Source organism: Leopardus geoffroyi, chromosome B3 (genome assembly GCF_018350155.1).
Source record: "Leopardus geoffroyi isolate Oge1 chromosome B3, O.geoffroyi_Oge1_pat1.0, whole genome shotgun sequence".
NCBI lineage: Eukaryota > Metazoa > Chordata > Mammalia > Carnivora > Felidae > Leopardus > Leopardus geoffroyi.
The window spans coordinates 72,525,258-72,669,436 of NC_059337.1; the positions used below are offsets into that span (position 1 = coordinate 72,525,258).

The 144,179-nt window shown below is 40.9% G+C and overlaps 4 protein-coding genes, 1 pseudogene and 7 gene segments (V, D, J or C); 8 read left to right on the forward strand and 4 right to left on the reverse strand.

Annotated features, from left to right (window-relative positions):
* Positions 1 to 785: 785 nt before the first annotated feature.
* On the reverse strand, positions 786 to 27,472 carry LOC123583313 (olfactory receptor 10G2-like). The gene is made up of 4 exons (XM_045450328.1): positions 27,371 to 27,472; positions 11,269 to 11,362; positions 4,302 to 4,359; positions 786 to 1,921 (listed from the first exon to the last, which is right to left on the reverse strand). Exon 4 carries the CDS (start codon positions 1,905 to 1,907, stop codon positions 870 to 872), a length of 1,038 nt encoding a protein of 345 aa, XP_045306284.1. The 5' UTR covers positions 1,908 to 1,921; positions 4,302 to 4,359; positions 11,269 to 11,362; positions 27,371 to 27,472; the 3' UTR covers positions 786 to 869.
* On the reverse strand, positions 21,891 to 27,470 carry LOC123583315 (olfactory receptor 10G2). Its single transcript, XM_045450329.1, has 2 exons — positions 27,371 to 27,470; positions 21,891 to 23,133 (listed from the first exon to the last, which is right to left on the reverse strand). The coding sequence occupies exon 2, from the start codon at positions 23,113 to 23,115 to the stop codon at positions 22,078 to 22,080; it is 1,038 nt and encodes a 345-aa protein (XP_045306285.1). The 5' UTR covers positions 23,116 to 23,133; positions 27,371 to 27,470; the 3' UTR covers positions 21,891 to 22,077.
* A 7,011-nt stretch (positions 27,473 to 34,483) lies between the features above and the next one.
* Positions 34,484 to 35,237, reverse strand: LOC123583691 (annotated as a pseudogene).
* A 12,795-nt stretch (positions 35,238 to 48,032) lies between these two features.
* Positions 48,033 to 49,266, forward strand: LOC123583317 (olfactory receptor 1509). The gene has a single exon (XM_045450331.1). The coding sequence runs from the start codon at positions 48,228 to 48,230 to the stop codon at positions 49,164 to 49,166; it is 939 nt and encodes a 312-aa protein (XP_045306287.1). The 5' UTR covers positions 48,033 to 48,227; the 3' UTR covers positions 49,167 to 49,266.
* Positions 49,267 to 54,098: 4,832 nt separating this feature from the next.
* Positions 54,099 to 55,051, reverse strand: LOC123583316 (olfactory receptor 4E1). The gene has a single exon (XM_045450330.1). It carries the CDS (start codon positions 55,044 to 55,046, stop codon positions 54,099 to 54,101), a length of 948 nt encoding a protein of 315 aa, XP_045306286.1. The 5' UTR covers positions 55,047 to 55,051.
* Positions 55,052 to 91,345: 36,294 nt separating this feature from the next.
* LOC123583318 lies at positions 91,346 to 92,871 on the forward strand. The segment is given in 2 exon segments: positions 91,346 to 91,764; positions 92,166 to 92,871. Coding segments are annotated over 2 exon segments (468 nt in total).
* Positions 92,872 to 99,923: 7,052 nt separating this feature from the next.
* LOC123583319 lies at positions 99,924 to 100,901 on the forward strand. The segment is given in 2 exon segments: positions 99,924 to 100,258; positions 100,350 to 100,901. Coding segments are annotated over 2 exon segments (447 nt in total).
* Positions 100,902 to 102,151: 1,250 nt separating this feature from the next.
* Positions 102,152 to 104,012, forward strand: LOC123583320. The segment is given in 2 exon segments: positions 102,152 to 102,741; positions 102,873 to 104,012. Coding segments are annotated over 2 exon segments (444 nt in total).
* Positions 104,013 to 107,099: 3,087 nt separating this feature from the next.
* LOC123583322 lies at positions 107,100 to 109,680 on the forward strand. The segment is given in 3 exon segments: positions 107,100 to 107,512; positions 107,973 to 108,264; positions 109,467 to 109,680. Coding segments are annotated over 3 exon segments (435 nt in total).
* Positions 109,646 to 110,396, forward strand: LOC123583692. The segment is given in 2 exon segments: positions 109,646 to 109,761; positions 109,948 to 110,396. Coding segments are annotated over 2 exon segments (501 nt in total).
* Positions 110,397 to 114,903: 4,507 nt separating this feature from the next.
* LOC123583693 lies at positions 114,904 to 116,237 on the forward strand. The segment is given in 2 exon segments: positions 114,904 to 115,395; positions 115,777 to 116,237. Coding segments are annotated over 2 exon segments (513 nt in total).
* Positions 116,238 to 135,429: 19,192 nt separating this feature from the next.
* Positions 135,430 to 136,497, forward strand: LOC123583339. The segment is given in 2 exon segments: positions 135,430 to 135,824; positions 135,951 to 136,497. Coding segments are annotated over 2 exon segments (441 nt in total).
* Positions 136,498 to 144,179: the final 7,682 nt, after the last annotated feature.

Consider the following 144,179-nt stretch of genomic DNA (forward strand, 5'->3'; position numbering starts at 1 on the left):
TATTTGGCATTATGATAATCGGCCAAGAGTTTTTTTCTGGATACTTTGGACAATTTAGATGTAGTTTGAAAGTCTTTCCTGGTTCTGTTTTAATTTTAAAAAAATTGCTGATTGAGTGAAATATTAATAAGGATGAGGTAAGGCTCCTGCGATAAAGTAATCCATTAACAAATCCATGATTTAAAGGATTAGAGGTTTATTTTCTTCTCACTTAAAATTCCGATGTGAACGTTGGTAGGTGATTCATCTCCCTGATGTGAGCAAAGCGATCCAAGTGGCTAGAGGCTTGGGAAATTATGACTGAAGCCATGGATGGAGGGTGGTAGGGTAGCATTATACTGGTATTCCCCAATTTTTCTGGAATAATCCCCCTCCTCCTAGATAGGGCATTACTCCTCATATTCAACATTTGTGTAGAGTGTGCTTTCTCCTGAGAGGTGGATCGGAAAAGTATAAAACAGCTCTGGCCAATTTATTGCGGTTAAATATAGCACTAGAAGCTTCTTAGTAGAATTACATCCAGTTCAGCTTAAGCCAACATATATATATATATTTTTTTTTTTAATTTTTTTTTCAACGTTTATTTATTTTTGGGACAGAGAGAGACAGAGCATGAACGGGGGAGGGGCAGAGAGAGAGGGAGACACAGAATCGGAAACAGGCTCCAGGCTCTGAGCCATCAGCCCAGAGCCCGACGCGGGGCTCGAACTCACGGACCGCGAGATCGTGACCTGGCTGAAGTCGGACGCTTAACCGACTGCGCCACCCAGGCGCCCCAAGCCAACATATATTTTTGAACGTTTGCCACACGCAGCAGAAGCTGAGAGGTGTGGTAGCAATGGTGAGGCAGGAAGTCCCTGGGCCTGTAGTTACTTGTTTTCTCTGGTGGCCTTTCCACCTGCTGTTATTCTCTTCAGAGCGGACTTCACTTCCTGGTTCCTCAGGGTATAGATGAGGGGGTTCAGTAATGGAGTGACAACAGTGTAAAACACAGCCACTGCCCCATCCAGGGGACTCTTGGAGCCAGCCCTGAGGTAGGTGAAAATGCAGGGGACATAGTAGACTGTGACCACGGTTAGGTGGGAGCCGCAGGTGGAGAAGGCTCGGCGCCGCCCATCAGCAGTGCGTATCTTGAGGATGGCGCGGACTATGCAGGCGTAGGAGAGCAGAATTAACATGAAGCAACTGGCAGCCACCACCCCAATGTCCACAAAGGTCACAAGCTCATTGACGGTCGTGTCAGCACAGGCCAGTCTCAATACTGCAGGGATGTCACAGATAAAGTAATCCACTTGGTTGGGCCCACAGTATGGCAGACGGAAGGTCAGGGTGGCCTGGACAGACCCATGGATGGAGCCGGCCACCCAAGCCCCAGCCACGAGGATGGTGCATAACCTCCCATTCATGAGCACGGGGTAGCGCAGGGGCTGGCATATTGCCAGGTACCTGTCGTAGGCCATCAAGGTGTAGAGGAAACACTGGGTACTGCCCAGGAAGTGAAAGAAATACAGTTGAGCCACACAGCCACCAAAGGGCATTGCCTTGCTGGCAGGAGTAAAATCCAATATTAGCCGAGGGACAATGACTGAGGAGAGCCACATGTCCAGGAATGAGAGCACGCCCAGAAGAATGTACATGGGGCGAGCGTGGAGCTTTGGGTCAGCCCACACGGTGAGCAGAATGAGCAGGTTCCCCAGCTGAGTCAGGATGTAAATGATGAAGAAGACCAGGAAGAGGAGGGTCCTCAGACTGGGGGGGTGAGGTAAGCCCAGGAGAATGAAGCCTGTCACGATGGTGTCCAGGGATGTGTTTTTGGTCTCTCTCATGTCTTTCTGTAGTATGTCGGGATGAGTGGTGAAGTCAGACAAGGGAAATATCCACAGGAGGTGGTGAGAGAATGGTTTCATCTCATGACCAGAGTCTAGGGGGGATACAGAGGACTTCTTTATTTTAAAGTAGAAAGCATTTGCCATCAGTCATCTGGGTTTGCTCTGCAAGACAAGCCCTCAGAGGCTGGTTGATTTCTAGATGTCCTGACATGCTCCTTCTATGGGAGATACTATTTCAAGTATTGGAAGCCAAGGCACAAGGTTATGTCTTAATAACAGTGTTCGTGAATATGATGGGTGTGTAACCCCAAGGGAGACCACAGAGAAATCGATTTTGGAGCAATGTGGACCAGTTACTCCATAATTACCATCCCTATTGTTGGAATGGACTTCTCAAAATGTTTCTTGTAGATCTACAAGAATCTTTGAAATCTAACCCTTATATATTTCTATAATCTTCTTTCTTTGGTTCCCTCAGAGCACCAAGGACCTTCTGGCCCCACTTCTGGAGTATACTGATTCATCTCAACACAGTCTCATTCCTCAGGACTCACTTGGCTGTCACTTCCTTTGGGAAGAGTTTTTCTCCCTTAGAAGACAATCTTCTTGGAGATACGAATTTATATTGTAAACGGCAGTTGCAGCACAGTGTGATGAGAGCTATTTGCCTAAATGCTCCCTGGTTTCTTCTATTAGATTATAAGCTCCTTCAGAGCACAGACCAAGTCTTTTTTGTTCTTTTATTGTATCTGCAGCACCTGCCACAGTGTTTGGCAACAGTAAGGTAATTAATAAATGTTGGCTGGTTGTCTGACTGAATGGGTTTGCCAACTTGGGTTAGTCCTGCATCCTGTTTCCCTGTGTGATCACATCTCTCCTGCTTTGTGTCACAAAGTCAGCACTGACGGGTGAGGGGACTGGCCACATACTTCAGCAGTGTGAGTCTGTCCCCAGCGTAAACAAAGTCAAAGGCATCACCCATGTTTTCTGTTTGCCTTAGAATGTTATTTAACTTTATTGATTGACCTCAGTAGTTTATTGGTTTTGGTGATTTGGATTATAACAGATTGATTTTTATAGGATTTCACCTTTGGTGTGTTATTATTTTAAGATCTTATTTGACTTTCAACAAATGAGATTCTCAAAAACACTTTAAAGGTATTAAACACCTGAGCACCATATTATTTAAAACCTCCCTTTGATGAATGGTTTGTTCAAAAAAAAAAGTTTTTTTCTCCAAATAGTGTTTTAGGTATCTTTACCTAGGCTTAAACTAAAAGATCTTGTAATTCTTTTTTTTTTTTTTTTTCAACGTTTATTTATTTTTGGGACAGAGAGAGACAGAGCATGAACGGGGGAGGGGCAGAGAGAGAGGGAGACACAGAATCTGAAATAGGCTCCAGGCTCTGAGCCATCAGCCCAGAGCCCGACGCGGGGCTCGAACTCACGGACCGCGAGATCGTGACCTGGCTGAAGTCGGACGCTTAACCGACTGCGCCACCCAGGCGCCCCAAAGATCTTGTAATTCTTAAGAAATAACAACAACAACAAAAAATTTTAAACTGATAGGAGGTTAAAAGGTTAGTTATACGGAGGTGGGAACATCAACAGATCTAACTGCTGGAATGTCGTTAAAAATGTAGGGGTGTCTGGGTGGCTCAGTCGGTTAAACGTCCAACTTCGGCTCAGGTCATGATCTCGTGGTCTGTGAGTTCGAGCCCCGCATTGGGCTCTGTGCTGACAGCTCAGAGTCTGGAGCCTGTTTCAGATTCTGTGTCTCCCTCTCTCTCTGACCCTCCCCCGTTCATGCTCTGTCTCTCTCTTCTCAAAAATAAATAAATGTCGGGGCGCCTGGGTGGCACAGTCGGTTAAGCGTCCGACTTCAGCCAGGTCACGCGGTCCCGTGAGTTCGAGCCCCGAGTTGGGCTCTGGGCTGATGGCTCAGAGCCTGGAGCCTGCTTCTGATTCTGTGTCTCCCTCTCTCTCTGCCCCTCCCCTGTTCATGCTCTGTCTCTCTCTGTCCCCCAAAAAATAAGTAAACGTTGAAAAAAAAATTTAAAAATAAATAAATGTCAAAAAAATTTAAAAAATGCTTTTATAAACATTAATCTCAAACATATACATACATATATGTAAAGATTTTATTTTATTTATTTTGAAGACTTTATTTATTTATTTATTTATTTATTTATTTATTTATTTATTATTTATTTGTTTTAAGTAGGCTTTAAGCTCAACATGGGGCTTGAACTTACAACCCTGAGATCAAGAGTTGCGTGCTCTACTGACAGACCCCACCAGGCACCCCCAGTCTCAAACATATTTTATCTTCATCATTATTTAAAAAGAACTAAGTGGATATAATAATATCCGGTAGTGATTAATATTACTCAATGTCTCGTGTTCTATAGAATCCATAGAAATATTAATAATAGACTTTGCCCACAAAGAGAAAAATATATTCACTATTACCTGATTTTCAGAAGGAAGAATAATTTCTTTCAGGAAGGATGGATGGTACTTTCTATGGCTAGAACAGAAAGGGAAGACAAAATTTGAGAGCATGTGTATGATACCAATTATGAAACCTTATTTTGTGTCAGCTAGAGGAGATACATATTACAGATATGCTCCTATCTTAGGCAAATGATGTCTTTCTAGAATTTTTCATGAAAATCAAATTTTCATAAATCAATTCATATCAGCATTATACTAAAAAGTTATTTGGGGAACATCCATAATGAATCTCTATGGATAGTAAAAAAAAAGAAAAACCTCAGTTCATCTTTCTTCTCCCAGCTGTGGTGCACACATCTGAATGCACTTTCCCAAAGGACCTGCTGGGAGAAGGCTGGAAGGCATACCTCTCTCTGTGTGGCTCTGGGTGTTCTGGCTGGCCTGCATGGGAACAGGGGGGCTGCAGTGGTGGGTCTGAGGGAGAAGTTCCTTTTCCAGGCAGAGTCAGCAGAAGAAAGTGGTTTTGATTTGAGGTGGTGTAAGGTAGAATCTCTTGGAGAGGCAGGGATTGCCTGCAGAAGCACTAAGCTGCGAGTCTAAGAGAGACTTTTAGAAAAGAGAACAGCCTTTTCTCTTTTTAATTATTTATGTGTTTATTACTATTATTATTTTTCAAATGATCCTTCCAAATTTCATTTATTTTTATTTTTTAATGCTTATTTATTTTTGAGAGAGACAGAGAGAGGGAGCAGGTGGGGGAGGGGTGGAGAGAGAGGAAGACAGAGGATCCAAAGTGGGTTCCACACTGACAGCAGAGAGACTGATTCGGGGCTCAAACTCACAAACTGTGAGACCATGACCTGAGGCGAAGTTGAAGGCCTAACCAACTGAGCCATGCAGTTGCAACCCCCCTTTAAAAACTTTTTTAGGGGTGCCTGAGTGGCTCAGTCAGTTAAGCGTCTGACTTCGGCTCAGGTCATGATCTCACAGTTTGCGGGTGGAGCCCCGTGTCGGGCTCTGTGCTGACAGCTCTGAGCCTGGAGCCTGCTTTGGATTCTGTGTCTCCCTCTCTCTCTGCCCCTCCCCTGCTCACACTCTGTCTCTCTCTCTCTCTCAAAAATAAATAAACATTAAAAAATATTTAAAAACTTAAAAAAATGTTTATTTATTTCTGAGACAGAATGCGAACAGGGGAGGGACAGAGAGAGGGAGTCACAGAATCTGAAGCAGGCTCCAAGTTCTGAGTTGTCAGGACAGAGCCTGACATGGGGCTTGAACTCACAAGACATGAGATCATGACCTGAGCTGAAGTAGGATGCTTTCCCAGCTGCCCCTTCTTTTTTTTTTTTTTAAAGCCTATTTATTTATTTTGAGAGAGAGAGAGAGAGAGAGAGAGAGAGAGCGAGCGCACAAGCAGGGGAAGGGCAGAAAGAGAAAGAGAGAGAGAGAGAATTCCAAGCAGGCTCCGCACTGTCAGCACAGAGCCCGATGTGAGGCTCGAACTCATGAACCATGAGATCATGACCTGAGCTGAAACCAAGAGTCAGACACTTAACGGACTGAGCCAACCAGGTGCCCCTTTTTTCTCTTTTCTAGAGATAAAGGAGCCCGCCTAGAAAAAAAAGAAGAAAACTAACTGAATAATTTTTCCTCTTAATTTATCTGTGATTTTTTATCATAGAGTTGTTAATTTTTTGAAGTTGTGTCACTTAAGCTATTTAAATTGAGGAGTGAAGCAAGCTAAGATTCATCAATTAAAAACATTTTAAGTATCCACATGGTGGCTAACGTGATATAGATTAAAACATTTCTTGTTTTAAATAGTTTTTGGTATTGTTAAGGCCATCATATAAAATAGTTGCACTTTAGTTTTTATGTTTATTTTTTTAAAACTTAAAAAAAAATTTTTAATGTTTACTTTTTTTTTTATTTTTTTTTCAACTTTTATTTATTTTTGGGACAGAGAGAGACAGAGCATGAACGGGGGAGGGGCAGAGAGAGAGAGGGAGACACAGAATCGGAAACAGGCTCCAGGCTCTGAGCCATCAGCCCAGAGCCCGACGCGGGGCTCGAACTCACAGACCGCGAGATCGTGACCTGGCTGAAGTCGGACGCTTAACCGACTGCGCCACCCAGGCGCCCCTAATGTTTACTTTTGAGAGAGAGAGAGAGACGGAGACACAGAATCCGAAGCAGGCTCCAGGCTCCGAGCTGTCCACATAGAGCCTGACATGGAGCTCGAACTCATGGACTGTGAGATCATGACCTTAGCAGAAGTCAGATGCTTAACTGACTGACCCACCCAGGTGCTGCTTTTAAAACTTTAAAAAAGTATTTATTTATTTATTTTGAGAGACACAGAGAGAGAGAGAGAGCTGGGGAGGTGAGGGCAGGGCGGGGGAGAGGGAGAGAGAGAATCCCAAGAGGTTAAGCGCTGTCAGCATAGAGCCTGATGCAGGGCTCAAACTCATGAACCATGAGATCATGACCTGCACTGAAATCATGAATCAGATACTCAACTGAATGAGCCACCTAGGCATCTCTAACATAGTTGCACTCTAATATCAAAAATATATAATTAAAGAAAAGAAGAAGCTAGTGATACCACTGATATAATCAATATTTAAAGCAGCAAATAATTAGGTGCAGGGGCTTTGGTCTGGAAATTCAAGGGAAAGGCTTCTAGGGATGGAATGGAAGAGGACGGCATGAAGAGAGCCAAGTCAGGGAGGGTGCAACCCTCTTTCCAGGGTCAAGTGGAAGTCATCCTCCTTACAGGATCAGACAGGAAGTCATAGGTTGTTAGGAAGCAAACTCACTTTGAGGCCTTTTCAGACAGTGTCTCTTTCATTTGTAAAAAATCAGATTATTTCAGAGGTTTGGCCTCTTTCTGGCATGCCTACACTGAACTGGGGTTCTGTATAGGGCACCCTAGGGTTGAGGACCTTCTCCAAGCAGAGCAGATACACATCACTAAGGCTGAGGCATGAGGAATGACCCAGATTTGAGCTGTTCATCCTCGCTTGCCTTTAGGACAAGACTCAGACCACAGCCCTTTGAGGCCATGAGGCAGCCTGGGCAGAGGCAGAGCATGGAGAATGAACAGAGTTTGGATGCAGTGGGGAGACATAACCCATGTTTTATTCTAATTATCCCATCAGCATCCTTCCACTGTAAATGAAAAAAACAAACAAAGAAACAAAAAACAACAACCAAAAAACAAAACAAGTGTGTTTGTTAAGAAACTTTAACAAGTTTGTATCGGGGCACCTGAGTAGCTTAGTGAGTTGAGTGCCTGACTCTTGGTTTCTGTTCAGTTTGTGAAACAGGGTTGTGGGATGGAGCCCTAAGTCAGGTTCCAAGCTGAGTGTGGAGCCTGATTAAGACTCTCTCTCTCTTTCTATCTCTCTCCTTCTCCCTCTGCCCCTCTACCCTGCTTGTGTGCTCTCTCTCTCCAAAATAAAAAAATAAAAAATAAAAAAAGTGTTATCCTAAAAAGCAAAGGAAAGAAAAGCAAAGGAAAGAAAAGAAAAGAAAAGAAAAGAAAAGAAAAGAAAAGAAAAGGTATGCAATGGAAGGCCTTCCAGCCTTCGAGGAAGTTGACTGTGTGTGCTCATCACTGGAAGAAAAAGGGTTAACATGTCCATCCCTGACTATGTTTGCTCAGTAACACTGATACAGCATTTATAGTACCTTATTATCTCTCCCCAAATATAGAAAAGACAAATGTTTAAAACTCTTTTTCTCAATTTAGAGAAGAAAGCTCCCAAATCTGGAGAAAGGCTGATTTAATTCAACATTAATATGCTTAATGTGTTAACATTGTGACTAGAGGGTGAGGTAAGAAAGAAGGTGGGGGAAAGAGACACATTACATACAGTTTTTGACAAAGTTACTGAAACTCTTAAGGTGTGGAAATTAAGTCTTTGCTCCTATTGTGAATTGGCCTGCTATTAGAATGCTTCCCTCGTTGGACTCACGTGGACACAACAACAAAACATCGGAGGAGGCTGGTCTTTCTCTGGTCGAATGAGTGTGTGAGGAAGGTGTCCTTCAGAGCATCCCCTTGGCTTGCGGTGATAGATAACCAGGTCTCTGCTTTGGAATGGAATTAAAATCTTCCAGGGGAACGAAACATTGACCCTTCTAACAGCCTATGAGATCCTCTGCCCTTGGACGCTCTTTACAGATTGAGACTTCTCTACTCAAGTGTCTTGAACTTACATCAATTGCATTATGAGCCAGATCTTCCTTGACTGAGGGTTTCTTTCTTTCTTTTTTTTTTTTTGTTTGTTTTTTAAACACTATCAAGAGATTTGTAGAGAACTATTTATCTCTTGGGAGTTCTACCCTGAAACATTGCCCCCATGAGAGCTACACTCCCCTGATCCTCATTATTTTTTGTTTTGACAGCAAACAGGAATCATTTCTACATGTAGAAAGTGAGCTGTGAAGAACGTGATCTGTTCGGGTGACCTCCAATTTCTGTGATTCCTTTCTTTGAAGTGTTGGGATCACACTTTTATCCACATGATACTCAGAAATGCATTGAAAATGTACCTAACTTTTGGGACGCCTGGACGGCTCAGTCAGTTAAGTGTCCAACCCTTGATCTCAGCTCAGGCCTTGATCTCAGGGTCATGATTTCAAGCCACGCATCAGGTTATGTGCTGGGTGGGAAGCCTACTTGAAAACAAGAAAAAGAGGGGTGCCTGGGTGGCTCAGTCGGTTAAGCAGCCGACTTCGGCTCAGGTCATTATCTCACGGTCTGTGAGTTTGAGCCCCGCATCGGGCTCTGTGCCGACAGCTTGGAGCCTGGAGCCTGTTTCAGATTCTGTGTCTCTCTCTCTCTCTGAACCTCCCCCGTTCATGCTCTGTCTCTCTCTGTCTCAAAAATAAATAAACGTTAAAAAAAATTAAAAAAAAAAGAAAACAAGAAAAAGAAAATGGGCTTAATTTTTAATGATTGAGCTGATTTTTCTTACATGTTCCCACCTCTCTAGATACTGACAGAAAAAAAAAATCCCTTGAATTTAGGTCAGTTAAATACAGTTTAGTCACTATCAGTTTGAAGTCTTGGATGACCCCATTCTTCTTATGGCATGGAGAAAGAGGATGGTTTCAAATTGTTGGAGTGCTCCTTGGATATTTGCTCTTGACTTTGTGGGGGTGTGGCAGTTCTGGTAGGCTTCTTGGACCACGCAGGTGAAGATGTCCCCATCTGGAATTGCACGTGGCGTGACTTGTTCTCCTCAGACTGATTTGGCATCAGTTGTGTGCTGAAGTTGGTTTGTACTGGCTTCCAATACCCTACCGCTAAATTTTCAAAAATTTTATGAGCTCTTTGTTAAGTTTGCAATTAAATTTAAATATAAACTTGCAATTGGACATGTATTTTCAATTAAATATATTAGAAATGAAATAATACTCAAATGATCACTTTCTAATTATTTTTCTTTAAATTTTTTAAAAAAGATTTCACTAAAAATATTTTATTTTTATTTAAAATTTTCTTTAATGTTTTATTTATTTTGGGGGAGGGGCAGAGAGAGAGGGAGACAGAGGATCCAAAGCGGGCTCTGCGCTGAGAGCAGCGAGCCCGACGTGGGGCTTGAACTCGAGAACCGTGAGATCATGACCTGAGCTGAAGTTGGATGCTCAACCGACTGAGCCACCCAGGCGCCCCCCAAAATGATTTTATTTTTAAATAATCTCTACACCCAACACGGGGCTTGAATTTTAACCCCTAGATCAAGAGTCACATGCTCTACCAATTGAGTCAATCAGGCTCCCCATTTTTCTATGTTTACTAGTATCTGTGAGGTTATTTACATCTATCCAATCTTTATGGTGGAAAACACCATACAATGGTGTACTGCCCTTACCAATTTTATACACAATGGTGTCATGTTGGAGTTTGAAATTGACTATAGTAGGAGTATTTAAACGCTGAAAATTTTGTGGTTCCTGGGTGGCTCAGTGGGTGAACATCTGACTCTTGATTTCGGCTTGGATCATGACCTCACGGTTTGTGACTTCAAGCCACGTGTGGGGCTCTGTGCTGACAGTGCAGAGCCTGCTTCGGATTCTCTCTTCCTCTCTCTCTACCCGTCACCTGCTGCTTCTCATCTGGACCACTTAATAAAGCATAGACCTAGATGAATGGTATCAGGGCTTTATTTATTTAGCAAGGGGTTAATCATATTTTGAGCAATGTTTGGTAAGAAAGAAAGCTAGTTTCAGATAGAGGAACAGAGTCTCATAAGGAATTTTGCCACTTTGCCAAGTTTTACATGATGCCAGTTGTAAAATGAGATAGTTCAAGAGGACTAGATGCTTTTAAAGCTTTCCTTTGTTTCTAAATTTTTATATTAAAATTTTTTTAAAGTTTTATTTACTTAAGTAATCTCTATATCCAACATGGGGCTCAAACTCATGACCCCAAGATCAAGAGTCATATGTTTTTCTGACTGAGCCATCCAGGCACCCCTAAATTTCTATATGTTTGATAGAGAAAAACCATATTAATCATTTGGGGACATAGGTGAGAATGTGTGTAAATAAAATGGCAATGGTTTTATGGTGCCACAAGATGGCAGTATTATATCTATTATAACTAGGCACTATATTCCACCCACATGCAGTAAGTAGAAAATAATTATTCCAGAGCATTCACAAGGGAAACAAATTGCCTTTAACTTTTTCTTTTGCTTTCAGCTTGTTTATTTTCATCTTTATCCCAGTTGCATGAAGTTTATTACAATTTTCTCATCACTGACACTAATAATTTGTTTCCCGTTTTCTACCAGGTTTTAGAAAACATGAGAAAAATGAACAAACATGCTGTTTGGACAAAGTCGAGTAAGGTGAGGAGGCAGGCGGCAACCCCTACACATTTGCTCTCCATCTGTTGTTGCACAAAAGCCTGCTGTTGTTCAAGAGACTTAATTCCATGTACACAGGAATTTTAACGCACACTTACGAAATCAAGGAAAGCCTGTAGTCAACATGGGCTCAGCAGTAGCTTTAACAATCTTCATTCCACAGGCCATCCATGAGGGAAGATGATTCTGACCCTGTGTGACAAGAACGAGCAGCAAAGATTCAAATTCCCAGTCAGACAGGAGATTCCAAAAACAAAATTGTGATCACAGCAGGGCTCAATAAATACCCCCCTTTTTGTGCATAATACATCGAACTTAAGTGTAGTGAAATTCTCCAAAATCTATCAACATAGGTTTAAATAAATTTTAAAAAGAATAGCTTTACTGAGGTTAATTCAAATACAGTTCACCACCCTTTCAGAGTGTACAACTCAGTAGTTGTTGGTGTGCTTACAAGGCTGTGTGTTGATCACCAATTCCTGAACATTTTCACCGCTCCAAAAAGAAATCCCATACTCATTAGCAGCCTTTCTCTTTTTTCTTTTAAATGCTTATTTATGCATTTTTGAGAGAGAGAGAGAGAGAGAGAGAGAGGGAGAGAGAGAGAGAGAACACAAGTAGGGGAAGGGCAGAGAGAGAGAGAGAGGGAGACACAGAATCCGCAGCAGGCTCCAGGCTCTGAGCTGTCAGCAAGGAGCCCAATGCAGGGCTCAAACTCACGAACTGTGAGATCACGACCTGAGCTGAAGTCGAACGCTTAACCAACTGGGACGCCCAGGCTCCCCTAGTAATATCTCTTCACCTTCCTTCCTTACCCCTCCTGCACCCCAACCCCTGGTAACCACTAATCTACTTTCTGTCTCTATGGATTTGCCTTTTATGAACATTTCATATAAATGGATCGTATAAAATGTGGCCTTTTGTGTCTGGCTTCTTTTACTTAGCATAATGTTTTCAAGCTCCATCCACGTTGTGGCAGGTATCAGAACTTCATTCCTTTTTATGGCTGAATGCTATTCCATTTTATGGATATACTGTAATTTGTTTATCCGTTTATCAGTTGATGGGCATTTTGGTTTTTATACTTTTTGGCTGTTTGAATAATGTTGCTATGACCATTCACGCGCACATTTTTGTGTGGACATGTGGTTTTATTTCTTTTGGAATATCCATAAGAGTGTAACTCCTGGGTCATATGCTCTATGTTGAATATTTTGAGGGACTGCCAGATTTTTCTCAGTGGCTGTATTATTTTGCATTCCCACTGGAAATGTACGAGGGGTCCAATTTCTCTACATCTTCAATAACACTTGTTATTGCCCATCTTTTTAAAAATGTTTATTTACTTGTTTTTTAGAGAGAGAGAGAGAGAGAAAGGAGGGCAGAGAAAGAGAATCCCAGGCAAGCTCCACACTGTGAGTACAGAGCTTGATGTGGGGCTCAAACCCATGAACCATGAGATCAAGACCCCAGCAGAAACCAAGAGTCAGATGTTTGAGTCACCCAGGCAACCCATCCATCTTTTTTATTATTGCTGCCTTTGACAGTAAATGAGGCCAATAGGTTTGGAAAAATATTATCAGATCACAGGAAATTTCTTTCTGAGGTATCTTGGTAAATGGTTTAAGATATGGTTGAAGTTTTTCCTTTTTCCTTTCTTTTTTCTTTAATTCTCATTTTCTTCCTCCCTTATTTCCCCCTTCTCTTCTTTCTTTTCAGTTCTCTCTCTTTTTTAAAATTGTTGTTCTTGTTTTTTAAGTAATCTCTGTATGTAGCGTGGGGCTCAAACTCACGATCCCAAGGTCAAGAGTCCCATGCTCTTCTGACTCAGACAGCCAAGTACCCCTGGATCTGTCATTTAAATTAAATAATGAAGCTTATTCATTTTCACATTAAGTAGTAAAGGTGTGCAGGGAAAAAAAATCTTTCCTCATTCCATTCTCAGTGGAGCCCCTAACGTAACCAATGTTATTAGTGTGTCCTACACTTTTTTTTTTAATGTTTATTTATTTTTGAGACAGAGAGAGACAGAGCACGAATGGGGGAGGGTCAGAGAGAGAGGGAGACACAGAATCTGAAACAGGCTCCAGGCTCTGAGCTGTCAGCACATAGCCCAATGCGGGGCTCGAACTCACGGACCATGAGATCATGACCTGAGCCGAAGTCGGACACTTAACCGACTGAGCCACCCAGGCGCCTCTATCCTACACTTATTAAAGGTTTTATGTATACGTATATATGTATATAATATATACATTATATACATATGCATATAATATAATATATACACATAAAACCTTTAAAAAGTGTATATATAATATTATATATATGTATGTATATAATATAATACATATAATATATATTATCATTATAATATACATTATAGTGATATATATACGTATTATATATATAATACATATATATAATACGTATATATATGTATATATAATACATATATATAATACGTGTGTATATATATATATATATATATATATATATATATACACACGTATTATACACACACACACACACACACACACACAAATACACGTATAAGGGACACCTGACTGGCTCAGTGGGAAGAGCATCTGACTCTTGACAGGGTCATGAGTTCAAGCCCCACATTGGGTGAAGAGATTACTTAAATAAATAAAACTTAAAAACATGTATATAGTACATATATTGATAAAGATAAGACCAGTTAACACCCTCACTCTGCAACTGGCTTTTGAAATTTTTTTTTTTAGAGAGAGAGAGCACAAACCGGAGCGAGGAAGAGGGGCAGAGGGGGATAGGGGCAAAGGGACAGAGGGGCAGAGGGGTAGAGAGGGAGAGAGAAAGATTCCTAGGCAGTCTCCAGACTCAGCACAGAGCCCTACATGGGGCTTGATCCCATGACTCTGGGATCATGACCTGAGCTGAAATCAAGAGTTGGACACTAAGTCGACTGAGCCACCCAGGTGCCCCCGTCTTGAATTTTTTGAAGACTATTTCTATATTAACTGTTGCAAAAATACTTAAAGCATAGCCAAATTCCCTTCTCTCTTTTAAAATTTTCAAAAAAGTGTTTATTTATTTTTGAGAGAGACAGAGACAGAATGCGAGTGGGTTAGGGGCAGAGAGAGAAGAAAGCACAGAATCCCAAGCAGGCTCCAGGCTCTGAGCTGTCTGCACAGAGCCTGATGCAGGGGTTGAACCCACCAGCTGTGAGATCATGACCCAAGCCGAAGTTGGATGCTCACCCGACTGAGCCACTCAGGCGCCCCCCTTCTCTCTTTAACTTTCTTTTTTTTTTTTTTTTAACGTTTTATTTATTTTTGAGACAAAGAGAGACAGAGCATGAACGGGGGAGGGGCAGAGAGAGACGGAGACACAGAATCGGAAGCAGGCTGCAGGCTCTGAGCCATCAGCCCAGAGCCTGACGCGGGGCTCGAACTCACGGACCGCGAGATTGTGACCTGAGCCCAATCGGACGCTTAACCGACTGAGCCACCCAGGCGCCCCTCCCTTTAACTTTCAAAACATATACGACACACAAACACATGTTCAATGTGCTTACACACGCACACTACCTGAAGATGATTCCTTTCTATTTTATTGTGTCATGCAAAAGGGAAACTATTAACATTGTCACATTGACTACTTTTTGCCTTTGCCTTGTGTTATTCTTCCTATTCTTGTCATCTCTTGTTCTTTACACACCATTCTACTGTTCAGTGTTCACAGAATCTCCTGGACTACAGCCTGTGGATTCACCAGTAGAAAACGTTCCTGCGAGGACGCTGCTCTAAGGGAACCTGCAACTTCTCCTGCGGAAGCTGAAAGTCACCTGTCAAGAGAGGAGCTTCCCACCCTGGTGTTTCTTCTGGGTTTTGCATCCACATTGGGTTTTCCTCCCTCAGCCCCAGGGAGGGCACGGACCTTCTGCCGCCGGTTCCAGCGGCTCAGGCCCCGGGGATGCAGTGCCTGGCCCGGGGTGTCCCGCAGCAGATGTGGGGGGATTTCCTTCTTTATGTTTCCCTGACGGTGGGAAGTAAGGCTCGAGTCAGTAGCGAACTCTGCAGGGGGGTTTCAAAATAATTTTCTACCCGCTGAATGCTTGCCACCTCTGGTCTTTGTAATGAAGGAGTCTTTTCTGATCCACATTTTCCTGAAGTGGTGCTAACCGTCCCCATATTACTACTGCTACCGTGGCTGCTGCTACCACTATGATCACTACCGTTGCCGCTTCACTGTCACTTGTGTCTGTCTGAGGAACTCCTCCAGCGGTGGCAGTGTTCTCCTTTTAAATAACGCTGTGGCTCCCAGGAGCGCTACCCTGCCAAGGACCCGCGTGTTCTCACAGGCGCTGCGGGACAAGGCGTTCAGCAGCCCACGGAGGGGACGGCTCTGGAAGGAGCCTCTGTGCGGGCCAAGCGCACGAACCGGACGTCTGGCTTGGGCGGGCCGGATTGGTACCAGCAACGTGGCAGCGGAGCACCCACACGTGTGTCTGAAGTGCTCTGGATGGTTGGGAGAGGAGAGGTGGTTTTCCTTCGTTCCTTGGTCGCTCTGATGCATCCAGTTACCTCCTCCTGGCCGAGCTGCAGAGGACAGACTCTGCCTCTGCCTCTGTGCCCGTGAGACACGCGGTGGCTACGAGGCCTCTTAAGCTGCACCCAACTTCACAGGTGACCGTGGCAGTGAGAAACTGTATTTCCTGAGTGGATGCATGCTTACACCTCTAATTTTAAACTTTGGAAGAATGTAACAGAGGACTCCGAAAGTGAATCCTAGTATTTCTGAACCACTGACTACTCTCTTTTTCTCTTTCTTCTGCTTTCCCTCCTCCTTCTGCTTATTTGTACTTCCAAGATCCCCCTAAGAGTTGAAGATAGAATTTGCTTTTGGGGGAGGCTCTTTATTCAGAGCAAGGATCCCTTGGTGAGTACTTTTGTTTATGCAAAATAGTAAGTCATGTACTCATTCGTTTATCCCTGGGAGGTTCTGAAATTGGTGAAGCAAATGCAAATGTCTCAGCTTGAGATGTTAATGTTGCTTTTAATTCTGTGAAATATGTCCTCATTTTTGTATTTCTCGGAGGGCTTATTTTGATATTATTTAACTTCTAAGTGGACTTATCCAGCACATTGGAGAGTACAAGGTCTGTGGACTTAAGGAGTGAAGGGAAGATCACAGAGAACTCCCCTATTTGGAAAGGAGGAGTGAGGTCATACAATGAGGCTGAGGGCAGGTGGGGAAGGAGACAGACAGCAGGGAATGCCCAGGAAAGCACTGGATGATGGGCACAGACAGTAAAATCTAACATCCAATTTAAAGATTTTCTTGTTTTGCATTGTAATTCTTTTTTTTTAACATATTTTTTAATTTTTAATTTAATTTTTTTATTTCGAGAGAGAGAGAGTGTGTGAGCAGAGAAGAGGAGCAGAGGGAGAGAGAGAGAATCTTAAGCAGGCTCTACACTCAGCTCAGAACCCTTCACAGGGCTTGATCCCATGACCCTGGGATCATAACCTGAGTTGAAATTGAGAGTTGGAGGTTCATCCAATGGAGCCACCCAGGCACCCCTTGGATTGTAACTCTTGTGTGCTATCCCAAAGTCTTTGGCATTTGTTCAACATTGTAGCCTATTCATTTTGAGTATAGAGGGAAATGCAGAAGTTTTTTCTCATATATGAGTTCCTCTTTCTCTACATTTTAGGAGATATATCTGTTTCCATGTTTTTTTTCTCCTTAGCATTGGATGTTTAGGTTCTTTTATCAGCTAATTTTGAGTCAGTCTTTTGGCATACACGGAACAAGAGGGACTTAGCGGTGGTGACTGTGAAATAAAGGGAAAAGGGGTGGTTTTCTCTCAACAAATGTTTTACTGAGTACCTAATATGTGCTAGACATTCTTTCAGTTGCTGTGGTGCCATCAGTGAGTAAAAGATTCCCTGCATGTCCTGCTTATGTTCTAGTGAAGACAGAGAAAGGGTAGACCTTTTATAAAACATGTCTTTGAAAATAAAGGGAAAATAAATGTGACCCTTAGAACTGGACTTCATTGCCTTTTAGAGGGAGAAATGTATGATGTTTGAAAGCAATGCTGATATCATGTGCTTGTTATATGTTTTAAACATAAATCAGTCATGAAATGAGTAAGAGCTATAAAACATTGGATGACTACAAAACTACAAGTCAAGTTATCCAAAGAATCTCAATCTTTCAGGGAGCCTGGGTGGCTCAGTTGGTTGAGTGGCTGACTTTGGCTAGGTCATGATCTTAGGGTTTGTGGGTTCGAGCCCTATGTCAGGCTCTGTGCTGACAGCTCAGAACCTGGAGTCTGCTTTGGATTCTGTGTCTCCCCCTCTCTGCTCCTATCCTGCTCTCTGTCTCTCTCTGTCTCTCTCTCAAATAAACATAAAAAAAATTAAAAATAAATAAATAAATAAATAAACAAAAATACATTTAAAACCACTACTCATCAACATTAATATTAAAAAACAAACAGAGAATCTCAATCTTTCAAATGACTCAAATGTATCTGGGTTCATAGTGGAGTCCCAACACATAAAATAAAGATACCCAACATTTAAATACAGGATCTCACGCTGAAGTAAATGACCTTTAATATGTATATTATTCGTAAAAATGAAAAATAAAAATTTAGGTGCCTCATTGAAACTATGAGGGAGATAGAGTCTAAAAAACTTTTAGTTTAAAACATTAAAAAATTAAAAAAAAACTAGCAAGTAGTGACTGGTAAACAGAAATGAGTATTTAAAAATTTAAGACATGTAAATTATCGATTCTTTCCTCACTCAGTATGGTATTTTTGTATTTGGTGACTATGAGGAGTATCCATAAGGGCTTCTATGGGTTTATTCATTCTGACCTTGTTTTTATACCTACTTTTCCCTAAAAGTCAGAAGTTTCTAAACCACACATTTTTCTGCCACGCTTGCCCGCAGCCCACCGTGGTCAAGACAAAAGAGTGCTTCTCTTTTTCTTTTTAAAGTCACTGATCTAATGTTTATTTATTTTTTAGAGAGAGAGAGAGAGTGAAAGTGAGCACAAGTCAGGGAGGGGCAGAGGGAGAGGGGGACAGAGGATCCAAAGCAGGCTCTGCATTGATGGGAGACAGCCCCACGTGGGGCTTGAACTCATGAACCATGAGACCATGACCGGAGCCGAAGTCAGACACTTAACCCACTGAGCCACATAGGTTCCCTGATCACTTCTCTTATACTTTATATCTTTTCCAGTAGGATTTCCATCCTCTATCTGACCTAACAGCTTTCATTCCCACTTGGATGAAGGTTGGGTGCTAGAGGTTAGAGTAAGCCATTACCAGACGGTGAGAACCAAGGTATTTAGAATTATACTCGTCCCCCGCCCCTTAACCACAGTTTCACTTCCCACAGTTTCAGTTGCCCGCAGCCAACCGTAGTCCAGAAGTAAATGATCCTCCCTTTGACTTATTGTATGGAGATCAGTCGTAGCCTAATGCTACCTCACAATGCCTACCTCAGCCCCTTCACTTCATGTCATCACGTAGGCATTTTATCATCTCACATCATCACAAGAGGAAGAAGGGTGAGCACAGTACAGTAAGATATTTTGAGAGGGAGAGAGATGCATTCACATAACTTTTATTAGAGCATATTGTTGTTATTCTATTATTGCTGTTAATCTCTTACTGTGCTTAATTTATAAATTAAACTTTATCATAGTATGTCTGCATAGGAAAAAATATATGTATAGAGTTTGGTACTATCTGTGGTTTCAGGCATCCACTGGGGGTCTTGGACCTGTAGTCCAAGAGGAAATGGTTGTACTGTGGGTCCAACTGGGAACTCAGCTCAGTTGTCACATTTAAAGAACACTAGTTTTGTATGGACTTGGGAATCAGATAATTCCAAGTTCAAACCCTGGCTCCACAGGATGTTCTGATACAATCTCACAGTCTAAAACATGTTCTCAGGGTGGAGAAGAATTGGAGTGCATCTTGTCTGAGTATCTTCCATGATGTTTAGAGTGAAGCTTCCTGAGCTCTGAATTTTGAGCATCTCTTGACCTTGTCAAGTACTTGAGGATGAACCCAGCTTCTGTGTCCTTTGCTTTGGAACTTTTGTGCTTTCTATACTCCTTGTTGAACAAGGTACAATGCTCCTTTAAAATTTTTTTTTTAAAAGTTGGGAATGCAAGCTGGTGCAGCCACTCTGGAAAGCAGTACGGAGGTTCCTCAAAAAACTAAAAATAAAACTACCCTATGACCCACCAATTGCACTACTAGACACTTATCCACGGGATACAGGTGTGCTGCTTCGAAGGGACACATGCACCCCCATGTTTATAGCAGCACCATCAACAATAGCCAAAGTGTGGAAAGAGCCCAAGTGTCCATCGATGGATGAATGGATAAAGAAGATGTGATATATATATATACAATGGAGCATTACTAGGCAATCAAAAAGAATGAAATCTTGCCATTTGCAACTATGTGGATGGAACTGGAGGGTATTATGCTAAGTGAAATTAGTCAGTCAGAGAAAGACAAAAATCATATGACTTCACTCATATGAGGACTTTAAGAGACAAAACATAAGGGAACATAAGGGAAGGGAAACAAAAATAATATAAAAACAGGGAGGGGGACAAAACAGAAGAGACTCATAAATATGGAGAACAAACTGAGGGTTATAGGAGGGGTTGTGGGAGGGGGGATGGGCTAAATGGGTAAGGGGCACTAAGGAATCTACTCCTGAAATCATTGTTGCACTATATGTTAACTAATTGGGATGTAAATTTAAAAAATAAAAAATAAAATTAAAAAAAAATTTAAGTTTATTATTATTATTATTTTTATTTGAGAGAGAGAGAGAGCAAGCATGGGAAGGGGCAAAGGGGGAGAGAGAATCCCAAGCAGACTCCATACTCATTGCGGAGCCCAATGCAGGGTTCATTCCCATGACCCTGGGATTATGACTTCAGCCTAAATCAAGAGTCAGATGCTCAACTGACTGAGCCACCCAAGCACCCCAAGATACAACATCCTATCGTCCAGTTATTTTTTAGTCCTCATGTTTGTGGAGTTTCTAGGACCACATTGATACTCAGATGTCTCGAGTATGTTCTCATGGTGGCAGTTAACCTCTCTTTAGTTTTAGTTCCTAAGAAAAATAAACCAAATGAGTGGTGGAGGAAAATGCTCTCGCCAACAAGAGTACACCCTACCTCAGGTGGTGTAAAATGGTATCATCAACAAGAGTACATTGTTAGGAAAACCTAGTGTCTACAGGGATATCTACAAGTGTGTTAATACTCCAGAGGAGAAGGCATGTGTGAGTTATGTGACCCTTTTTTTCCAGGTTCTCCTAATTGTTCCCTCCCTTGTCCCTTCTTGCCTAGGGATGGTAAATAGTTGGAGTGTTACTAAGCCCCAGGTTCATCAGCTTTTCCTTGTGGTTCCTCTACTCCCGTATCTTTGTAAATAGCTCCTATGCCCAGAAACCCTTCTCAAATTATCCTGTTTTGAGTGGGCCATCCATTTCCTTTTGGGAAATTGGTATAATCCATCCAAATGTCTTAAGAGTTCTTTGCATGTGTTTTGAATGGTACAGGGTGGTGAAGGAGGTCGGTTGGAAGAACCATAAAGGCCAAGATCTTCATTAAGAGGAGTTTTACACATGAGTAAACAAACAGACAAAAAGCAGAATCAGACCTATAAACACAGAGAACGCACTAATGGTTGCCAGAGGGAAGGGGTGGGAGGATGGGTAACATGGGTGAAGGGGAGTGGGAGATACAGGCTTCCAGTTATGGAATGAATAAGTCATGAGAATAAAAACACAGCACAGGGAATAGCCAATGATATTGAAATAGTGCTGAATGGTGACAGATGGGAGCTATGCTCACAGTGAGTACAGAATAATGTATAGACTTCTTGAATCACTATGCTGTACACCTGAAACTAATGTAACATTGTGTGTCAACTACATTCAAATACAAAAAAAGAAGGTACAAATATTCTAATTAAAAAAAGAAGAGTTTTAAAATTTGGATGACATAGCTTCACACTCTCTAAAAAAAGTCCTTAAAAGATTGGACAATATGAATTTTGATGGGTGTGTATTCTTGGTAGAGGGGAAAGCTTGTGGCAGGCAAGCCCTGGGCATGCTTGAGGCCTGCAGTAAATCAGTCAGGATGGGGGAGGGAAGAGAGGGTAGAGACATCTTGGGAGATAAGGTATGTTGGGTTCAGATTTTTTGCACTTTGAACTCCAGATTGAGGAACCTGCCTTTATTTTTACATTCACTGGAGAGTCCTATAGCTTGTACGTTTCAGAAGAGTAATTTTCACTATGGTGTGGATGAGGAGGAAGAAGACAAAAGACTAGTCAGGACATCAAGAGAGACATTGTAAAAGTGGAGGGGACAGAATTTGGTGTCTCAGCACATGGGGACAGCGAGGAACAGGAAGGGAACTTCATACATGATCCAGTATTTTCAAGTTGAAGTGCTGGGGAATGTTAATGCCATGCATAAGCAAAGAAACATTGAAGCTATAGAAGTCTAGGGTTTAGGGGCAAAGAGAATGTCGAATTTTCTGGCAGAACAGACTTCCAAAGTTGTTGTCACATTCTCATCCTCTTCAGCCTTTCCTAAAGCATTTTCATATCTCACAAGGTAGCCAAGGGGTAGAAGTAATGCGTCCGTTTGTTTCTAAACAAATAATGTCAAACAATTTGAACCAATTTAATGAGAAGAAAAGATTGTGAATACAAGGAGTTCAGAAGTCTCTTCTCAATAGAATTAAATTCAGTTCAGTGTAAATTCATAGCAGTTTATGGAACGTTTGCCACACGCAGCAGAAGCTGAGAGGTGTGGTAGCAATGGTGAGGCAGGAAGTCCCTGGGCCTGTAGTTACTTGTTTTCTCTGGTGGCCTTTCCACCTGCTGTTATTCTCTTCAGAGCGGACTTCACTTCCTGGTTCCTCAGGGTATAGATGAGGGGGTTCAGTAATGGAGTGACAACAGTGTAAAACACAGCCACTGCCCCATCCAGGGGACTCTTGGAGCCAGCCCTGAGGTAGGTGAAAATGCAGGGGACATAGTAGACTGTGACCACGGTTAGGTGGGAGCCGCAGGTGGAGAAGGCTCGGCGCCGCCCATCAGCAGTGCGTATCTTGAGGATGGCGCGGACTATGCAGGCGTAGGAGAGCAGAATTAACATGAAGCAACTGGCAGCCACCACCCCAATGTCCACAAAGGTCACAAGCTCATTGACGGTCGTGTCAGCACAGGCCAGTCTCAATACTGCAGGGATGTCACAGATAAAGTAATCCACTTGGTTGGGCCCACAGTATGGCAGACGGAAGGTCAGGGTGGCCTGGACAGACCCATGGATGGAGCCGGCCACCCAAGCCCCAGCCACGAGGATGGTGCATAACCTCCCATTCATGAGCACGGGGTAGCGCAGGGGCTGGCATATTGCCAGGTACCTGTCGTAGGCCATCAAGGTGTAGAGGAAACACTGGGTACTGCCCAGGAAGTGGAAGAAATACAGTTGAGCCACACAGCCACCAAAGGGCATTGCCTTGCTGGCAGGAGTAAAATCCAATATTAGCCGAGGGACAATGACTGAGGAGAGCCACATGTCCAGGAATGAGAGCACGCCCAGAAGAATGTACATGGGGCGAGCGTGGAGCTTTGGGTCAGCCCACACGGTGAGCAGAATGAGCAGGTTCCCCAGCTGAGTCAGGATGTAAATGATGAAGAAGACCAGGAAGAGGAGGGTCCTCAGACTGGGGGGGTGAGGTAAGCCCAGGAGAATGAAGCCTGTCACGACGGTGTCCAGGGACGTGTTTTTGGTCTCTCCCATGTCTTTCTGTAGTCTGTGGAGATGAATGGTGAAGTCAGACCAGGGAAATATCCACAGGAGGTGGTGAGAGAATGGTTTCATCTGATGGTTAATGCCTGCCTGAGTGATGAGATAAACAGGAAACTGCCACAACTTTTAAACAATTTTTATTTACTTATTTTTATTTTAAAGAAGAGGTGGTGTTGCCATCAACTATTTTGGTTCACTTTATAAGAGAAACTGTCCAGAGACTGGTTAGTTTCCTAGATGGATGGAATCTTTGATCGATTGGGAGACACTGAGAGCAGATTTTGGCAGATCAAAGCACAGGGGGACATGTGAATGATAGAGAAGGACCAATAACTCCAAACAAAAAGCCCAACCACTGAAGAGGGGCTGAGGCAGGTTAAGGCAGAGCAGTGTGGAACACATTTCCCACAATGGCCAAACTTACTTTTCCCTCCACTTCCCATCATTGCAGTGCCTCAGCTAGAATCCCATCTCCTCACCATAGCATGCAAACATGTTCATTGTATGTCCCTTATTTGCCACTCGGTCACACCCCTTGCAATTCCTTCTTAGTGTTCAGTTCAAAGGACCCCTCGAGGCTCTCCCAACGGCATACTCCAGCTGGGAGCCTATGCACACCATACCTTCTTTGTTCCCTTCACCTGGGTAATGCTCACTTTCCCTTCAGGACTAAGTTGGGAGACCCTTATCTGCAAAAAGACTTTCCCGATTCCTGAGGACCATGCTTATATTTCTCAGAGCATGTATCACATTCTACTACTATTGTCCAGTTTCTTATTTGTCTCCCCTATTAGTCATCCCATCTAACACAGTAAACGTGATCATTTATTTTCTGAATGACTGAATGGCTAATGGGAATGGATGTTGCCAAACCCCACCGAACAGACATAGTGTTTCTTTCTCTGCTGTATCTTGTTTGTCTAATCCTTGGACCCACCCACTGACTAGCGAACATCTCATTCTTATGCGTTTAGTTTTATTATAACAAACTCCAAGGGCCACTCTTGTTTTTTATTGCTCTAGGATATTATTTAGATTTATTGGTTGATTGATGTGGTCCTTTGGTTTGGAATTGTATGTTTTTGTATGGGGTTATAGAGCAATTTTTATTGTGTATTATAATAGCATTGGTTAATGCAGGACTTGATCTTTAGTGTGTATGTGTGTGAATATATACATGGCATATATATAATATATATAAATATATATTTTATATGCATATATATACATATATATACATACACATTTGTGTGTGTGTATATATACATGTATATATACATATATATGTATATACACACATATATACATGTGTATACATATATATACATACGCATATATTTGTGTGTGTGTGTATATATATACATGTATATATACATATATATACATACATATATGTATACACACATATATACATGTGTATACACATATATATACACATATATATACATGTATATACATACATATACATACACATATATTTGTGTGTGTGTATATATATATACATGGCATATATATATAATATATAATATATATACATATATATTTTATATACATATATATACATATATATACATATACATATATTTGTGTGTGTGTGTGTGTGTGTGTGTATAAAGTCAACTGTACAGTAACTCTCTCTAAAGACCTTGAGAGAATTTGAAGTTCCTGGTCCAGATGATAAGAAAAGATAGAGGCATGACACGTATTTGTTGAAGAGACTATTTGATAAAGATTTTTCTCCCCACACTCAGGTTTGAGATGGATTCATCTGCCATTTAACTATAGTATCTTTGTAATTTAAATGACTATTTGCAGAGAGCAATTTAAATGGTAACAGATTAATTATAAATAACATGTGAGTATTAACAGGTTTAATCCTTTAATCTCCACCAGGAAATTTCCCCAAGAGATTTTATCTTGGTTATTTTGAAAAGTAACTTAATTCACATATTAAGATTTAGGAGCTATTAATAGTAATAATAATACTTAATATACCTGGCTCTTCAGTTCAGGGTCCATAGAAAATGTTAAGCGTGCCCTCTGCCCACAGAGAAAGAAGAAATATCAAATTTTTACTGCCTGAGTTTTAGGAGGGCGCCTTGATTTATTTGAAAATAGATGGGAAGACTAGTTCTTTTTTTGGGTAGAGTATACAGAAAAGATAGAAATAGTTGGGATTAAGATTACGCATAAAACAGTAATTATGAGCCAAAGTAATTTTGTTGTCAATACAGACATAATATTAGTGTGCTGCCACTTAGGCAAGTGATGTAATCCTGAGATTTTTTAAATGAAAGTAAAATTTTGTATAAATAATTAATAGAATGGTACCACTGGGGGATTTATTTAACAGATTTCTATAATGCGTATTTATGTATAGTGAAAAATCCTCTCTAGTTTATCTGCCTTGCTAGTCTGATTTTTCTCATTTGTTGTGCATAAACCAGACTCCACTTTTTCCAGGTGCCCTGCTGTAACCTTTTAGTCTCTAGATTCTGGGGGCTCTGCTTGGTGAGATCAGGAAACTGAGGTGTGTTACAGCTGGTGGGTTTGAAAGGGGGTTACTTTTCTAGGCAGACAAGACAGAGGATGGTGGTTTTGACTTGGGGTGTGGTGGTCAGAGGTTGCAGAGGTGGGCAATCTGTGGTGCAGAGAGGTTGGCAGAGTAGATTTCCAGTGGATTTTTGGAGAAACAGGAAGTAAGTTTGAAGAAGGATCAGATCTCTTGACGAGCGAGAGAAAAATAGTCTGGCCATACTCCATCCCCCTCCACCCCACCCCTGCCCCCCCCTCCCCGCCCCGTTCACCCTCTACCCCATCAGCTTTCTGTGTCATTTTGCTTTGGGTCCACTCCTGTTTTCAGCTGTGGAAATTTAGGTATTTAAAGTAAGGGAAGTGGCGGACTGAAAATTTTTCAAAAAATTAAAAACAATTTCACCGTATCTACCCTAGCTAATTAGATAAGCAAAGTATTTTATTTTACTTTTTTTAAGTTTATTTATTTATTTTGAGAGAGACGGAGACGGTGAGAGTGCAGGAAGGGCAGATAGAGAAGGGGAGAGAGAATCCCAAGCAAGCTCTACACTGCCAGCACAGAGCCAGGTGAGTGGCTCGAACTCACAAAAGGGAGAGATCACGACCTGAGCTGAAACCAAGAGTTGGACCCTCGACTGACTTGAGCCACCCAGGAGCCCGATAAGCAAAGTATTTTTTTTTTTTTAATTTTTTTTTTTTCAACGTTTCTTTATTTTTGGGACAGAGAGAGACAGAGCATGAACGGGGGAGGGGCAGAGAGAGAGGGAGACACAGAATCAGAAACAGGCTCCAGGCTCTGAGCCATCAGCCCAGAGCCTGACGCGGGGCTCGAACTCCCGGACCGAGAGATCGTGACCTGGCTGAAGTTGGACGCTTAACCGACTGCGCCACCCAGGCGCCCCACAAAGTATTTTAAAGTTTCTCCAGTTTTAGGGGCGTCTGGGTGGCTCAGTTGGTTAAGTGTCTGACTTCAGCTCAGGTCATCACCTCACTGTTTCTGAGTTCGAGCCCCAGGTTGGGGTCTGTGCTGTCAGCTCAGAAGCCGTGGGGTGAAAGAGAGGCACTGAGAAGATAAAGACAGGTGGGGTAAGAATTCTATGGAGCTGTGGGAACATGGGATGGGCTACTTTCTGTATCCTCCCCCTAGCCCCCAAATCAGGCCAGTTTGGTGTGAGCACGTCTCTCTCTCTGGTTTGTTTGTTTGTTTTTTTAATTTTTTAAACGTTTGTTTATTTTTGAGAGAGAGACAGAGCGTGAGTGGGGGGAAGGGCAGAAAGAGAGGGGACAGTCTGAATCTGAGCTGTCAGCACAGAGCCTGACTGGTGGCTCAACTCACTAACCGTGAGATCATGAGCCGAAGTCGGACGCTTAACTGACTGAGCCACCCAGGCGCCCCATTGTGAGCACATCTCTTGCAGTGAGTGCCTTTCCATTGGAGCAGCAGCTCAGGGGAGGGCAAGCCTCTAGCTAGCTAGCTCTGGGATTTGGGTCAGGAGGGGACAGTTAGGAAATTCTTGAAGATGAGGAATGAAGACTGGTAGTGTTGTGTCAGACACAATTAGGATCAAAGGACCTTTACCCTTGGGATAAGACCCAACCCAAATCTGTTTCTGGAAAAAAGATTCCTCTTCCTTTATACTCATGCACAGTTAGACATTCTGGTAGAGCCAGAGCAGAGCAGGGGAATTGCAGAGAGTTTGGAGTGGCCTTGGCATATTTTATCTATTCTCACAGCAGTGCATCCTGTTCTCCCAAAGATTTTTAAAAACAAGCCTTGCTTAAGGCGAGGTACCTGGTGTCCCGAAGAACAGAAAGGTCACGAATCTGGCTTATGTTTGCACAATTACCAAAGAATCTTCTTCACGACCTCTGTGACTCTGTCACTGCCCAGCTGTGCCCTAAAAAGAGAAAATGAAAAGAAAATGTTGTTAAGATTCTTCTGAGTATTTTTCTCATCGCAAAAAGAAATTCCTTACATTTGGAAAGAAGGAGCTTGATTCTAGCAGTTTGGGAAAGAATTGAGGACGCAGATAGAGAAACTGATCGATTTAACACTTGGTGAAATAACAGAAAGTCTTAAAGTTCCAAGATTAGTTGGTGACTGTAGTTTGAATGGAGCGGGTTTTAGGACTGCTTTTCCATCTGCTTGGAGTCACTGGACGGAGCTGCAAAGTTGTGGAGGAGGCTGGCTGTCCTCGAGCCGAATGGTCCAGCAGCCAGGGGGCTGTGCTTCAGACAGTCAGTCTGGCTTGTGGTAAGGGGCTCTGCATCTGTTTGGGGGAAGGCTTTAGGAATCTTTCAGGAGTTTTTCCTGGCAAATAAGTATTCAGAATCTCTGAGAGCCGCTGCCTTTCCTGGCTCTTTGATGAGTGTGACTCCTATACCTCTTGAGTCGTATTTTACATTGGTTTTCATCAGCTATTGGCTCTGCAGCTTTGATTAGAAGGAAAAAAAAAAAAAACCCGCACGCTGTTAAGAGATATGAAGAAAAAATTCCAACCTCAGGGGAAATCTTGCTCTAAGGTATTTCCCTAATGAGATCTTCCCTCCCCAAATCCTCATTAGGTTATTTTGAGAGAGAGAGCAGGAAACCTTTCTCTTAGAGTTCGGGAAAGGGAGCTATGGGGAATAACCTTGTCAGTATAGTTTCGAATGACCTCCAATTTCTTAGTGGTGTTATGAAGTCTCAGTTGATCAGCTCTCTCCCCCAAATATCCATCAGGGGACCCATGTCATGTCTTCTGGTTTCTGTTCCGATGTCATCTAATCAGTGAGGTCTCTCTTGATCCTCCCCACCTGTTTCCTGCTGTATTTTTCATTTGCTTATTTATTGTTTGCCTTCCTTCGCTAGAATGTAGGCTCCATGACAGGTGAGAGTTTTGCTCACTGTGCGATCCTTAACCCTAGCACAGTGCCTGGTACATAGTAGGTTCTCAACGAATGCTTTTAAATGAATGAATAAGAGAGGTGCCTGGGTGGCTCAGTCGGTTAAGCCTCTGACTCTTGTTTTAGGCTCAGGCATGATCTCACAGTTCGTGGGTTCAAGTCCCACATTGGGCTCTGCTCTAACAGAGTGGAACCTGCTTGGGATTCTCTTTCTCTCTCTCTCTCTCTCTCTCTGTCTCTCTGTCTCTGTCTCTCTCTCTGTCTCTGCCCCCCACCCCTGCTTGTGCATGCGCTCTCTCTCAAAATAAATAAATAACTTAAAAAATGAATGAATAAGAGAAACTACCACACGTATTAAATACTATGGACAGAGAAAAAAAGCCATGCTTTCAAACATGAATCTCAGATTTAAAGTTACCAAAAGTTGATTTGATATCAAATTGATTCTCACATGCAGGTGCAGGCATTGGCAGCATATGCCAGTGCGAATAACTTTGGATATTTATGTATTTATTTTATAAAAGTTAATGTTAATCTGCGTAATACTGGGCAACTGGCTAAATGTGAAGAAATGAAGCCTGGAGAGGGATATAAGCTTCAAGAGCCTTCACTGTAAAATGATGGGTCTGAACAGAGACGGAATGATTTCTAAGATTCTTCTTAGTTCTAAATTAATAAGGAAGAAAATGTTTAGTGAGTGTGTATGTGTGTGTGTGTGTGTGTGTGTGTGTGCACGTGTGTATAAAGTTGCAATGTTACATCTGGCCACAAGATGACAGTATTATCTTTTTTTAAAAGAATATTTTTTGGGAGCTCATTTGGCTCAGGTCTTTGCCATTGTTTGTGAGATTGAGCCCCGCATCAGGCTCTGTGCTGACAGCTCAGTCTGGAGCCTGCTTCAGATTCTGTGTCTCCCTCTCTCTTTGCCCCTCCTCTGCTTGTACTCTGTGTCTCTCCCTCTCGAAAATAAATAAACATTTAAAAAAATTTTTTTAAAGAATGATTTTTTAAAAGATTATTTATTTATTTATTTACTAAGAGAGAGAGAGAGAGAGAGAGAGACAGAGAGAGAGAAAGAGAGAAGGAAGGGTAGGGGCAGAGAGCAAGGGAGACAGAGGATCCAAAGCCCAAAGTGGGTGCCATGCTGAGAGCCGGGAGACAGACACAGGACTCAAACTCAAAAGCCAAGAGATCACGACCTGGGCCCAAGTCAGAGGCCCAACTGACTAAGACATCCAGGTGCCCCTCACCCCTTGCTTTTAATTCTAGCCTTCTAAAGTAAAGCAACTAAAGTTAATAGTTTCCTTTGTCTTTCTGTTTCTTTCTCTAGATTCATACATATGTACAGATGAACATATTGTATTTCTTGAGATTAAATAAAAATACCTGATTGCTGGTAGTAAAATTCTCCCATCTCTTCCACAGTGCTGCAAACACCACCATCACCATCCCTATTCCCCCCACCTCCCCAAACACACACAATGTGCATAACCCATGTCTGATCACACCCCTGTTTCCATATTCTCCTGCCTTGGGAGAAGAGAAACTCTTATTATGGAGAAATGGACCACTTCTGCCTCTCCCTGTGTTATTCTTCCCACTTGTCATCTCTTGGTCTTTACACACCATTCTACTGTTCAGTGTTCACAGAATCTCCTGGACTACAGCCTGTGGATTCACCAGTAGAAAACGTTCCTGCGAGGACGCTGCTCTAAGGGAACCTGCAACTTCTCCTGCGGAAGCTGAAAGTCACCTGTCAAGAGAGGAGCTTCCCACCCTGGTGTTTCTTCTGGGTTTTGCATCCACATTGGGTTTTCCTCCCTCAGCCCCAGGGAGGGCACGGACCTTCTGCCGCCGGTTCCAGCGGCTCAGGCCCGGGGGGATGCAGTGCCTGGCCCGGGGTGTCCCGCAGCAGATGTGGGGGGATTTCCTTCTTTATGTTTCCCTGACGGTGGGAAGTAAGGCTCGAGTCAGTAGCGAACTCTGCAGGGGGGTTTCAAAATAATTTTCTACCCGCTGAATGCTTGCCACCTCTGGTCTTTGTAATGAAGGAGTCTTTTCTGATCCACATTTTCCTGAAGTGGTGCTAACCGTCCCCATATTACTACTGCTACCGTGGCTGCTGCTACCACTATGATCACTACCGTTGCCGCTTCACTGTCACTTGTGTCTGTCTGAGGAACTCCTCCAGCGGTGGCAGTGTTCTCCTTTTAAATAACGCTGTGGCTTCCAGGAGCGCTGCCCTGCCAAGGACCCGCGTGTTCTCACAGGCGCTGCGGGACAAGGCGTTCAGCAGCCCACGGAGGGGACGGCTCTGGAAGGAGCCTCTGTGCGGGCCAAGCGCACGAACCGGACGTCTGGCTTGGGCGGGCCGGATTGGTACCAGCAACGTGGCAGCGGAGCACCCACACGTGTGTCTGAAGTGCTCTGGATGGTTGGGAGACGAGAGGTGGTTTTCCTTCGTTCCTTGGTCGCTCTGATGCATCCAGTTACCTCCTCCTGGCCGAGCTGCAGAGGACAGACTCTGCCTCTGCCCTCTGCCCGTGAGACACGCGGTGGCTACGAGGCCTCTTCAGCTGCACCCAACTTCACAGGTGACCGTGGCAGTGAGAAACTGTATTTCCTGAGTGGATGCCTGCTGTGAGTTACGACTGGGGACTTTGGGAGTAGACTGCCTGGATTTGAATTTGCTTTTTTCTAGCTGGGTGGTCTTGAGTAAGTCACTTTCTCTTTGATTTAGTTTCCTCACTTATACAATGAGAATAGTAATAGTAATAGTCCCTGGCTCATGGGTTGTTGTGAGTTATAACTATGTATGTTTATCTCTATTTCTACCTACCTACCTAGGTAACATGTAACTTACATACTCAGCGGTATATAAGTGTTAGCTATTTCACTTCTTTTTGTTTTTGGTTTGAGAGAAAGAGAGCACGAAAGAGGGCCAGAGGGGAGAGAGAGAGAAGGAATAGAGAGAGAATCTTAAGCAGGCCCCACCCCCAGCACTGAGCCTGACGTGGCGCTCGATCCCATCACTGTGAGATCATGACCTGAGCCAAAATCAAGAGTCAGATGCTTAACCGACTGAGCCACCCAGGTGTCCCTAGGTATTTCACTTCTAATCCTGAACTTTCACTAAATGTTATGTGCCAGGGGTTCAGGGACTGGATCTCAGTATTTCTCTCTTCTCTGGTTTGTGGAAGGTGAAATCCTGACAACTCTTGGTTGTGGATTAAAGGCTGCAAGATGGAGTTTGTATATGGGGTAGATTATTTGCTCAGGAGAGACCACTGTGGTGATACTCGATCTTTTTGGGGAGACCCTGAACTTTGGAAATCCAGATCCAAATGCTTCAAAATGAGATGTTAAATATTCTGATTGATTTTGCAAGGATATTACATGCTTTCCTGAGAAATTGATACAATCTTAATATACTTTAGGAGTTTATCAGGCAGGGTAGAAATGAGGTGTAGGGCTTTGCACTTGAATGCAGGGATATAATCACCCATAGAAGATGGGGAGAAAAATAAGCATAGGCAATATGCTGCAATTCAAGGAGAGGAAAGAGAGCCAGTAGGGGATTCCTATGGCAAGGCATGGTCATTGGACATTAAGAATCATAAAAATCTTTAGTCAGTTTTAAGATTTTCCTTTCCTGCTTTGTAATTCCCTTATACTGTCTTCAAATTTTCAATGAAGTTTGTTAAACATTATAGCCTACTGTTAGCTAGATTAGAAAATAAATTATTATTGATGTAGCTTTGTCCCGACACACGATGAGGCTGACCAGAGCTCTGAGGCTCAGATTGTAGGTTATTTGGAAATCAAAAGTGAGGGCTGCTCCAAGTTAATATAAGATATAGTTAGCCATGTATTATATAATTTGTTTGGAATCAAAGGTTAAACAGAATTGTCTTTGGGTGAGGTAGAAGTGAGTTTTCATTGTGATTTTTAAAATTAACTTTTGAGGGGAACCTGGGTGACTCAGTCATTTAAGCATCTGATGCTTGATTTTGGCTCAGGTCGTGATTCATGGTCATGAGATCAAGCCCCACATGGGGCTCTGTGCTGGGCATGGAATCTGCTTGAGATTCTCTCTCTCCCTCTCCTTCTGCCCCTCCCCTACTTGAATGCATGCACTCTCTACCCCACCCCCAATAAATATAATAAATAAATAAAATGAACTTTTTTCTTTGCTTTCAATTACCTTTTTAATGTTTACTTATTTTTGAGAGAGAGGGGGAGACAGAGCATGAGTGGGAGAGGGGCAGAGAGTGGGAGAACAGAATCAGAAGCAGGCTCCAGGCTCTGAGCTGTCAGCACAGAGCCTGATGCAGGGCTGGAACTCATGAGCTGTAAGATCATGACCTGAGCCAAAGTCAGACACTTAACCAACTGAGCCACCCAGGTGCCCCTAAAATGAACTTTATAAAAAAATGCTTTTATTTTTGAGAGAAAGCATGAGTGGGGGAGGGCCAGAGAGAAAGAGGGGGACAGAGGATGTGAAGTGGGCTCCCTGATGATGTGGGGCTTGAACTCATGAACCATGAGATCATGATCTGAATCGAAGTCAGACACTCAACTGAGTCACCCAGGTGCCTAAAATGAACTTTTTTGAGATGGAATTTCGATGGACATAATCCTGTTGGAAAATAATCTGACATTACAAATCAAGGCCATTAATATGTTCATATTTCTTTTACCTGATAATTCCATTTGTGAGCTCTCATTTAAAAAAAAGCCAAGCTTGAGGGGTGACTGAGTGTCTCAGTTGGGTAAGTGTCTGACTTTGGGTCAGGTCATGATCTCATGGTTCATGAGTTCGAGCCCCGTGTTAGGCTCTGTGCTGACAGCTCAGAGCCTGGAGCCTGCTTTGGATTCTGTGTCTCCCTCTCTCTCTGTCCCTTCCCTGCTCCTGCTCCTCCAGGCCCTCTCCACTCCCCAGGGGTCAGGGAGTGGTACTGAAAGTTCCAAATCTTTAATTACAAAGTCGGTTTTCCTGGGGCGCCTGGGTGGCTCAGTCAGTTAAGTGTCAGACTGGTTTTGGCTCAGGGCCCGATCTCATGGGATTGAGCCCGGAGTCAGGCTCTGCACTGATGGTATGGAGTCTGCTTGGGATTCTTTCTCTCCTTCTCTCTCTGTCCCTCCCCAGCTCATGCTCGCTTGCTCTCTCTCTCTCTCTCTCTCTCTCTCTCTCAAAAATAAATAAATAAACTTTAAGAAACAAACAAACAAAAAAACCAAGGTTGGTTCTCCTGGCAACCAGCTCCCCTCTCCTTTGGTGCTTTCAAAGTTACCTTAGTAACATAAAAAAGACACCTTTATAGTTCTCATCACTTAGGAAATTCCTAGGGTTTTTGGAGCTCTTGGAAAGGGTGCTTGGAAAGGGGATGAAGACCAAATATGTATTTCTTAATATAAATCACAATATTACAATTAACTTAAAAAATCAAGTTACAAACTTTTGTTACAGAGTCAAAGTGAGATTCCTGGTCATTTCAACTTGGCTAGATAAGAAACAATTTAAAAATCTTTAATTTTTTTAATGTTTATTTATTTTTGGAGAGAGAGAGAGACAGAGTGTGAGCAGGGAAGGGGCAGAGAGAGAGAGAGAGAGGGAGACACAGAATCCAAAGCAGGCTCCGGGCTCTGAGCTGTCAGCACAGAGCCTAACACGGGGCTCGAACCCACAAGTGGTGAGATCATGACCCAAGCCGAAGTCAGACGCTTAACTGACTGAGCCACCCAGGCACCCCACAATTTAAAAACCTTTAAAGATGTATTGAGAAAAACCAGGCATAAAAAAAAAAAACAAATACAAAAAAACTTGTTTGTCATTACCCAAAAGATAGGGTAAAGGGCTTTAGGTAAAAATATTACAAACCCCAAGCTGCACAGATAATGCAGATAGTTCTAGTTATCTGGTCCATGGACAAAAAAGCAAGCACTTACAGCATCAGCTCCAATATTTTATAAATTTCTTCTTACTGGAATTTTATATTCATTTCTTTTGGTTGGATGAGTAAACTAGACTTTGGCAGAGGTCCTAAGCTGGCTTTTACTCAGCGCTACCTTGCTCAGCCTCAGGAACAGATGAATTTCCAGCTGGTGGATCAACTGCTTTTGTCTCTTTGCCATGTTGTGGTTTAGGGTTTTCTGGGCATCTGAGGAGGTAACTGAAGTTGTGGTACCGACCCCGATATGGCTGCTGACCTTGGCTCTCATCTCCCTTTCGTTGCTGTCCTCACTAGGCTGTGTTTGGTGAAGAGGGGCCCTGCAGAACTACGGTCTATAGGTCTGATTCACATTCTGTCTTACTGGTCCGCGTTGCTGTCCTGCACCCTGGTTGTCAGTATCCTCCATCACTTCCTGCACCAGAGCGTTGGAATTGTCCGGTCAAGGCCCATGGAATCTACACATATAGTAAGGTGACACCCATGGCCTGTGGTAGGGGTGGTGCTTCTGGGCCTGGACTTCGGGAGCACTCACCCATCCCTTGTTCTTTTTCCTACTCTCACTGTTCTGGTGATTCTGGTAATGGTGAAGCATCTGTAAATGGTTAGAGCCTGCTGTGTGTTTACTGACTTTGCGATGATGGAACTCTGCCAGGGCCCATGACATTTGTTGCCTCGGTATTCTTTTCTCCTCAACGTCATCAAACTTCATAGTCTTTTCATCTCCTACACTGCAAAAGGTGGATACATGTTGTATCACCTATCAGTACCTCATTCCTTTCTTATTACTGAATAATATTCCATTTTATGAACATACCGCATTTTGTTTAACCTTCTGTCAACTGATAGACATTTTAGTTGTTTCCACTTTTTGGATAGCATGAATGATGCTGCAATGAATATGTACAAATTTTTGTGTGGACATATGTTTTCAGTTCTCTCGGGTGTAGGAGTGGATCTGCTGGGTTATGATAGGTCTGTCTTTAACATTTTGAAGAGCTGCCGAATTATTTTCCAAAATGCCTGCATCATTTTATAGTCCTACCAATTATTATTGGGGGTTCTAATTTCTCCACATCCTTTGTGACACTTGTCATTTTCTGTCTCTTGACTATAGTCATCCTAGTGTATGTGAAGTGGTATCTTGTTGTGGCTTTGATTTGCATTTCCCCGAAGGATAATAATGTTGAAAAATTTTTCATGGGCTTACTGGCCATTTGTGTATCTTCTTTGGGAAAATGTCAGTTTAAATCCTTTGCCCATTCTCAGGTTGGTTATTTGTCTTTTTATTGTTGAGTTGTAAGAGTTCTTTACATATTCTAGATATAAGGTAGACCGTCTACATTTAATGTGATTATTGATGGGGTTTGGTTTAAATCTACTGTTTTGCTATTTGTTTTCCAACCTAATTTTTCTTATGTTCTTTTTCTTTTTATCTTTTGGATTAAGTGAGATTTTTTTTAATGGTTATTCATTTTTGAAAGACAGAGACAGAGAACAAGCAGGAGTGGGGTGGAGACAGAGGGGGGCACAGAATCTGAAGCAGGTTCCAGGCTCTGAGTCGTCAGCACAGAGCCCAACACGGGGCTCGAACTCATGAACAGCGAGATCATGCCCTGAGCCGAAGTTGGATGCTTAACTGACTGAGCCACCCGGGTGCCCTGGATTAACTCAGTTTTTAAAAATATTTTATTTCATCTCTACTATTACATTATTAACTATACCACTTTATTTTACTGTTTCTCTAGCATTTAGAGAATACTCTTTAAAGCAGTATATTATAAAATAATATTATACCACTGCCTGTATAACATAAGAATTTTCCAAACTTCCATTTTCCTCCTCCCAGCCTTTTTTATTATTTTTGTATATTTTATTTCTGCGTATTATAAATTCCACCATGCATTATTGTTTTTCCTTTAGGTAGTCAAAAATCTCTTAAGGAGATTTAAAAACTAGCTGGTTCCAAACATCTTGATATTTTTGCCTTACATAAAGAGGTTATCTTATGTGGATAATCTGTACAGAGCAGATTGTATTTTTTTTGCTTTGACTTTTTTACTCAAGCAATAGAAAAGACAAATGAGGAGGTGTTGAGTCAGTTATTTCTTGAAACTAAGTGAGTTCCAGGCTGCATATTGGGTATTTTGGGAGCCCATGGATTGATACTAATTTATTTAGTATTCATGGGTGACGTTCATTTGTCAGTGGACTTTGAATCTCTGATGTGTATTGCAATCATTAGTACGGTGGCTAAACAAACTGATGTCATACTAATTGCCAAAAGTTTGGCACTCTTCAACATTTGGAGGCTGCTGGTTTTATTGTCCACTTATTAAACTGCTAAATGAATGAGACTAATAACAAGAAATTCATTGAAATGGAAAACTTATAATAGTTCCCCTGAGTATCCATTGATGTCAAGTTCAATTATAGTCATCCAATGAGCACTTCAAAATCCTATGTCTGACAGATAAAAATCCCAAAGCTTTCAAGCCTGAAATCCACCCTGTGTAAAATTTTGTGCCCTAGGATTTTCCATCCTAGGCTTCTGTAACAGGGTATAAGAGGACAACTGAATAATGAGGAGGATTTGGAGTAGGTGGTAAGTGTTTAATGTCAGTGGAAAATCTATTTCAAATAAGCAAGATAAGACTATGAATGAATGTTACTGATTATACGTTGAGGAATATTGCTTTGGTCTTTTAAAGACAGTCAGAGTTTCATAAAGTAAGTGGGTTGATTGATTTGGTTTGATGACCCTGAGTTTTCCTATCCTCTATCTGCTTCACCTTTGTAAAGTAATAATGACTATTGTTGTTTAGGTAAGATAGATGTTGAGGGAGGGAGAGAGAATATAATAAGATCTTCCGGAGAAGTTTATCTCCTGGGAGTGATAAAGGAATAATGGTCTTCCTATATATGTAAACTTTCCTAAACCTAAACCACATTCTCATCTTTAAGACAATTGCAAGGGAGGTCATTGTATTAGTCAGGGTTGTCCTGATAAATAGGGTTGACCTATTTATCTATCGATCAATTGATCTATCATCAAACTAAATTGTATGTGTATATATATATATATATAGAGAGAGAGAGAGAGAGAGAGAGAGAGAGAGTTAGAGAGAGAGAGAGAGAGAGAGAGAGAGAGAGAGAATGAGAGAGAGACAGAGACAGAGATTTATTTTAAGGAATTGGCTCATGAGATTGTGGGACCTGGCAAATCTGAAGTGTGCATGGCAGATCAGCAGGCTGGAAAATGGCAGGCGTCAGTCTTGCAGTCTTGAGTCTGGAAGCAGAATTCCTTTTTTTGGGGACTTCAGTCTTTTCTTTAAAGGGTTTCCACTGATTGCATGAGGCACACCCAATTATGGAAGGTAATCTACTTAAAGTCTACTGATTTAAATGGTAACCACATTTGAAATACACCGTCTCAATAACATCTAGACCTGTATTTGGTCATACAGTGGGTACCATGGTTTAGCCAAGTTGACATATAAAATTAACTATCGCAATAATTAAAGGGATCAAATTAGTACCTATGTTCCAGATAATGAAAATAAAGTCAAGTGACCTGTGTAAGTGTACCCAGGATTATGATAGATCAGTTTGTTAAAGGAGTGAAAAAAAAAGAGAATTCTAATTTTTAAAATTATTATTAGTTTTCTTTCTTTCTTTCTTTCTTTCTTTTTCTTTCTTTCTTTCTTTCTTTCTTTCTTTCTTTCTTTCTTTCTTTCTTTCTTTCTTTCTCTTTTTCTTAGGCTTCATGAGGAACACGGGGCTTGAATTCATGATTGTGACATCAAGAGTCACATACTCTTAACTGACTGAGCAAGCCAGGCACCCCAGAATTCAAATTTTTAGATATATTATTTCACAAAATAGGCCTTTACTCAATAATGCTTGTTAGTTCAGCAGGACAACAATAGAACCTAAGACTAACTGGTTTTGACTTGACACAACTCCACAGAAACTTTTCTATTTCCTGTCCCCTGCCCCCCAGGTTTATTGAGGTGTAATTGACAGACAAGTAAAGATTACATACACTTGAAGTGACAATGTGATGATTTGATATATGTGTACATTGTGACATGAGTACCATGATCAAAACACTTCTATTTTCTTGATAAAAAATTTTAAGCTTTAAATTCATATTAGTTTATATCTCATAAAGTATACAATTTATTTATATTAACAAAAAATAAGTACTTTCCTTCCATAAAACTGTTTGTTGAATGAAGGAATGGTTTTGAGTGGCAGATTTTGGAACCTGTTCAAATATAGTTCTAATGGTGCCCATGGTAGTTACTGATTAAAGTGGCAAGGTCAAGTAGGCTTAGTTCTACCATACTTGGTTAGAAGAAGGAAGAAGTATTGAAAAGGACAAATGCAAAATTTACAGAGAAGGAAAGAGATTAAAAAAAAATCCAGAGACCAACATTAAAAGGGTGAGACTATTTAAACAGATAACCAGCTGCTAATGACCAAATCAGTTTGTTTTCTTTCTGTTTCATTTCAGAAGGGATTATGGAAGAAATGGAAGAAAGAACATTATAAGAGCCAGCCAAAGCACTCCTGTGTAATTGAAGAGAATTGGTGAGTTTTACCACCTCTTTACTTGGTGTGGTATTTATACATCTAGTAGAAGGACTCTTAATTTATGAGAATTATTTTAATCTCTCTTCAGTCTCAGGACTCAGTATACTTTTTCATTGTGTTGCTTTCTACAAAGGCACACTCAACGCCACAAATACATACACCCTCCAAGGTTCTTCAAAATGTCTAGGATTATGACTTGTCACCTTTTAGATTTTGCCACAGCACCTGTTCCTTCTTTCTAGTCATCAAAAAGCCATTGGGATTGAGAGGGATTTAGACCATCACTTCCCTCTGCCTAGCACAGTGCCTGCTAGGCATTCACAAATGTTTGTGGAATGAATGTTGAATATGATACAATTTTTCAAAGAAAGAATGAGTCTCTTCTACTGGCAGATGGTCATTCAGTCTTTGCTTGTTTGTGTAAGCAACAGAGTCCTCATTACCACCAGAGAAAGCCTATCTTTCTGGTGCTCTGAAAGTCAGCATACATATTAGATTTGGGCTGTTCTGGAGAAGAAATGGAAGAGTACAGCTGAAGCATGAGAGCTCTGCTCCCCTTCGGCTTCCCAATCCAGTGCTACTCACTGGGACGTAACTCTGTGTACAGATTGTGTAAACCTGTAACCTATGGGAGAAGCGCTGTTGAGTGCTTTCTCTGTATGCAGAGAAGACACCATTTGGTTCTCCACCTTTAAAAACCTCAGAGCAACTTTTTTTCTCAGAGGGTTCTTTCCTGTTTTGGTTGGCAACCAAGTAGATAAGATCATAATATACTATGAAGAATCAAATCTTAAAAAAAATAAATACTATGATAAACTCCAAAGAACAAAATCTTAAAAATAAAAACTAAGTACAATGTACTGAAAGAGATTTAGGAGTTAATCTACCTCAGCTCTCTAGAGGCAACTGCCGAGTAGTGGAAAAATCTAAGGGCAGGAGACTTGGGACAGAATTCCAATCTGCCATGCGAAGGTAGGGCGAGCCATAAAGTATCTCTGAAATTTAACCATATTCCATTTTATTAGAGAAATAAAGCTGTCATACTTCAGTGTGTTCCAAGAGCTTCTACCTTGTCTCTTCTTTAGGGTTTAAGCCCCTGGCATTCAGTTGACACAGCCAAGGAGTTCCCTCCTACAAGATCCCTCTAAGCAAGATTTTGGCAGCTCGGGGGCACCTGGGTGGCTCAGTCGGTTAAGTGTCCAACTTCGGTTCAGGTCATGATCTCACGCTTCATGAGTTTGAGCCCTGCATTGGGCTCTGTGCTGACAGTGCAGAGCCTAGAGCCTGCTTTGGATTCTGTGTCTCCCTCTTTCTCTCTGCCCCTCCCTGCTCATGCTCTTTCTATCAAAAATAAATTAACATTAAAAAAAAAAAGATTTTGGTAGCTCAAGATCAAATCCATTTGAGGCTGAAATGGTGATGGTCTAGTAAGATGAAAACTCAGGTTCCTCTCAGCGAAAGGAGCCTTCTCTAAGTGTGTCTTTGCCAAGGTCTGAGCCTGCAGTCCTGAAATAGCAGTCAGGTGGAAACAGAGAGAAAAGACTTGGGGTGTCTCTAAGGAAATGGCAGAGATGACGAGGCTGAAATTAAGGAGTTAGGAGGTAAAGGATTCAACTCCGCTGCTCATCACGTTGGATCCCCAGAAAATCACTATATTCTTCAGAGCAGTGATTTCAAAAAGGGGCAAGTTGTTACTATCTACTTTGTGAAGCTGCTGTGGGCATTGCCCAGCCCTTGAGTGAAAGGTACGAGGAAAAAGCAAAGGGCAGAAAGGCACAGATTTTCAATGTCGTTTAGTCTTTCATGAAGAATCCCAGTGTACACAATACACATTAATGTACACACTGTTGATGTCCAGTGGGGATTCTGATCCTTTTAGTTCAATTGTCCCTTTGTTGATAAGGTTTCTACTGACTTCTTTAAAAACCTGGGCAATGATTTTAATGCACAGATCAACTTCCCCCTAAGTTTTGAGACTTTTCATGTTTATTATGTGCAATGTTGCTTTTTAAAAGTATTTTTTTGTCAATTGATTCAACAAGTATTTAGTGAATTCCTCTTTTGTGCCAGGTACTTTGCTATGTGGATACAAAAATGAATGAGGTATTTCCCTCCCTTCAAGGGGTGCATAGTTATAACTTCTTGTTCTTTAAAGACCCCTTGATGTTTATTGGTTCAATCTCTTCTACGTAGCATGACACAGTGGTTGAGAGTGTAGGCCTTGAAAGGTTCAAATCCCATTTCAACCAACTGCTAACCGAGTGACCATGAGTGAATTACTTAACCCTGCAAACATTACGGAAAGCAGTTTGGCAACACTATTTTGAGTCATAATCTATAAGCTAGCAAATTCGTTTCTTTTTTTAAAAACGTTTTTGTTAATATTTATTTATTTTTGAAAGACAGAGTGGGGGGAGGGCCAGAATGAGGGAGATTTGGAGTAGGCTCCACACAGTGAACACAGAGCCCAACATGGGGCTTGAACTCATGAACTGTGAGATCATGACCTGAGCTAAAATCAAGAGTTGGCCGCTTAACCAACTAAGTTACCTGTGTACCCCAGTAAGTTCATTTCTAATGATCAATTCCTAAAGGACTAAGTTAAAATATTGGAGAGGTTATAATCACTCAAAAGTATTTATTGAACTAATACTATGTCCTATGTAATTTTCCAGATACTTTGGATACTTCATTGAACAAAACATACAAAAGTTCCTGCCCTCATGGAGTTGACATTCTAGGAGCAGGAGATGGACAATAAGAAACAATAGACTAATTAAGTAGATCATTCATATAGTATGTTAGAAGTTGATCAATGCTTTCAAAAAATAAAAAAGTAGATCAGGGTAAATGGGATCAGGCATGCTGGGGATTCTGGGTGAGTTCCAGTTTTCTGTAGGGTCATCAGCATAAGCCTTAGTGAGAAGGTGATATTTGAGGAAAGGCACTAAGGGAATGGGAGAATTGACTATGGGATTTAGGGGAAGAGGTTCCCAGCTGAGGAAGCAACCAGTGCAAAGGCTATCAGGTGGGAAAGTGCTCCAAGCGTTTGAGGAATAGCAAGGAGTCCATGTAATTGGAGCTGAGTGAATGAAGGGGAGGGTGGTAGTAGATAAGGTCAGAGAGGTATCATTTAGGTTTCTTTGTGGGTTTCCACACTTCTCTTTCTAATATCCCATCAAATCTCTGTAATTCTAGGAAAGACTCCGTGACAAATCAATGTTGGTGTAAGAAAGAAGTACAACCATCCTAACTTCCTGGTTGTGTGGAGGTTTTGGTCCAGGGCTTGTATAGAAGGGATGCCTGAAAACAATTATTCCCACCACCGTACTTCTTGTTAAAGGTTGCACGTACCCCTAAAAGGACCTGTTATCATGTCAGAGGAAGTAGACATTCTTCTCTAATTTTCTTTGGTGTTCACAGAATGTGGGCACTTTACTCCCACCTTATCTCTGTGATTAATTTCTCAACACTCCATTTATTAAGAAACTAGTCTTTTGATCTATTAGTAGACTAAACGATGAAAGCCCTGGGGACACCTGGATGGGTCAGTTGGTGGAGCATGTGGCTCTTGATGTCAGGATCATGAGTTTAAGCCCCACATTGGGCATGGAGCCCACTTAAAAAAAAAGTCAATGATGAAAGCTTTGAATTAGAAATAAAAGTTTACCTCAAGCCTTAAATCTTGATACATTCAACAGATAAAAAAGCTCTTTTTTTTTTCAAGAAATTTTCTTTTTAAAAAAGCCCACTACTAAGTCGATAAAAGACGCATTTAAAAACTAATTTTCATTTGACCTCAATAATTTGAATTCAGTATTTTCTACTTGACATCTTTAGTTTGCAAGCCGTGAGTCCTTTTTTCTACACTTGAAAGTCCCCATCTGCCAAATTATTCATGGATCAGTCCATCTGTGAGTTTACTGGATTATTCAGGGAATGAGTAAAATTTGGTGGGTTTATAGCAAATGAGCACTGCACAGGTATCACTCATAACATCTCTGTGTGTACATTTCTTTCCTTCAGGTTTATTGGGCCATTACAATGTGCCTCACTTGTCCACATTGTTTCTTATGCTTCCTAAGCCCTCCAGACTTTTTCCCTCTTCCTTTTGGGAATGGGAAAAAGAGAAGAAAAGAGATATGACACAATAGACCAGCATGATGGTGGGCAAGGAGTGGGAAAGGCTTCAGAGGAGTAGAGAAAGACATATTGAGAAGGTTGAAGGTCTTCTGCTTCTTTTCAGAAGGAGAAAAGAATGGAATCTTTAAAAATCAGGAGAGAGCTAAATCTCCTACTTCCAGTAGGCACTGTATACTTTTTCTTTTAAAAGTTAATTATTATTACTTATGACTATTATTTTTAATATACTTATTAGTTTTAATCACATATGTTTTTGTTTTTATGGACCCTTTAGGTCAGAAACTGCCTAGCATTTCTTGAGGGGCTCTGTTGTTTTGGAGCGTGGAAGTCTTAGTCTCATGGCTCAACATAGTGTGGGTTGGGTTTTGGGATCTCATTCATTGTTGAGCACAAGTTTTGGGTATGTAGCAGTAAACAAGGCAGAGCTAGTCCTTGCCCTCAAGGGGTTTATATTTGGAAAGGCAGACGATAAATCAGGTGATTTCAGGTATTTATAAGTGCTACAAAGGAGATGCACTAGGAGACTGTGTAATTAGAGAGTGTTCTTTTAGGTATAAGCATCAGGAGAGCCTCCACATGGGAGTGATATTTGAGATAAGACCTTATTAATGAATAATAAAGGTGCCTGGCTGGCTCAGTCAGTGGAACACGTGACTCTTGATCTGGAGGTGGTGAGTTCAAGCCCCACATTGGATGTAAAGATTACTAAAAAATAAATAGATAAACAAACAAACTTAAAATGAGACAGAAAAAGCCATGACAAGGTCTGAGGGAAGAATGTTCCTTGGGTACAGATCCTGCTGGGGCATTCACTAAATAGTGTTTGATTGATCAGTGACTCCTCACTTTCTTTCATCAACTTTTTTGTGGTCTTTGTTTTAGGTTGTGTAAACACATGACCTACATTTTCTCTGGTCTTTTTGGGATATTTTCTCACAGAGATTGGTAGGTATCAGTGAAAAGAATGGACTTTTTATATATACATTTTAAGTGCCAGGCAATATGTAGTAACACTTTTGTAACAGTTCTGTGAAATAGGTTCATAATTTGAGTTTGCACAAATGAGAAAATTGAAGCTCAGGGAGGCTAAGTAATTTTTCTAAAGAGACTTAATCCCAGAGTTAAAACCTCAACCCACCTCTTTTTATTTACTTAATTTTTAAAAAAGATTTTATTTTATTTATTAAAAAAATTTTTTTTTACGTTTTATTTATTTTTGAGACAGAAGGAGACAGAGCATGAACGGGGGAGGGTCAGAGAGAGAGGAAGACACAGAATCTGAAACAGGCTCCAGGCTCTAAGCTGTCAGCACAGAGCCTGATGTGGGACTTGAACCCACAGGCTGTGAGATCATGACTCAAGCCGAAGTCGGACGCTCAACTGACTGAGCCACCTAGGCGCCCCAGATTTTAAAGTAATTTCCACACCTAACATGGGGCTTGAATTCACAACCCTGAGATCAGGAGTCACAAACTCTACCAACTGAGCCATCCAGGGACCCCATTATCCCACCTTTGAAAAAAAAAAAACAGAGCAAAAACTCTTTTTCCCAGCACAGTGTAGATTCCTCTGGTCTGAAAATGTAGCAGCTACCATCTGTTGCCCCTGGAAACAGACTAACGCCATCAAGGGAATTATCCTGGCTTTGCGAATTTCAGCCAATCCCAAGATTCAGTGCCTCTCATTAGATTCTTCTAAAGTAAAAAGTACCTATGAGCTTCAATTTTTAACGACCATTTTCTGTGCTACAGAGCCCCTAATGAAGCTAGAGATTCTTCCCATCTCCTTGCTTCTCTTTTAGTCTTTTCAACAGGAGACCTGTATATTTGCTACATCTAATCATGTATAAGAGATGCACCTAGTTCCTATTTTATAGCTCAGAAAACTGAGGTTTAGGGAGGTGAAGGCCAAAGGTCACAGTTATTTGAATTCGTTGAATGTGCTGTTGTGACAAGCCTCTTTCCTCTTTTTCCTAGCGGAAAGCAGAACAGCTCTTGGTTCTTTGCTGCTAGGGCATTGCTGACCAGGAGTTTATAGGAAAGATCCTCCCCATTTTAAGAATACTGCCTTAGAAGACACATAACCAGATTATAAACTCTTAGACGTGGAGAAGGAAAAATGTGCTCATGATCCCATGAAGTGAGCATTTTCATTTCCTTTCCTTTTTTCCCAGACACATGCTTTTACCACTTTGCTTTTTCAACAAAGTAATCCGTGCTTATTATACAAACCTAAACAGTTATAGAGTATAATATAAAAATTAATAAAATCTTACTATTCCTTTCAATTTGATACTTCCACAAGTAACTAATGTTAAAATAACCGTGTATTCTTCCACACCTATTTTCTATTCTTTTAAGAATAAATACACGCACACATAATTCATGAATATGTAAGTGTATGTGTATGTGTGTGTGTATATACGTTTGAGCCTATGCGCACACACACACATCCCTTGATTCCCTCCTTCCTCTGTTCCTTTGTTTGCTCCTTCTTTCCTTTTTCTCTCCCTTCCTCCTTCTCTCCCTCCCTCCCTCCCCTCCTGGTTCATATTATATTCATAATGCACCCATTTTACTTAAAAATATATTGTTGACATACCTTGAAGTTAATAGTTTGTGATCTCGGTTATATGTTGGAAATGCCAAAGAGCTTTAAAAGTACTGACAGGTCCAACCCTTAAAAAGCCTGCGTTAATTGTCTCAGGTGAGGCCTGTGCAGCAAAATTCAAGCTCCACCCCCCCTCCTCCCCCACCGCTCCACCCGCCTCAGGTGGTTCTAACGTATGGCCACATCGACAACCACCGCTTTAAGTCAGTGTGCTCAATGCAACTCATTCTTTCTTTTTAATGGCTAGATAATATTCCAAATTGTGGCTGTACTAAAATTTATTTACTTATATCTCTGTTAATAAATATTCAATTTGTTTCCAGTTCCTTGTTTTGCTAAAAATGCTTCAATTAACATTTATCCTTAATTACTTATTCCTTTATTTCTATGAAATACAATCCTAGCAGTGGGCTTCTTGGTTAGAGGTATGGGCATTTAGAATTTTGATAGGTACTGGCAGGTCATTTTCCAAAAAGGTCTTGATAATATCTACTTCTAATAGCAGTCTATAGCATACTCAGCTTCTTATTCCTTTGCCAATCTGAAGAGAGACAGAAAACATTTTTTTAACTCACTGCTGAAGTTGAGTATTTTCTTATTCATACTTATTTGTCATTTGCATTTCTCTGTGATGTGCCCTTTCATACTTTTTGCCCATATTTAATTGTCATTTGTTCTTTCTTGTCATATTTTAAGAGCTCTTTAAATAATAGGAATATTATCCTTTTTTGGTCATATATGTTACAATATTTTCTTCTAATCTACTATTTGAATTTTGATAATTTATATGGCACTAGTATATTGTAGCAAAAAAATATTTTTAAGTAAGCTTCACACCCAGTGCGGAGCCCAACACAGGTCTTGAACTCATGATCCTGAGATTAAGACCTGAACTGAGATCAAGACTTGGATGCTTAACCGACTGAGCTACCAGGTGCCCTGTGGTCTGACACTCATATGACAGAACACACACACACACACACACACACACACTGAAACAAGGGAGAGGAAGGGAGAGAGGGAGAGAGAATCTTAAATAGGCTCCCTGCCTGGCAGGGAGCCCAACTTGGGGTTTGATCTCATGACTGTTAGATCATGACCTGAACCAAAATCAAGAGGCGGATGCTTAACCGACTGAGCCACCCAGGCTGTATATATTTTAAACTGTTGAGAATGCATAAACAAATTTTATCTCATGTCTTATTCTTCATAATATTTCAAAATTTTTCATATTGGCAATCTGTTGTTACTACCATTCTTAATGGCTGCATGTAATTCTATTCAACTTCCACTCTATTCATTTAAGCTTCAAAAAAAAAATCCAGTGACTGTTATTTTAAATAATGCTGTAATTAATATTTTCTTGCATTTAGCTTTTTTGACAGTTTGGATGTTTAGGAGACTCCTACAAGTGAAGTAGCTGGATCAAGAATATAAATATTTTTTATGGTTGTGGTAATTATTTCCTAAACTCTGTTACAGTTTTTGGCTGGCCAATCAATATAGAAAATTAGGGGCAAAATAGCTTTAGTATTTATACAACAATATCTCCTAGAGGACAAATCATATTACAGAATTAAAAAAATTAAGTTTCTTAAGTCATTTTTTAGCTTTATGGTGAAGGAAGAATTATATTTTTTTCCAGGTTATCTAAGAAGGTAGGTTCAGTTCAAATAAAAGTGTTTTTTCGAACACCTGCTGTGTGCAAGAAGCTGTACCAAGTGCCGCAAAGGATAATTCTTATGTAGTTATTGCTTTTTAAGAAAATTTCAATTTAATGGGGGAACAGAAACAAATGTATTATTTTCTTTTCTTTTACAGTTCAGTACCATGAAATAGGTATGAAAGAGAAGAGATAGGATTTGGTTGTATCAGCAAACTTTTCTTAAAGGAGGAGGTAGCATGGCCGAAGCGTAGTAACCTGCTTGCCTGGAGAGATGAATACATAGGGGGAGAAAGGAGGATCCCAGACTGGAAAAATAAATAGGTAGCAGACTGTTGCAGGCTTTGCATGTACATTTAATTTGATAGGAAGGGGGACATGGTGAACGATTTTAGTTGGGAGTCGTATTTTGGGAGATTAATTTGGCATTATCTGTGGATTAGACTGAAATGGAAAAAGCCAGCTAACTACTGGCTAAGCGTTTTGGGCAACTTGTTTATTCCTGTAAGGTTCATTTATCTCGTCTGCAAGCCAGAAACAATAATGCCTATGCCATGGTGCAGTTGTGATTAAATAGAATGGCGTATATAAAGTGCCTGGAATGACTCCTGATATATCATGGGTATATTGTAACAATTGCTTTTAAGTTTGTCTTATATTTTATATGCCTTGATAATAAATAAACGACTCATATGGGAATGTAGTCACTTCAATTAATTCTACTTGTATACTATTAAAGGTAAATTAGCTTTCATGTCTTTTTTTTTCCCTTGCAAGGTCCTTTTGAAACTCATTGGATGGATGCTCTAAATCAAACAAGAGTGACTGAATTTGTCTTCTTGGGACTCACTGATAAGTGGGTGCTGGAGATACTATTTTTTCTGGCATTCTCCATCACATATGTATTAACCCTTTTGGGAAACACTCTCATTATAGTTACTATAGTCTTTACTCCACGCCTCCATACCCCCATGTATTTCTTCCTGAGCAATCTGTCCTTTATTGACATCTGCCACTCATCTGTCACTGTGCCCAAGATGCTAGAGGGCTTGCTTTTAGAGATAAAGACTATTTCCTTTGATAATTGCATTGCACAGCTCTTCTTCCTACATCTGTTTGCTTGTGCTGAGATCTTTCTGCTGACCATTATGGCTTATGATCGTTATGTAGCCATCTGTGCTCCATTGCACTATTCTAATGTGATGAACATGAGGGTCTGTGTACAGCTTGTCTTTGCTCTCTGGTTGGGGGCTACTGTTCACTCTCTGGTGCAGACCTTCTTGACCATTCGTCTACCTTACTGTGGCCCCAACATTATTGATAGCTACTTCTGCGATGTGCCCCCTGTCATCAAGCTGGCTTGCACAGATACATACCTCACGGGAATGCTAATTGTGTCTAATAGTGGAACCATCTCCCTCACCTGTTTCCTGGCTTTGGTCACCTCTTACACGGTCATCCTGGTTTCTCTTAGAAAACAGTCAGCTGAAGGGCGCCGGAAAGCCCTGTCTACCTGCTCAGCCCACTTCATGGTGGTTGCCTTCTTTTTTGGACCATGTATCTTCATCTACACTCGGCCAGACACTAGCTTCTCCATTGACAAGGTAGTATCTGTCTTCTACACGGTGGTCACTCCTTTGCTGAATCCTCTCATTTACACCTTGAGAAATGAGGAGGTAAAAAGTGCCATGAAGCATCTCAGACAGAGAGGTTTTTTCATGAAGTCAGGTACATGATGGGTTTGGAATTACAAATATAATTATGGCCATATCTTTAACAGTAAAAGTAAAGAACAAAATTAATAGGTAAAATGACACGTTGGGGTGGCTAGGTGGCTCAATCAGTTAAGCATTGGACCCTTGGTTTCGGCTCAGATTATGATCTCACAGTCGTGGGTTGAGCCCCACATTGGGCTCTGCTCTGGCAGTGCAGAGCCTGATTGGGATTTTCTCTCTCTACCTCTGTCTCTGCCCCCCCCCTCAAATAAATAAATAAACAAACAGCAGCAACAACAAAAAAGAAAGTGTCAAAGTTTTATGATGATAGCTTTAAAAAATAAATAAAATGGCACAGAGAAGGGCAGACTTCTGTATTAAAGAGAAGGATTTATTAACTATTACTTATATAAAGGAAAAGATGATGGTGGAACAGGTAAGGAAAAAGAATCTGGAAAAGTTCCAAGAAGGCTTCTGATTTCACTAGTAAAAGAACACAAGTTGGGGCATGGATTCAGTTTCAGGAACAAGTACAGTAGTGAGAGAACACATTTTCTTGATTTGTGGATTCTGTGGGCTATTGCCTCTGGGAAGCAATATATATCACACCTATGTTTTATAAATTATAGTGGTTTCAAGCTTGCTTTCAGATTTATTTTCAGTGTGTTTATTTAAGCCTTCACTGATTTATATTGAATTGAGTTGTTACTTTGAAAGTGATTCTCTCATTATTCCTGGATCTATTTTGTATTTTTCATAGGACTTCTATTTGATAAAATCAAGGTGGAAATGTATAAAGAACTTATTTTAAAATAAGCTTTCTTGAGGTAAAATTTAATTACATAAAATGCATGCATTTTCAATGTACAGTTTGAGAAATTTTGACAAAGGTGTATATATATATATATATATATATATATATATATATATATATATCCATGCAACCATCTTTCCAATCAAGATGTAGAACATTTCCATCACCTCAGAAAGTTTCCGCAGTCCCTTCCCAGCCAATCCTTCTATCCCCACCCAAGCACCCAAAGATCTGATTTTTGTCACTATAAATTAGATTTGTCTTTCCTAGAGCTTCATATAAATTGAATCATACAGTATGAACTTTTTCTGTGCCTGACTTCTTTTGCTCCGCATGCTGTTTCTGAGATTAACCTATGTCTTTGTGGGTGTTAGTAGCTTATGTTTTATTATTGTTGAGTAATACCTTATGGTATACCATACTTTGTTTATTCATTCACTTATTGATGGACATTTGGATGTTGTCTGTTTCTGACAATTGTGAATAAAGTAGATATAAATGTTTAGTTATGAGTTACTTTGGCCTCGTGTCTTTGTTTCTCCTGGGTAAATACCTAGGAGTAGAGTAATTGGATCATATAGTAAGTGTATGTTTAACTTGTAAGAAACTACAACGCTGTTTTCCACAGCTGTTGTATGATCTTTTAAAAGTATTTTAGGGGCCATCAGGGTGACTCAGTCGGTTAAGTGAACAACTCTTGATTTCAGCTCAGGTCATGATCTCATGGTTGTGAGATGAGCCCCACTTTGGACTCTGTGCTGTGTATGGAGCCTGCTTAGGATTCTCTCTCTCTCTCTCTCTCTCTCTCTCTCTCTGCCCCTCCCCCTGCTCATGTATGTGCATACACACTCTCAAAATAAATAAACTTAAAAAATAAAAATATTTTTAGTATTCATGTATTTATTTGCTTATTTATTTATTTTTAATTTTTAATTTTTATTTATTTTGTTTTTATTTTTAAAAATTTGTAATGTTTTTATTTATTTTTGAGACAGAGGGAGACAGAGCATGAGCAGGGGAGGGGCAGAAAGAGAGGGAGACACAGAATCTGAAGCAGGCTCCAGGCTCTGAGCTGTCAGCACAAAGTCCGATGTGGGGCTTGAACTCACAGACTGTGAGATCATGACCTGAGCTGAAGTGGGACGCTTAACCGACTGAACCACCCAGGCACCCCTATTTTTAATTTTTTTAATGTGTATTTACTTTTTGAGAGAGAGAGAGACAGATAGAGCATGAGCGGGGGAGGGGCAGAGAGAGAAGGAGACAGAATCTGAAGCAGGCTCCAGGATCCAAGCTGTCAGCACAGAGCCTGACATGGGGCTTGAACTCCCCAAATGTGAGATCATGACCTGAGCCAAATTAGACGCCCAACTGAGCCACCCAGACACCTCTTTATTTATGTATTTTTAAGTAAACACTACCCCCACTCTGGGGCTTGAACTCATGACCCTGAGATCAAGAGTCTCATGCTCCACTGACTGGAGCCAGGTGCCCCCAAAGTGGTTGTATGAATTTTTTAATTTTTATTTTTTTAATTAAAAAAAATTTTTTTTGAGTCAGGGGAGGGGCAGAGAGAGATGGAGGGAGAGAATCTCAAGCAGGCTCTATGCTCAGAGAGGAGCCCCATGCGGAGCTTGATCTCAAAATGTGAGATCATGACCTGAGCCAAAATCCAGAGTCAAATGCTTAACAAACTGAACCACCCAGGCGCCCCCAAAGTGATTGTATCATTTGATACTCTCATCAGAAGTATATGAGTTTAATATCCAACAAATTGGTATTTAATTTTAGGCATTCTTGTGAGTGTGTGGTTTACTTGTCATTTCCCTAATGACTGATGATGCTGAGAACCTTTCAATTTGCTTATTATCCTTTAATATATCTTTGTTGTGATGTGTCTCTTCAGATATTTGATCATTTATTATTTTTTTGTCTTCTTGTCACTGTAAGAGTATACAACAGTATTTTTTGTATAGTCTGGATATAAGACCTTTGTTGCATTTGTCCTGGCAATATTTTTTCTCACTCCGTGGCTTGCTGTTTTATTTTCTAAATGATATATTTTGAAGAGCAGAAGTTTACATTTTGATTAAGTTTTTATTTATCAATTTTTTACTTTTAAGATTGATGCCTTTTGTGTCCTAAGAAATCTTCACCTACTCCAAAGTCTCAAAGATTTTCTCCTGTTTTCTTTTAGAAATTTTATAGTTCAGCTTTAAATTTTAGGTTTGTTGTCCATTGTAAGTTTACTTTGATATATCATGCAAGATAAGGGTTGAGATTTGTTTTCCCACCTACCTAGTTGATACAGTACGTTTAAAAAGACTTGTTTCCCCATTGTGTTACCTTTTTAAGTCAGTTGAGCCTTGAGAGGACATAAAAGTATTCTTTTCACCTCTTCACTATCATCTGTCACCATTCTCTGCCTTAGAGTCTAAACTATAACCACATTGGTCTATCATTTCTTGGACCACGCCAGAGTTTTTTCCAACATATGTCTTTACACCTGCCATTTCTTCTGCCTAGAATGTTCATCACTCTCTTTTTTTCATGCTTGGCTTTTTTTCATCTTTCAGATCTTAGCTTCAATGTCATTTTGTCAAAGAGGCCCTTAGCACATAATAGGTGCTTGGTAAATATTTTTTTTTAACTTGTTTTACTTTTTATTTTTTTTTGAATTTACATCCAAATTAGTTAGCATATAGTGCAACAATGATTTCAGGAGTAGATTCCTTAATGCCCCTTACCCATGTAGCCCATCCCCCCTCCCATAACCCCTCGTGTAACCCTCAGTTTGTTCTCCATATTTATGAGTCTCTTCTGTTTTGCCCCCTTCCCTGTTTTTATATTATTTTTGTTTCCCTTCCCTTACATTCATCTGTTTTGTCCCTTAAAGTGCTCATATGAGTGAAGTCATATGATTTTTGTCTTTCTCTGACTGACTAATTTCACTTAGCATAATACTCTCTAGTTCCAGCCACGTAGTTGCAAATGACAAGATTTCATTCTTTTTGATTGCCAAGTAATACTCCATTGTATATATATACCACATCTTTATCCATTCATCCATTGATGGACATTTGGGCTCTTTCCATACTTTGGTTATTGTTGATAGTGCTGCTATAAACATGGGGGTGCATGTGTCCCTTCAAAACAGCACACCTGTATCCCGTGGATAAATGCCTAGTAGTGCAATTGCTGGGTTGTAGGGTAGTTCTATTTTTAGTTTTTTGAGGAACTTCCATCCTGTTTTCCAGAGTGGCTGCACCAGCTTGCATTTCCAGGTGCTTAGTAAATATTTATCAAATGAATAAATAATAAGATATCCCCATTCAATTGCTCTGATGGCAGATTTTTCCTGAACACCTGAGGACATCAATAACTTCAATGGCTCAAGTCTTCTTTCTACATCACTAAGTCATAAGCAAACTCACTTTGCCTGATTCACTAGTGTTTGCCAAGCTATTTAGGCAAGCTTCTGAGTGAATGATGTGGTCAAGTGCTACTCAGCAATCTGAAGGTTTGTTTAAACTTTGTTTATCACCCTAAGACAAAAGCAGGAAAAGGTGGCATGGTGTAATGAAAATAGCATGAGTTCATGTTGATACACTTGACTTACCATTCTGCTTCCATCATTTCCTAGCTGGGTGACCTTGGGCATGCTGTCTGCTCTCTTTGAGCTTTAGTTTCATCATTGTAAACAGGCATAACACCTACCTCATAAGTTGTTCTGAGAATGGAGTAAATGCAGAGTGCCTAGAACAATTTCCAGGATATGGAAGATATTAAAAATCCTAACTACTGCTATGGTTGTCAGATATTGGGCCAGAAGACAATTTCATAAGTCATCTAGCCTGATGAATGTTAGGTACCTTATTCTTTGCAAGGCATTTCTTTGATTAGGAACACGAGGCATGTTAAGAGCTTAGACATTGAAGGGCGTCTGGGAGGCTCAGTTGGTTAAGCGTCTGACTCTTGGTTTTCGCTCAGGTCATGATCTCACGGTTCGTGTGTTTGAGCCCCATGTCGGGCTCTGTGCTCACAGTGCAGAGCCTGCTTGGGATTCTCTCTTTCCCTCTCTCTCTGTCCCTCCTCTGCTTGATCTCTCTCAAAATAAAGAAATAAACTTAAAAAAATAGTTATTTTTTCCCTCTCCCCTCCAACCTTCCCATTAACTTGTTCAAGGCATTTTTCATGTCTTCATTCCTAAGAGTATAGATGATGGGGTTCAGCAGGGGGGTGACAGCGGTGAAAAACACAGCCACCACCTTGTCCTCAGGGAGGCTGGTGGATGGGCGGGAATAGATGAAGATGCAGTGGCCCAGGAATAATGTGACCACGGTGAGGTGGGCTGCACAGGTGGATAAGGCCTTCCGCCTGCCTTCGGACAGCTGCTGCCGCAGGCTAACCAGGATGACTGCATAGGACACCACGAGGACCACGAAACAGACCACAGAGATCAGCCCACTGTTGGAGATGATGAGGATTTCAATGATGTGGGTATCTGTGCAGGCCAATTTGATCACCTGAGGTACATCGCAGAAGAAGTTGTCGATCTCATCGGGACCACAGTAGGGCAGCTTGATGGTGAGGGAGGTCAGTGCGATGGAGTGGATGGTTCCCCCTGTCCAGAGGGCCACAGCAAGAAGCACACATACTTTCCAGTTCATAACTGTCATGTACTGCAGGGGTTTGCAAATGGCCACATACCGATCATAGGCCATGATGGTGAGGAGAAAGATCTCTGTGCAGGCGAAGAGGTGCAGGAAAAACATCTGAGTGACACAGGCATCAAAGGAGATGAGCTTCTCTTCTGACCATGTATCTATCAGCATCTTGGGGACTGTGACAGTGGAGTGGCAGACATCGATAAAAGACAGGTTGCTGAGGAAGAAATACATAGGGGTATGGAGCCGGCGGTCATAGGTAATAGTTATGACAATGAGGATGTTCCCAATCAGTGTCAGGACATAAAAAGTGAGGAACATGGCAAACACAGCCATCTGCACCTTCTGATTTACAGATAAGCCTCTAAGTCGTATATATGTGATGGAAGAGGTTTGATTGAGTAGGCCGGCCTCTTCCATTCTCTTTGTTGGACACTCTGTCAAGAATTAGGAAAAAAAAATAACACTTAGCATCTGCATCAATCATTTGGTCACTTAATTTCTTCTTTGTTTGACTTTTTCCTCCGTCAGTATCTTATTTTAAAATCCCTATTCAGCACCTTAAATCATGCTGGACACATAGTAGGTGCTACACACACGTTTTTGGAATAATAGTGTGTAGAATCATGATTCACCAAGAGATATAAAACAACCTTGGAGAGGGGAGGACTTATGTTTAGTTATAAATCTTTACAGGAGAAAAAAATTAAGATTTTTCTACCCCAAGAGAATAACTTGCTCAAACTCATACAAATCCTGGCTTTGAGCAGTTTTCTTTATTGCCCGTTGCCTGCATTTTTCACTCCCGCAAAATACTTGCTCCTCTGTTGGTTTCTGCCGTGACGCCCTGGGACTGTAATGGGAATGATCTGGTTTTCAGAAGGCAGAGGCTTTTCACCAAGCTGATGGACAACCAGCAATATGGCAATTTCTTTAGGGGAGGCTGGATAAAACCCAGGAAACCTTGGAGAATCTGGAGAGAGTGATGGAGGCTTGCTTTTGCTCCACCCCTCAGATGAGGGCAGACTTGCTCATTCTTCAGCTGCAGATCAAGGTCCGGGACCAATAGCCTCACCGTCCTCACTAGATTATCCTCAGCTCTTCTTAAAGTTCAATTCTGTTGTCTGACCCACAAATAAAACATGGTTCTTTTATTTTCTTTTAAATTAGTTTCCCTTTGACCCAGGCCTCACTATTTAAAAAAATTTAGGGCGGTGCCTGGGTAGCTCAGTAGGCTGAGCATCCGACTTTGGCTCAGGTCATGATCTCACAGTTCGTGGGTTTGAGCCCCGCGTTGGGCTCTGTGCTGACAGCTGGGAGCCTGGGCCTACTTTGGATTCTGTGTCTCCCTCCCTCTGTACCCCTCCCCTGCTTGTGCTCTGTCTCTCTCTCTCAAAAATAAACATTAGAATTTTTAAAAATTTAATCATCCTGTGCTTATCACAAAAAGTGCACTCCTTCATCCCCATCACCTATTTCGCCATGCCCCCCGCCCCCCTGCCCCACAATAACCATCAGTTTGTTCTCCATAGTTAAGAGTCTGTTTCTTGGTTGGTCTCTCCCCCCTCTCTCTTCTTCCCCCCTTTGGTCCTTTGTTTTGTTTCTTAAATTCCACATATGAGTGAAATCATATGGTAATTGTCTGTCTCTGACTTCTCACCTAGCTTTATATTCTCCAGCTCTACCAATGTTGTTGCAAATGGCACAATTCCATTCTTTTTCGTGGCTGAATAACAGTCCACTGTGTATATATACCACGTGTCCTTTATCCATTCATCAATCGATGGACACTTTTTCTTTTTTTTTTTTTTTCATTTTTCAGGTAGAGAAAATGAGGCACAGAGAGGTAAAGCAACTGGCCCAAGTTCACAGAGAACTGTAGTAAGAGCTGTGCCTGGAGCTCAGGCTCTCTTTGCCCCTACTCTGACCTGACTCATTTATGTGATAATTAGGGTGCTAAGTGGAATGTGTCTTGGTGACCTGCCTCTTCCTCTCCTTGGTGCCCTAGGGCAGCTTGATTGGGCATCTGTGGGGAGTCTCTCTTCTCTCCCTTGTCTTCATGCTGCTGCCTCCATGCATGGCCTGCCGAGGGTTCCCACCCACGCAAGCCGCCCTCATGGTTCCTTAGGCCCTGTAATCCTGTGCTACCTTATTCCCATCACTGATCACTGCTGGTGCTTTACCTCATTCCTCAAGGCCAGGCTCTCTGCCAGACAAATAAATCAACTCCACATTGCTTATGAAAAAAGACTAGAGAACGCTTTCTCTTCTGCTTCTAATTATCTTTCTTCTCAATTATTTCCTATTACTCATCCTGCTGGTCTGCTGACAGTGGCCCTTTTCATTGTCTATATCAGAGGAAAGACTATGGTAGTATCAAATTAGGGAACTAGCTAAGTAGAGCCATGGGAAAAGAAAGCATTTCTGGGGCAGGAGAAGTATTTCAGGTAACATTTAAATTAAATTCGTGGTGTCTAGAACTTAGAGTAATATTTATAGTAACATCTTAATGTAGTTATGGATTAACTTTACTATTTAGAAATTTTTCTTAGAGTGTTCACTTAAAGCTTCTGCTCCAGAAAGCTACGTTGAATGATTTACATCTGTTATCTTTTTAATTTATTAAGTTCCAAAAGGAGGATTGTAAATTGAAAGCTGAAGAACTGAGCAAGAATGGAGCCAGGAGTTTATTTTAAATCAACATGGAGGGGCGCTGGGGTGGCTATGTCGGTTAAGCCTCTGACTTCGGCTCGGGTCATGATTTCACGGTCCGTGGGTTTGAGCCCTGCGTTGGGCTCTGTGCTGACAGCTCGGAGCCTGGAGCCTGCTTCAGATTCTGTGTCTCCTCTCTCTCTGCCCCTCCCCTGCTCAAGCTCTGTCTCTCTCTCACAAAAATAAATAAACATTAAAAAAATTTAAAGCTCATACATAAAAAAAAAAAAATCAACATGGAGAATTTCACCTGCACCGATAGCAAAGGGTGTGCAGATTGAGAGCCTTAAAGACATCTGTTTCATCATCATCATCATCATCATCGTTTTTCTATTTCTTTGGAGCCATAGGAAAAAAATGCTTTGAAAAATGGAGATGTGCCCAACTGCAGTAGAAATTTGGTGTTGGTTTAGGTTGAGAATACAATGCACAGAAGGAAAATCTAATGTCTATTGCATACGTTTCAGAAACATGGAGGAAAACAATTAAGAGCAAAAACAGAATAACACAAAAATGTCTATAAACACTCACCCTGGGTTGTTTCCGATGCTCCCAGCATCTCCAAAGAGAACTGAATCGTCACGGTCTTGTAATTTCAATATCAAATTATTTTCTAGGAGAAATAGCACAAATTTAAAGTTGGACAAATCAAATAACCCCATTTACCCTGATTTTTCCATGAGGATGGCCAGAATCCTTAAAGTTCCCTCGGGCTTTGTTCAGTGCTAGTAAGTCGCAGTAAATATATTTCTGCAAAAATCATCCCTTCGTACCTATATTATTATCATATTTTTCAGTAAGTAGAGCATGTAACTCTGCCCTAAGATTTTCTAGAATTGGTTTCTGGTCAACTGAAGATGTGATGTAAGCATGCTATGTTTTTTGCACTTTTTCAGATGATATTGATGGCAGAATGATTAAAAGTAGCTACCAACCACTTTTGCGGGCCGTGCTAATTTACCAGGAGACCTCTAACACAGAACTGGACCTAATTATTCAGAACTAGTGTGACTGAGGCATTCTGTTTCCTTTGCAGCACATGCTCTATGTGTAAGTTTTATATTGCTAGCATCAGATGGATTATTCCACCAAGGACTGAAGGGAAATCTGTCCAGGAAGAAAACAGCTGGGGCTGGCAGCTGCAGTGTTGGTGTTTTTTTTAACCTGAATTATATAGGTTTTATGTCCTTGGGACCTTTAAAGCAATGACATCAGCCTGCTATAGTCACTAGTTAGAAAAAGTTAATTCTGTGGGGACAAAAGTTACAGACCTTGCAATTGTCACTATGGGAATTTAATGGGAAAGCAAGACTTCTACCTCTAAGTCTTTAGGATGTGTTTATACATGATTAAATGAACTACTATTTAGTGATTGCTTTCTATGTGCTAAGTATTAGGTGAGGGGCTTTTGTGTTTTCTTATTTACTCCATATAAAAACACAGAGATGAGGGATGGGCCATGGAGTTGAGATTTTAATCGGCTCTCTGCCAGAGAGGTCAAGTGTTTGAACTTCAGAGTCAGATTGTCTGAGTGCAGATTCCAATGCCCTAGATGTATGCATTTGGGCAAGTTATTTAACCTCTCTGGGCCTCAGTGTCTTATCCATAAAACATGAACAGCAATAGTAATTTTTTTTTAGAACTCTTGAAGTTTTTGCAAAGCATGTGGCACTTGGCAAATATGTTGCCTATGTTAACACAATTATGCAATATGCAATTCAAACAATCAAACAAAAAAGCCACCACTGACTAACAGCCAACTCTTTTGGCAACATTTATTCATTGTTTTGTATACAATGAAAATGTAGAACCTCTTGCTCTAATTACCCTTTGGCTTTCTCTGTTTAGATATAAGAACTTGGTAGTTTAAGTTGGTGAAAGAAGAATCCAAAGAAGAAGAATGAAGATCATAGTTGGAGTCTTTTTTTTTTTTTTAAGTTTTATTTATTTAAGTAATCTCTATACCCGTCATGGGGCTCAAACTCACAACCCTGGGATCAAGAGCCACACATTCCTCTGACTGAGCCAGCCAGGTGTCCCCATACTTTGAGTTTGAATTTCAGGATTGTATAGTTTTTGTGGGATGGTGAGGATATATGAAATCCAGGGTGTGGAGTTAGAAGTAAGCCTTATAGTGGACTCTTCATGTAACAGTGTGTAGAATAGACGATGGGAATAGGAGGAACAGTGTCAGAAATTACCAAAAATTCTTATTCCTAAGGACTTGTGGCTTGGGCTACTTTTCCCCAGTTTTCTTGTTGAATTTGTTGCCATTGATCAGAGGCCAGACTTGACTGCATCGAAAAACCCAGAGCTTCCAGAACTTACAGATATTGCTACTTTGTCAATGAAGGGCTTGTATTATACTGTCACTTTGACAATTATGATATGCATTAGGAAGAGGGATATACTTACTGTACTAATTCTCAAGTATTTTTGGAACTGAGATACTTTATCATAGGTAAAATATACCAAGGATAATATAGAAAATGATGTTCAATTGATTATAGGGCAATTACTTTAGCCACTGTCATTGATAACATGCAAGGTTAAGAAATTAATTTTTGACCTCCTAACATACAGTTTCTGTATTTTCCCCCTTCTTGGTAGTCCTGTCCCCCTGGCCCACTATTTCCCTCTCTGCCACTTAAGTGTCCCTCCCAGGCTTTTCCTCCCTGGAAGTCCCTCAATGCTCCAACACTGTGTGTTCCCATTCTCTCTGCAGAATAAATGAAAAGAATTGTTTACACTTGCCTAGCACTATAGAGCTTACAAATCTCTTTTGCACTCATTCATTTATTTGATCTTCACAATATCCCCGTGAAGTAAGAGCGTTATAGAAAAATTAGACTTGGCATTGAGTGATTTTCACAGAGTTTATATTTTGGGTAAGCACCTGAACCAGGGCTTGAGCTCAGGTCTTCTGCTGTTGAATTTGATAACTTACTCTATTACCTCACTTGGATACTGTACCTCATAGAGCAGCAACACTTAAAAGATGTGCTTGTTGAATCACATAGAGATTTTTCATCAGTGTAGGGGAAAGAGGACTATTTGGTATTCTTTGATCTTACTGATTCTTTCCTTCTTCCCATTCTATTTATTCTCTTCATTTGAAAAGATCATTTGAGGGGCGCCTGGGTGGCTCAGTCGGTTGAGAATCCGACTTCAGCTCAGGTCATGATCTCACAGTCCGTGAGTTCGAGCCCTGTGTCGGGCTCTGTGCTGACAGCTCAGAGCCTGGAGCCTGCTTTGGATTCTGTGTCTCTCTCTCTGCTCCTCCCTTGCTCATGCTCTGTCTCTCTCTGTCTCAAAAATAAATGAAAACATTAAAAAAATTTTGAAAAAAGGAAAAGATCATTTGAAAAGTGATATGGTCCTCACTTATAAAAGATCACTGACTCTCTGCTAAAAGCAATTAATAAGCAGTCAATAACCCAGGGTATATGTAATATCATACTTATAATAGTATGAGATAAAAAGATCCATAAGAACAATGATTTGTTCCTATAAGGAATTTACAATATATATATAGTGAATTAAGGTGACTTCTATCCTAGGATTCAAAGAAACCCATTGAAAAAAACTTTGAAGTGATGTCAATAAATGAAATAAAAATTAGTGATGTAAAGTGAACTTTTTTTTTTAATGTTTTAAAATTTATTTTTGAAAGAGAGAGACACAGCACAAGAGAGGGAGACACAGAATCTGAAGCAGGCTCCTGGCTCTGAGCTGTCAGCACAGAGCTGATGTGGGGCTTGAACCCATGAACTGTAAGATCAGGACCTGAGCCAAAGTTGGACGCTTAACCAACTGAGCCACCCAGGTGCTCCTAAAGTGAACTTCTTTCTCAACCTTCAAATCAACAGAACGTGCATATTCCGAGTGAGACCATCATTCTGTCCTTCACACAACTGGGCAGAAATCAGACTCTGGAAGGAAGCTACTCATCACCTACCTACCCCCTCTCAAAAGAGACCAGCCAGTCTAATCTCATCAGTTCTTGTCTACCTACTCATTTCAATTCACAGCATTTTGGAACCTTCTGCTCGACCCTACATACCCTTATCTCTTTAGGACTTGGTACTTTTCTGAATCAAGCTCATATCCTTCTCTGACCCTGCCAACACTTCATTATGCTCTCTAGCTAGCATTTTACAAGTAGAATCCTCAACCTCTTTTCTGTACATGACCTTTGTATTCCTGCTCTAAGCCTTCTTAAGTAGTGCACATTTTTTCTCCTATGCCAGGCCTCAAGTTTTAGTAGGTGCCCCCACCCCCCCCTTTTTTTTTTTTTACAGTTGTTGATTCAGATAATTTGTCTTTTCTCCTTTGCAACAATTCATATCCATTGAAGAAAATTTTTTCAGACTATTCCACCTGTAATTTTTTCTTGTTGTATCCTCAATTTCCATCTTGGCCATTCCTCTGTCTTTCCAAACATTTTGGCACTTGTCATCTTGTACAGAGATGGTCCACACAGTACTCTTGTCCCGGTTCTTTGATCTCCACCTCACCTCAACCACACGACAGTATAGATGGTCTCACCTTAAAGTTTGGACCACTACCTCAAATAGGCAATTTTACTACATTTTCCAGAGTCAAGTTACTTTTTTTTACTCCATGGTGACTATTTTACACTGTCTTTAATAACCCCTTCTACTTTTTTTAATCTTAGCTAAAGACTTGCTTATTATTTCACCTGTAATTATTTCACCTTATTATTTCAGTGAGAGATAGAAGTAAGCAGAGAGAACTTTCACCCCATTCCACTGCTAAAGCCATCCACTGATTTGCATCTAAACTTGTAAACTCTGCCCACTCTTATAATGGATATCTTCTTCCCAAGGCCAGCCCCACCATTTGGATTTTGGATGCCGTTCTTTATATCTCTCGAGGACTTTGCTACTGCAGTTCTCTGTCTCCTGCATCATCAAATTTTTGCCATTGTTGGATCATTCCCGACAACACACGAACATGCAATAATGATTCCAGTATTGACGAGCCCTTCCTCGACTCCACATTCCTCTCCAGCCACCACCTGATTTCTCTGTTCTTTATAATAAAATTCCTCAGAGGCATAACCTATACTCACTGTCTCCACTCCACCCCTTATCATTTCTTTATTGAACCTACTCCAGTCTGTCTTTGTGCCTCCATCACTCCACTAAAACCGCTTTTATGAAGGTCAGCAGCGATGTTCATATTGCCAATTCAATGGGCAGTTCTAGGTCTTTGTCTCATTTAACCTTTCAGCATTATTTAACATAGTCAATTACTTTCTTCTTTTCCAAAGAAGACACCACACTCTCCTATTTTTTCTGCTGTCTTCCTAGTTGCTCCTTCTAAATGTCCTTTGCTGGACCCCCTTCCTTTCTGACCTGTAAATAAAGTGCCCCAAGCTCAGTTCTTGGACTTTTGTTTTTCTCTGATTATGCTTTCATTGACTTCATTCAAGTTTATTGTTTTAATACCATATTTATGCTGAAAACTCAAATGTTTATTCGTAGCCTCAACTTCTTTGAGCTATAGTTTTATATACCCGGTGGTCTACTGGGATTTTTAATGAGTGTCCAAAATTAAAAACAAAACGAAACTAGATCATAAACCCAAAGTCTTAATTTCATGCTACTCCAACATGATACAGTCATTATCTTTCTTCATTTTAAGTAACTTGGCATTACCTTTCACCCAATTGCTTAAGCAATTAACTTTGTATATGTTCTTGTCTTCTTTCTTTCTCTCATATCCCATGTCCACTCACTCATGAGCAAACACAGATGCTTTCTGCCTTCCAAACATATTCTGAACGTCACTACTCAGCTGTAGTGTAAGACACCATCATTTCTCTCTATAATTACTGTGATTGCATCTTAATTTATATCTCTTTTCCACTCTTGCCCCACTACAACCTGTTCTCCACACAGCAGCCAGATTCATTCTTTAAAAGCACATTTCTCTTTTGCTCAAAACCCTCCTTTCATCATAATAAAAGTTAAAAAAAGTCTTTGTTTTAGATTATATATGTTTTCTCCCTAAGGTCATTGCTTACCTCTACTCTTCTTTCTTTTTAATTTTTTTTTCAACGTTTATTTATTTTTGGGACAGAGAGAGACAGAGCATGAACGGGGGAGGGGCAGAGAGAGAGGGAGACACAGAATGGGAAACAGGCTCCAGGCTCTGAGCCATCAGCCCAGAGCCTGACGCGGGGCTCGAACTCACGGACCGCGAGATCGTGACCTGGCTGAAGTCGGACGCTTAACCGACTGCGCCACCCAGGCGCCCCTCTTCTTTCTTTTTAAAAAAATGTTTATTTATTTTTGAAAGAGAGGGAGGGAGAGAGAAAGAGAGAGAGAGAGAGAGAGAGAGAGAGAGAATGAGCAGGGGAGGATCAGAGAGAGAGGCTCTGAAAGCAAAGAGCCTGATGTGGGGCTCTAACTCACGAATTGTGAGATTATGACCTAGATGGAAGTCAGATGCTTAATAGACTAAGCCACTCCTGCATCCCTTTTATTTTTTAATGTTTCTTTTTGAGAGCTGGAAAGAGAGAATGAGTGCGCACATGCAAGAGAGACTGGGGAGGGGTAGACAGGGAAGGGGACAGAGGATCCAAAGCAGGCTCTGTGCTGTCAGCGCAGAACCCGATGCAGGATTCAAACTTACGAACCATGAGATCATGACCTGAGCCAAAGTCGGACACCCAACCAACTGAACCACCCAGGTGCTCCACCCCTATACTTCTTTCATACTCTCTCAACTCTAGCTACACTGGCTTCCCTGGTGTTCCTTGAGCACAAGAAACATCTTTTCTCATGGCCTTTGCGTTAGCTATTCTTTCTGCCTAGAATGCTTTTCTACCTCTGTGGCTCTCTGATTCATTTTTGTTAGCCTTCAATTAAAAAAAAAATCAGTTCTTGAGAGAAGACTTCTTTGATCACATTGCCAAAAAGGAATACTCTCCAAATCTTAATTCTGCCATCAACGGCCTTCAGCTGATGACCACCAAACAAAGCTGGGTTTACTGATTCCTTTCAGTGAGAGAGACAACACACCATAGGTAACATGGGGAGTCTTAGTAAGAGGAGATTAGAAAGGACTTACTGTAGGATTTGGCCTTGGTTAGATGATAATGGGAAGGGTTCAAGGAAGCAGGGCTTTCCTCGGAAATGAATGCTGTCAGGACATGGGGATAATTCTCTAATTGGGTATCTTGATCATTCTCATCTAGAAAGCAGGAGGAATGGAGAAAACCTAAAATTTTAATTGTTTAAAAATCAACAGTTATTCATATAGTCAAGGTAGAGGAATATTTAGTTATTTTGTGGTTGGTATGTATTTTAATTTTTGTCTGTGTTCAGACATGATTATGGAATGGTCTTGTTTTTATCTTGCTCCATTATGGTGCAGAGTGGCCTCATCGGCTATTGATGTCTTGGGAAATTGTTTATGCTTAATATGAAATCACTATGGCTTAACTATGAGTGTGGACTAGTTCCTAGCCACACTAAGAAGTTGTTGTTTTGTTCATCAAGAGGTTGTCCAGAGAATATTTTCTGTAGTTGGACTAGGATTAGTTTCTCTTACTCCTGTTGCATACTAAGTTGTTGACTTCTTTGACATGACAATGGATTTGCAGTAGCATGTAAGGTTATAGACAGTGTGCACTGGTTAATGGCAATGCAACCAATTATGTAGAACAAAATAGTTATTAGTACTTGTAATAAATCCTGAAGACAGAAGCTGCTCAAACTCAGGCAGTGAGAACATAACTTAAAGTCCAGTTGGTCTTTTCCAGAGAACCAGCGGTTTTTCCTTTTAGCATAGCCACAAGTTGTTTCGCTTGATTTGTACTATTTATATAGATGCATGAAAAGTGTTTGCTATAGTATAAAATTTTCCTTGTGTAGCCAAGAGGAAGTTGAGTTATGTGTTTATGAATGAAAACTCTGGCTAATGAATATAAGTGGAAACTGCCTTTTGGGATTCCAGAACATAGGTCATGTTTTCATAAACAGTATTGATTTAGAGGAGCACAGACTCTGTTGAGAATATAAGTATTATTTAACTCAACAGGAATGAGACAATCATTGGTATTATCGTCAGGTAGGAAGATTTTTTAAAATGTGGTTAAACAGTTCCTGCAAAGTAGGCTGGAGGGTCTCTAAGGAGAACAAACCAAGTATTGTAGCAAAGAGAGCCCCAATATTAGTTTCCATCTCTGTTGGTTTGGGTTTTGTTGTTGTAATGACCTCAGAAGAACCGTTTTGTTGACACAATATCAAAATCCAATTTTTACAATTTTACAATTTTTACAAGGCTGAAATTTGAGGTTACTTGTGTGAGAAAAACTTATACCAGAGCAAAGATGTAGAAGGAAATTTACTCTCTGAGGTGTCTAAAGGCACACTTTACACATTTTTGTCAGTAGGATTAGGTGAGGGATTATAAATCTGACAATCAGTTGAATCAGAGCGATAGCTATAGTCTAAGAAAAACACACCAAAGAATTTTATTTGTTTTTCCTATGTGATAGAAGACCATCCTGTGAAGATAGGAGAGATCATATTGAAGCTTTTAGTCAGCTGATAGAGGTGTGAGAATACAATAATAGGGAAGATTAATGGTAGATGAAAGGGAAAGAAAAAGCGTGAAGGATTAGAAAATTAATCTGATTTTTGTTGTCTTTGGTGGAAACTATTTACTTCTGGCTTGTTCCCTAGGTTTGGGAAGCAGCTATCCACTTCTATAGCAATCAGCTTCTGGAGCATTTATAAGAATCCTCAGTTTGAGGTCATTCAATTGAATGTATTTCTAGGGTCACGAGAAACAGATGTGTCTTTTTTCATTAGGAAGCATGACCCCAACACCTTAAGATTTTACTCTTGTGTCAGTTAACATTCTCTGCCAAAGGTTTTTTTCATCAAAGATCCAGGGCAGTTTTCTCTGATATCTTTTCCAGAAGACTATATCTCCAGATTTCAGATCTTGTAGTGGGGGTTTTAGGAATGCAGGTAGAACCTGTTCAATGAATATTTTGTGGCTTTTAGTCACATGAATCTGAAATAGGGTAAAATCTAGGTGTAGAAGGAAGATTTTCAAATGAATGGAGTAGCCTGTTATTAGCTCAGCAGGAGGTGACCAGAGAAGGTAGAGGTCAATCTCATTGCTGTCAAGGCTAATGGAAGTTCCAGTGTTTTTGAGAGCTGTGCAAATTTTAGTTTTATAATTTCATTGGTTCTCTTTACTTTTCCTGAAGTTTGTGGTTGATAAGGATAGTGGAGTTTTGAGTAAAAGTTAAAGCATTACAATTTTTTGATAATGGTACCAGTGAAATAGGTGACTATGTTACTAGGAAGATAAGTTGGAATTTCCCAGATAGGAGAAATATGAAATAGGAACTGTCAGCACAGAGCCCGACGGGGGGGCTTGAACCCACCAACTGTGAGATAATGACCCGAGCCGAAGTCAGAAGCTTAATGACTGAGCCATCCAGGCACCTCTCTGTTTATTTGATAGTGGCCACGGAATCTCTTCATTTTAAAATTATTTTGAAATCATATACTAAGTCAAAATCATACCTACTATCATTATAAATATTTATTCTTTTATCATTTGTCATTTGGCAGGTCCAGGCAAAGGCAATGAATCTAGTCATTAAAAATGATTTGATTTCTGGGGGCGCTTGGGTGGCTCAGTTGGTTGAGCCCCTCTGACTTTGACTCAGGTCACGATCTTGAGGGTTCGTTAGTTCCAGCCCTGCGTTGGGCTCTCTGCTGTCAATGCACAGCCAGCTTTGGATCCTCTGTCTCCCACTCTCTCTGCCCCTCCCCTGCTTGCACGTGTGTGTGTGTGTGTGTGTGTGTGTGTGTGCGCGCGCGCGCGCGCGCGCGCGCGCTCGCATGTGTACGCGCATCCCAGGTGCCCGAGCCACTGGAACCGGCGGCAGAAGGTCCCTAGGGGTGAGGGAGGAAAACCAATCTGGATGCAAAACCCAGAAGAAACACCAGGGTGGGAAGCTCCTTTCTTGACAGGTGACTTTAAGCTTCCTTTAAGCAGTTGTGGGTTCCCTTAGAGCAGTGTCCTCGCGGGAACATTTTCTACTGGTGAATCCATAGGTTGTAGTCCAGGAGATTCTGTGAACACTGAACAGTAGAATGGTGTGTAAAGAACAGAGATGACAAGTGGGAAGAATAACACAGGGAGAGGCAGAAGTGGTCCATTTCTCCATAATAAGAGTTTCTCTTCTCCCAAGGCAGGAGAATATGGAAACAGGGGTGTGATCAGACATGGGTTATGCACATTGTGTGTGTGTTGGTGGGGAGAGGGGGTAGTGATGGTGATGGTGGTGTTTGCAGCACTGTGGAAGAGATGGGAGAATTTTACTACCAGCAATCAGATATTTTTATTTAATCTAAAGGAATATAATATGTTAATCTGTATGAATCTAGAGAAAGAAATGGAAAGACGAGGGAAACTATTAACTTTAGTTGTTTTACTTTAGAAGGCTAGAATTAAAAGCAAGTGGTGAGGGGCGCCTGGGTGTCTTAGTCAGTTGGGCCTCTGAGTTGGGCCCAGGTTGTGATCTCTTGGCTTTTGGGTTTGAGTCCCATGTTGGGCTCTCAGCTCTCAGAGTGGAGCCTGCTTTGGGCTTCGGATCCCCAGACTCCCTTGCTCTCTGCCCCTACCCTGCTCTCTCCCTCTCTCTACCTCACTCTCTCTCAAAAATAAATAAACATTTTAAAAAATGATTTGATTTCTGGGAGAAGTTGATATTTTAAGAGTAAATTCAAGGCTGAGATAGCATAATCTTTAACAATTTTGTTTTTTAAAAACAGTGGGAAGTTTTAACGAATATATTTGTTAAATATTTATTTTTGAGTGAGAGAGAGAGAGAGAGCACATGGGAGAGGCAGAGAGACAGACAGAGGATCCAAAGCAGCCTCCACGTGATAGTGGGCAGAGACCCTTATGCAGGGCTCAAAGTCACAAACCCACAAGATCCTGACTTGAGCTGAAGCCGTAGCCTCAATCGACTGAGCCACCCAGGCGCCCCTTAAAAAATAGTTTTGAATCAAGATTATCCAAGGGAGTCACTAGCTCTGTGAAGGTATGGCTAGTTTGTTCCCTAATAGAGGCAAGCAGTCATAGGCTTCTCTTGGGTGAGGGGTGGAGGGTGTCTGGGGCTATTGTGCTATATCATGAAGCTTGGATAAATGCACTGAGTGATTGCTCTCATTCCTCAGCTCCAGTAACAGGCCTAATTGACCTAAGTCAGTAAGTGCAGTCATTGGCTTTTTTTGCATTACGCTTTCCCTGGAAGCCCTACTCCTCTTGCAGCAGCCATGTTAAGTTTTGTCAATAAATCCCCCTCAATCTGAGTTGAGATTTCTGTTTCCTATAACTGAAATCATCCTGAGTGATAAAACATTTGATAAATTTTGACTCACTGACCATTTTATTGTCAAGAATGGCTTAGAGACAGTGAAGAATAAATTAAACCCAGAAGCTACTCTGGGTTTAATTCTTATAGATAAGAAAGAACTTAATGTCTTGTATAGTGGGCAAAATAATCTCCCCAAAGATGTTCATGTTGTAATCTGGGAAACATGTGAATATGCTAGCTTACACAGCAAAAGTGACTTTGCAGATGTGATTAGGTAACGGACCTGGAGGTGGGGAGATTGTCCTGGAATAGTGGGGTGGGCCCAATGTGATCACAAGGGTCTTCCTGAGGGAAAGAGGGAGGCAGGAGTAGCAGAGTCTGAGAAGGAGATGTGAGGACAGAAGCAGAGGTAGGAATGACAAGATTGCTGGTTAGGGGCCACAAGCCAAGGAAGGTAGGCTACGTACATTCTAGAAGTTGGAAAACTCAAGCAAACAGATTTTCTCCTAGAGTCTCCAGAAGTAATATAGTTCTATTGACATCTTGATTTTAGCCTCATGAAACCTGTTTTTGACTTATGATCTACAGAATTATAAGATAATAAATTTGTATGGCTTTAAGCCACTAACCAAGGTAATTTGCTATAGCAGCAATCAGAAGCTTACACATTATGGAAAGTGTCAGAATCTTAGAAGAGATCATGTGTTGAAGGGAAGGAAAAATTCTTCTTCTACCCCCAAGGTCTTCCGGCTGGATTTAGAATTAAATTTACATGAAACAGATTGGCAGGAGGAAAAAAAAGCAAAGTTTTATTAGGAGTGCATGGAGGCCAAATTGTGAAATTGAGACCTAAAGAAATGACCAAGGCAGGCAGTTTTTATACTTTTTAGGCAAAAAGACAATAAATCTGTGAGGAATTGGTAGGGCATAGAAAACTTAACTTTGGGAGCTTCAGTTAGTAAGGAATTCTAAACAGAACTTGGGCTGGGGTAGTAGATTAGTAAAAAGGAACAAGGGTTGTTTATGCAGCCTTCTTGGCTCTTAATTTCTTATCTCTGGTGATAAGGATGTTTCCTTACCTCCTGGAACAGGGAGGGTGCCTTTCACATGGGAGGTGTATTTCCTGCTTTCCAGGGAACAGAGGAGGGTCTGTGTGTTCTTCCTGAATAGACTGTCTCTTAAGTAACTTATTTTAAAGAATCAATATGCGAGGGGCCCTGGGTGACTCGGTTGAGTGTCCAACTTTGTCTCAGATCATGACCTTGTGGTTCATGAGTTTGAGCCCCTCATCAAGCTTGCTGCTGTCACCTGTCAGTACAGAGCCTGCTTTGGATCTTCTGTCCCCCTCTCTCTGCCCCTCCCTGCTTGCTCTCTCTCAAAAATAAATAAACATTAAAAAAATGAAAAAATCATAAAAATAAATAATCAATATGCCAAAGAAGCCAAACATTTTGGGGCAGTCTGCCTTTGGCCCCTATGGTGTTGATACAGTTTCCTGGGAATGAGGAAAGCTAATTGAAAAATCAAGAAAGTAGTAAGAAATTATGGGAATTTGACAGTCTTATAAAGGAATAAAAGGCAGAAACACCTAAAGATATCAACCATATGATTGCGTAAGTGCTTCTCTTTTAAGATCAGGTTTTATTTAATTTTATTTTTTATTTATTTATTTTTTTTTCAACATTTTTATTTTTGGGACAGAGAGAGACAGAGCATGAACGGGGGAGGGGCAGAGAGAGAGGGAGACACAGAATCGGAAACAGGCTCCAGGCTCTGAGCCATCAGCCCAGAGCCCGACGCGGGGCTCGAACTCCCGGACCGCGAGATCGTGACCTGGCTGAAGTCGGATGCTTAACCGACTGCGCCACCCAGGCGCCCCTATTTTTTTATTTAAAAAAGAATTTTTTTATATTATTTATTTTTTGAGAGAGAGAGAGCACAAGCAGGGAAAGGGCAGAGAGAGAGAGAGAGAGACAGACAGACAGACAGAGACAGAATCCAAAGCAGGCCCCAGGCTCTGAGCTGTCAGCCCAGAGCCCAATGTGGGGCTTGAACTCACAAATCATGAGACCGTGACCTGAGCTGAAGTAGGATGCTTAACTGACTGAACCACCCAGGATCAGGTTAACTGAACCCCTGTTAAGATCAGGTTTTAAAAGGCAAAATGTGTGTGTGTGTATGTGTGTGTGCGTGTACTTGAAGGATGTCACAGGTAACCAAGAATGTATCTATGGGGTTATTTCCTGAAGCTGTGAAAATAGAATAATAAGTTTAATATAGAATAAACCAAAGTAAAACTCATTACAGATAAGAAGAGATAAGCTTTGGCATAATTTATTAATCTTGCCTGAGCTCCATCTTCTATGTCAGAGCTGTACTCCTGAGGTGCCCTCCCACATGAAGTACCTCAATGTGTTGTAAAGGTTCTGAAATATTGATCCCTTTGCCATAGGGGCAGCTGGGTGAGGTCCAGGCTGGCTGGAATCCTTGTACCAGGTGTTCCTGGTTGTATCTGTTTGTTCCTGTGCACTGTGCAAATATAATTTTCTCCGTGTACATGATGTACAAAAATTTAGGAAACACTTCTCTAAATCAGGAGTATCCTTCTAAAACTGAAAATTGTAAAATGTTACAACTCAGCAATTGCACTACTAGGTATTTACCCAAAGGGTACAAAAATACAGATTCAAAGGGGCACATGCACCCTTCATGCATGTTTATAGTAGCATTATCAACAATAGCCAAACTATGGAAAGAGCCAAGTGTCCATGGACTGATGAATGGATAAAGATGTGGTCTATATATACAGTGGAATATTACTAAGCCACCAAAAGGAACTAAATCTTTCCATTTGCAACAATGTGGATGGAGTTACAGTGTATTATGCTATGCGAAATAAGTCAACCAGAGAAAGACAAATATCATATGATTTCACTCATTTGTGGACGTTAAGAAACAAAACAGATGAACATATAGGAAGGGGGGAAAAAAGAGGGAAACAAACCATAAGAGACTTTTAACTATAGAGAACAAGTAAGGGTTGATGGAGGGACGTGGGTGAGGAATGAGTATTAAGGAGGGCACTTGTGTTGAGAGATACTCTAAGATTGCCTATCCATTGAAAATTGCCCTGCAACGCCTGGGTGGCTCAGTTGGTTAAGCATCTGACTTTAGCTTGGGTCATGATCTCATGGTTCCTGAGTCCCAGCCCTGCATGGGGCTTGCTGCTGTCATTACAGAACCCCCTTCAGATCCTCTGTCCGCTCCCCCCCCGCCCCCCGTCCTTGACCCTCCCCTGCTTATGCTCTGTCTCTCTTAAAATAAATAAACAACAAAAAAGAGAAAATTGTTCTATGTCACCAGGCCTAGATTAAATAGATCCCAGAGTACTGGGCTTGCTTGCAGAGAAGCACATTGGTTTTGTTCTGGCTTGTTTTTGCTTTTTTGGGTTTTTTTTTTGTTTTTGTTTTTTGTTTTTTGTTTTCCTGGCTGATAGTTCATTTCCCATTTGATGCAAGGCACATGGTTAACTGGACATCAGGAAAGCTCATCTGTGGCTTGGATAGTAAAGAACAGGGTTCTCTCAATTTCCTTTTTGGTGTTTGGCTGTTTTGACGTAAAAGAACACAAGCGCTTCTGCTCCTTGCAGCTTCCTAGTCCAAGGGGTGGGACACAGTAGGGTGGGGAGGGAAGGGTCTCTGAAGAGCCGAGCACCTTCGGAAGTGTGGTAGCTGGTGGTAGCCACTCAGGATGGTGTCTGGCATTGGCTTTGCTGGGCCGGTGGCCCGTCTGGTGGCTGGTCAGCTTCCTGAGCCAGGTCACAGATGATCATGCCGCTGGAGGCCTAGGGGAGATTCTGAGGAGGAAGAGGCTTTTGTTTTTATCTTTGAAAAATCCTGGAGAATAAGAGAAATGTGAGAAGATTTGAATTGGAAACATATCTCAAAACTCAAAAATGTCAGAAGTTTTAATGAGAAAGTCACACATGGTTTGATATCAGTCCCTTTTGCATTTCTATATGGATCCACTAGATGAGGACTTATGATATTTAATAAGAAAGTAGTGACTTCTGGCAAGGAGTAGTGGAAAGGAGAAGGCAAGTTTGTGGTCAGGGCTCATGCTGGAGCTGAGTTCAAATCTTTGCTTTGTTAGTTACCAGCTTCTTCAAACAACAGCAGTCCAGGGGGCACCTGGGTGGCTCAGTTGGTTAAGTGTCCGTCCGACTTCAGCTCGGGTGGTGATCTCACGGTTTGTGGGTTCGAGCCCTGCATTGGGCTCTGTGCTGAGAGCTCAAAGCCTGGAGCCTGCTTTGGGTTCTGTGTCTCCCTCTTTCTTTCTGCCCCTTCCCCATTTGTGCTCTCTCTCTCAAAAAATGAATAAATGTTAAAAAATAGAAAAACAACAACAACAAAAGCAGCAGTCCGGAACAGTGGCTCCCAAACTTTAGCACGCATTGGAATCGCTTGGAGGACCTGTTAAAACACCAAGTTCTGATTTAGTAGGTCTAAGGTGGGGCCTGAGAATTCGTATATCTAACAAGTTCCCAAGTAATGTTCGTGCCGGTCTGGGAACCACGCTTTCAGAACAACTGGTTCAGAAGAATTTTGTTAGAATGTAGAATTTGAATTTCGATTTGTCCAAAGCTTCGGATGTCTCTTTGGGAAGATGTTTTGGCAGAGTTGGGCTTAACTAATTCTGGTGGAGAATGTGCATGGTCTTCTTTCGTAGTCCAACGAGAGATAGAAATTCTGTTACTCTGTCCCCATGAGTTTGCCTCCAGTATATTCACAAATTTTGAAATTCCAGTAGATGGAAATGAGCAAGATGAAGGGTCTGGAAGTGAGGCAATGTGGAAAATGATTGTAGGAAGAGGGGACATTTCCTACAAAGACAAGAAGAATTTGAGATTCAAAAACATTTTGAGGTTTCTCTTGTGGAAGAGGAATGAGACAAAGGGTCACAAACTCAGATGAGCCAGGTGCCAGGCAGATAGTACAAATGAGTCAAGGGAACTGGGTGGGGGCTATGGCTCACCAGACAGTGAATGCACCTTCTAAAAAGGATGGGTACTACATAGGACAAACTAACTGTTGCGGTGTGAATATGTAGTTCCTGTCCTACTAGATCTTCTGATTTTTCGAAGAGTGGAAGTCCTGAGTTGCTTGAAAAATAGCCCAGTTAAAAAATATTGTTAATTGATTAAAAGCATTTAAAATCCATTGTTTGAGGAAAGCAATTATCATCCATAGTTTTAATCTGACCTTTGGTCCTACAGCTTGCTAAGTAGGATTTGGATTTCCTCAGTGATAACTCCAGAAGGCAGACATAGGAGGGAGATGATAACAACATGTGGGAGTAAAAAACATGGTAATTAAGAATGTCTTTGGAGTTCAATCATCCAGGGTCAAGCCCTGACTCCACCATTTCCTATCAGTGTGACCTTGAGCACATTATTTAATGTCTTTCAGCTTTAGTTTCCTCATCTGCCAAGTTGGTGTAATAACAATGCCTATTTCATGGATCAATTAGGATCAGTAAATAATGCATGTAAAATCTTAGCACAGCCATAGAACATATTTATGCATTCAACAAATGTTAGCTTTGAAAAATTAGAAATGAAAGATGAAGGCTAAAGGCTTATTTGCTCATTGTCTTTCTCTCTGAGATCAACTGAGTACAAGGACAATTAGAAAAAAGGGGGAACGTCATCTGTTTTAATTAAAAAAGGAACGCTCAAAATGCAAAAACATACAGAGAAATGCTAATCAGTGCATTTGAAATTGGATCAGGGTAAGGGAGGATGCCAGGATGACAGCATTACAGAGTTGGGGCAGAGGCAGCAAGGCATAAACTTCTCCACAGAGGCTAACAATTGCCTGCTCTTTGGGAACATGATGAGAAATGGCTGTAAGAATCTCTGTAACCTACTTGGTTGGCATCACAATGTGACAGAAGAGTCAGAGTTGAATGAGAAAACTTAAAGTACTGTCTTTGCAACCATGCCACCTGTGGAGGAGAATCTTATGTGGCGAGCAGCTCTACAGCTATTCCTTTATTAACCAATCACAAGGGAAGGTCAGATCACCTTGCAGTTTTACAGACAGAAAGTATGTGCTACCCATGGCATCACTGTGGCAGCACTGTGTGTTGATGGCTTAGAATACTCGTGGAGGCTTTTCCCACACTAGCTTCCAAAAAATGGCTTGACTAAGAAGAACTCCCTTAATTTAAAGAGGAATATTATTTAAAAAGGAATCAACACAGGGGTGCCTAAGTGGCTCAGTTGGTTAAGTATCTGACTTTGGCTCAGGTCATGATCTCATGGTTTGTGAGTTTGAGCCCCGCATTGAGCTCTGTGCTGACACCTCAGAACCTGGAGCCTATTTTGGATTCTGTGTCTCTCTTTCTCTCTCTGCTCCTCCCCTGCTTGCACTATGTCTCTCAAAAATAAATAAATATTAAAAAGGAATCAACACAGGATTTATATAAAACACTTCAATCTGAAAATGAAATTAACATGGGGCGCCTGGGTGGCGCAGTCGGTTAAGCGTCCGACTTCAGCCAGGTCACGATCTTGCGGTCCATGAGTTTGAGCCCCGCGTCGGGCTCTGGGCTGATGGCTCAGAGCCTGGAGCCTGTTTCCGATTCTGTGTCTCCCTCTCTCTCTGCCCCTCCCCCGTTCATGCTCTGTCTCTCTCTGTCCCAAAAATAAATAAACGTTGAAAAAAAAAAATTGAAAATGAAATTAACAAAATAATTCCATTTACAATAGCATAAAAATTACTTAGGAAAATATTTAGCCCAAGAGGTATAAGACTTGACCATAGAAAACTACAAAATATCACTGAAGGAAATTAGACAGCATCTCAATAAATGTGAAGACATCTTATGTTCATGGATTAAAAGACTTAATATTCATAAGGTGGCCATGTTATTCAAAATGGTTCACAGACTCAAAGCTATCTCTGTTAAAATCCCAACAACCTTTCATGAAGAAATGGAAAAACTGATCCTAAAATTTATATGGAATTTTAAGGGACTCAGAAGGACCAAAAAACCTTGAAAAAGAAAAATAAAGTTGGAAGACTCAGACTATCAGATTTAAAAACCTACTACAAAGCTATAGTAATCCAAACAGTGGGGTGGGGTGGTGGCATAAAGACAGACATGAAGATCAACAGAATAGAATTGAGAGTCCAGAAAGAAGCCGATTCATCCTTAGTAAACTAATTTCCAGCAAAGGTACCAGAGTCTTTCAATGAGGAAAAGAATAGTCTTTTTGGCAAATGGTTCTGAAACAATTGGATATCCATATACAAAAGAATGCTGTTGGGGACACCTGGGTGGCTGAGTTGGTTCAGCATCCGACTCTTGATTTCAGCATAGGTCTTGATTTCAGGGTGGTGAGTTCAAGCCCTACATTGGGCTCTGAACTTGGTGTAAAGCCTACTTTAAAAAAAAAAAGAATGCTGTTGGACCACAGCCTCATACCATAAATATAAAATTAACTCAAAATGGATCAAAGACCCAAATGAAAGAGGTGAAACCATAAAACTCCTAGAAGAAAATATAGGAATAAATCGTTATAGTTTTGGATTTGGCAATGGATTCTTAGGACACCAAAAAGCACAAGGAAAAAAAAAAATAGATACATTGGACTTCAAGATGAAAAACTTTTTGTTTCAAAAGACACCACCAATAAAGTAAAAAGACAACCCACAGAATGGGAGAAAATATTTGCAAGTCATATATATGGTATGGAATTGGTATCTCAGGGTATATAAGGAACTCTTACAACACAGCGATAAAAGACAACCTTAATTAAAAGTTTTTTAAATCTGAATAGACAGCTCTGTAGCGAAGATATACAAATGGCAAATAAGCACATAAAACATGCTCATCATATTTAGTTATCAGAGAAATGCATTTGAAAACCATAAGATAACACTTCACACTCACTAGGATGGCTATAATAGAAAGGACAGACAGTAATAGCATTGACAAGGATGTGGAGAAATTGGAACTCTTATACATTGTTGGAGGGAATGTAAAATGGTGCAGCCACTTTGGAAAATAATTTGGCAGTCCTCAGAAACTTAAACATTGGATTACTATATGATCCGGAAATTCTAGTCCTCGAGAATTGAGATCATGTGTCTAAACAAAAACCTATAAGTAAAACATTCATAGTGGTATTATGGATAATAGCCAAACAGTGGAAATAACACAAATGCCCATCAACTGATGAACAGATACACAAAATGTAGTATATCATACAATGGAATATATCTCATATAATGAAATACAAAAAAAAGAGTGAAGTACTGATATATGCTACCGCACAGATGAACCTTGAAAACATCATGCTAAGCGAAAGAAGTCATATGAAATGTTACTTATGGTACAATCTCATTTAAATGAATTGTACAATGTTGTGGGCTAAATTGTCTCTTTTCAAAATTCACATGTTGAAGTCCTAATTCCCAGTGCTGTCTTTGGAGACAGAGTCTTTGAAGCAGCAACTAAGTTAAAATGAGGCCAGTAGTGTGAGCCCTCATCCAATATGACTGGTATCCTTTTTTTTTTTAAATTTTATTTAAATCCAAGTTCGTCAACATATAGCGTTATAATGGCTTCGGTAGTAGAATTCAGTGATTTGTCACTTACATGTAACACCCAGGGCTCATCCCAATAAGTGCCCTCCTTAGTACCCATCACCCATTTAGCCCATCTCCCCCACCCACCTCCTCTCCAGCAACCATGTTTGTTTTCTGTATTTAAGAGACTCTTATGGTTTGCCTCTTATGGCTGTTGTCCTTATAAGAAGAGGAGAATAGGACACAATCATACACAGAAAGAAGACCAGGTGAAGGCATGGGGAGAATACAGCCATCTATAAGACAAGGAAACAAGCCTCAAAAGAAACTAACCCTGATAACACCTTAATCTTGGACTTCTAGCCTCCTGAATAGTGAGAAAATAAATTTCTGTTGTTTAAGCTACTCAGTCTGTGGTACTTTGTTATGACAGCCCTAGCAATGAACAGATCCGAAACAAACAAATGAGAGAAACAGGAAGTAGATTAGTAGTTGTCAGAACCTGGGGAAAGCAGAGAATGAGGAGTGATTGCTAATGAGTTCAGGGTTTTTTTGAGGGGGTGATGAAATGTTCTTAAATTAGAAAGTGATGATGGTTGCATCATTCTGTGAATATGGTAAAAACTACCACATTTTAGATCTTATAAGGGTGAACTGTATAGCATGTGAATCATACCTCAATAAAACTGTTAATTAAAAATTCCCAAATGAATAAAAGAATGTGGGTAATTAAACCTCAAAAATACAGGAAGAAAACATGGAAGAATTGGTTTGTAATATTTTTTTTCTCCTAGGGTTACTACAAGTCTTTGTTTAGTATCTGGAGTTCTGAAAAAGTTGGTTCTGACCATTTTTGCAATTATTACTATTTTTTTCAAATTCTTATTTAAATTCTAGTTAGTTAACATACAGCACAATATTGGTTTCAGGAGTAGAATTTAGTGATCCATCACTTACATATAACACCCAGTGCTCATCCCAACAAGTGCTCTCCTTAGTACCCATCTTTGTAATCTTGGAAGCCTAAAGCTTTTCTAGAAAAGACCCATAGTTCAGAAGCTATGCAAGAAAAGAGTGACAAATTCAATGACATTTAAACAGAATAAGTTCTTCATGGCCTAAACCACCACAAAGTCTGAGAACCAAATGGCAAACTGATAGTGAACATATCATTCAAACCACAACCTACTTGAAGTGCAAAGGGGCACTATTAATTATGATAGGGTAATAGGCATACTCTAGGACTTTTCAGACAAAGTGGGGTGTATGTTCACCCTTCTTACACTTCAATAGTTCTTTCAAAAGCAATAAGACAGGTCAACAGCCCAGTAGAGACATGGGTAGAGGATATAAACAAACAAATGATGATGACGATGATGACCACTTATATATCGTGCTGGTTCCATTCCAGGCACTGTATTTGACATTGTATGCAGATAAGCTATCTTTACAGTGGTCCTCCAAGGAAACTGAGGTACAAATGAATAAAGGGAAGTGAGAAAGTTTAAAGAGTTCAAGAAAAGAAATAAAAATGGTTTTTAAATATATTAAAAGATACTTCATTCATGGCAACAGTTATGAAAAACTTCATTGCAGGAGGAGCCAAGATGATGGAATAGCATGGAAGTTTTTTTGCATCTTGCATCCATGAACTGCAGCCAGACAAACACTAAACCATCCTGCACACCTAGAAAACTGATTTGAAGATTAACACAAGAATCTGCACAACCTGAACCACAGAACTCAGCAGGTACACGGAACAGAGAGGTGAACTGGGGGAGAGAGAAGCTGCAGAAGGCAGGGGGCTGTTTTTGCTTGTGGAGAGAGGATGGAGATGGGGGGAGGGTAGAGTACGGGAAAAGCGCCTACCACCCCAAAGCACCTGGAGAGAAAGTGGAAAAGTGGAAACAGCTGCAGGGACTGAACAAAAAAGGGAGAAAGGAGAAAGGAGGGGATTTAAATTCTATTAAGACTCCATAAATGGAGAGCACAGAGTCTGAAACTCTGCAGCCCAATACCTGGTGGTGCTCTGGTGGGAAGGGTGAATCCCCAGGAGCAGAATGGAGTCTGGGGAGGTCCTCAGACCACATGGGAGAGGCGGTTCTCCTGATGGGGGGCATTTGGTAGAGTCTCCATGGCCACCCCAGCAGGCCCCAGAGAAGAACCACATTTGCTGGTGCTGGAACAAGGTCGTTAAGGATGAAGCCTGGTGCCAGATGGGTGTTGTGATTTTTCATAATCCCTGAAATCCTTCTGCTACACAATCGCATGAAATTTTTCTGGGCAGGCTGGCCCCCAGCTGTAGTCTCTGGGCACAGGCAGCAGCACAATCCCATGAACGTTCCTGGGTGTGGCGAGCAACCGGCCATTTCTCCGTGAGACCCTCCCTCAGAGGCAGAACGGGTCAAAACCGCAGTCCCTCAGAAGTAAGGGGCCAGGGAAAACAGCTGCATCTGAGACAAAACTCAGGAGGGAGGTGCTGTCTGGGGCTTGGTTACGGACTGTGTAACAGCAGGGAGTGGACGGAAGCCGAAGACAAAGGATGGGTGCTCCGTTGCTGGTCGGGGAGAGCACAGTTGCAATACTAGAGAACGGGTAGCTGCGTGACGCCATTTTCCCCACTCCCGCGCATGCGCATACGCACACGCACCTACAAGCACACCAACAATCCACCCCAGTAAGCTAAGCAGCGCCATCTAGTGGAGAACACAGCCGTTACACTAAGCCCTGCCCAACCGGGCCAATCTTGCTCTTCAGGAACACAAGTCTCTCCGCCTGCTTAGTTTACAGACTACAAAGTGCTTCATAGTTTGACTTCTAGGGGAAAACGATGTAATTTCAATCGTATTTCGGTCTCTTTGCTGGTCCATCTATTCAATTTTCTTTTTCTTTTCTTTTTCATTTCTTTTCTTCTTCTTGAATACAGAAAGAGAAAAAAATTATTTTCATTTTCAATTATTTTTAAAAATATTAAAATTTTTTTCTACTGTACATTTTACTTTTCTGTAAATTTTTCAAGTTCTATTTTATTCCCATCATTTCATTTTATTCATTTTCATTGTATTCATTTTTTTCAGGTTTTCAAACGTTTTTCTTTTTTTCTCTTTTTTCCCTTTTTTCTCTAACTTATCAAGCCCCTTTCAACACCCAGACAAAAACACACCTATAATCTAGCATCATTTATTTGATTTGTGTGTATGTGTTTTTAATTTTTAATTTTATTTTTTTACCTTATTAATTCCTTTTCTTCCTTCAAAATGATGAAATGAAGGAATTCACCCCAAAAGAATGAGCAGGAAGAAACGACAGCCAAGGACTTAATCAACACAGATACAAGCAAGATGTCTGAACCAGAATTTAGATTCACGATAATAAGAACACTAGCTAGGGTCAAAAATAGATTAGAATCCCTTTCTGTGGAGATAAAAGAAGTAAAAGCTAGTCAGGATGAAATAAAAAACGCTATAACTGAGCTGCAATCTTGAATGGATGCCGCAGAGGCAAGGATGGATGAGGCAGAGCAGAAAAATCAGTGATATAGGGACAAACTTATGGAAATTAATGAAGCAGAAAAAAGAGCAAAAACTTTAAGATTATACACTTTATTTTATTTTATTTCACTTTCTTTTTATTTATTATTTATTTTGAGAGACAGAGAGAGACAGAGAAAGAATCCCAAGCAGGCTCCACAGGGACAATGCAGAGTTCCATGTGGGGCTTGAACTCACAAACTGTGAGATCATGACCTGACCTGAAACCAAGTCGGATGCTTAACCGACTGAGCCACCCCAGGCACTCTTAGACAGTTTATTTTATTAAATAGATTGGGACATGATCTATTTTTAGGAAGATTATTTGGCAGTTATATGCAGGCTAGATTAGAAATAGGAATGACTCCCATATAGAAGCCAAAGCAGGAGGCTGTGGTAGCATTAGGAGCATGAGTTAATAAGAACAATGGCAATGAGAATAGAACAGAAAGGGAAACTATGAAGTAGATTTCAAAATTTCAAAGGAAGAAATAATACGGCATCATATTTTCCTAACCACAGTTCAGTTAAAGCAATCTCTTAATTCTTTTCCAGACTTGTCTTCAGGAAGCAGACACTCTTACAATTTTCATTGGGAGAACGCTGACCTAGAAGCCTTGAGGTCTAGACCTGGTTCAATCACAAACTTCTGCAGCATCTGCTTTCTCTCCTGTAAAACGAATGGACAAAGCAGGTACTATGACTTCTTCCAGTTCTACATTTCTTAGATGATAAGAATTTATTATCTTGAATTTCCTCCCTCACTGGACCTAAGGCAAGAGATCATTTCAGCTGGAAATGACAAGAGTAAGTGAATTGCATGGACTAACTACCCACACAGGGCCCTGGTGAAGTATTCAACTCTAATCGAGATGAACAATTCTCTGTGCACACTGTGTTTTCTCTTCATAATGAAGGGAGGTGTGCACAAAGGAATATGGTTGTAGGGTACTAATTTGCTTCTGCTCTGCTGGGTCAAATGGCGTTTATAATCCAAACACGCACAAAGTTCAGGCAAGGAAGAAGCCTAGAGTTTGGTTACTTTTTGACAAATTAAAGGTCAATAGGGACCATTTCTTAAGATGACCCAGAGGAAAATCCAACTTTTTAATTAATCTCCTGTGTTCCTATGGCTTCTGCCAATATCACAGATAAGACTAGAGGATGCCTCTGGCGATTCATTATAACACTTGTCTCACTGATTACTCTCTGTCTCTAAATGTTTCTCTGTGGTAAGACTAAGTAGTTAACAAAGGCATGCTGGATTCCCCAGTGGACCTTATTAAAACTGTTGCGGTTATAAGGTGATTAACTTATGTAAATGAATCAGTGTGGCCAATGAACCAAGCTATGCACGCGGAATGTATCCAGGAGGCAGAGAATCATAAAGCCTCATCACACTGAGGAGAACACCCGTTAGTGTGTAAAGATGAATTCCAGGAGAAAAATGAAAAAAGAACGCTGAGAATTATTTCTTTGATTTCAAAAACACTCAACACGAAATGACAGACAATTAAAATCTCTTTGTAGAATTTGTACGTGATGCTTTAGAATAGATTACTGGGGCAAAAGTAAAACTCCTTGCCGTGAGGGGAGGCTGGTCAGCTCAGGAAACCATTACAGAAATTGAAAGTCCAGAAAGGAGTCAGATTTTGCGTGAAAAGGATGTTAGATTTTGGCTTGTTTAGTAATAGTCATGTGTCTTGGGTAAGGGGCGTTAAGGAATCTACTCCTGAAATCATTGTCACTACGTGGTAACCAACCTGGATGTCAATTACAAAATAAATTAATTAAAAAAATAATCATGTGTCTTTTTTTTTTTTTTAATTTTTTTTTCAACGTTTATTTATTTTTGGGACAGAGAGAGACAGAGCATGAACGGGGGAGGGGCAGAGAGAGAGGGAGACACAGAATCAGAAACAGGCTCCAGGCTCTGAGCCATCAGCCCAGAGCCTGACGCGGGGCTCGAACTCACGGACCGCAAGATCGTGACCTGGCTGAAGTCGGATGCCCAACCGACTGCGCCACCCAGGCGCCCCTCATGTGTCTTAAGTAAAGAGAATCAAGTTTTTCTGTTAAAAGATATTTAGTTTCCTTTGTGGTCCTTACTCACTAGGAATATCAAAATCAGGGTCATCATGGCCTTTACATGTGAATTACAATTAGTTATAAGGTGGTTGAGATTACTGATTTTTGTGAAATCAAGCTGCTTTACTCCCATTTGCTGAAAAATTGTAATGGAGACACACATCTCTAGGTCTGTGATGTGAATAGTTCTCCTGGGGGTTGGCCGTGCACACTTACATGATCGTATACAGAGCCCTGTCAGATTAGACAGTTATTTAAAAATTGGGGCACCTGGGTGGCTCACTCGGTTAAGTGTCTGACTCTTGATTTCAGCTCAGGTCATGATCTTACTATTTGGGCTGTGCACTGACAGTGTGGAGCCTGCTTGGGATTCTCTCTCTCCCTCTCTCTGCCCTTACCCACTTGTGTGTGCTTGTTCTCTCTCTCAAAATAAATAAATAAACATTTAAACAATTAAAAAAATAAAATAGGGTTGCCTGGCTGGCTCAGTCAGTTAATTGTCTGAATTTGGCTCAGGTCATGAGCTCGCGGTTCATGAGTTCGAGCCCCACGTGGGGCTCTGTGCTGACAGCTCAGAACCTGGAGCCTGCTTCAGATTCTGTGTCTCCCTCTCTCTCTGCCTCTCCCCTGCTTGTGCTCTGTTTCTCTCTCTCAGAAACAAATAAACATTAAAAAAAAAAATAGTTTACCTACTTCCCCAAAGTTTTGTCTTTGAAATAACTACCAGAGATACAGATACTGCTAAGAGATAAAGGCAGGAGGTAAAGGTCTGGGAATGGGATCTTATCAGATGCCCAGGAAAAGAAAGAAAAGTCAGGGAAAGAGACTAAAAAGGAATAGTCTGTGAAGTTTTAGGAGAATTAGCTTTGGGCAGCATCATGAGAGTGCTCAGCATTGTTCCTTCATAATCATGATGTGGAAAAAAGCATTCCCTTCTGTTTTGTTTTTTAGAAGAGTTTGTGCATGATTGGAATTGATTCTTTAAGTAGCCATCTGGGTTGGGGTTTTTATTTCTGGGATATATTTTTTTATTGCTAACTTGATCTTTTCTTTTTTTTAAGTTTATTTATTTTGAGAGAGAGAGAAAGAGAGAGAGAGAGAGAGCAAGAGAGCAAGCACACAAGGGAGAGAGAGAATCCTAAGCAGGCTCCACGCTGTCAGCAGAGAGCCTGACGCAGTGCTTGATCCCGCCAACTGTGAGATCATGACTGAGCAGAAATCAAGAGTCAGATGCTTAACTGACTGAGCCACCCAGGAGCCCCACTAACTTGATCTTTTCACTTGTTATAGGTCTATTCAGATTTTCTATTTCTGCTTGAGTTGGTTTTGGTAGTTTGTATCTTCGTAGGAATTTGTCCATTTCATATAGGTTATTTACTGGCATATGATTGTTCGTAACATTCCCTTATAGTCCTTTTTATGTTTGTAAGGTTGGTAGTAATGCTCCCATTCCAAAATTTAATAATTGTAATGTTCTTTTGCTTTTTTCTTGGTCATTTTTACAAAGAACCCACTTTTGGTTTTGTATGTTAATCTCTTTTGTTTTATATTCTCTATTTCATTTATATACTCTACTATTTCCTTCCCTATACTTGTTTTTTCCCCCTTATGCTTGTTTTAAGGTTAGTCTGCCCTTCTTTTTCTAGTTTTTTTTTTTATGGTGGAAAGTTAGGTTATTGTTGAGATTTTTTCTTTTTATAATATAGGTGTTTCTAGTTATAAGTTTTTCTCAACTCTGCTTCAGTTGTATCCCATACGTTTTGTCATGGGATTAAAAAAACATTTGTTTGTTTATTTATTTATTTATTTATTGAGAGATAACTTGACTGGGGGATGGGTAGAGAGAGAGGGAGAGAGAGAATCCCAAACAGGCTCTGTGCTGACAGTGCTGATTTGGGGCTTGAACTCATGAACTGTGAGATCATGACCTAAGCTGAAATCAAGAGTCAGTTGCTTACCCAACTGAGCAACCCCAGCACCCCTTGTTGTGGGATTTTATTATGTTTTTATTTTTACTCATCTCAAATTCTTTTCTTTTCTTTCTTTCTTTCTTTCTTTCTTTCTTTCTTTCTTTCTTTCTCTTTTTTGAGAGAGAAAGTACAAGTGAGTGAGGGGAAGAGCGAGGGGGAGAGAAAAGAGGGAGAGAGAGAGAGAGAGAGAATCCCATGAGGGGCAGAGGGAGAGGGACAGAGAGAGAAGCAGGGCTCATTTGAAGTGGGGCTTGAGCTCATCTGATGTGGAATCTCAAACTCATGAACCATAAGGTTGTGACCTGAGCTGAAGTCAGATGCTTAACCAACTGAGCCACCCACATGCCCCTCAAATTATTTTCTGATTTCCCTTGTGATTTTTTTTGACAGTTTAACTTTGGAGTGTCTTGTTTAATATTGACATATTTGTGAATATCCCAAATTTCCTTCTCCTATTGATTTCTAATTTCATTCCATTGTGATAAAAGGAAATTGTATGATTTTAATCCTTTTAAATTTATTAGGGTTTTTTTTTTTTTTTTTTTGGTTCTTGTTACAATTTCCCTCTCTTTAAGTGATATTCTCTATTTGGTGTGGCATAATTCTTAGAGTTTTCTTTAATTATTTGTACGTAGTTTTCCTAATTTTTTGAAGATATTTAAAGTAGCTAACTTAAAGTCTTTGTCTGGGAAGTCTACTGTGTAACCTCCTCTAGCTCTTTTTTTCTTTGACTCCTCTTTTTCTCTGTATGAATCATACCTCCTTGTTTCTTTGCATGTGCTATCACTTTTTAAAATTGAAAACAGGACATTTAAAATAATGTAATATAGCAACACTGGAAATCAGATTTTGTTATTTTTTGTGTCTGTTATGGGTTTGTTTATTCACTGTTCTGAACTAATTTGTGAAGTCTGTATTTTTTGTCATATGTGGCTGCTGACATTTCTGCCCAATTAAGCTTAAGGGTCAGCTAATGACTGGACAGAGATTCTTAAATGCCTGGAACCAGTAGGCTTCCTACCCTTTGCCAATGGGCTTTGTGTGCCGGTTGGGCACTCTTTCAATATTTGGGTAGCGTACAACTCTTTCTTAGCCTTCACTTCTAGCTTTTATGGAGCTTTCGGATCAGTGCTAGGTGAAAGATTAGGGCCTCCTTAGGTCTTTCATGGGATTTCACATGGTTCTTGGCACTCACACGACCTTCTCCATGCTTGTGTGTGGCCTTGTAGATTCCCAGGAATATGTTGGAGTTTTCAGGGCCCCCAAAGACATCTTATTTCTCACTTTTTCTCTGTAAGTGTTTTGGTCAGCTTCTTGTTTGTCCCCCTGTTGTCATTTTCTCAGACAATGGCAATATTAAACAATTGGAACTGATTATTTTCAATAAGTGCCCCTGGGAAAAAACTTGTCTGAAATGAATGAACTCTGAGTCAGGTCAAGTAAATGCAAGTCCTACCACTAGAAGTTTAGGGATGTGCCAAACAGGTCAAATAATGACAATTCTCTGAGAATACATTTTTGGAGAATTCCAAACCAGTTTCAGTTAATTTCTCCAGTGACTTTTAGGCTGCTGTTTTTCACCACGTTGGGAGGTTTTTGGTTTTCAAGGCTACTGCAGAGCTGGGGAGAAGGGTAAGTTAAGGTGCTGTTAAATTTTTCCCTGTTCTTACCAAAGTTCAGCCAGTTTTCTTTAACAAATGCTCCTTCAATGGTTGCCAGGCTTAGGTTACTTCCGGAGTTCAAAAAAATTCAATTTGACAATTTTTTTTTTTTTTTTCACCAATGTTCTCATTGTTTAAGGAGTGACTTTCTGGAGGTCTTTACCCTGCCATTTCCACCAACCTCACTCATGCTGTTTTGTTGTGACTCAGTCAACCTGGGTCACAGAGCACAGTCTCTTCAGCACTTTCTACCAAACAAAATTACAATAAGTAATGAATTTTTAATAGACTTTATAAAAATCTATTTGAAGAATCTGAAGAATTCACAGATAAGGTCACATTGCATGCATGCAGCCTTTTGCAATCTGAAGACTTCACCATTATTTCCTTCTCTTTTTTCCTTTAGTTATTATCTCTCACTCCACCATCATGTGCCCTTCTCTGTAACTAATAAGCACATTCTTTCCTCTTTGTAACCTGCTTAGTGTTATTTGTTTTCTTTAATCACTACCCTAAACACTTGAAATTCTCTTAGAAAGAATTCAAGAGGACTATAATTTTATCGTGTTATAAATATTATATTTAAGTTATTCTTAGATGAGATATATATAGATCATTTCATAATATCTGTTGAGTCTATACCAAGGCATTCTGGCTGGCTACTATCCATGAAATCAACACTATCTCCCTATTCCTCCTTTCCTTTTCCTTCCTTTCCACACCTGAATTCCTCTTTTTCCATTCATAAACATGAGACTTTTTTGATTGTTTGTTTGTTTTTAGTTTTGAGAGGAAAGAGAAAATTTTACTGAGTAAAGGGGCTAAAGTAAAGAGAAGAGTGGAGGGGGAAAGCATAGCATCTGTCCTCCGCTAGTCTTCTTGTACTGATTTTGAGCTCCCTGTAGAGATAGGCGTTTAGAAGTAGAAGCTGATAGAGGTATATTCAAAGGGAACTTTGTGAGATGTGCAGAAAGTGCACTTTTTTCCAATCCACATGGAACAGTCTCAAAATTGAGCATATCCTAAACTACGAAAGAAGTCTCTCTCATGGGGATATTTAAATGCATTCTCTTTATGTCACAAGCAAGACAGGGATGGGCCACTACTACCTCTGTTCATTATCATCCTCTAGTAATAGGTGCGCAGATGTATCCTTTGGTGTGTGCAGCAGGGACTGTGTCTAGCAGGGTAGCAATCTAAGAGCTTCGCATATTCAGTACTGAATGCCTTCGTAGCTGGTTGAGTGAGTCTGTAGTATTGGTGTTGAGCAGTGATGATATCTGATTGCTTGATTAGAGTGTTCCCTGTGGTGTGTTTGAGCATTGTTTCTGGCTGTATAACATTGAACCCTATTTCACACTCTGCCTCTTCTGGAGAGACTGTGATCTATGTAATATCTCTTAATATATTCTTTTTCTGTTTCAAATGGCTAGAGCGGATCTCACTGAAATGTATCTAGAATTCTGACTGATGAAAGGGGAATCTTGACAAAGCACATTGCTTGATAAAGCTAAGATAATAAACACAGTATGGTAGTGTTGCTGAAGAAACAACTAGATTAATGAAATAGAATATAAACCTCAGGAAGAAACCAAGTTAATAGATAACTTTAATATTTAATAAAAATGGTACCACAGGGGCGCCTGGGTGGCGCAGTCGGTTAAGCGTCCGACTTCAGCCAGGTCACGATCTCGCGGTCCGTGAGTTCGAGCCCCGCGTCGGGCTCTGGGCTGATGGCTCAGAGCCTGGAGCCTGTTTCCGATTCTGTGTCTCCCTCTCTCTCTGCCCCTCCCCCGTTCATGCTCTGTCTCTCTCTGTCCCCCAAAAAATAAATAAACGTTGAAAAAAAAAATTAAAAAAAAAAAATGGTACCACAAATCTGAGGGGGAAAGGTGGATTATTTAGTAGATAGTGTTGGGAAAACTTGCTCTATGGAGAAAAATGAAGTTGCCTTTCCTCTTACACTATATATACATGAAAATTTCAGATGAATTAAAACCAAAATATAAAATAACCTATATGTGTGTGTGTGTGTGTGTGTGTATATATATATATATATATATGTATATATGTATATGTGTGTGTGTGTGTGTGTGTGTATGATGGTAAAATAAAATGGGGGAAAATACATTTGCGGCCGTAGGGTGGAGAATGATTTCTAAGTCAAAGTCCCTAAACCTCAAATCGTAAGTGAAAAAAAGTGATAACTTTGACTTCATCAAGGTTAAGGATTTCCATTAAAAAAAGGACATCATACACAAAGTTAATAGATTAGGGGTATATTAGAAGAAAGTATTTGGGATGTTGAACACATCAAGGTACTCATCTATGAGGAACTTCTATAATTTACTGGGAAAAAACTACAGACTTAATTTAAAAATGGGCAAATCATTTGAATAGGAAATATTGGAAAGGAAAAGACCAATGGCTTAGTTTCACTAGTAAAGGGTGATGGTAATTAAAATGAGACTCCACACTCAGCATATTGGCAAAATTTAGACAGTTTTATAATATTTTTTCATAATTTTAAAAATACCAAATGCTGTTGAGGATGTAAGAGACTGGAATGCTCATGCACTGCTGGTGGAAGTGTAAATGGCTATCGCTGCTTTGAATGATTTTTTTTAATAGTTTATTTTATTTATTTTGAGAGAGAGAGCAAGTTGACAAGAGGCAGAGAGAGAGGGAGAGAGAAAATCCCAAGCAGGCTCCACACTGTCAGCACAGAGCCTGACATGGGGCCCAAACCCACAAAAGGTGAGATCATGACCCAAGCCAAACTCAAATGTTGGATGCTTAGCCAACTGAGCCACCCGGGTGCCCTTGCTTTGGATGATTAATTACTGAAATTGAGTGTGTGTATATAATATGTTTGCACAATCCATGCTGGTTACATGCCCCAAAGAAATTCTTGCATCTTTCGTAAGGGGAAATATCAAAATATGTTCATTCCTATGTTGGTGGAACTTGGAGGCAGCCTATGAGTCCACCACTAAGGGACTGTATAAGTAAATGTGGAGGAAGCACACGCAAAAATACTGTGCAGTTGTGGGAAACTTTGAATTGGGAGTATGTAACCAGTAACCGAAAAAGAATTTTAAGTTATCTATATCTATATGTCACTTGGCTTCAGGAAAAAGCTGCTTGAACACTTAATTAGTTTCTTTGTATAATTGTATTCCCTTTGTGTTTCCTTTTATGTTTCACTTGTCAGGAATTTCAGAGCTCAAATTAAACCCAGTAGCTATATTAGTCCTTGCACTTATGTTTTATTTTCCCATCTTAATTATACAGTCATATTGGAATTCTTTGTTTTATTTGGAAACCTTTTGGGGCCAAAAATATTAATAAATTTTCTCTGTTGGGCCTAAATAATTATCTTATCATTATTAAAGAATCTCCCAGTATAAAAATGAGATACTATTAAGGAAGGAACAGATTCCCCTGACCTGAAAGGGAGACTATAAAAAAAAGAAGAAAGGAAATGAATAAAGCAACCATCTTTAGAGACATATTTCATTCCATGGAAGTATATGTTAAATAACCACTCACCTGAATGGAGAACATCTTTTAATAACCAGAAAGCTTCCCAGGAGGTAGGTATTTCCTCTGGCCAACCTTTATATCTTTATGGAAATTGAATAAAGATGAAGAATTTGAACAAAACAAAGGGCATGAAAATCACCTCAAGATGTGAGAAGCTACAAAGACAGGCCGCAGGGTGGGAAATGATGTTTTATCAGTTCCCACATCATCCACTAGGTGGTGGTTGTGCACATAAAACTCTTTACTGTATAAACTCGTATTGCCACAAACCTTGTTTACTCTTCTTTTAAAAATAAAACTCCAAGAAAATCTGTATAATACAATAAAAACCATGGGGAGAGCTATTAAGTCTTGCATTCATCACAGAGGACACAGTCTCATGCTACAACATGAGAATAGGTACCATCCGAAAGAGTCATCTCGAAATGCAGCTTTTGGAGTTTCCTTGATCCAATTTCTTTTGGTTACAGAAATGTATAACTGAGCATTTCTTTCCATACTTTTTTAGAGACAACCTTGGATGCACAAAATCATGTTTTGATGAATATGTTTGCACAGGAATTTTTGTGCCTTAAAAAACTCAACTCTCATCCATCACAGTTACTAGGATTTCCTGATCATTATTTAAAAAATATTTAAAATTTAATATTTAATTTTTAATTTAATTTTAAATTTAATATTTAAATTTAATATTTAAAATTATTTTTAAAAATTCCTGATCAAAATTAAAAAAAATTTTTAATGTTTATTTATTTTTTGAGAAAGACAGAGAGAGAGCGGGGGAGGGGCAGAGAGAGAGAGGGAGACACAGAATCTGAAGCAGGCTCCAGGCTCTGAGCTGTCAGCACAGAGCCTGATGTGGGCCCGAATTCACAAGCCGTGAGATCATGACCTGAGCCAAAGTCAGCTGCTTAACTGATGAGCCACCCAGGTACCCCTCCTGATCATTATTTTAATATGCTCGCATGTCATTGTACCCCGTGTGATAAGTTCAGCATACTTGTTGTGGGAATACATGACTTTAATTTGTGTTTTGTTTTTTAAATGTTTATTTATTTTGAGAGAGAGAGCGAGCGAGAGAGAGCGAGCCCATGAGCAGGGGAGGGGCAGAGAGAGACAGAGAATCCCAAGCAGGCTCTGCTTCCTTAGCACAGAGCCCAACATAGGGCTCAAATCCATGAATGGTGATATCATGACCTGAGCCGAAATCAAAATTTGGATGCTTAACTGACTGAGCTGCCCAAGCACCCCTTTCACTTTAATTTGAATGATGAAGCCATCTTTCATCAACTATGGGAGTCCTTCTGACACCCTGAGAGAAGGAAAGCAAGGTTCTAGAATGAATATGCCCAACTATGGTGACCTCCAGAAGGATACCTTCCCTATAAGACCACTGTCTCAGAAAAGAGCTCCGTTCAAGTCGCTATCAGGTAGCCTTACAGCTGGAGTCACTCTTCTACACTTGGCAGATTCTAGCTGATGAGGTCATTGACACAAAGAAGAAAATGCAAAATAGGCAGCCTTACATCAGCTTCCTGGCGAGGATCACACTTCCAGCTAGTGCGTGAGACCAGCTGCACTCTGGCCATGGTTTTGCAGAGTGCTCTGGAGGCAGTGTGGCTGGGGCTCCTCCTCAGCTCTCCTTGGAAGCGTGAGTAGGCTCCTTCCCCAGTTGGTCTTGGGAAAACATATGCCACTGTTTTAAATTTGGGCTCACGTTTTTTTTTTAAGTTTTTATTTATTTTCGACAGAGATGCAGATGTGGGAGGGGTGGGGCGGGGGGGCGGGGGGGAGAGAATCCAAAGCAGGCTCCACGCTGTCAGAGCAGAGCTCGATGTGGGGCTTGAACTCATGAAACCGGGAGATCATGACCTGAGCTGAAACCAAGAGTCAGACACTTAACCGACTGAGCCACCCAGGTGCTCCAATTTGGGTTCGCTTAAAAAACAAAACAGAAAAACCAGCTTTGTAATACTCACTGCGCCACAGGGGCAATCAGCAAGCCCGATAGCAGCACAAAAATCACAGCCCTTCTTTATTTGTTTCCTGCAGTTGCAGAGAGCAAGGACCAAGTGTTTCAGCCTCCTGGCATGGCTTCTCCGGAGGGCGCTGTGGTGGAAATCTCCTGCAATCACTCTATATCCAATGCTTACACCTTCTTCTGGTACCTTCACATCTCAGGACACGCTCCGAGACTCCTGGTTCGGGGTTCCAGGTCTTCTCAGCAGGGACGCTACAACATGACGAATGAGCGATTCTCCTCACTGCTGCTCATCCCCCAGGTGCAAGTGGAAGATGCTGCCACTTACTATTGTGCTCTGGAGGGCACAGAGGCAGGGAGCCTATGAAGAGCTGAGCAGAAACAGGAAGGGGCACAGCCTTTGCAGGAGGCGGAAAAGAGGGGAGCCATAACTGCTTTCCTCCGTGATTCAGCGTGCCCCAAGCATGTCCACTTGGCACTATCAGAAAACATTTTGAGTGCAGACACACTATGTGAGAGCAGATGGACATGGGAAAATATGCTTGTAGGGGGTGATTCAATAATGGTGCTGCAGATCCGTATTTCAAACAGTTTTCTGGATAACTGAAACACTTGTGAGGATTTTCTTTTGAGATCTCACTAGATTATTTTTGCCTTTAAATGTTATCTGCCAGCTTCTGCTTCTTTGCAGGAATATTTTTAAGACCTGTGTCCATCTTGTAAAGAATAGTTTAGCTGAGGGGCGCCTGGGTGGCTCAGTTAAGCATCTGACTTCAGCTCAGGTCATGATCTCACAGTTCGTGAGTTTGATCCTCGCATTGGGCTCTGTGCTGACAGCTCGGAGCCTGGGGCCTGCTTGAGATTCTGTGTCTCTTCTCTGTTCCTCCCCCACTCATGCTCTCTGTCTCTCTCTCTCTCTCTCAAAGATAAATAAACGTTAAAAAGAAAAAAGAATAGTTTAGTTGACATTGGATAATATCATAAGAAGTGGAAATAGAATAAATGAGTGAGTAGTTTCTACCAACAGGCCGGAGTGTGGAACCTTAATCCAGCCATCTGGGTATCTTGCTTAGAATCTAACATGCAGACACAGTGAGGATGCCAGTGTCGATCAGTGTATAAACTATCTCTTTTTTAAGTTTTATTTTTTATAAGTTTGACAGAGAGAGCATGCAAGTGGGGAAGAAGGAGAGAGAGAGAGAACAAGAGAGAGAGAGAGAGAGAGAGAGAGAGAGAATCCCAAGCAGGCTCCACGCTGTCAGTGCAGAGCCAGATGCGTGGTTCAAACTCATGGAACTGTGAGATTATGACCTCAGCTGAAACCAAGAGTCAGACACTTAACCGACTGAGCCACCCAGGTGCCCCAGTGTATAAACTATTTGTAAAACTCAATCTCTTTCCTGATATTTAATGTAAAAATAGATATGAATGGAAGTTGTAATTTATTCTTCCCATATCCTTGTTAAATTATCTTGGTCTTACTACCCCAGATATGACCCTCTCACTTTATAGACTGATGCCCGAGAGTAGGCCAGTGTTTTCTAAACATTTTCATCAGAAGTATCTGGACTTTTGGAAAGGGGGGGGGGTTGCTGTTTTCCAGATTAATTGAATCTGTTTTCAGGGCTAGGGCCCAGAGTCTGTATTTTCCATAAAGATCTCTCTGGTAATTCTGCTGCTCAGTCAAGTTTGATCTGGGAATCCTGGACTCTGGACCCCAGGTCTTGAGGTTTTAACCACTATTCTCTACTTCCTTGCACTTGGAATTATATTAATAAGGAAGTGTTTCAGGAAGTGGTCCCTACAGTGCCAGTGTTTGCCTACATAGTAGGTGTTCAGCAGGTGTTTATGTATGGAACAAAAAGTAAAAAGTGAAAGATTTATATGATTTGAAGAGAAACCAGAATATTATATGGAACAAAAAGTAAAGGGCAGATTGCTGACCACAGAAGAAAGGAACATTCTAGTAATAGGAAATATCATAAAGTTTTTTGTTTTTTTTTTTTTTTTTTTTAGTGGCATAGTCTTTCTTTCTTTCTTTCTTTTTTTTTTTTTTTAATGTTTTTATTTTATTTTGAGACAGAGAGAGACAGAGCATGAGCAAGGAAGGGACAGAGAAAGAGGGAGACACAGAATCCGAAGCAGGCTCCAGGCTCTGACCCATCAGAACAGAGCCCGATGCGGGGCTTGAACTCACAGGCTGTGAGATCATGACCTGAGCCAAAGTCGGACGCTCAACTGACTGAGCCACCCAGGCGCCCTGAAATATCATAAAGTTTTACCAAGATGTCTTTTTTTTTTTTAATTTTTTTTTTCAACGTTTATTTATTTTTGGGACAGAGAGAGACAGAGCATGAACGGGGGAGGGGCAGAGAGAGAGGGAGACACAGAATCGGAAACAGGCTCCAGGCTCTGAGCCATCAGCCCAGAGCCTGACGCGGGGCTCGAACTCACGGACCGCGAGATCGAGACCTGGCTGAAGTCGGATGCTTAACCGACTACGCCACCCAGGCGCCCCTACCAAGATGTCTTAAATAGCTTGGATCTGAACCCCAAAATTTAATGACACCTAAATATTGCCATTGGATACAAATATGAATTAGCAAATTGTTACTAACATATTGTTAGTAACACTTCTTTAGGCATATTCTATTTTCAGTGGTTGCTTGTTTAAAAGGGTGTTGTCTTATGTTTTTAAACAAACAAAATATTTGGGAAGAAGAACCATGTGTTCTTAAGAGTCCTGCACAGTGCCATGTATACTGTTGTTGCTCAAGAAATAGTGAATAAGTGTATAGCCCTCTCATTGCTTTGGCAAACAAGGAAAGAGACAGAAAATTCCCTTTGGTCATATAGGAGGTTCTTTTCAGTTCACTGAAGAGTATGTGTGGTGTGTTGAGAACCCTACCTTTTATATTGGTGTTTTGACTCTATTTTTTTTTTTTTTTTTTTTTTTTTTTTTTTTTTTAGTTTTTGAAAGTTATATACTTACATATTTTGAGAGAGAGAGAGAGCACAAGTGGGGTAGGGGCAGAGAGAGAGGGAGACAGAATTCCAAGCAGACTCCATGCTGTCAGCGCAGAGCCTGATTTGGGGCTTGAACTCATAAACTGTGAGATCATGACCTGAGCTGAAATCAAGAGTCGGAAGCTTAACCGACTGAACCACCCAGGCGCCCCTTGATTCTAGTGTTTAAACCATCAACAACTAGTCTTCCTACGGATTTTTTCCAGCTCACTTGTAAACCATCAGAGGCATTATTACCCAAAGGGGAAAGTGGGAAGAGAATGAAATAAAAGAAGAAGAAAATGCAGCTGAGGGGAGAGGAATTACTTTGACAATGGCAGTGATAGTTCAACCCCAAAGGAATAACATCATGAAGCTCTCATTCAGTTTGATGGTGAAGAGGAAAGAACAGAAGAATCCACAGGAGAGTACAATTCCCTTTACTCTCAAACTCTGGAGATTTGCATGCATGTAAAGATTGCCATCTTTTGTTGTTGTTTACTTCCCATAAAAACAAAACAAAAGAAAAAATTCCTAGGTGAAAAAGTTGTTGTGGGGATTCTGAGAATAAACATGGGGGGCAGAGCTGAAAAGCTTACCTGACAGGCCAATGCCAGTGGCATGGAGCTGCGTGAAGCCTTTCTCTGGATTGGTCTGCTCTGTCAGCTGCTGGCTGTGTCGGCACTAGTGGTAAACTTTTCTTGGGGGCGGTATCTCGGCTCTTCAATATGTGAGGATTGCCTCAGAGGGGTATGGGTCTGCCACTGGTTCCATGAGAGACCTAAGACTTTAAATCACTCTCAGATTAGGACTTATCCTGCCTTCCTCCAATGGGCCCTGCCTTCTCTAACCTCACTGTTTTCTATTCTTCTTGTGGGTAAGGTCACAGACCTATCTGGGGGATTTTCCTGCACGTCTGAGGATCAGGGCACCAAAGAGGATGAGTGGGGATTGGAATGATGAGTAGCTTTCGTTTTCTTCCAAGGGTTAGTGTCATGGGTTGAACTGTGTCCCCTAAAAAAGATATGTTGAAGTCGTAGCTTCCTGTACCTCGGAATGTGACCTTACTCAGAAATAGGGTCTAGAGGCAGTAGAGTTAAAATGAAGTCATTAGGTTGGGCTTTAGTCCAATATGACTGCTGTCTTTAGAATCAGGGGAAATTTGGACACAGAGACAGACACGTACAGATGGGAGACAATGTGAAGAGACATAGAGACATGGCCAAGTGACTGCGGTGATACATCTATGAGCCCAGGAACACCAACAGTGGTCCGCAAACACCAGAAGCTTGAAGCAAACACACTGTGCTCCTGTGGCTTCTATACTTTTGGGGACCTGGAACAGTTTACAGGTTTCCTTTTTTTTTTTTTAATGTTTATTTAAAAAAATTTTTTTGGGGGGTGCCTGGTTGGCTCAGTCAGTTGGGCATCTCTTTGGCTCAGGTCATGATCTCTCAGTCTGTGAGTTCAAGCCCCACGTCAGGCTCTGGGCTGACAGGTCAGAGCCTGGAGCCTACTTCAGATTCTGTCTCCCTCTCTCTCTACCCCTCCCGCACTCACACGCTGTCTCTGTCTCAAAAATAAAATAAAATAAAATAAAAACATTAAATATTTTTTTAAAAATAAAAAAAATTTCTAAAAATGTTTTATTTATTTTTGACAGAGAGAGACACAGAGCATGGGTGGGGGAGGGGCAGAGAGAGAGGGAGACACAGAATGCGAAGCAGGCTCCAGGCTCTGAGCTGTCAGCACGGAGCCTGACGTGGGGCTTGAACCCATAGACTGTGAGATTATGACCTGAGCCAAAGTCAGACGCTCAACCAACTGAGCCACCCAGGCACCTCAATGTTTATTTATTTTTGAGAGAGATAGAGACAGAGTATGAGCAGGGGGTGGGGCAGAGGGAGACACAGAACTCAAAGCAGACTCCAGGGTCTGCACTGTTAGCACAGAGCCCGACAAGGAGCTCGAACTCACAAACTGTGAGATCATGATCTGAGCTGAAGTCGGACGTCCAACTGACGGAGCCACCCAGGTGCCCCCACATGTCTCCTTTATAAATGTTTTACCAGATTTCACATTGCCACCGAGCAGTTTTTTTTTTCCATAGTAAATATTTGTTTTCCTAACCGTTTATTATATGTATGCAACATTTAAAAAAACCAATTATTTAAAAAACATTTTTTTAAAGATTGTCTTTTTAAGTAATCTCTGTACCTAACATGGGGCTTGAACTCACAACCCTGAGATTAAGAGTCACATGCTCTACCAACTGAACCAGCCAGGGGCCTGGTATGCCACACTTTTTATTTCTCTCTCTATTGTACACCTCAAACAGTTTCTGGTTGGCTTGTATTTCTTTAAAAATACAATTCCTGGAACTTACAACACACCTCAAGTGTAGCTTGAGCTATCATTAAACTAAAAGGAATCAGTAAGGAAACTGGGTCCAGGTGAGGGAAAGTACTGGGCCCAAAGAAAGTAGAAAATCTCTTCAGTCCTTGGAGATGAGGAGGGTCAATGATTTACGGTGTCCTCTATTGGAAGGAGAGAAGTTAAATCATGGGTTTCCCCCTTTTCTTCTGAGAGTTCCCTAATTTATGTGAAATAAGTATTATTTTCTTAGTTGGATTGAATCCCATGTTTCATATGAAAAAAACCACCGATTTTCCTTTTTGTTCCAGTAACTTTATCTTGTGCTGATTTTTCTCTGATACTTCTATCATGAATATAACCTACATTTCAGAGTCTGATGTTTGCAAAGGGCTTTCTCATTATTTTACATGAATCCTCTCTTGTTGTCTCCTGGGAAATCAGTGACATTTACAGCATTCTGATGTTTATAAATAGTTTAACGGGAAAGGCAGTAGGCAGTCTGAAAGAAGCACCTGGGATCTCGGACTGAAGCTCCTTGACATTGCTGTGGGCCACATCTTCTTCCTTGTGCTCCAGCCCATAGGTCCTGCTGGGTCGTAGTTGCCCTCATTCGCAGGTGTCCCCAGGTCACGGTAATTTCTTCCTTCTCCTTCCCTTCAGGCCTACAAGTGGTTCAGTCTTCTGGCTGTTGCTAGGCCCTGGGTGCTTCACCTTCTCTTCCACGTTTCCCTTAAATCTGCCTACAAAAAGTTTAAAATATCCTTTTCATTAAGCTTTGTTCCAGATATCCTCTTGAGGTGATTGCCAGGGCCCTCAAAGATGCAAGGCTAACACTCCTCTTAGGCGCTAGGCAGAAAGAGAAGGAATTTATTATAGGTTCCTATTCATCACAGGCCTCCTGCGGCTTGAGGATGAGTACTTAAAGCTAATTTACATATTCCAAAGAAAGACATTATCATAGTGTTGAGGTTTCAATCATTTACGTACGAGATACTTAGCAAAGCTTTCAGAAACAGCTATGATCCGCTTTTCTTCTGATTCAAAGCAAAGAGATTTTCTAATCTCTTTCTAAAATATATGGTTTATTTGGACATTATTATTTTTAATGTTTATTTTTGAGAAAGAGAGAGAGAGAGAGAGAGAGAGCAGGGGAGGGGCAGAGAGAGAGAGGGAGACACAGAATCCAAAGCAGGCTGCAGTCTCTGAGCTGTCAGCACAGAGCCTGATTTGGGGCTCAAACTCTCAAACTCATGAGCTGAGCTGTGAGGTCATGATCTGAGCCAAGGTCAGAGGCTTAACCAACTGAGCCACCAATGCTCCTGGACATTATTTAAAGGAAAAATAAGGCATATCAGAGGAATGATGTCTTTATATTGATACTTACTTGTTTCATTTCAATAAAGTTTATTGAACAATTGCTCTGCCACTATTGTGGCATTTTTTAAGTACAACACTTTACTCCCCTTGAAATGAGCCCTTTATCATCATAGTACCTCAAGTTTACTTACCATCAAGTTTTGAACTTTGTTCTAAACAGCCTCCCCGCGTGGAAAATCTCTATTTTTCAGCTCCTTCACTGAGGGCTTTTCCTTTTGTCTTTATAATCTACTATTTAACAAGACAACTGTGTCAGGAGGAGCATATAATACCATCCTTTCCTTTTCTCTCCTTAAAAATATTTAAAGGCTGGGTTCAAGTTCATTTTGTATGAATCTTTACTTAAAGGTCATTATGGGGAGGGTTCTCCCACAGGCCCAACCTAGAAAACAAAACAATTATTTTTCAGTCCAAAGGGTTTTCATAGAAGCTGGCTCTAATTTATTTCTGAAGAGAACAAGGTTCTCTTCCCCTCTGATTTCTCTTCTCTTACCTTCTTCTCCTATTTTGCCTTTTCTTATCTCTCATTTTTCTTTTTCTTTCCCTTTTCACCCAAAGCTATGCTTTTCCTCCTCTTTTCTATTTATTTTCCCATCCTATTAAAAAATTCTACTTCCCTTCTGTCTTTTATGTTATCTAAATAGAGCACAAACCAGTGAAACCTTGATCCACTCGGCATGTGTTTTTCCACTTTGATTCACAGACTCCTGCTTCTTTTCCTTGAACAGCAAATTCTCCCTTTGTGGCTCATGGAAAGTGTAAACATCCAGAATTCTGGCCCTATGATCGTAAGACTTGGAAACTCCAGCTACTTGATGATAAAGTTACCAGGCTTTGGGGTGCCTAGGTGGCTCAGTGGGTTAAGTGTCGGACTTCGGCTCAGGTCATGATCTCACGGTTCCTGAGTTTGAGCCCCACATCAGGCTCTGTGCTGACAGCTCAGAGCCTGGAGCCTGCTCCGGATTCTGTGTCTCCCTTTCTCTTCTGCCCCTCCTCAGCTTGTGCTCTGTCCTTCTCTCTCTCAAAAATAAATAAACATTAAAAAACATTTTTTTTTTAAGTCACCCGGGTCTTTGTGTGGGCGCTAGGGGGCGATGTAGTGTGAGGCTTGTTCCAGGTGCAAGAGGAATAGCAGTCTGGCTTCCTCACCTAGCTTTGCAGAGTCTGGGCCAAGAACTTGCTCAACAGAAAGACACAGGTGCCAGGAAACAACAGGTTCCCCAAAGCAGAGCCATTTATTAAAACTCTGCCCTGACAAAAGGGTGCTGATCCCTCTTTGAGAGCCTGTTCTCCGGGGTGGGACTTAATCTCCAGCTGGGGTGGGCTGGAAAGGAGTCCCCAGCCAGCACGGCTTAAACCATGGCCTCTGCATGCATCTCGATGCTTGTGATTGTCTTCGCACTGAGTGAGTAATATGCCTTCCCCATTTTCCACTTGTATTACCCACTTACATGCTTTACAGCAGCTTCACTGATGGAGTGTGGATTCATTTACAGGTGGGCTGAGAGCTCAGTCGGTGTCTCAGCCAGATCAGGTCACTGTTGCCGAAGGGGATCCAGTGACCGTGAAATGCAACTATTCGGTTTCTGGAAGCCCGTATCTCTTTTGGTACGTCCAACATCGCAACCAAGGTCTCCGGTTCCTTCTGAAATACATCACAGGGGCCAACCTGGTCAAAGGCAACTATGGTTTTGAGGCTGAATTTAATAAGAGCCAAACCTCTTTCCACCTGAAGAAATCATCCGTCCTTGGGAGTGAGTCTGCTGTATATTTCTGTGCTGTGACAGACACAGTGGTGGGGGCTGGAGGCGGAGCTGAGCACAAACCCCCGAGTACCACAGTGAAACTGTTTTCCCGAAGCCTGTATGGCTCTCCACAGAAGGTGGTGTGGCTCTAGGATATGTCACTCATCATAACTAAATTACAATTTCAAGCCACAGAATTTGTTCATGGGACAGATATTTATGAATCCTTATGTGCTCGGTACTGTACTGAGCACTGATGACAAATAGATGTAAGAAGCTATCCTTGCTTTCTATGTGCCCCATGTGATCTCCAAACATTTACGAACCCAGTGTAATTCTCACAACTGTTAGCATGAGGTTTACTTTGCCGATGAAGAGACTAAGGCCCAGAGAACTTAAGTTCTCACTCAAGTCACAAAACCGTGAAACGGCGAGTTGCAACCCAGGCAGTCTGTCTCTCAGGTGCCCGGTCTAACCGCTCCCCTGCTCTGCCAGCCTCAAGGCTCTCTGAGGGCATGAGACTGATTTCGGCGATGGGGCAGCCCCAGCTCCCGGGATGGTTCCTGCCAAAAAGAGTGCTGTTGGCTGTAGAGTGAACCAACAGCGACTCAGAACAGTTTGGCAAGTGCCAAGATAGAGGATGGCACAGCATGTGATGTGCGATGAGGAAGGGGGCAGGTTAGCTCTGCTGTGAAGGCAGGAGAGGGTGAAGCTATAGTGCAAGGAGAATTTGAATCAAGGGAGAATTTAAATATGTAGTTTAAGCATGCAGGCTGCTTTCGGCTCCTCTGCTCACATCTTACATACACCCTTGAGGGACTGGACTTGATGCCTCTCTCTCTCTCTCTCTTTTAAGTTTATTTATTTATTTATTTTGAGCAGAGAGAGAGGGAGAGAGAGAGAGAGTCCCAAGCAGGCTCTCTGCTGTCAGTGCAGAGCCCGATGCAGGGATTGATCTCACGAGCCATGAGATCATGACCTGAGCCGAGATCAAGAGTCGGACTCTTGACCGACTGAACCACCCAGGTGTGCCAGAGCAATATACTTTCATTTTCTCATTGTTTATATTCTTTTAATTTCTTATCTACTGAGAAGAACCTACCTTCTTTTTTTACTTTTTATCACCTGTTGGCTTAAAACTCCCAGTTTTTATTACATATCCTGCTAAAATGGCCTTACCTTTCTGGAATTGATTTTGTGGGATGTTAAGGGGAATCCTGGCAATTTTCTTTCCTATTTTCTTCTTTTAGCAACAGGTAGGTAACTTTTTGTATGTTTTAATTGTCACGATGCTCAATTTCAACCTGTCAATAGCTCCATAAACAAAACTGAACCTGGGTCAATCAGCCTGATTCTTTTGCCCTAAGGACTATTAGATGTTTTCCATGTAATCTGTTATGGACAATGACTGAGATGACTACTGTTCTCGCCTAATCAATTTTTCCGTGAAGGCTGTTAGTTTCTCTCCTCTTATGTGTCTTCATATCTGAGATGAACAGTATGGACCTTGGAGGGTCACATACTCACATATTACAGAAGGAGGAAATGTCAGAACAGTCACAATTCACATCACGTCTCTGCAATCATAAGGATGAGAAAATTGTGCATCTGTGGGGATTGTTACTATGCATGGTTTCAGGTGAAAGGGAAGAATGTTCCTGAGTTACCTGACGTTAGAAGTTTGCTCAGCCTTCTTCTACATCCCTCTCTAATGGTGCTGAAAGAGTAAAAGGCATGACAAGTCTCACCAGAAGAACTACTTCTGCTTGGCCTCCAGAGGGCAATGATGCACACACTAGAATTATACTTGAAGCTCTCCCTCCCTCCCAACCATCCTTCCTTTGGCCCCTCCTTCACAGAGCTGACTGAAGAGTCCAGATGGAGCTCTTCACAGAATTTAGAAGTCAGGAAACACCCAGATTTTCAAGGAAAAGACTCTTCCAGAAGTCTCTGGAACGCAATTACACAAGATTCTAGGGCACCCACCATACACATTCTTCCTTGTTCCAAGGGTACTATTTCCTCAACCATACTCCTTTTGCTCAGGAAAGATCTTCAAAAAGGAGACTACAGTTTCTTCAGTCCTCAGCCATGAGCTTGGCTCCTGTCACCATGCTTGTGTTTATGATACTTTTTGCCCCGAGTGAGTAAAATTCTATTTCATCTTCTTGTTCCCTACTGGTACAGTATTACAACTGGACTCTGAGGAGAGACACCTCTTCTTAATCGGTAAGTCTTTCCTGGTCTCACTGACTCAGCATATTGATGTTTCAGGAGGAACCGGAGCCCAGTCAGTGACCCAGCCTGATGTCCACATCACTGTCTCTGAAGGAGCCCCTCTGGAGCTGAGGTGCAACTACTCGTCTTCTGTTCAGGTGTATCTCTTCTGGTACGTGCAGCACCCCAACCAAGGACTCCGGCTTCTCTTGAAGTACATATCAGGGGACATCCTGGTGAAAGGCACCAAAGGTTTCGAGGCTGAATTTAGGAAGAGTGAAAAGGCCTTCCACCTGAGGAAACCTGCAGTCCAGTGGAGCGACGCAGCCAAGTACTTCTGTGCTGTGAGTGACACAGTGCCTGGGACTGCAGGGGATGCTGAACACCAACTTCTGGTGAATGTGAGGCTTCCAGTGACTCAAGGGATCAACCTGGGGCACTTTCAGTGAGACCTTATGTTCTATGGTGACAAGATGGACAGAGGGGACTAAACTGCTTAGTTCTTGTGCAGACATGGTTCTAATCTTCCAAGAGTCAGGATTCATGAGGAAAGGACAACTTATGAAAAAACAAACAAACAAACAAACAAACACAATGTCGCCAACAGACTGGAGACTGGAACTTGCTCAGAGAATCACTTTGGATGGGACAGTGGCAGGGATGGGTTTTGTGCTGCGATTGCCATTTGACTTGTGACCAGAGAGGAGAGTACTATGACAGTCTACGCCGATGGTTGTAATCCACTAGGGACACTCTAAGCTTCACCCTAACTGAGGAACTTTCCTTCAGATCCTAGATAATTCCATCTGTGTGTGTGCCTATTTGAAAAACTGAATGGAAAGAGGAAGGTTAATATTAGAGGAAGCGACTGAGGAAAATGTGATAAAATAAAATCACCAAGCACAGGGAGAATTTTTAGTGAATGCTTCTGTCATTTACTCAGCTCTTTCATTTTAACATCATCTCAAAAAGATGGAGTTGAGATTTCCATCAGTCCATCACTGGATGAGGTTGAGGAAGGTTGGGGCTATGCTAATATGACAGAGATGATTACTACAGTGGAGTGAGAGTAGGAATCTGTTAGGGTCAAGTCAGCTGGAGGCTCCAGTAGTGAATATTTATATTTTCCTTTACCTAACTTTTGTAACTAAGAATTCCCACTCTTCTTCTCCTCCTCCTCCTCCTTCTTCTTCTTCTTCTTCTTCTTCTTCTTCTTCTTCTTCTTCTCCTTCTTTTTCTGGAGAGATAGAGACAGAGAGCAGGGGAGTGGCAGAGAGAGAGGCAGAGAGAGAATTCCAAGAAGGCTACATGTTGTCAGTGCAGATTCTGGTGCAGGGCTTGATCTGAAGGCCATGAGATTATGATTTGAGCCGAAGTAGAGAGTCAGACACTTGAACCACCTGAGCCACCCTGGAGTTCCCAAATTTCCCTTTTTTAAAAGATACTAATCATGTTGGATTAAATTCCATTCAAATAACCTCATATAACTTCATTATTTCTGTAAAGACAATTTGTCTAAATAAGGTCATATTCTAATTTGCTAGAGATTAAGACTCCAAGTCCCCCCCCCCCTCGTTGGTCCGTGTTGGGGGGGGGCACAGTTCAACCCATAACACCACAGCCATTAACAATTACTTTCAGTCTAAAGACTGATACATGGGAAAACTAGTGTTTCTTTCTCTACTTGCTTGATATCCAGTAACGTTCTCCCAGAACAAGATAATAGATAGCAACACAGAGATATCAAGTTACATTTGTCGACCTGAACAGTAAGATAATTTTTCTTGTGATTTCCTATATTAAACATAGTTTGCATTTGTATAGAACATTAAGGCTTAGAGAGAATTTTCTTATGCATACTTAATTGATCTTTTAATCTCTCTCATAGAGATGAAGAGAACAAATGCTTTGCACTAAATACACGACTAGCAAGTCCTGAGAATCACTTACAATCCTCTTTGTCTAAATCCTCATTCAGGGTCTTTTTTTCCTTTGCACAAAATATACTCCATAGTCCATGTGACCAAGCCCAACCACTTGTTACTCTGTTTAACAAAGATTATAATTTCCATAAATTGCTGGGTCTGAGACATAATGACTTTTGAGAAACATTTCTTCTGTCCACGTATAGTGACCACTTGGGGTCGCTGTTGTAATTAGTTGACTCTATTTTGCTTTATTTATGTACAAGGTGTTCTAGAGTCTTTAGCTTCCCCTGAAATACTTCTTTTCTCCTCCATTTGCTACTGCGGGCAGGTTGGTTATTTATTCATGACTTGTGATATCTAAAATGTCACTAGAAGTCATCCGCATTCACTAATGTTTACTTGAGGAAATGGAAAAATTGTTCACTCAGAATAAATTGGGCAATTCTAGACCTAAAAGTCACCTCCTAAATATTTTCTAGTGATTTTCCATTCGCATATTATATGAGCCAAGGAATCACACCACATTAATGTGAGTATCTAGTATGTTTTGATTATTGTAGTTGGCAGATTCCATTAACATTAGGTGTTTTGGGGATTTGTCTCTTTTCCTAAATGGTGTTTGTTGTTGTTGGGTTGTATGTGCATGAGTTATTACTATTATTCAATTTATATTGGATATGTCTTGATGGAAGAGTGAATGGCATTATTTTAAAAAATCATGTGTAATAAAAGCAAAAATGAAGTCTTGGGACCTCATGAAGATAAAAAGCTTCTGCACAGCAGAGGAAATAATCAACAAAACTGAAAGGCAAGCGATGGAATGGGAGAGGATATTTGCACTGACATAGCAGATAAAGGTTAGTATCCAAAATCTATAAAGAACTTATCAAACTCAACGCCCCCCCCCCTCCAAATAATGCAGTGTAGAAATGGGGGAAACACGTGGACAGACACTTCTCCAAAGAGGACATGCAGATGGCTAACAGACACATGAAAAGATGCTCGACATCACTCATCATCAGCGAAATACAAATCACAACCACAATGAGCTCTCACCTCACATCTGTCAGAATGGCTAAAATTAACAATGCAGGACACAACAGATGTTGGCAAGGATGTGGAGAAAGGGGAGCACTTGGGCACTATTGGCGGGGATGCAAACTGGCGCAGCCACTCTGAACAACAGCGTGGAGATTCCTCAAAAAATTAAAAATGAAGCTGCCTTACAACCGAGCAATTGTGCTATTAGGTATTTATTCAAAAGATACAAAAATGCTGATTCGAAGGGGTGCATGCACCCCAATGTTGATAGCAGCACTGTCAGCAATAGCTAACGTGTGGAAAGAGACCCAGTGTCCATTGACTGATGAATGGATAAAGATTTGACATATGTGAAAAAGTTAGTCAGAGAAAGACAAATACCATATGATTTCACTCATATGTGGAATTTAAGAAATAAAACAGATGAACATAGGGGAAGGGAAGGAAAAGTAAGATAAAAACAGAGGGAGGCAAACCAATAAGAGATTTTTAGATACAGAGAGCAAACTGAGGGTTGCTGGAGGGGTGTTGGGTGGGAGGGATGCATTAAATGGGTGATGGGTATTAAGGAGGACACTTGTTGGGATGAGCACTGGGTGTTATATGTAAGTAATGAATCACTGGGTTCTACTCCTGAAACCATTCTTACACTGTAAGTTGACAAACTGGGATTTAAATAAAATTTAAAAAAACATATATGTTATATATATATATATATTTATATATATTTATATATATAATTTATATATATTTATTATAAAAAAAACGTATATAATCCTGCACAACTACTTTCACTGATTCAGATGAGAAGGAAGGGCATGAAGAAATTGAAGTTCAGACCAGGGAAGTTGCTCAAGGTCAAAAGATGGCAGAACTAGGACTTGAAATTAAGTCTGTCTGACTCTGAATTTGAGTGCCTTTTCTTCTTCATCACCTCACTTCCTCTCTGGTTGGGTGAATGATTCGGCATCAAATGTCCTAGGCCAGCTGGTCAGTAGGGACCAGTGAGGGGTCTCCTCCTCTGTGCAACAATTGTTAAGTGAAGTCTGAGACGCAGTTGTTAGATGTGGACTTAGTGAGATTATAAAAGGACACCAGGGTGTCAGGAGAGGAAAGGTCCAGTTCAGACAAGCTCATGGGCTCTTTTGTGGAATAAGATTAGCATTTCCCGTTCATCTGGTTGCATAGGACGAATGGGAAGGATTCCAGGCATGTAGGACCAGGTCAGGGGTCATTCTCAGCTCTATGAGTATCACAGTGACTACAATCAATGGCCGCCTTCTGGGACTGTGGGAAAAGTGATGTGATGGGGAATAAGGAGCCTAGTGGAATCTACCCTCTGATATATTAGCTTCCTTCAGACCAAATCTACAAGGGGTTATACCTTCGCAAAGAACGAAAAGGAAATCGGGGTTGCTGTGCTGTTGTGCTGGAAGCTTTTACCTTTTATTCTTCTTCCTGAGTGTTCAGTTGAACCTTAGGGGGAAGCTCATCTGGGGAGGTGCTGTCGGTGCTATTGGCTTATGCTGGAGACAGCCCCAGGTGACACCTGCTGGGGACAGCCCTGGGTGATAGCTGCTAGTGTGGCTCTGGCTTTCCTGCTGTGCCTCTTTTCTGGTTCGTGTCCCAGGCCAGTCTCAGACTCTGCAACAGGACCGCGACTCCAGGGCCGGGTTTAGACCTAGGATATGAGGCAGGTGACAAGAGTGACTGTGCTCTTGCTCTTGGGTGAGTTTATTTTGGGATTAAAAGGAATTAGGGTGTGGCTGAGCCTAGACGCTGGACTCTTTCTTGCCTGTTATCATTGCTCTTTACCTAAGATGTCAAGGACTGGCTGTGGGGTCCTGTGTTTCTCTAGGTAGAACCTCACCATTCATGCAAGGGGTGACTCAGGGCAATAAAGATGTTCTGGATTACTGAGCCCTGGGAAATATTACCCCTCCATGGGTGGGAGATATTGCCCCTGTTACTTTTGTACACATGTTCCTGGGGTTCTGAAAATAAATATTTTTAAAAAGTGTCCTAAAACACAAATGGGAAGGAAATTGCATGTGTCTGCATATGGTGGGGAAGGAGGATGTGGGGGTGGATTTGACTGTGAGAGAGAACCTGGAGGGTGCCGAGTTGGACCTTTAATCCACCCAGTTTCAGGATAGGAGCTAGTATTGTGTGTTGACTCCTTTTACAGGTACTTTGAGCCTCGCTAAGACCACCCAGCCCGTATTCATCGAGTCCTACGAAGGACAAGAAGTGAACATACCCTGTAACCACACCAAGATCGCTACAAATGAGTATATCCACTGGTACCGACAGTTCCCCAACCAGGGACCACACTTTGTTATTGAAGGATATAAGACAAACGTGGAAAATGAAGTGGCATCCCTGTTCATCTCTGCGGACAGGACGTCCAGCACCCTGAGCCTGCCCCGGGCTGCCCTGAGAGACACTGCTGTGTATTACTGCACCGTGAGTGACTCACAGTGAGTCAGATGGGGCTGCACCTGTACGATATCCCCTGTAGGGTGGGAGGCAGAGCCCAGGGGAAGCCCCAAAGAGTTGTGCCTTCTGAACTGTTTATTGTACTTTATTGTTTCCAGAAGGCATTAGCAAATCTATGTATCATTTTTGTATTTAAAAACATTTGAACTTACTTTTTTTATTGGGTTTATTTTTATTTATTTGGAGAGACAGAAAGAGTAAGCAAGAGAGGGACAGAGAGAGAGGGAGGAAGAGAGAAAGAGAGTCCCAAGCAGGCTCTGGCTGTAATCATGAAGCCCGATGCAGGGCTTAAACTCACAAACTGTGAGATCATGACCTGAGCTGAAGTCGGACTCTCAACTGACCGAGTCACCCAGGTGCTCCAATTAATTTATTTAAAAAAATTTTTTTTTCAACGTTTATTTTATTTTTGGGACAGAGAGAGACAGAGCATGAACGGGGGAGGGGCAGAGAGAGAGGGAGACACAGAATCGGAAACAGGCTCCAGGCTCTGAGCCATCAGCCCAGAGCCCGACGCGGGGCTCGAACTCACTGACCGCGAGATCGTGACCTGGCTGAAGTCGGACGCTCAACCGACTGCGCCACCCAGGCGCCCCCCAATTAATTTATTTTAAAAGAGAGAGAGGGGGAGAGAGAGAGCACACATGCCTGCAGAGGAAGGCCAGAGAGAGAGAGAGAGGGAGAGAGAGAATCCCAAGCAGGCTCAGATCTGTCTGCTCAGAGTCTGACGTGGGGCTCCATCCCATAACTCTGGGATCATGCCCTGAGCTGAGATTGAGATCAAGAGTGGGATGCTAAACTGACTGAGCTATACAGGTGCCCCATTTTTTTTTTTTTTTTTTTTTAGAGAGAGAAAGAGAGAGAGTGTGTGAGTGGGAGCGAGGGGTAGAAGGATACAGAGAGAATCCCAAGCAGGCTCCACCCTGCCAGCACGGAGCCTGACTTGGGGCTTGAACCCAAGTAGTGGGAGATCATGACCTGAGCCAAAATCAAGAGTAGGACGCTCAACGGACTGAGCCACCCAAGGGCCTGAAGTCCCTATTTCTGTCTGAGTTGTCATGTCACTTTCCTTACTCTCCATTCCAACTTTCCATCTTTCCTACCTAAAACAGTTTTGAAAAAAAAGACAAAAAGGTGGGGAACGTTGGATATCTCTCTTTACTGCTTCCTCTACCCCCTCCAGCCTGAATCCTCTCCCCCAACACATTGACACCCCTGAGAAACCTTACACACGCAGCCAAGGCGGGGCCATCATTGCTGGAGTTTCCTGTAAAGAAGCAAAATGAGAAGCTGAAGCGCGAGTGTGATTGGTGCTCAGTGATTCTGGAGGGACGTGGTGACTGTTGACAACACAACTTCTCTGGACCCAAGACTCTACGCTCTTCAGAGTAGGGGTGAAGGCACGTAGGCGACCAGACAAGGAGTCATGAAGAGACAGCGGGGAGCCCTGCTGGGGCTTCTGTGGGTGCAGGTTTGCTGTGAGTGGGGGCATCCCAGACGGGGGCGGGGGAGGTTCACAGCCCGCAGTGGAGGGGGAGCTGGCACAGAGCTCCTGCAGGGTCTCACCCTCAGCGGGTGTTCCCAGGAATACTTTATGGGTTTGAAAACTGCCTCAGTGGCTCTGCAGCGATTTCTTTTGTGTTTGGTTTTGTCTTTCCAAGCAGGGGTGAGAGGGATGGACGTGGAGCAGACACCTGCAGCCCTGAGCCTCCAGGAGGGAGCCAGCTCTACCCTGAGGTGCAATTTTTCCAGCTCGGTGACCTACGTGCAGTGGTTGCGACAGAACCCCGGGGGCGGCAGCCTCACCCGACTTTTTTACATCGCTTCAGGGATGAAGCAGGATGGGAGGTTAAACTGCACGGTGAACACTAAGGACCGGCACAGCAGCCTGCACATCAGGGCCTCCCAGCAGGAAGACTCAGCCACCTATCTGTGTGCTGTGGAGGCACAATGCTCCCTGCTGCTCTGCAGCCTGTCCGCAAACTGCAGCTGGGCTCCCAGCTCAGCCTCCTCCACCAGGAAGCCTTCCTGTCTCAGTTTCATTTGCACAGCCTTATGTTTCGTTATTCATTTTGTCAGTCTTTTAATTCTGTCTATAATTATAAACTTATAATGCTAACATGGAGCTCTTAGAGATGCTAAACACAGTGGCAAGGTTCAAAGTCACGTTTAAGTAAACAGTGGAAATGTCCAACTCAGGGTCAAAGCTAGAGCTTCAATGAGCAGAGACTAAATAGGTTACTATGGCGTGAAGCCCACACATGTTACGTGTTGCTGCTACAACTCACCTGTTAATGTGAACACGTAGCTCAGCTTTTAGGAAGGGTAAAAAAGAGCCTGGTCTTACTTGGTCATGCTTGTATTTATGACTTTTAGTGCCTAGAGGTCCCGAATAACAAATATAATAGCAAAGCAGCTAATGTTTAGGGAACATTATGTGCAATGAGCACCACACAAACACCTTTATTACCATGTCACCTCCATAACACCTTATGATGCGGGTACTGTGTTGTCCCCACCCCCACAGTTTTACAACGAGGGTAAGAAGCTTAAAAAGTAAAAAGGTAAATGACTTCGAAAGGCAAGTTGCTAATTGGCCGACCCACTATTGGAAGAGAAGCAATGTGACTTCATCCCACGTTCTTTTTTTAAATGTTTAGTTATTTATTTTGAGAGAGACAGAGAGAGAGCGAACATGAGTGGGAGAGGGGCAGAGAGAGAGAGAGGGAGAGAGAGAATCCCAAGCAGCCTCCACACTGTCAGTGAGGAGAGGAGCCTGATGTGGGGCTCAATCCCACGAACTGCAAGATCATGACCTGAGCTGAAATCAAGAGTGTGACGCTTAACCGACCCAGCCACCCAGGCGCCCCTCAGATCCCATGTTCTTTTTTTTTCAGATCCCATGTTCTTAATCCCTACATTCTTACTACCTTTTCAAGGACCTGTAAATCAAATTATTTAATATGATTTTAATATTATTATTTAATATTGAATTATTAATATTGATAAATATGCAGAATGTTTTCATACATGTCAATGAATAAAGAAGCATATTTTGACAATTTCTAATTAGTGACATCTAAGGTAAAGTTAGTTGTTGAGGTCCTCTATGAAGTGATGACTCCCCTATTGTTATCTGTTCTACAAAAGCACCCACTGCCATTTCCAGCAAGTCTCAGTGACCCAGGCAGCAAAAGCGAGTAGACAAATGAGACCAGACTCATGCCATGAGTAAACCTTGGCCCTATCAGCCATCGGGAATCTGCTTTCTCCCAAGAGAGAAGTAGTCAAAATTATTTCATTTGGAGTTCATTCAAACATACATTCACTCTGGATGCCTGGGTGGCTCAGTCGGTTAAGCATCTGACTTCAGTCTGGGTCATAATCTCGCTGTTCCCTAGTTTGAGCCCCACATTGGGCTCTGTGTTGACAGCTTGGAGCCTGGAGCCTGTTTCAGATTCTGTGTCTCCTTCTCGCTCTCTTCCCCTTCCCCACTCATGCTCTGTCTCTCTCAAAAATAAATACACCTTAAAAAAATTTTTAAAAAGCACAAAAATCATACATTCACCCAACAAGTATTTATTCTGTAGCATGATGTGACAAGCACTCATGTGGAGGTTGAAGATATCTGATTCCACATTACAGACAAGCCTCCCATACATATGGAATTTTTATTGTACAATGGGGAGATAGGGCAAGGAAACAATTGAACAAATGACTTCAAAATATAAGTGATATTAAGAAAATAAAATGTGAAGGAGAATCGCAGTGGTCATGGAGCTTTCTGGAGTGGTGACATTTGAACTGAACCTTCAGTAATGAAAATGACAAAACACAAGGTGTTAATACCTGGGGTAAGGAAGAGTTTTCAAATGCAACAGTCGCCATTAGGCAGAAGCAAATTTGGTATATTTGTGAAAGAAGGCTGATGTTCCCAGAAGGCAGTGAGAAGGAGAGTGGTGGGTGATGTGTCAAAGAGGGAGTTAGGGGTCCAGTCATATGTGGCCTTATACCATTATGGTTAGGTTCACATATTATTTTATACGTAATGGGGAGCATTTGAAAGGTTTTATTTTATTTTTAAAATTTTTTAAACATTTATTTATTTTTTGAGAGACACAGAGAGACAGAGCACAAGTAGGGGAGGGGCAGAGAGAGGGAGACACAGATTCTGAATCAGGCTCCAGGCTCTGAGCTGTCAGCACAGAGCCTGACATGGGGCTCCGACTCATGAACCTTGAGATCATGACCTGAGCTGAACTCGAACTAAACCACCCAGGCACCCCTGAAGGGTTTTAAATAGGTGTTCTAATTTATATTTCAGAAGGCTCACAGTCCATGCTCTGAGGAACGGCTCATGGGGAAGCGTGTGGCAAGACTATGGCACAAAGACAAAAAGAGCTTCCAAGACCCAATGAAACCTGGTGGAGGCCAAGTTCTGGGAGGGGTCCTATAATATAGTCACATTTTCTTTATGTGAAGATTTCAAAAGGAAGTTATTTTAATAGCAATTGGTTAAAACCAATTTCCCATGCTAACTACCCTTATATCAGGCCTTCCCTTGTTTTAGGTGGTGTTGGAGTGGCTTCAGACATTTTTGGGACTCTGGCTAAGGTGAGATGGAGTTGAGGACACATTTAGTTTACATTAGATGAGATATATTTATGTGATTTGTAGTGATTTCTGTGTAGAGTTAAGTTTCTGCTAATCATTCCTAGTGTAAGAATTGCTTTCAGGAATATTTCTTCTGCCTACTGTGTCCACTCTCCAAGCATTAAGACGTGAAATGGCACAAAAGTGGCTTGGACATGGGCTATGGCCCTCAGTACTTAAGTATGTGGGTAGAAGAAGAGAATCAAGGTTTGAAATACACAGAGATGTACATTGTAACTTGCCTGTTCTAGGTACCTCCTGTAAGTGGAAGGAAGCCTACAATAATTATCCTTTTGTGTCTGGTTTATTTCACTGCAGCCTGTCTTCCAGGTTCATCCATGTTGTAGCATGTGTCAGAATTTCATTCCTTTTTAAGCCTCAGTAATATTCCGTTACATAGGTATACCACATTTTTTTATCCATTTGTCAGTTGATAGGCATTTGGGTCATTTCTGCTATTGGGCTATTATGAATAATGCTGTTATGAACATTTGTGTACAAGTTTGTAAAAATATGATTTTTAATCAGAGCCTTGAAGAATAAGAAAGAATTAGGCAAAGCTAGTTAATTCATGGGAGTGAGGATCTGGAGTATAAGAAAAGATAGGAGAAGTAGTCTGGGGCCAGACTGTGCAGATCCTTCCTTATAAGGTGTGTAGATTTTATTCTAAGTGTAATGTCAAAGCCATTGACTGAATAAAAGCTCCATAATGACATGATCTAATTAGTGTTTTAGTGCTGTCACTCTTGCTGCTATGGAGGGAATGGGTTGTAGAGAGCAAAAACAGAAAGGAGACTACTGAGAAGACTATTGCAGTGGTTCGGGTGAGGGGGGTAATAGCCTGGATTAAGGTTATGGTGGTGAGTATTGGAATTTGTGACTGCATTCAAGATGTATTTGTCAAGGGGCACCTGGGTGGCGTAGTTGGTTGAGCATCTGACTCTTGACCTCGGCCCAGGTCATGATCTCATGCTTCACTGGGCTCTGCTCTGATGGTGCAGAGTGTGCTTGGGATTCTGTCTCTCCTTCTCTCTGCCCCTCTTGGGCTTGTGCACGCGTGCTCTCTCTCAAATAAATAAAAGCTTAAAAAAAAAAAGATGTATTTGCCAAATGTTGCCAGAGGGGTGGTGGGTGAGGAAGGGGCAACATGGCAGAAGGGTAGTGGGAGATACAGGATTCCAGTTATGGAATGAGTAAGTCACGGGAATAAAACATGGCACAATGAATATGTCAATGATACTGTAGTAGAGTTGCATGGTGACAGAGGGACCTACGGTCGTGGTGAGTGCAGCATAATGCTTAAACTTGCCAAATCACTATGTTGTACACCTGCAACTAATGTAACATTGTGTGTCAACTACACACAAATAAAAACAGTTAATAAAGAAGATGTATTTATTTCTTCCATCAGGTTTTTAAAAAAATTGAGATATAATTGACATATAGCATTGTGTAAGTTTAAGATGGACAAGAGTTTGGTTTGATATGTTTATGTATTGCAGTGTGATTACCACCATGTCATGTCATGTATCATTTCTTTTTCTATGGTGAGAACAATGAAGATCTAGTCTCTTAGCAATTTTGAAGTTAATCATACTGTATTTTTTTTTATAATCACTGTGCTGTGCATTAGATCTCCATGACTTACGTATCTACTAGTTCTAAGTTTGTACCCTTAAACAATCTCTCCCTAGCCCCCAGCTCCTGATAAGCACCATTCAACTGTCTTTTTATGAGTTTGGTTTTTTAAGATTCTACATATAAGTGATATTATACAGCATTTGTCTTTCTCTGTCTGACATATTGCACTTGGCATAATGCTTCAGGGTCCATCCATGTAGTAAATGGCAAGCTGTCCTTCCATCTCGTGAGTGAATGATATTCCATTATATAATATACATCACATCTTCCTTATGTGTTTATATGTTGACATGTGTCTGATTTCAAGTAGACTAGGCCTGTTGAAAAAACGTGGAAAACATGTAACTTCTTCAAATTTATTTAAAATGACTCAATGCTGTGCTGAGATGAGACGGAATTCTGAAATCTACATTTACACTACGTTTTCTTTCTGTGAATCCAGTAACTTCTGACTGGAGACACACTAAAAACTTAATTTATTCAACCTATTGTTTTGTGTGTCAGTCTCCCATAGATACAGGATGAGAGGATTTGACCAGCTGGTTTAGCAGATGGGGACCCGACCACAAGATGGCAGAGCATCTCTGCTAATGTAGATATGTGAAAGGGTCCTTTTGGTTGGCTCTGTAAGAGTTGGCTAAAGACAGAAGCAGATGCCTGTGTAGACAGTTTAAGAAACCACTGTGCTTTGGAGGAAATCAAGAGATAACTTGGTAACAGAAGCAGCTCTCCTGGCTGGAGACTGCCGGTCCCAATTGGAAGAAGCATGAAGACACTCATTGGACCTTTGTTCCTGTTCTTGTGGCTGCAGCTGGACTGTGAGTGGAAAGCTTTTGGGAACAGGCTGTCTTAGTAAATATTCGTTAGAAGTCTATATGGGAGACTGGCCTCTTCCAGATTTCCTGAAGTTGCTGCAGCAAAAAAGAAATGCAGGGGCACCTGGGGTGGCTCAGTTGGTTAAGCGTCCGACCCTTGGTTTCATCTCATGGTTTGTGAATTTGAGTCTGTGTCGGGCTCTGCACTGACAGTGTGGAGCCTGCTTGGGATTCTCTCTCTCTCTCTCTCTCTCTCTCTCTGCGTGTCCCCACACCCCTCCGCTATCTTTCTGTCTCAAAATAAATAAATAAACATTAAAAAAAAAAAGCAAACTCTGGAGAATGGCGACCTGATGCTCTTGCCTGGCTTTTCTTTTTGCACAGGTATGAGTAGAGGAGAAGAGGTAAAGCAGCAGCCTTCTTTCCTGAGTGTCTGGGAGGGAGACAGCTTTGTTATCAACTGCACTTACACTGACAGTGCCTCCACCTACTTCTTTTGGTATAAACAACAGCCTGGAAAAGGCCTCCAGTTGCTTATATATACTGTTTCAAGTATGGACAAGAAACAAGAACAAAGGCTCACTGTCCTATTGAATAAGAAGGACAAACATCTCTCCCTGCAAGTCACACGCACTCATCCTGGAGACTCAGCCACCTACTTCTGTGCAGTAAGAGCACAGTGGTCCCCAAGCACCTGCAGCCTGTCTCCAAACCTAAAACTGGGGTGGAAGCCTCACTCTTTTTATTTTGCCACAGGCCTTCAAGTTAGAGATTTTGCTGTATTGAATTTTAAACATATAAACATTCTAAATGATTTGAAGAGTCAGTTTCAAGTGACCCAATAAGTGTCAGAACATTGGGAATGAATACTGAAGGGAGTTAGTGATTTCTTAGTTAAATATCTAGACTTTAAGATTGACTTTATGAGTATCATTCAGAGTTCTCCTTTACCAAGGACATCTTGGTGTCAATGTCAGAGAGTGTTCTTTTTGATGGGAAGATTTTTATCTTTTGATAATAGCATTTATTAACTTTTTCTTATTATAAAAATATTAACTCTATGTTATAAGAAGAAAACCAAAAAGATATATAAAATATAGAGTCAAAATATAATGCTATTATACAGATAAATCACGGCTAACATCTGGTATACCTTCTTCGTGAAACTCTTGTTAAAAATTAGAAGCACACTAGGGGCACCTCGGTGGCTCAGTTGGTTGAGCATGTCACAGTTTTGTGGGTTCAAGCCCTGCATTGGGCTCCGTGGTGGCAGCGTGGAGCCTGCTTGGGGTTTTCTCTCTCTCTGCCCCTCCCCCGCTCACGCTGTCTCTCTCAAAAATAAATAAAAAGAAACTTAAAAAAAAACTAGAGGGGCGCCTGGGTGGCGCAGTCGGTTAAGCGTCCGACTTCAGCCAGGTCACGATCTCGCGGTCCGTGAGTTCGAGCCCCGCGTCAGGCTCTGGGCTGATGGCTCAGAGCCTGGAGCCTGTTTCCGATTCTGTGTCTCCCTCTCTCTCTGCCCCTCCCCCATTCATGCTCTGTCTCTCTCTGTCCCAAAAATAAATAAACGTTGAAAAAAAAATTAAAAAAAAACAAAAAACAAAAAAACTAGAAACACACAGACTACTATTTTGACTTACTTCCACTCAATGTTATATCATAATCTGAGCATTTCACATTTGCCAAATCTTATGAAATTGAACGTTTAATACTTTTATTAGTGATTTTATGTCATCATTTTCTTTCTTTTTTTAAATGTTTATTTATTTTTTATAGACAGAAATATTTTGATAGATAAATAATGTTTATTTATTTTTGTTTAAATTTTTATTTATTTTGAGCAGGAGAGAGAGAGGGAGAAAGGGACACACAGAATCTGAAGCAGGCTCCAGACTCTGAGCTGTCAGCACAGATCCTGATGCTCACAAACCACGAGATCACGACCTGAGCCGAAGCTGGACGCTCAACCAACTGAGCCACCCAGGCGCCCCAGTGTCACCATTTTGTTTCTGTAATCATTCCCTTATATTTTTGGTGAAAAACAATATTTTTCTTAACTCAGATGTTACCCTTAAAACAGTTTTTTAAGTGTAGTAGCTAACAATAACAACAACAATAATAGTAATAATTAGTATAAAGACAATGGAAAAACAAGAAATGGACTGGAATATGAAAGACTTTGAATAAAACAAAAGGGGACTTTTAAATTAATGGGGAAGAACAGGATTATCCTCAAATTATGTTGTATCAATTGTTCAGGTCAGAGTTTCTCAGCCCTTCCCCAAAGCATCCCTATAGAGCAGGGAGAACAAACGTGACTTTCCTTTTTGAAATCTGGATGTGAGGTGAGGGCACCGTAGCCCAAAGCAGTCTGGTGAAAGTGCAGACAGTCTCATGTTTACTTTAAAATTTATGGGTGATCGGGGCGCCTGGGTGGCGCAGTCGGTTAAGCGTCCGACTTCAGCCAGGTCACGATCTTGCGGTCCGTGAGTTCGAGCCCCGCGTCAGGCTCTGGGCTGATGGCTCAGAGCCTGGAGCCTGTTTCCGATTCTGTGTCTCCCTCTCTCTCTGCCCCACCCCCGTTCATGCTCTGTCTCTCTCTGTTCCAAAAATAAATAAACGTTGAAAAAAAAAATAAAAATAAAATTTATGGGTGATCATTTTTATTTTAATGCACTATGTACCCATATTAATTTTAGAGCTTAATAATTGTAAATCACTTACCAGTTTACCTATTCTCCAATTTTTCAGTAATATTAGTGCTCCCAGATGATGCATTATATTTACTACATGTTTTGTCTTGAGGACAAGAGTCCTCTAATTTGAAAAGCACAGAGTTGACTATTTGAAAACAAAAGTGTTGCAAAATCATGAGGCAATCAGTAAGTGTTCGTTGAACAAATAAATGGAGTACCTCACATGATGAAATAAATTCCAGAAGTATTAAGAATTAAGTCACAGTTATTAGTAAAAAATGCAAATGCATTTGTTAATCAAGAAACTGATGGGAGAAGAATTCTCTAAACTTAAGAGCAATGGAAGAAATCAAGGGAAAAATAGATTTGATTACATAAATATTAAAAGCTAATTTATTATATGAAAAACATGACAGAAATTATATTAAAACCACAGCTTACTATTACTTTGCTGCTAATGTGACAATAGATTAATAATATCTCTGAATAATTTCTATACGCGTAAGAAGGAACACATTGATATCGAAATAGGTAAATATTCAGCAGGTACGCTGAGGGAGCTTACACAGGAAAAAATACCATACTTCACAAACACATGGAAAATGTTTAAGCTCACTGGTATTCATAGAAATGTAGAAAAATAACTTAAAAAAACCATTAGGGAGTTGTAGGAATAATTTAATAGCGATTTAAAGAATACAGAACTTGAGGAGGATGCTGTGAAATAAACAGACTAGTGGGATAGTAACTTTGTAAGCTATTTTGGAAAGTAATTAAAAAAGCATGACTTCCTGGTCTAAAAACAGATTAATTTCCTTGTAATTTTTTTCCTAGAAAATTTGTCTTCCGGAAAACCCTCCATGCATATGAAAATTATTATTTACAAAACTATTTGGGAAATTATTTATAGTACCCCAAAATTGAAACCCAAAATGTCTAATCTTAAAGGGAAGGGCTTAACCACCCAAATGGAATATTAGATAGTGAATAAATGGTATTTATGAAAGAGAATCTATAATGGTTATTTAAAAGTGATCACTGAAAAGAATCAAGATATAACTGGTGTGATTATTACTTAATATTGCTACTTCGTGAAAATCTGAGCAGCACAAAGGTTGGAAAGTAAGACACCAAGATATTGGTAATGTATATCCTTGCTTAATAGGATAAGTAGTGATTCTTCTCTTTTCCATATTTTCTAAAGTATAAGTCTTATTTGATTTAAGGTATCTCGAATCCATCATTTTCTGCAAATTCTCTAAAATTCCTCCCAGCGCTGAAGTGCAGTGAACCCTGGTTCAGTCACTATACCTCACAGCGAGAAGGCTGGTTGTGCAGCCTGCATTGTATTCATTCTCTTAAAAAATTTTTTTAAATGTTTATTTATTTTTTGGGGTGGAGAGGGGCAGAGAGAGAAGGAAACAGAATCTGAAGCAGGCTCCAGGCTCTGAGCTGTCACCACAGAGCCCAACGTGGGGCTCAAATTCATGAGCCAAGAGATCATGACTTGAGCCAAAGTCAGATGCTTAAGGGACTGAGCCACCCAGGCATCCCTGAGTTCCTTCTCTTAGAGTTAAGAGTTCACATTTACTGAGTTCTCATTGTGCATGATGTATGTACAAAGTGTTTTATGGACGTCAGTTCATCTATGTCTCTTCATAACATCCTGATGATATTCTTGTTTCAGAGATAAAGAAATTGGTGCTTGAAGATGTTAAGTAGCTTGCTCAAGCTCCATTAGAGATTAAATGTAAGGGTAGGTTTCAAAGCTGGGATGGCTTGAGTTTGGAACATACTCCACAATACCTATCAACCTCAGTCTCCAAATTACTCTTGTGGGCAAGCAGCCAGGTTAAATGTACAGAATTTCCATAATATTACTTACTTGGCGAAAAGTCTCAGTAGGTTTTTTGCTAATAAATAACTTACAAACAAATCCAAACATTCAAAATCTTCTGTCTTCTCGACCTAAATTTTCCTTCCAGCTTCATTTCTCAGCATCCCCTAGTCCATTTTCTTCTTTCTTCTTTCCATGCATTCATTTGCCTATCTGGCTGTCCATTTATATATCCATCATTTAGGCTACAGAATGGCCTAAATGTATCTGAGAAAGTGACTACAATACGCCCACCTTAGCATTAGCAAAGTAGAAAAGAAAGAAATTCTGATGTATGCAATCAGAGGACTGTTGTATTTAAAAATAACAATTTACCTTTCAGAGAGCTTGGTTCTGCATGAACCAGGAAACTTCCCTGATTTGAATTCCTGTTGGGTTAAAAAAAAATTTTTAATGTTTATTTATTTTTGAGACAGAGACAGAGCGTGAGCAGGGGAGGGGCAGAGAGAGAGAGGGAGAGGGAGACACAGAATCCAAAACAGGCTCCAGGCTCTGAGCTGTCAGCACAGAACCCAAAGTGGGGCTTGAACCCATGAACTGTGAGATCATGACCTGACCTGAGCCAAAGTCAGACACTTAACTGACTGACCGACCCAGGCACCCTGAGTTCCTGTTGGGTTTAAAGTGAGTGTTTACTTACATTAGCCCAACAAGATCAAGAAGAAAACCCTTCGAAGTCAAAGCAATAATTTTCCTGCCTGAGGGAGGCCAGTCAGGATGAAGAGAGGAGGTTCACTCCCGGATCTGAGAAAGTTCCCTAGAATTCAGCCATGCATTGTCCTGTGCCTTACATTATCTACAGCTGGTGGCAGCCTCTGGCAATTGTTGTGGGAACATCAGAATAGCCTGACTGGGCAGTGGAATGGACACCTGGGGAAACGTGATCATTTGTCCTGTATCAAACCTTAATGCTCAAATTCCCTTTTCTGGATTGAGACTCAAAAAGCATTCTTCTAGACTTATGACTTAAAGTGTGAGCTGACAATGAGCGGCATTGACATCGCCAGGAAACCTGTTAGAAATATAGACTATCCAGGGGTGCCTGGGTGCTCAGTTGGTTGGGCGTCCAACTTCGACTCAGGTCACGATCTCACAGTTTGTGGGTTCGAGCCCTGTGTAGGGCTCAGTGCTGATGGCTCAGAGCCTGGAGCCTGCTTTGGATTCTGTGTTTCCCTCTCTCTCTGCCTTTCCCCCGCTCACGCTCTGTCTCTCTCTGTCTCAAAAATAAATAAAAATTAAAAAAAAAAAGAAATATAGACTATCCAGTCCTACCAGGGACCTAATGGTAGAGACCCTGGGCTGGCTGCCCCAAGACAAGCCACTTTGGCACCAAGATTATTTTGAGTTAAAAGGCAAGCAAAACCCAGCAGATTCAGGAAAAGCTTTTTACCTCCCCCCCTACCCAATAATTGCTTAAAAAGAATTTAGATAGAGCACCTGCTCCAGGAAGAGAGTTTCCACCATAAATAACTATATTATACTATGAACTAAGTGTGATAGATGGGGAGAAACTTAACAAAGCCTGTTTGTCAAAGTCCTCTGTGTCCATTGTGGCTCAAATTGCTTACTAAATATGTACCTTTTCATCTTCCTGTGAATTGCTTTCCTTCCCTTTGAAGTTCTGGACCCCTGCCTCCTTCTCCTTAGTTCAGAATGAGATATACACCTTATTTTGCCTGTCTTTGGAATTTCCATGTCTGTGTGGATTCCCCTTAAGTACAAAATCATATTTGATTTTCTCCTGTTAATCTGTTTCATCACCATTTGATTCCTAGTCTGGCTAGAAAGACCTTGAAGGGAACAGGATATTCTTGCTCCCCTACGTAATGAAAAAGAATCTGTAGTTTAGCAAAATCCCTAGGTAACTGGTATGTACGTGAGAAGCACTTGTCTGGAGCACATTTTATTATTGTCAAAAAGCTTCTGAACACGAGATGGCGGTGTTTACTATCTTATTGGGATCCTTTCTCAGATTTGAAACAAGTTCTCTATTTATTTATTTATTTATTTATTTATTTATTTATTTATTTAATTTTTTTTTTTTTAACGTTTATTTATTTTTGAGACAGAGAGAGACAGAGCATGAACAGGGGGAGGGGCAGAGAGAGAGGGAGACACAGAATCGGAAACAGGCTCCAGGCTCTGAGCCATCAGCCCAGAGCCGGACGCGGGGCTCGAACTCACAGACCGCGAGATTGTGACCTGGCTGAAGTCGGACGCTTAACCGACTGCGCCACCCAGGCGCCCCAAACACATTCCTTTTAAACAGAGAATGTAGTTTCCTCTACATAAAGAACAAAAACAAACAAAATACCCCTGTCTAAATATTTCTGAGACCCTTCTAAACTGAACTCCAAGTAATGATGATGATGATGACGGTAAGGATAAAAAAATTGACCTGTGTTAAATAACAAAACTGAGCCAAGTAAAATTGAAGATCTAACTGGCTTTATTAAATGATTTGTGAATCCAGAGAAGCATTCCATCCAGCATGCAGAGGAGAAAGCTCCACAGAGCTGCAGGAATGGAAAGGGTTTTAAAGGCAGAGAGAAGGCATTAAAAAAAAAAAAAAAGAATTTATTAGCAAGGAATGCGATGTTTAGGTAAGGTCCCTTCCAAAGGGGTAAGGGGTCTTCCAGGGGATTGCCTGAAATTCCAGTTTGGCTGGTTAAAGGTACATTCCTGAAGGGGTTGAAACTGCAGTTAGGTTAGTTATTAAATCTTGATTTATTGATTTAGAGCCACAAGTAGCTCCATTATGGTCATGCAGTTTTCTTTTTCATACCTATGTTGTTTGTTATTCATTTTGTGAATGGAGGACCATACTATATTGGGCAACAGGCCATAAGTCATGAGTCTTGTAAAGATGGGTTTAGAACCTTTGTTTACTGTGTGTGTGGTATCAGTGAGTGTGTCTATGTATAACTTTTTTCTTATATAAAGGATTTTTTTCATGTTTATTTATTTTCATTTTTGAGAGAGGGAGAGAGAGCTGGGGGAGGGGCAGCGAGTGAGAGAGACAGAGAATCCTAAGCAGGCTTTGCACTGTCAGCACAGAACCTGATGCATGGCTTGAACTCACAACTGTGAGGTCATGACGTGAGCCAAAAATCAAGAGTTGGATACTTAACTAACTGAGCCACCCAGGCGCCCCTATGTATAACTTTTTAATAGAAGTAACTTGCACCTTATCATGCTGGGCATGGGTTCTGAGTTGAGGACTTCTCTATTTTTTTTGAACGCTGCACTGCCATTTCTATTGAAAGGGAGCAGAAAAACGCTCTAGATTTTTTTTTTTAAAGTTTATTTATTTTGAGAGGCAGAGAAAGAGAGAGAGAGGGAGAGAGTACGAGTGGGGGAGGGACAGAAACAGAGGGAGAGAGAGAATCCCAAACAGGCTCTGAGCTGTCAGCACAGAGCCTGATTTGGGGCTTGAACTCATGAACTGTGAGTTCATGACTGAGTTGAAATCAAGAGTTGGATGCCTAACCGACTGAGCCCCCCAGGCGGCCCAAGAAGATAGCACCTTAAATATGCACAACCACCATACCCTTTGTTTACTGTGCTTTGGCTGAAAACCTTCCATAATTGGCATATCCCTCACCCCCCAACATCTTTCTTTGGTCTTTAGCTGAAGATGGTATTGAAGGTGATGGTTTGGGTCTTTTCTGGGAGTTACTCAGTTTTCCTAGGTCTCTCTCACAAATAGGGGAAACGTGGGGCGCCTGGGTGGCGCAGTCAGTTAAGCGTCTGACTTCAGCCAGGTCACGATCTCGCGGTCCGTGAGTTCGAGCCCCGCGTCGGGCTCTGGGCTGATGGCTCAGAGCCTGGAGCCTGTTTCCGATTCTGTGTCTCCCTCTCTCTCTGCCCCTCCCCCGTTCATGCTCTGTCTCTCTCTGTCCCAAAAATAAATAAACGTTGAAAAAAAAAATTAAAAAAAAAAAAAAACAAATAGGGGAAACGTACATACCATCAAACTTTGTTTTTCTTCTGTTGATCTATCTTTTGTTACAGGGAAAGGGGGGGGGGAGGTTGTCTCAGTCAAGAACCTAGAAGATTAGAAGGAAAATTATTTTTCCTCCCCCCCTTTCATCCATATATTACCTCCTTTCTTGATCCATTTTCAGTTTATTAATTAGCAAAAGGACAGACTCTAGATGTCATGGCATATTCAGTTACTAATATTAAATAAAGAAAATTCAACCAAGTAACTTTGAAGATCTAGTGGGCTTTATGAAGTGATTCATGAATCTGGCAGCATTCCATCTAGCAAGTAAAGGAGACTTCCCAGGAATTGTATACAATGGAATGTTTTAAGAGGAAGGAGGGTGGGGCAGAAAGTTATTAGCATAAGAAAAGGATAGTTTCAGGCAAAATCACCTGGGGGGGGGCAGGGGTTTATGCAGATTATGTCATCTTTCTTGGGGGGGACAGGTGGGGATAAAGAGGGCCCACGTGACAGATTATCTCATTGGTGCTGGCCACAAAATTCCAGATTGATTGGCTTAAAATTCCACCCATGGAGAGGTTGAAACTGCAGTTAAGTCTTAAGTTTGCTGTCCTGGATGCAGCTGACTCCACCTTGGGCCTGTGACTCTTTTTAATACTAATGATGGCAGAATTGTGGGTTTTTTGGCTGACTCAGTTTGGGGTTATGGTTGATATCTCAGTCTACTCGGAGCCACATGGAGCATTGCCATCATGGTACTATCATTATGTTGTTTGCGTGTGAGTGTAGGGAAGAGACGCTAAAAGAACAGAGGAAGAAAATGATAAAATGAGAAAAGTAGAATTTGAGAGTTAGAATGTACATTAGTAGTCATACTGTCCAAGTTCTTAATTTTAATCACAATCAATATAATAGAAAAAGCTAGGAACATTAGGAAGCTAGGAAATGATTGGATCTGAGTGCTGGCATCTGGGATTTTTTAGAGAGAAGAGACCTAACACAGGATTGTTAACCATGGTTAGACTTATTGAAGATTCATGAGCCTCCTGAAATTGAACATAGGTGTTGTGTTATTGAGGCATAAGTGTTATTTGGGAGGAATTTTCACTGCATTTTTAAAAGGTGTTGATGAGACACAAAAGATCCAGAGAATTTGGATAAGAGTTAAGAGTCATGTCAGGAAAGGAGGTTGAGAGAAGGATGGAGAATCAGCCAGCAGCTCAGGACAGGGATGGGGAGGGAACTAAGAAATTATTGAATGTAAAAGAATTACATTAGAATTGAGTAAATTGTTTTCTCCCACAGGGAACTGGCATACTTTCTAGTTTGTAATACATAGGAGGTTAAGTTATAATTGGCAGTACAGTATTTAAAAAGATGGGCACGGGGCGCCTGGGTGGCGCAGTCGGTTAAGCGTCCGACTTCAGCCAGGTCACGATCTCGCTGTCCGTGAGTTTGAGCCCCGCGTCAGGCTCTGGGCTGATGGCTCAGAGCCTGGAGCCTGTTTCCGATTCTGTGTCTCCCTCTCTCTCTGCCCCTCCCCCGTTCATACTCTGTCTTTCTCTGTCCCAAAAATAAATAAACGTTGAAAAAAAAAAATTAAAAAAAAGATGGGCACGGTTGGGGTGCCTGGGTGGCTCAGTTGGTTAAGTGCCAACTTCGGCTCAGGTCACGATCTCACAGCTTGTGAATTCAAGCCCCTCATTGGGCTCTGTGCTGACAGCTCTGAGCCTGGAGCTCACTTTGATTCTGTGTCTCAGTCTCTCTGCCCCTCCCCTGATCACGCTCTGTCTCTCTCTCTCAAAGATAAAATAAACATTAAAAAAAAAAAAAAAGATGGGCGCGGGAGTCTAACACATCACCGTTCAAATCCTAATGGACCAGCTATGTAGTTAGTCTTGGACAAGTGTCTCAAGCTTTCTGAGCATCAATGTCCTCTTCTGTAAAAGGCTAGTAATTAGAAGGACTTCATAAGATTATTGTTAGGATTGGGGCGCCTGGGTGGCGCAGTCGGTTGGGCGTCTGACTTCAGCCAGGTCACGATCTCGTGGTCCGTGAGTTCGAGCCCCGCGTCAGGCTCTGGGCTGATGGCTCAGAGCCTGGAGCCTGTTTCCGATTCTGTGTCTCTCTCTCTCTCTCTCTCTCTCTCTCCCTGCCCCTCCCCCGTTCATGCTCTGTCTCTCTCTGTCCCAAAAATAAATAAACGTTGAAAAAAAAATTTTTTTTTTTGAAAAAAAAAAAAAAGATTATTGTTAGGATTTAGCAAAATTCCAAAAATACAGACATTTATTAAGGTCCTGATTTATTGCTTAATTTATGTTCCAATCGACTCTGATAGTAGCAAGTACACTAGTAGATTAGGTATTCAACAGATACTTGTTTTTATGGTTGTTTTTCTCATTTCCTCCAGGAAGTCCAGACTTAAATTCTCTGCTATGGGTGTTAAATTTACCCTTTCGTATTTCTATTTCATTAATCTTATTGCAAATCACCTCAAAATCCATTTAAAATAAGCCAGTATGTAAATCTGTATTTCATGACCTAGAATCTTTAACAAATATTATTGAGTACGTGCTATGTCCCATGCATATACAATATAGATATCTATACACAATAAATATTCACCAGTGAATAAATCAGGTAAAAATTTCTGCCCTAGTGGACTTGACATTCTATCAAGGCAGACAGATAATTTTTAAAAAGTGATAAATAATAAATCACATAGTATATTAGAAGATACTAAGTGCTATGGAAAGAATAATGCAGGGAATTGGAAATTGGCAACATTGAGCTGGAGTTGACTCCGGTTGTAATTTTAAATAGGAAGAAGGGACCATTGTTGTCCTCTCTGAATAAATATATGAAGGAAGTGAGGAAGGAAGCCATACAGTCATTCAGGAGAGCAGCTCAGGCAGATGAAACAACTAGTGTGAAGCACTTGAGGCAGGAGCTGTCCGAGACATAGCAAGGGGGCCCGTGTGGCTGGAGGGAGGGCCGCCAGTGGGAGAGGAATAAGAGATTGGATCACAAAAGTAACAAGGGCCAGACCAGGTAGGGCTTCAGGCTATGCTGTGCTGAGAATAAACTCTTGGGAGTTCAGAGCAAAAGTTAACCTATTGCCATAATCTAGGCCAGATGATGGTGGTTTGGACCAACGTGGTAGCAGTGGTGGTGCTGAGAAGTCAACAAACTCTGACTATGTTTTGAAGGCGGACCCAACAACATTTGCGGACATATTGCATGGGTATGTGAAAAAAAAAAAAAAAAAAAATCAAGGATGCCTCCAAAGTTTTTGACCTAAACAAATAGAAAGAAGGGCTTGCCATTAAGAGAGATGAGGAAGATTGAGTAGGCTTGTGGGCACTAGACCACAGGGAGAGGAAGATCAGTTCAGCTGTGACGTGCGAAGTTTGAGTATTTGCCTTTTGGAAATACAAGTCTCGACCTTGGGAGAGAGGGCCAGGCTAAAGATACAAAATTGAAAGTCATCAGTCTACAGGTGGTAGCAGACATGAGCCTATGGGTATCAGAGTTCTATAAACACTGACACATTTCTGTTTTGATTGGGATAACTCTTGACAAAAAAGATTTTATTTTCAGAGACAGAGAGCACAAGCAGGGGAGACAGAGAGAGAGAGGATCTCAAGCAGGCTCCATGCCCAGCGCAGAGACCTATTTGGGGCTTGATCTCATGACTGTGAGATCATGATCTGAGCTGAAATCAAGAGTTGCACACTTAACTGACTGAGCCACCCAGGCATCCTGAAAAATATCATTTTGAACTACTCTATGAACCAGCAATTGCACTACTAGGTATTTATCCAAAGGATATAAAAATGCTGATTTGAAGGGACACTTGTACCCCAATGTTTATAGCAGCACTATCCACAATTATATATAGCAGCTGAATTATGGAAAGAGCTCAAATGTCTGTCAGTTGATGAATGGATTAAGAAGATATGGTATGTATACACAATGGAATACTACTGGGAGATGGAAAAGAATGAAATCTTGCCATTTGCTACAAGGTGGATGGAACTGGAAGTTATTATGCTAAGCAAAATAAGTCAGTCAGAGAAAGAGATATCATATGATTTTACTCATATGTGGAATTTGAGAAACTTAACAGATGATCATAAGGGAAGGGAAGGAAAAATAAGATAAAAACAGAGAGGGAGGCAAACCATAAGAAACTCTTAAATACAGAGAACAAACTGAGGGTTGCTGGGGGTAAGGTGGGAGGGGCTGGGTAAATGGGTGATAGGCATTAGGAGGGTGTTTTTTGAGATGAGCACTGGGTGTTATATATAAGTGATGAATCACTGGGTTCTAATCCTGAAGTCAAGACTACACTGTATGTTAACTAACTTGCAAATTAAAAAGAATAATAATAAAATTAAAGACAAATAAGTAAATAAGTAAGTAAGTAAGTAAATAAATAAATAAATAAATAAAGCTTTATTGGAACACACACACACACACACACACGCACGCACACAAGGAGGATATTTTGGATCATTTGAATGACTGTGGTGTACTAGGGTACCGTCATGCAATTTCAATACCCTAATGTGGGTATAATTGTGTGATGTCAACTGAGGGCCAAATATTATCATACTGCATCATACAGATGTTCTGCAGTAGTAAGAACAGAGAAAAATGGTATGAAAGTTGAGGTATTATATGTTATATGATAGTAAAAGCAAATCACATTCAGAAAAAATCAAGTAGTTGTAGCTCCAATGGCCATAAGCAGTTTTAGCATATATATAATATAAATTATTATGACATATATTCTAATAACTACCTGCAATGGTTTATTATCAGAAAGAGAACTTTCTGCATCTGAAGTCTGAAGTCTGAAGACTTTAGCATTTAGTTAATCTTAAAAAATTTTTTAGTATGATGTTTTGGAGGTGCTTCATTGCCTGGCACGAGCCATCTTGATAAGGGCTCCAAAATTAAAAATGAATTTATTTTTAAAATGGAAAAATATGACAAAATTAATGACCATGAGTCAAACAATTTTCTATCATGCTCAAAATTAAAATTAGTAAGTTAAATATAAACATGAATACAAATTTTATACTGTAAATACCCAACATTAATGACATCACTTTAATGTCCAGGGAAAACCACAAGGAGGCACTCTTTTCCTCAGATGTTTATTCCCACAGTCAGATGGTGGTTTGACACTCCTCAGCCCTACTTCTCTGGGCATATTCTGTTCTCTTTCCAGTTGGCAAGTTGCTGTAGGGCAAGAAGGTGCTCTTTCCAAAGGAGGAAGGACTCTCCAGAAGATCCCATTCAGAATCCAGAATCAGAATAGAGCAGCACCTTATGAGCTTTGGTATATTTAGGGGTACAAAGCCATTTTCTCTTCCCACAGCTCAAACAGCCATGTTTTCTGCTTTTTGCTCAATGCATGTGGTGGTCCTGCTAGTAATTCTCAGTGAGTAAGATTTCATATTTTTAAATATATTTTTATTGTTTTTAAGTTTAATTCCAGTGTAGTTAACGTAATGTGATATTCGTTTCTGGTGTACAACATAGGGATTCAACAGTTGTATACATTACTCAGTGCTCCTGATGATGAGTGTATTCTTAATCCCCTTACCTATTTCTCCCACTCATCTCCCCTCTGGGATTCCTTTGTTCTCTATAGTTAAGAGTCCGTTTTTCGGTTTGTCTCTCTCACTTTTTTCCCTTTGTTTATTTGTTTTTTTCTTCAATTCCACATATGAGTGAAATCATATGGTATTTGTCTGTCTCTGACTAACTGGTTTCACTTAGCATTATACACTGTAGATCCATCCACGTTCTTTCAAATGACAAGGTTTCATTCTTCTTTAGGGCTGAGTTATATTCCTTTGTGTACATGTACCACATCTTCCTTATCCACTCATCTATCAATGGACAATTAGGCTGTTTCCATAATTTGGCTATTGTAAATAATGCTACAACAATCATAGAGGTGCATATGTCCTTTTGAATTAGTGTTTTCATTACCTTTGGGTTACTCCCCGGTAGTGTAATTACTGGGTCATAGGGTAGTTCTATTTTAACTTTCTGAGGAATCTCCATACTGTAGTAATGACCAAAGGCACATGTAAAGGACTTGTTGGGATCTCCAGAGGATGTGGGCTGCTCTTTATGCCATCGAATCATTAGATTTTGACAAACGCTCATCTCAATTCAAATTGCTGCCTATTGCTCAGGGAAGTGCAGTGTCAGGGTTAGAAGGTGGCTTATGGAGTATATCAATACTTTTTATCCCCCAGTGGAGACTCAGGGACCCAGATGAAAAGACAAGTGACCCTCTCAGAAAAGGCTTTTCTTACTGTAAAGCACTCCTGTGCTGCCACAGTGTACGTACGGTTCCCTTCTCTGGTGTGTTCACTGTCCTGGTGAAATTGTGCAGTTTTCTTGAGAGCCACAAAGGAAAATGAGATGGAAGCAACAAAGATTTTGAAGCCACAAGTGAAGGAAAAAACCCCCGTTCACTGGGAGAAACTTTCAGTCCACATGTCAGACAGGGTAGTGTGTGGCTGTGCTGAGTGATGCCACAGGGAGAGCCTGTTGGCGGGGGGGGGGGGGGGGGGGGGTGGCAAGCGCAAGCCCTCAGAGGACCAGTCAGGACCCATCTGCTGAGGACTGGTGTTCATGACTCATTCTGGTTTCAGGAAATTCTACTATGGTTTGACCCTCAGGTACCCTGGCAGGTGTGAAGATCACCCATACTGACTTCAAGAACACAGCGGAAAAATAGGAACTGACCAGGTCCTGAACTTAACACCCCCTTGTAGAAATGAGAAACAGGGTCTGACATCTTTCATCAAGGATCAGTGGTGGACGGAGTATCATGCTAAGCGAAATAAGTCAGTTAGAGAAAGACAAATACGATATGATTTCCCTCAGATGTGGAATTTAAAGAACAAAACAGATGAACATAGGGGGGAAAAAGAGGCAAACCAGGAGACAGACTCCTAATGATAAAGAACAAACAGGGTTGCTGGAGGGGAGGTGGGTGGGGATGGGCTAGATGGGTGATGGACATTAAGGATTGTATTTGTTGTGATGAGCACAGGGTGTTATATGTACGTGATGAATCACTAAATTCTACACCTGAAACTAATATACACTCTATGTTAACTAACTGGAATTTTAATAAAAACTTGAAAAAGAAAAAAAAAATCAATGATGTGATCTCTGTCTCCTCCTTCCAGACAAAGTCCAACCCTGTGACTTTGGTCAAGGGTATCCCCCCAATTAGAGATGTATATGATTTTCTCTTTAGAGACACAGCGTGAGATAGATGGGGTTGCATCTGCATAACGTCCTCCTGACACAGAGAGGGTTATTTCCTAGGGAACAGAGGAAAATACCAAATACCAAAGCAACTGGCTCTTAAGGAAAGAATGAAAGGGAGGAGGGAGAAACAGTTCCCACACGTACAAGAAGAATGGGAGGAAAATTATATTTATCATAGTTTCTTTTGGTGCAAACAAAATAGCAGTCATGGACTGCTGCTCTCCAAAGAAGTGGACACAAGCACATACTGGAAGAAATGGCTCATGTCCAAATCCTGTGCACACTCCCTGCCCTCTTTTTCTCCTCCCTACTATATCTTGATTAGCCGGCTTCTTAAAGCAACCCGAGACAGAGGGGGCAGTGTCTGTATCATCTGAAGAGAAAAAACGGTTAGGTTTACATTCTTCATCAGATCACAGTTCGGGAATGGTGGTTGGGGGAAATCACGTAGCTCCCTCGACTCTTTTCCTTATCCAGAAGAGGTTAACTCTTTTTGTTATCCTCAAAGAGACTAATGAAGAAGTGGAATGTAACAGGGTGGGTAGAGGAAAAGAGTGGAGAAGAAAGAAAAGGGAATTTTGGATTGTATTGCATCTAGTCCTGGGGGCTCCTCACATATGGGGATCGCTTCCCTCGTATATTGCAGTCACTGGGTGAATAGTTACTTATTTATTATTTTATTTTGATCCATAAAAATAATTTGATTTTCAGGGAAAAGGGGCCTTGTTTGAGAGAAGACTGACAGGCATTCAGTGTGTCTCAGTAACTCAGGAAGTGCAGTGGAAGGCAGCTGTGAAAGATACTGAAAATGTCAATTGCAGTGAAGGGTCCTTTCCCCTTTCACTTTCTCTTTTCCTCCATTCCCTTCCAGGAGTCTTTTCTAATGTTTCCTTTTCTCACTGGCCCTCTCTGTCAGTGTTATGAATGAGCTGAAGCAATAACCCTTCTCTCATTTCAATTCTAAAATTATTAGTTCTTCCTTCTTGGTTTACAAGTTTAAAATTCCTTTTTATAGAAAAAACAATCTATGTGCCTGGTAAACAAAAAACCTGAAAGACAGCAAGAAGATATACAATAAAAAATAAGTAAGTTTCAGAGTTTTGGTTGAACACAGTTGATTGAATATTCACGTTTCTCTCTGCAGCCTCCTGAAAGTCTACTAAAATGTTAATAAAGAATTTCAAGGGGCGCCTGGGTGGCTCAGTTGGTTGAGTGCCCGACTCTTGGTTTTGGTTCAGGTTATGATCCCAGAGTCGTGGGACTGAGCTCTGTGATGGTCTCATGATGGGCTCTGTGCTGAGCATGGAGCCTGATTAAGATTCTGTCTCTCTTCCCCGCTCTGCCCTTTTCCCCTGTTTGCATACTCTCTCTCTCTTTCTCTCTAAAATAAACAAATAAGTAAAAAATAATAAAAAAAAGAATTTCACAAAATATATAAGCACACAAGCACAAAGCAACCAGGAAAGATGGTGACAGCACAGGAGACATCAAGATGATGTTTCAAGGATGGAAAGCAAGTGGAGAAGAGATAAGGGGTTTGGCAGAGAGAAAATATGTGGCTGCAGTAGGAAAGCCAACAGGAGGCAGTTCTATTTATGCTGCAGCATTCTGGGAATGCCCAACAAATTGAAGCACCAATTACACTCTGGGAAAATGGTACCAGGTGTAGAGGGCAGGTGGAAAAGAAACAGAAGGATTGGAAAGACTAGACTACAAGCTACCCTCAAACATAGAAAACAATTGAAGATAGTCTCTCTGGTTGCTTTGAACCAGATAGCTTTTGGGTTAGGGAATTTCAGAGACATCTGAAGGTGGAGTGGGGTGACAAAGAGAAGGCAGGGGGGTTTTGGTGCAATTCTGTATTTCTTTTCTTTTTTTTTAAAGTTTTTTTTTTTTTTAAGCTTATTTATTTTGAGGGAGAGAGAGAGAGAGAGCACGCTCGAGTAGGGGAAGGGCAGAGAGAGAGGGAGAGAGATCCTAAGCAGACTCCTCACTATCAGTACAGAGCCCAACCGGGGGCTCGAACTCATGAATCGTGAGATCATGACCTGAGCAAAGATCAAGCGTCCAGCGCTTAACTGACTGAGCCACCCAGGCACTTCTGATTTTTAAAAAGGGGTGGGCAACAATATTTTTAGTTTCCAGGAGCTCTTCCTGATTGTTGAAACTTTGCTGTTGAATTTTTTTCAAGACAAGTTAATTTAGATATTTTTGAACAGTCTTTTTCATTCTTGGAATTTTGTTTCCTTATGTGTCAGGTTTTCTGACTTTTTGTTTGGTTTTGCTTTGATATTTATCATTTGTACTGTGAAGGAAGGAAAAATTCTTTCTCTCCCCTTGAAAGCCTTCCAGCTGGACCAAGAATTAAATTTACATGAGACAGATTAGCAGGAGAAAAGCCCCAGAGTTTTATTATATGCATATGGAGGTCCAACAGTTACATTGAGACTGAAAGAAATGACCAAGGGAGGCATTTATATCCTTTTTAGACAAAGAGACAATAAATCTGTGAGGCATTGACAACAAAGGAGAAACTCCTTACCTTAGGAGCTTCAATTAGTAAGGAATTCTAAATGGAATTTGGCCTGGGCAGTAGATTAGTAAAAAGTAACAAGCGTTGTTTATACAGCATCCTTGTCCATTAATTTCCTATCTCTGGTGATAAGATGTCTTTTTACCTCCTGGTATAGGAAGGGCGCCTTTCACATGGGAGATTTATTTCCAGCTTTCAGGGGGACAGAGGATGGTCTGAGTGTCCTTTGTTTTTTTCGGTTTTCTTTTTTTAAAAGATATTATTTTTAAATAATTTCTATACCCAATGTGGGGCTCGAACTCAACCCCAAGATCAAGAGTAGCACGTTCCTCCAACTGAGGCAGCCAGGTACCCCAAGAGTGTCCTTGCACAGGCTGTCTCTTCAGTAATCTTTATTTAAAATAATCAACATGCTCAAATGGTACATTTTGAGGCAGCTTACCCTTTGTGGCCCCTACATCTACTTATGGCTAATCCTCTTTGCTGTCCCTTCATACCATATGAGTGAAGGATTGTGCACCTATTAGGTACCTTTTGTGTCATTGTTTAAGTTGGTCTGTTTTTTTTTTTTTTAAGTTTATTTTTATTTATTTTGAGAGAGAGATAGAGAGCAAGAGGGCGAGGCTCAGAGAGAGGGAGACAGAATCTCAGCAGGTTTACAGCTGTCCACGCAGAGCCTGATGCAGGGCTGGAACTCACAAACTGTGAGATCATGACCTGAGCCCAAAGCAAGAGTTGGAAGCTTAACAGACTGAGCCGCTCAGGAGCCCCTAAATTGGTCTGTTTTTTAATCAATTGCTTGCAGAGAGGGTTCGGTTAAGGACTTTGAGATAGGAATATCACTCTGGATTATTCAGGTAGATCCAGTCTAATCACATGGGTAGTTAAAATCGGAGAAACTTCCCTGTACTGGTTAGAGGGAAATGGGACTCTGGATGAATGATCAAAGATGAAGCACTGCTGACTTTGAAGATGGAAAAAGGGACCATGAGTGAAGGAATGTGGGCAGCCTTTAGAACCTGGGAAATGTAAAAAACCAATTTTACCCCCAGAGGTTTCAGAAAAGAAGCAGTCCTGCGGATGTCTTGATTCTAGCATTCTACTATATCGGCTTCTCAGCCTGAGGCTTAATGCCAGTAAGGCTATCCAAAGCTCAGCCTGGGGACACTAATCTGATTATCTCTGTTTACAGAATGTCTCCAGGGCGCCTGGGTGACTCAGTCAGTTACTCAGACTCAGGTCATGATCTCACAGTTGGTGAGTTCCAGCCCAGCGTCAGGCTCTGTGCTGACAGCTCCGAGCCTGGAGCCTGCTTTGGATTCTGTGTCTCCTTCTCTCTCTGTAGCCCCCCCCCCCCCCCCACTCATGCTCTGTCTCTCTCTCTCTCAAAAATAAATAAACATTAAAAAAAAAAATGACTCCACAACTACTACTGAAAGCTCTGATGCATTCTGAAGTCTGATAGTCTTACTGTATAATCAGTTTCTCTGTAAATTACTCCTCTATTTTACAGGCCCTATTATTCACAGAGACAAGGATTAATATTACCAACTACAGAAGACAATATATTATATGTTAGGGAAGAAAGAAAATCTGTTCAGTGGAAGTTTTTGATGTGTCTCTAAATAGAAGGGAAGCACAGATTAGCTTCGCAGGCTGTCTGGAGCCTCTGTCCTGTGTCTGGCCTCCAGAGGGCGATGTTGCACAAACTAGAGGTGCTGAAGCTCTCAGCACCTTCCCCTCCGCTCCTCCTCCCTGGAGCTAGGGGGCTGAAGCCCGCTTTTTGAGTTCTTTGAGGTTAAGACAAGTGAAATATTCAGAGGTCAGAAAATACTCAAGATCATCTAAGCAGTTCTTGTATTTTTACCTAAACAAGGGACTTATCTAGTTCAACCTTACTCACATCTCCTATTTCCAAGAGCTGGGTTCCACGGCCGCTTTCCTGCTTGCTCAGGGGAGATCTTCCAGAAAGAAGCCTGCCGTGTCTTCACTGCTCAGCCATGCTCCTGTTGCTCATCCCAGTACTGGGGATGCTTTTTTCCCTGAGTGAGTAATATCCTATTATGGTCCCTTGTTCTACCATAAGTAACTTTTCTTACTCAAATTTTAGTAGAAATACTTTTCATAGACCGAGTCTGCACCGCTTTCACTGATACAGCATTGATTTTGCAGGAGACACCAGTGCCCAGTCAGTGACCCAGCTTGATGGCCATGTCACTGTCTCTGAAAAAGCCCATCTGGAGCTGAGGTGCAACTACTCCTATGGGGCAACTCCTAATCTCTTCTGGTACGTGCAGTACCCCAACCAAGGACTCCAGCTTCTCCTCAAGTACTTTTCAGGGCCACCAAATGTCATGGTTCAAGGCATCAAAGGTTTTCAGGCTGAATTTAGGAAGAATGAAACCTCCTTCCACCTGAGGAAACACTCGGCCCACTGGAGCGACTCGGCCAAGTACTTTTGTGCTGCAAGTGACACAGTACCTTGGACTGCAGGGGGAGCTGAACACAAACCTCTTGAGGCACTAGGCAGGCTAAGTGCATCTGAAAGGTTTTGGATTCTGACATAGTAGGACACACAGTACAGAGGCGTTCAGGGACTGGCTGAGCAAGTGTGGGGCAGATCTGCTCCAACCGGTTGGATATGGGAGTTGGGACACAGCACGGGAGCATTTTACTTTTCATTCATAATTGTATCTTTCAATAAACTGAACAAGGTGAACTCCTTTCGTAGCTTATTTCCTTCTTACAAACCTACTGCCTTCCCAACTTGGTAATTTTAAGATCATTTTGTTGGAATCTTTCTTCCTGGATCCACTCTGTGCTGGTATTTCCCCTCATTTTTAGGCACCCATCTAGGAGGGAGGAGTTGATTGGGGTGGTGAGTAGCTCAGAATACAGTGTACTTATGGAGATTTTTAGCAACTTACCAGGAATGTTGCAGAAAGAATGGTGAATAACGCATATTTTTTAGCATTTCTTCAAGGACTGTTAAGGGTGCAGGAGACAATCTAGAGGCCAGATTCTACTTATTTTAAAGTTAAGATCGTTTATTTTTACCAATTATAACGACAGGTTTCCATTGTTTTGATATCTTAAATTCTACAAACCTGTACCAGAAATCTTCAAAATTGGTGGGATAGTAACTTTGGCCAATTTTCTGACAAATGATGTCATTGTTTTCTTTTTTTTTTTTTTACTGTTGTTCTATTTTCAAATGAGTTTACCGTTAGAATGTTAAAAATTGTTTCTTACCGTTTGGCATTTGAAGGGGAGGAAGAAATTTTCCTGGTCCAAGCTTCTTCCAGCTGGACAGATAATTAAATTTACACGAGACATTAACAGGAGAAAAAAATCCAGAATTTTATTACTTGCCCATGGAAGCCTACTAATGAAATTGAAATCTAAAGAAATGACCAAGGCAGGCAACATTTAGAGTTTTTAGCAAATAGACAATAAATCTGTGAGGAATTGACAGGACAAGAAAAACTTAACTTCAGGAGCTTCAATTAGTGAAGAATTCTAAACTCACTGTGAGGTTTTTTAAATAAAGGCTTAAGACTTTCATGTAATAATAGAAGGCAATGTATTTATCATTAGCTTAACTCCTGCTCTTCATGTGTGGTGGTTCTTTTCATGTTCAGCCCCCCTATTTTGAAAAAAGTGACAAAAATTCTAAATGACAATTATGAAATGTTATAGGGGTCATACTCCACATTCAGCTGCTATCTGGTCTAATTACTGCAGAGTTCTGATTACAAAACACAGTTCAGCTAGTGCCTCTAGGTTTACATAAGGACTGAGTTAACAGAAGTACTGCTCTGTATGCTGTCCATCAGATCTTTCTCATCCCTTTATTTTTATTTTATCTTTTTAAAGTTTATTTATTTTGAGAGAGTGAAAGAGAGAGAGAGAGAGAGAGCATGAGCAGGGAAGGGGCAGAGACAGAGAGAGAGAGAGAGAGGGAGAGAGAGAGAATCCCAAGCAGGCTCTGCACTGTCAGCACGAAGTCTGACGTGGGGCTTGATCCCATGAACCATGAGATCATGACCTGAGCTGAAATCAAGAGTTGGTCACTTAACTGACCAAGCCACCCAGGTGCCCCTTCCTTATCCCTTTATAATACACTTCCCCACTTTGCTGAGGAGAAACCCAAACTACATTTCCCACAATCCCTTTCTTTTATCATCTAGTTTAAGTTCTGTAATTGAGAAGCATTTCTGCAATACTATACTTCAGAGTTTCAGGTCATCAGTCTTGCCATCTTTGCTTCATCAGATCTTCCAATGTCTATATGCCTAATTCACTGTGTTAAATTTCTTTCTACTTAAAATATTTTGATTTGTTTCTGTTTTTCTGACTGACTTTTGACTAATACATTTGGGTAAATCTAGGTTCCTTAAGCAGAGGAACCTATTCAGGACGTCTGAATAAAATCTATTATTAGCTAGTAGTTAGCTTTAAGCAATTTTCATTATGATCACACAGTTCTGACACATTCCACTCAAATCTACTGCTACAATTCCTCTATGACATTCCTCTACTTACGAACTCATGGTATGGATGATAGATTCCCTCATTTTGCGACACAACAAAAGCAAGGGGCAAGGTTGACTTGAATAAGTGAAGGAAATGATGGAAGCCGAGACTGTTCGCGGGTTATTTCTACTTTGACTCCAGCTGGAGTAGGGTAGAGGCATGAGACAAAGGGCTAGGGACAAAGGAGGGAGACACTGCTTGCTCACAGAGATGTGACATGGAGTAGATGAGAAAAGGAAGAGAGAGAAGAAATTATGAACTGAAACAATATCCAGATCTAAATTTTCTACCCGAATCTGAAGCTTGTTACTACATATAGCTTGATACAGGACCATGTAGCTGCCTTCTCTGAATTCATGGAGGGGAAGTTTTCCAGGAAGTACACTGAAATAGGCTTCCATGTTCAAAGATAAATATTAACGGGACTTGACGGATAGAAGGCATCCTTTTCTCTAAGTTTGTCCTGGGAACATCTGGAGTTTTTGTTCTAAGTTGAATGGGCAATAATAGTGAGAGTAAGCAGTAATTGTTTTTGCAGCTGTGACATCAATACTACCATGAAAAGAGAACAGTTTTAAAATTCTGTGAAGAATAGAGGCGTTTTTTTCCTGCTGACCCCAGAAATGCTTCACAGAGACCTCAAATGTCCTCTTAGTTCAGGGTTCCTAAAGGTTATGTTGTCAATTTGTTTGATATTGGCTCCATCACAAACCACTTGAGATTTTTAACTTCCTCAAGGCTAACTTCTAGAGATTGTGATTTTTTTAAGTGGAGAGCTCTCCAAATTTGTACTTTTGAGTTGATGACCAACTGTTTTTTTTAATTTTAATTTAATTTTTATTTTTTAAATGTTTATTTTTGAGAGAGAGAGAGAGAGAGAGAGAGAGAGAGAGAGAATCCTGAGCAGGCTCCATGCTGTCAGCATAGAGTCCAACTTGTGGCTTAAACTCAGGAACCATGAGTATGACCTGGGCTGAAATCAAGAGTCGGCTGCTTAACTGACTGAGCCCCTCAGATGCCCCACAACTGACTTGTATTTACAGAGAAGTCTCACCCTAGCTATAAAATGTTTCTGTATATAATCAGACATGTCCCTACCAACACTAGAAGCTGAGATTGAGTTCATCCTTTTGTTTTCTGAGGCAAATCCATATTATCTGCATATCCTATCCTGTGGTAAAAGCAATTTTGTTGAACTTATATATATTATATTGGCCAATAATGTTGGTAGATGGATATATGCAGAGAGCATGCTTGAGGCAAAATTTCCACTTAAAGTTTAGTGTCAGAGCATTTCTCCTGATGTACACAGACCAATCAGATTATCTGAGAATCCTTAAAATCCCAAGGGAGAAGAAAATAATGCCAGATAGTTTTATGGATATTCAATAACTTTAATAATCATATTTCTCCAATTCAGAGTTATATATTTTTTTACTTTTTAATGTATATAAATATAAAATTTACTTTTTCCTTTTGAAAGCTTTTATTAAATTGTGTGTCTCATAATTGATGTCTTAGATGTGAAGCAATAACGTAATTTGGGTAGCAGGAATTCCTCAACCATTCGTCTATTCATTTATTTGTGCACTTAAGAAATTTGTTGGCCACCTGCTAAGTGTCCAACATTGTTTTAGGTGTGGGAATAGAGTAGTGAAAAAAAGTTTAAGTTCTTCCATCCCAAATCTATTAACGACTGAATATGTGTTATTGACATTCCTCTGACTTTAACCTAAAACCTACATAATATTTCAGTGTATCACTAAGAGGCTCAAAATGGCTAAAAGAGAAAAAGTAAAATAGAATTTTTCTTGGAAATGTCTCAGTTTGGAGCTTCCATGTTAGGCAGTGTGCTGGGAAAAAACAGATTTATGAAAAATACCAACTATTCTTTAGATTTACAAAGGACCATCTTGACAGCTAACATGTGTCATAAAAATAGAGCCAGAGGTGAAGATATAAGACTCTTGAAAGGAGAACAAGTTCATAGGTTAACATGGCTCTGAGTTTATTACCTTCCTCAGACACACACACACACACACACACACACACACACACACACATTTCCTGCTTCTATTCTGAGCTCACACTCATCCTCCTCCGTGAGCTTAACTTTTTCTCCCACTAAGCGGTCAAGATGCAAGGACACCACAGATCTTAAAAATGAGCTCTTCTCCAGGATCACTGCTTGTGCTGTTATTAATGGTTGGTAGGTAAGATGGCACATAAAGCCTAAAAGCTTTTTCGTTCCATTCTATTGGTGTCATCTTTAACTACAATTTTCTGTAAGAGGTAGAACCCAGATCATGCCTGAGGTGACCAGAACTACTGTTTTGTTTTTGTTTCAGGAGGAAGCAAGGGAGATTCAGTGACCCAGATGGAAGGCCAAATGACCCTCTCAGAGTGGGCTTCTCTGACTGTGAACTGCTCTTATGAAACCACACAGTACCCTGCCCTTTTCTGGTATGTCCAGTATCCCGGAGAAGGTCCACAGCTCCTCCTGAAAGCCTCGATAGCCAACGAGAAGGGAAGCAGCAAAGGTTTTGAAGCCACCTACCACAAAGAACCAAATTCTTTCCACTTGAAGAAATCCTCAGTGCAAGTGTCAGATTCGGCTGTGTACTACTGTGCCCTGAGGGACACAGTGACAGGGACTGCAGAGGAAGCTAAGCGTAAACTCTGAGCAAAACAGGGGCCCAGATGCTGAGCATCTGAGCTTATCATCCACTCTGGTTTAGGAAATAGGAGAGAGTCTACTGTGTTGTCACCCACTGTTCACCCCAGGTGCTTTTGTTGGTGTGACAGTCACCCAAATGAACTCTGAGAACACGGCGGAAAAACAAGAAGTGAACAGGCCTTCAATGGTGAGAGACAAAACCAAGTCTGTCACCATAGTTCTTCAATCATGGCTGAAATTTGTGCTTTTGAAAGTATAAAATTAGGATCAATGTAATGGTCTATGTGTTCATCCTTGCATGAAATTCTAGCCCTTCGACCTTGTTCCAGGTCATCCAGGGAAACATATTTAAAGACACACCCATAACAGATGAGGTTGCAAATGCCTTAAGTCTCCCCGACAAGCTGGGGCAAAAAAGAATGATTTCTAGGGAAGCTGCAGCCCAAGAAACAATAGATTCTTTTTCCCCCCTTTTATTTATTGTTTAATTTACAACCAAGTTAGTTAGCATATGGTGCAACAATGATTTCAGAAGTAGATTCCTTAATGCCCCTTACCCATTTACACCATCCTCCCTCCCACAACCTCTCCAGCAACCCACTGTTTGTTCTCTAGATTTAAAAGTCTTTTATGAGAAACAATAGATTCTTAAAGGAAGAAAGAAAAATAAGAAATAAAGGAGGAGCAGAGAGTCCTACATATGACCCCACATGTGGAAAGAGAAGTTGTAACATTTCTTACATTATCTTTTCAGGAAATTCACATGGCAGACTTAAACTGATGTTCTCCATGCAGATTAAAGTCAAATTGTTATATTTGTTGCAATTGGAATAGTGCCTGCACCATAGTAAAATCTCTTCAAATATTTGCTAAATTAACAAATGAGTAAGAAAACCCATTACTGCTACCACAAAAAAGCTACTGATTTTTTTTCATTAATCAAATCTATTCAACAAAGAATAATACATAGAACAGACAAAATTTGCTGCCCTTTGTTAGGTTATATCCTCAGGGATCACTCCTTTTACCATTATTTTAAGTCCTTTATGTGCATCATACCATGTAATTCTCTCAGAAATTGTTATATCTATAACTATGCTCCTTGTATACATGAGGATCCTGAGGCACAAAGAATTTAAGTCACTTATCCATAATCTCAAAGGTTGTTAGTAGCAAAGCCAGAACTCAAATGCAGGTTCTCCAAGCATATGTCTTAAGTTTTAGTATAAAATATTTATGTACTCTATATTATCTATATATACATATATATTATATTATATATATACATATATATGTATGTATATAGTACTCTGTATTACATACATAGTACTCTATGTATTATATATATGTACTCTATATTATATATACACTATATTATATATAGTAGTACATATATATGTACTACTATGTTCTATATACATATATATATATATATATATATACATATATATATCGTAGATCACTCTATATTATATAATGATGTACATAGATCACATTGCCAGTTGTAAGGGGAAGATTGAACAAGAAGTTAATCAGAAGTTTTGAGCAACTGTAGATCTGACTGAAGAAAGTCTTGTTGGCTTTTCTCCTTACACACGCATCCTGACTCTTTGAGTAGGTATAATATATGCAGCAGAGCCAAGTCTGGTCTCTGATGAGCAGGGCGGTGGTAGACTGGAGTCTCCCTATCATGTGGCAGAAAAGGATGGAGGGTAGAGAAGCTAGATTTGGAGGCAGGCTTGGGCAATATACTTGGAGGAAAGATGGAGACACATCTGAGCACCTCCTGAGTGTTTTCTGGCTTCATTTTTGTTGCAAAATAGTGGAGAGTTTTAATGAGTTTAATACAAAACGGCCCAAGACACATTTTCCTTAGGATTTGGGACACTGGAGTAGGAAGAAGGAGGAAAACAGTTTTTTTTTTCCTTTAAAAAAATGTATTTAAATTCTAGTTAGTTAACCTACAGTGTGATATTGGTTTCAGGAGTAGAACAATGATTCATCATTTACATACAATGCCCAGTGATCATCACAAGTGCCCTCCTAGAGTTAATTTTTAGTTCATCGGGATTCGTGTTGGGAATTGTAGAAGGGACACAAATCGGTAAGCATAAAGGCTGAATGACCAATCTCTTAGGTACGGCATTTGTCTTTTGCTAATCTAGAATTGAAGTACAATAAACTAAACACATAGGAAGTGTACAATTTGATCAGTTTCAATTTATGTATATGCCACAATCAAGGTAATGAACCTTTCCATCATCCCCAATGGGTGTCTCTCTCCCTCTACCTGTGACCTCAGAAAATCATCTTCTCTCTGTTGCTGTGCATTACTTTCATAGATTTAGGTACTGCATGCATACTATTTTATTACTGTTTTTCTGTTTTATTATTGTTTTTCATGACCTATCTTTATTTTTTGGTTCTCTCTTCTCTTTTTTTTCCTGACTCTTTTGGATTACTTGAATACTTTCTAATATTCCGTTTTATATATTGGCTGTTGGCTATATCTCTTTGCATGTTTTGAGTGTTGGTTCTAGAGATTACAATGTATATACCTATTATTCAGAGACTACTGAGAGCTAATAATATACTGTTTCATGTAAAATGTTGAAATCTTGCACTATATAGCTCTTTATCCACCAGTCCTGAAGTTTGTTATAGTTGTTCATATTTATCACATTTATACACATTGAAAACCTTACCACTGAATGTTATATTTGCTTGAAATAGCTGTATGCATTTTAAAACTTAAAGAAAAATAAATCTATATTTTTTGGTTGTTCTTCAACTGAAACCATCTTTATTTCACCTTTATTTCAGAAAGGTTTTTCCACCAGATCTGTAATTTTGTGTTGATAGGTGTTGTTGTTCTGTGCCTTCGAGATGCTGTTTCACTGTCTGCGTGTTTTGTGATGAGAAATCCATGGTCATTAAAATAATTGCTCTCCAATATAATGTACAATGTCTTGCTTCCTTTTCTAGCTGCAATATATATATACATATATACATAAAGACTGGATGACCAATCTTAGGTATGGCATTTGCCTTTTGCTAATCTGTAATTGAAGTTCAATAAAATGCACATACTTGAAGTATATATTTATATATAATATATATGTATATATATTCTCTAGCCAATGTTATATGTATGTTATTTTGCATATATTATGTATATTATTATATAA

Excerpts from the sequence above, each read along its gene's own strand:
- LOC123583313 (XM_045450328.1), bottom strand. The coding sequence starts at position 1,907 with ATGAAACCATTCTCTCACCACCTCCTGTGGATATTTCCCTTGTCTGAC.
- LOC123583315 (XM_045450329.1), bottom strand. The coding sequence starts at position 23,115 with ATGAAACCATTCTCTCACCACCTCCTGTGGATATTTCCCTGGTCTGAC.
- LOC123583317 (XM_045450331.1), top strand. The coding sequence starts at position 48,228 with ATGGATGCTCTAAATCAAACAAGAGTGACTGAATTTGTCTTCTTGGGA.
- LOC123583316 (XM_045450330.1), bottom strand. The coding sequence starts at position 55,046 with ATGGAAGAGGCCGGCCTACTCAATCAAACCTCTTCCATCACATATATA.